The 143425-nt window shown below is 49.2% G+C and overlaps 2 protein-coding genes across 2 annotated transcripts; both read right to left on the bottom strand.

Annotated features, from left to right (window-relative positions):
• Nucleotides 1-6946: 6946 nt before the first annotated feature.
• Nucleotides 6947-20297, bottom strand: Lax1 (lymphocyte transmembrane adaptor 1). Its single transcript, XM_028876487.2, is given in 7 exon segments — nucleotides 6947-7962; nucleotides 7965-8508; nucleotides 11579-11649; nucleotides 12381-12485; nucleotides 12856-12965; nucleotides 18972-19203; nucleotides 19984-20297. Coding segments are annotated over 6 exon segments (1227 nt in total). The 5' UTR covers nucleotides 19058-19203; nucleotides 19984-20297; the 3' UTR covers nucleotides 6947-7651.
• An 11409-nt stretch (nucleotides 20298-31706) lies between these two features.
• On the bottom strand, nucleotides 31707-134945 carry Atp2b4 (ATPase plasma membrane Ca2+ transporting 4). Its single transcript, XM_028876599.2, is given in 24 exon segments — nucleotides 31707-36075; nucleotides 44416-44592; nucleotides 46130-46237; nucleotides 47490-47701; nucleotides 48570-48783; nucleotides 49222-49413; nucleotides 56723-56808; nucleotides 56811-56828; nucleotides 57703-57790; nucleotides 58463-58642; nucleotides 59508-59739; nucleotides 60752-60826; nucleotides 60828-60991; nucleotides 61795-61886; nucleotides 61889-62036; nucleotides 62370-62584; nucleotides 67511-67672; nucleotides 69106-69141; nucleotides 70719-70844; nucleotides 71259-71384; nucleotides 71885-72142; nucleotides 72645-72842; nucleotides 87297-87960; nucleotides 134552-134945. Coding segments are annotated over 23 exon segments (3606 nt in total). The 5' UTR covers nucleotides 87490-87960; nucleotides 134552-134945; the 3' UTR covers nucleotides 31707-35769.
• Between the last annotated feature and the right edge of the window lie 8480 nt (nucleotides 134946-143425).

Raw genomic sequence — 143425 nt, 5'->3', positions numbered from 1 at the left:
CACTTGCAAGGTCTTGTTAAGTATCAAACCCAGAGCCCTCTGCATGCTGGACATAGACTCTCCAAACTGAGCTGTGCTCCAGGACGCATGGACCATGAGCTGGGTATGGTGGCTCATTGCCAACAAAGCCAGCACTTGGGAGGCAGAGACGGGATGATCAGGAGTTCAAGGACGTCTTCAGCTACATAATGAGTCTGAGGCCAGTCTGGGCTATATGAGACTCTTTCTAAAACAACACAAAATGAAATGAAAAACAACGGGCTGGAGAGATGGCTCAGCAGTTAAGAGCACTGGCTGCTCTTCCAGAGGTCCTGAGTTCAATTCCCAGCAACCACAGGGTGGCTTTCAACCATCCATAATGAGAACTGATGTCCTCCTCTGACCTGCAGGCATATATGCAGGCAGAACACTGTGCATAATAAATAAATAAATCTTGAAAAAAAAATGGAAAAGACTGTAGCCTGGGTCCATTCCAAACATGAGTCAAGATGACAAATCCTTCACATCCTGTCCCCAGAAATGCTGCTGGTGGAGCTGCCCTTCAGTATGAGGAGCTAACGGCCAAGTGATGCTTCTGACCACTGACTTTCCCCAGTGGTTGCATTAAACCTTTTTTTTTTTTTTTTTTTTTTTGGTTTTTTCCAGACAGGGTTTCTCTGCATAGCTTTGTGCCTTTCCTGGAGCTCACTTGGTAGCCCAGACTGGCCTCGAACTCACAGAGATCCACCTGGCTCTGCCTCCCGAGTGCTGGGATTAAAGGCGTCGGCCACCACCGCCCGGCTGCATTAAACCTTCTTAATGTGGATTCTGAGATGTTGAAGGTGGTTTGACCACTTGCTAAAGGTGTTCCCCACATCTTACACTAAGGGGTTCTCTCCGTATGAATTCTTTGATGATGAGTCCGGGATTAGCTGAGGAAGAAGGCCTTTACCCATCCCCTGCACTCACAGGGCTTCTCACTGGTGTTGGACGAGGTTTGAACTCCAAGGTTTTGCCACACTCCACACATTCATAGAGCTCCCCCTATAAATCTGCAGTTGAAAGCATTCCCACACTCCATACTTCCTCCTCCATAGGCCCCTTCCTCTGGGTGGATGCTGAAGTGATGGATGAGGACTTTCCTATCTCTAAAGGCTTTCCCACTTGTGGGACTTTCCCCCACGTGGGCACTTCTGTATAAGACAAAAGTGAAAAGATGCGTGGAGACATTTTCACTTTACCGAACTCGTATTGTGTTTCTCCCCAGTGTGAATCCGTTGGTGCTCCTTGAGACGAGACCTGTGGCTCAAGGCTTCCCTAAACTCAAAAGACAATCAAAGGACATCTCTCAAGTAGACGATGCAGCATTGAGTGAGGCCTGCACTCTCACAAAATGTCTCCAGCATTCTCTACATTAGAAAGGTTTCATACTTGCTTATCCAAGCTCACTGAGGCTCTCTTCGTAATAGTCAGACGTTGGAAATATCATAGATGTTTGTAAACCGATGAGTGGATAATGAAGGTGTGGTACATTTACACGATGGAATATTATTCAGCTGTTAAGAAAAATAAAATCATATGGTCAGGCATGGTGGTGTATGCCATTTTTGTTTTGCTTTTTTGTTTTTCGAGACAGGGTTTCTCTGTGTAGCTTTGGAGCCTGTCCTGGAACTCACTCTGTAGCCCAGGCTGGCCTTTAACTCACAGAGATCTGCCTGCCTCTGCCTCCCCAGTGCTGGGATTAAAAGTGTGTGCCACCACTGCCCAGATTAAGAATTATTCGTTTCTAGCCGGGCGGTGGTGGCGTTTGCCTTTAATCCCAGCACTCGGGAGGCAGAGCCAGGAGGATCTCTGTGAGTTCGAGGCCAGCCTGGGCTACCAAGTGAGCTCCAGGAAAGGCGCAAAGCTATGCAGAGAAACCCTGTCTCGAAAAACCAAAAAAAAAAAAAAAAAAAAAAAAAAAGAATTATTCGCTTCTGACAAGATGCCAGGTGTTGCTGAACCTCTATTTACGGGACTAAGAGGAAGCTGCAACCTTTTCTGGGGTTAACGTCTTTTTTATTTTGTTTTCCTTTGTTTGAGACAGAGCCTCACTATTTACCCCTGGCTGTCCTGGAACTCACTATGTAGACCAGGTTGGCTTCAAGTTCACCATTGCCTCTCCAGTGCTGGGATTAAAGGTACACCCTATCTCACCCAGATTAGCTCTAGTTACTGCCTGTTGTAACTTCAGTCCCCTGAGTTTCACTCTGAACTTCCTGGTCTCTATCAGCCCTTTGAAGATTTTGCTTCTGGCCTGGACCCCAGGCATGAGCAGTCAAGCACCTGCTGGTGCTGCTAATAATGGAAACAGTAGCCACTGCTCAGCAGAGTGGGAAAGGTGAGGAATGCTTTAAAAATATTTATTGGCCATTTGTGCTTCTTTTATTGAGAACTGTCTGTTCAGTTCATTTGTTTGTTTATTGACTGGTAAGTATTGTTATTCTGGATATTAACTTCTTGTCTGAAAATATAGCTGGCCAAGATTTTCTCCCATTCCATCAACCTGTCTGCTCACTTTGCTGATGTTTTCCTTCTTTTTTTTTCAGAGCTGAGGACAGAACCCAGGGCCTTGCGCTTCCTAGGCAAGTGCTCTACCACTGAGCTAAATCCCCAACCCCAAGGATTTCTTTTCTTAACTTGGTCTAGAGTCGATCATTTTTTTTTTTTTTTTTTTTTTTTTGCTTATGTTGAACCAACCTTGCATTGTTGGGGTGAAACCAATTTAGTTGTGATCTATGATTGTAGTCATTCATTTTTTCAGCTTGACAGGTTCTAGAATCAGACAGAGTTGAGTAAACCCACCCTTAATACGGCAGCATGTTTTCAGCACGTTTCTATGGAATGCTATCCCAAAGTGAGTGAAAAAAAGAAAGCAAGCTGAGTATCACTATTCACCTTTTTGCTTCCTTACTGTAGCAAACAGTAGCTCCTTGTGAATGAAAGGCAGAGGACGTGGGAAACACACTATGTGTATCTGCTCTCTCTCCCTGAGTTCTCTATTGTTCAACTGGACAGCAGTAATAAAACACAGGTTCAAAAGTAAGAATTTCTTTCAAAGTCAAGAATTTCAATTTCACCTGGCAGGCCAGGTGTGGTGGCTCAGGCACCTGGGAGGTAGAGGCAGGAGGAACAAAAATTCAAGGTCATCCTTGACGACACAGTGGGTTTGAGGCTGCTCTGGGCATATTAGATCCCGCTTGTTTAAAATAATAATAATAATAATAATAATAATAATAATTTCAAGGCGATGACAATGGGTCATTAAACTGAGGTCCTGTGTGTAGGTGTGTGGTTTGGGGCTGTCCCTACAAAGGAAATTCCTTTCTTGGGAAAGGTCTCAGGTTCTTTTGGTTGGAGGGCATCTGAGTTGGGAAGAAGAATTCTGTCATATTGTACTCTGCTGAAAAGATCCTAATCCCTCAGGGTTGAAACAGAGATCTACCTATCCAGTCTGAAGCTGGGAATGGTGAGGAGAGCGCTTGGCAAGAGGAAAGAGAGGTGGGCTTATTTCCACTTTCCCTAGCTCTAGGGGAGCAAGCCACTGGTTTATTGCAGGTTAGTACACGCCCTTAGCCCACAGAAAAGCCAGAAATGATGATAACGCCCTCACGGCATGTGGGTATCAGAGAGGGCAGATGCCGGAGGGACTGGGAGTTTGTCTCGTCTTCTGCTGGTCAAAACGTGTCTTCTGCTCACCACTATGGCATGGTGTCTTCTGGAGGGAAGGGGTGATTTAACAAGTCTCTGTATTTTATAGGTTGTATTCTGAACCAGGAGATAATAACTACAAGGTCAGGAGATGATGTGATGGCTCATCTTGGTTACCAACTTTACTTCATCTGGAATCAACTGAAACCGGAGCTGCTGGACACCCCTGTAAGGAATTTTCTTGATCAGACTATTGAAAGTAGGAAGCCCCCCACTGAATCTGAGCTACACTTGCTGGCGGCAGTCTGGATAAAAGGACGTGGAAGAAAGAGCCTGATGGTGGTGGCACACACCTTTAATCCCAGCACTTAAGAGGCAGAAGCAGGGGATCTCTGTGAGTTCAAGGCCAGCCTGGTCTACAGAGTGAGTTCCAGGACAGCCAGGGCTACATAACAAAGAGATCCTGTCTCAAAAAAAAAAAAAAAAAAAAAAAAAAAAAAACAACCACATACATACATACACACGTATTCTGTTCTATCAGTTCTGTTCCTTTTTACAGAACCCTGACTAATATAAGTAATTGATTTACTGTTTAAGTACTTAAGGAATCACAACGGATTACTTATCTTTTAAAAATAATAATTGTATTTATCCTTTGAGAATTTCATATGTGTGTATAATGCATTTTGATAACAGCTACCTACTGTTTACCCCACTATAACTTCTGGATCCCCCACATCTCTCTCCTGTCTTCACATTTTCTCTCTCTTAATTTTTTTTTTTTTTTTGTTTCCCACTGAGTTCAGTTAGTGCTGCTTGCTGCAGGGTTGGTTTATCCTGCTGGCTTGACCTTGTAGAGGTAACCACAGTCACTGTGAGCTGGTTGGGCAATGGCCATGTCTAGTTTCCAGTCTTTGGACTGGATGGCGGGTTGTCAGGCTGTCAGTCTCTCCAGAATGCAGATAGGTTTTTTTTTTTTTTTTTTTTTTTTTTTTTTTGCCTTTCAAGACAGGGTTTCTCTGTGTAACTTTGGAGCCTGTCCTGGAACTCACTCTGTAGACCAGGCTGGCCTCGAACTCACAGAGATCCGCCTGTCTCTGCCTCCCAAGTGCTGGGATTAAAGGCGTGTGCCACTACCGCCGGCAGTATTTGTTACACTATGCAACCCCTATTAATGTAAGCCAACCTAGTAAATCTCCTTAGTGATTCGTATTCATTCTGTTGGTTCTATTCCTTTAGGGAACCCTAACTAGTACAACTGGACTTTAATTAATTAACTAATTAATTTGTTTGTTTATTGTTTTTTGTTTTTTTGAGACAGGGTCTCACTAACTCTGGCTGTCCTAGAACTCACTCTGTAGACTAGGCTAGCCTCAAACTCACAGAGATCTGCCTGCCTCTGCCTCCCGGTGCTGGAATTAAAGGCATGTTCCACCATAACTGGCTAAATTTACTTTTATTTTGAATTAACTTTAGGTTTACAAAAGAGTTGAAAGAATGGTTTTGGGCATTCTCATGCACTTTTTATCTCACTTCCTCTAGTGCTGATATCTCGCATGATCACCTTGTAGTCATAAAACTGAAGACACCAGCACTAACACAATGTTACGAACTAAATACGGGTGTTTGGAATCTCATCTGTTTCTCTATTGCAGGATCCAATCTGAAGCATTGTGTTGTTATATTTAGTCCTTGTCTCCTGAATCTCCTCTAATCTGTGACAGCGTCTCAATCTTTTCTGGCTAGGCATCTGTGCCAAGATAGCCAATCTGGATTTTTTTTTCTCTTTTAAAGATTTATTTTGTTATTTCTAATTGTGTGTCACTGTGTAGGTCTGTGTGTAGGTATGTGCCTGAGCATGAAGGTCAGAGGCTTTTGATCTCCTAGAACTAAAGTTACAGGTAACTGTGAGCACTTGACATGGGTTCTGGGGGTCAAACTCTGGTCCTCTGCAGGAGTGTATGGTACCATCTTACCAATGAGTCACCTCTCTAGCCCAGTCTGGGTTTCTGATAAGGCTGGAGTTATGGATTTTTTTAATGGTGTTCTTGGTCCTATCAACAGCATATGACATCACTGTAACTTGGTGCTGGTGGGTTGACTGTAACCATTTGATGAAGGTGGTGTCTGCCAACTTTCTCCATTATAAACTTAGCATTTTCCCCTTTTCATATTCCGACCACTAGAAATGAATCCTTAGGTGCAGCCTGTATCAAAGGGGAGAAGGCTTAAGCTTCAGGAGAATTATGGAAAAGTTTGTGGACAAGCACAAAATCCACCACAATAATGAAGAAATATTTCGGGAGGAGTCTCTGAAGTTTGTTAGGATCTTGCCTCTTGGTGTCATTCTCGAATCTTAGCATCATCTGTGGGTTTGCTGGCAGCATTGTTCTAGGGTGCTGAGTGGCGATTTGTCTGTTTGCCTTATCCTTTCTGCACACAGTATTTGGAATTCATCTGTAGCTCAAATGCATCCTTTCCTTACAGCAAGTTTACTTATTCACTTTTGGTACGGACTTATGGGAATTTATTCTGTGGATTATTATCCTGTGAACTACTAACCAATAATTGCTAGTTTTTCATTGCCCAAATTATTCCAGGTTTTAGAATTGGGAAGTCTTTGCAGCTGGCTCTTTCTCCCTGCCTCTCTCTTCCTTACTCCGTTTCTACCTTCTAAGTCTTCCTCCTTTTACAAGATGCACAAGCAGCATTAGCCTCTTCTCTAGCGTGTTCTTGTTCCTTCTCCTGGAGAGGTGTGCTTAGGGAACCGGATCTGAGCGCCCAGGGTGCTCAGTAGCAATGCCTACAACATCCCAGTGAACACACACACACACACACACACACACACACACACACTCGTTCATAGAGCTAATGGGAGGAATAAATAGTTCTCAAAAGCTGGAGAGATAGCTCAGCAGTTGGGAGCACTTCCAGAGGACCCAGGTTCAATTCCCAGCACCCACGTGGCAACTCACAGCTGTCTGTAACTCCAGTTCCAGAGGATCCAGCATCCTCATACAGGCATACATGCAGGCAAAACACCAATGTGCATAAAATAAAAATTTTTAAAAATTAATAATAAAGAGAAAGATCAGGCTTTAGGCAAGCCTGTAGGGAATTTAAAAAAGATGGAGTACAGATGGCCAATAAATACATAGAAAAGTGTTTACCATCACCAGCTATCGGAGAAATACAAATTAAAACCACACTGAGATTTTATCTGACCACAGTCAGTACCACACTGATTAAGAAAACAAATATCACATGTTTTCTCTTATTAGTGGGTCCTAGATTTTATAGAGATAGATAATATTATATATGTACAGACGATAGGCAGGTGGAAGTGAGATTGTCCAGGGGAATGCGGTGGTCTCATGGGAAGGAGAAGGAATGAGAAAAGGTACAGTCTTGAGGGATAGGCAGACATCTCTGAGTACATTATATGCTCATGGGGAGATAGCCCTGTATAACTCAGGTCCATACAATAAAAAACATTTTACAGAGAACCTGCCCCTCCTTATCTACAACAAATGAACTTATTTGTACAACACCAGGATCCACTGGGAAGTAGTTTCCATTCCTAAGGGTGAAATGGATAGTTCATATGACACATGCAATCCCACCCGCAGCAACAGGGCTCTCGTGGTTCTACACCCTCACCAGCTCCTCTTAGATTGGAAATGGCTTGCCCTACCCCAACTTGCTCTTCCCTTTGGCCTGCCCGAGTCACAGAACAATCCACACACTCGACTGTGTCACGTTTCCACTCCAAGTGCTGTATGCTTTCCCTTTTTCTAACATCCTGGTAAGACAGCGGCACTAAACCTGATTCAGCTGGCCGGAGAACTAGCAGCGATCTTGACTGAGGAGAACTCTTCTCTGGGCTTCCTCCTAAACGTTTGCTTTTGTGCAGCCTGCTAGTGCCCTGTTCCTCTCAGCCTCCTTAGCCTAACCAAGTGAATCCAGCAGGATGCTAGGGCACCTAGGCATCTTCGCTAGAGATTTCAGTGACTAAAGACCCCACAGGATAGGCCACCTCATAAAGCTTTTCAGCCAGGTAGCTTGGTGTTCCCTGGTCAGAAGGATGCCAAGCATCGGGCCCCTGTTCACAGGCCCTGCCTTCTAACTCGGCAGGTAGCACGTTCTCATAGTCATTAGAGTCTTCACTTGACTGGTCCTCTGTGTGTGCCACCTCACCGTCCTCACTCTGTGTAGACGGCTGAAATGCCATATAATACACAGAAGACAGGGCCCTCCAGACAGGCTCCCCGTGGTCTGCGTTAGAAGATGTCCCTTCTTCCGAGTCTGCAGCTGGCTTCCACTGGCATCGGATGATGGGACATTTTCATAATCTCGGCAGCACTGAAAAGCCAGCCCGGGCTGATTCTCTTGGATGTCCTCAAGATCCAACCCTGTCATATTCACGTAGTCATTTGAAGCCTGAGATGAGTCGTCTCCGTCCCTGAGTAGATCGCTGCTCTCACTTCCCAGAGCCCACAGACCAGTGTGGGCAGTGGCGGCCACCTCACAGCCTGCGTGCCTTCCTTCAGCCAACTCCAGCTCCTGGGCGTGAAGACCAAGGTGATTTTCAGGAGCGCTTTTGGTAGACGTTCGCGTCTCACCGGCCTCTTCTGCTGTGTGGATATTGACGTAATCGTTGGACTCCCTGGAAGAGATGCTGGAGTTATTTCCAGAGGTTCTGACACTGACGGGATGTGCCGAGGGGGCCAGGTGCCCACACATCTGGGGCACTGCGCCATTGTCATAGATGCCGACCGTGTACTCCACAGCGTTTACGGGAGCTATGTGTATCTGAAGGGAGCCATCTGCTTGGGAGGCCTGTGAAGAAGAAGAGAAAGTGACGGGGTGGGGACAGGAATGGGGACACAGCCCTTCCTCCTCCCTGCGCTGCCTAGCATCACAATCCCTTCACTCCGTCCTCTTAGAGCTAAGCCCCAGGTCAGGGACGCACGCCGCAAGGCGGTGGGTGCCAGGTATGTTGAGGGTCCGAGAGAAGTAGACTCAGTATAAGGAAAGCAAGGCTGGGCCTGTACCTCAGCGGTAGAGTACTTGTGACGCACACACGAAGACCCCAGTCCAGTCCTTAGTACTGCAAAAACGTTCAGGAAAACAGTGGCAGCCGGGCGGTGGCGGCGCACGCCTTTAATCCCAGCACCCGGGAGGCAGAGCCAGGAGGATCTCTGTGAGTTCGAGGCCAGCCTGGGCTACAGAGTGTGTTCCAGGAAAGGCGCAAAGCTACACAGAGAAACCCTGTCTCCAAAAACCAAAACAGCAACAACAACAAAAAAAAAGAAAGAAAAAAAGAAAAAAAAAGAAAAAAAAAGAAAAGAAAGAAAGAAAGAAAGAGAAAAACAGTGGCTGAAGTGAGCCGTTAAATCCAAAAGACTGGCTGTGGTGGAGGGGGAGGAACCAGTGGGAGGCAAGTGGCACACGCCGGAGAAAGCACACTTCACCAATGCACACTGGCAATGCCTGGGCTGAGGATGGAGACTTAGATTCAGCCTGAGGGCGCAAGTCCAGGCCTTGCCACGTTGTGCTGAGGAGTCTGAAAGTCTTCCCTTGGTACCTTCATCTCCTGGTCTCTAAACTGAGGATTGCCACGTTGTCTACGTTAGGAGGGTTTTGTAAGTAGTCAAAGAATTACCAGGTATGATGTGTTCAGAACAGTGCTAGCATAAAACAACAACAAAAACCACTAAAAATGAAGGATACTGGTTTCTAGGACTCCAGAAATTTCGTGAAAAGTTATTTGGACCTTTAATGTGAAATCACCCTCTTTTTTTTTTTTTTTTTTTTTGAGACAAAGTCTTCCTCTATTGCTCACTCAGGCTGGCCTTCAGCTTATGGACAATCCTACGTTAGCCTTCTGAGAGATTTTGCAGGCATAAACCTCCATGCCAAGATACTACTTTTACTTTATTTTACTTTTTGTTGTTGTTTTTTCTTTTCTTTTTTTTTTTCCCCACAGGGTTTCGCTGTATAGCTTTGCGCCTTTTCTGGAACTCACTCGGTAGCCCAGGCTGGGCTCGAACTCACAGAGATCCACCTGGCTCTGCCTCCTGAGTGCTGGGATTAAAGGCGTGCACCACCACTGCCTGACTCAAAATGTGTTTGAAGCACTACAGAAGCTAAGCCAAACAGATGCACAAGTTAAAGACAGATCCCCTCAGGGACCACTCAAGTTTGGCAATAGAGTTTCATTTCCTCTGTCCTTTTTCAGATACTCCAGGAAGTCATAGGCCAATGAACAGGAGGGAGAATAAGCAAAGGCCTTACTGTGACTTGGCTTCCTGGGAACCTAAATTTCAGAGCAACAAGAGCTTCTCCATCTATAGCATCCCCGCTGAGCCAAGAACCATCACTGACTCAGCAATTGACTTCTAGCAAACATATTGACCATGAAAGCCACCACTCTGATGGACCAACCTGCCTTTGAACTTCTTGAGAGCCAACCTCAGAGCCAGATCACGGAGCACACAAAATACTGTTGGTGGTAACCCTCACACTGCTCTTGTAAGCTCAGTGGTTAGTGTCAGCTGTAGGTATTTTGAGTATCCCAAAGTTTCCGTGTTGGAGGCATAGTTCCTATGACACAATGTTGTGAGTGGGGCCTTAAAGAGGTGACTAAGGGGTGGGCGGACCAGTGAGATGACTCAGTCAGTAAAGGTGCCCGCCATCAATTCAATCCTAAATTCACCTAAATTCAATCCCTGGGATCCAGTGACGGAAGAAAATAGCTGACTACCTCAAGTTGTCTGCTGACCTCCATGTGCACACGGTGGCACGTGCACACCCTCACACATGCACACACAAAATAAATGGGTAGGAAACATCGTAATTTTTTTTGAAATAATAATTTTTTAAAAAGATAAATAACATTATTATTACAGAAGTAGACTAGTTTTAGAGGAATGGATTCTATCCCGTGCTGCATGATGCCTTGTGCCAAGTTATGATAGCATGAATGCCTCGTCAAATGCATCCCCTTGACCTTGACTTTCCAGCCTCTAGGATAGCGAGTGAAATACATTTCCACTCATTATCTACTGCCCTGAATGGACCAGCACACTCTCACTGATCAAATGCATTCTATGTCGGCTTCGGAGCTGAATGATTTATGGAAATCTGTGCTGTTCAGGAAAGCTGAAATGCTTTGGCATAGACCCTGGAAGAAATTCCCAGCGGAGAGTTTTACAAGCTGGGAAGATTACTCAGCGGTTAAGAGCACTGGCTGCTCTTTCAGAGTTCCCAGGTTCAGTTCTCAGCATTCACAACCATCTATAACTCTAGTTCCAGGGCATCCAGTCTCTCCTGACCTTCCTGGGCAACAGGACACATATAGTGCTCATGCATACATTCGGGCAAAACAATACAATAAAATAAAGTGTAAACTTTTTTTTAAAGATAGGCTTAAAGTATGGTTTGAGCACTAACCACATTGTTGAAATAGCTATGGCTTCTTGGAGTGACCACTCTGAATGGAGCAACATTTATTTGGATAAACAAATGTCATGTCTTTATTAAAATAGTCACTTTCAGTTCTAACATCACATACGTGAATGCATGTGCCTTTCTTAGAATCCTAAGTGCTGACCCTTCCCTTCCCCCCCTCCTTTGGCATGATATTCCTATGTAGTCTAGGCAGGCCCCAAACTCACAGTGTTCTTCAGTCTAGCCTGGTCAACCTCTCCTTGCTTCCCGAGAGCTACATTTACAGGAATGTGTCACCACACCAGCCGTGAGTTAAACAGTTATTTCTTTTGTCAGTAGGAGGTCCTTCAGGACGGGGGCCAATGACACTCATATAAAAGCAGATCTGAGACCACTCCCCATCCCCCTCCGCCCTCTGTCATTCCCTTGGGACTTTATCTTTTCACTTGGCTCTCACCTCCTGCTCGGGACCGTCAGAATCTCTGGAGAGGAGGCTCTCAGTACTGAAACCACTGGACTGATGTCTCCCTGCAACAACAAAATGGATCCTGAAGACGGTGGGCTTCAGCATGCTTTAGTCCCACTATCACTGCGGGCCGAGGAATGGGGGGTTGCGTGGTGCCTATGAAAACCTGGAATGTCTGGTGTTCTGTGGTTAAGGGGGTCAGAGTTACAGGATGACGCTCTGAGACCTGAACGCATTTTCAGGCATGCCTGTGGAGAGCATGCTTATGATGCTGGCGTCAATGCTTCCCTTGCTTACAATGCTGGCATCGTGGTCTCCTTCACGTCGTCACCACCCATGACATGACTGGCTTTCCTCTGTGGCCTAAAACCAGGAGAAAGCAGACCCCAAGCCCGGCTGACCCCTGCTCTTTCTTCAGAGTCCCCACTGAAGGTGCAGACGATTCAGTGTTGTCCTGCAGCCTGGACACTTGGAGAAGGTTGCTTCTGAGTGGTGAGAGGTGCATCTTGGAGGTGTTAGTTCAGAATGTCAGGACTCCATAGATTTGGACAGTGGTTCACAACCTTCCTAATGCTGCGACCCTTTAATACAGTTCCTCATGCTGTGGGGACCCCCAAACATAACATTATTTTCACTGCTACTTTAATAACTGTGATTTTGCCACTGTTATGAATCATAATATAAATATCTGATATGTGGGATATCTGATATGCTACCCCTGTGAAAGGGTTGGACAACTCCCAAAGGGGTCGTGACCCACAGGTTGTGAACTGGTGGATTAGGAGAAACTTACCCAGATCTACCTGCTGCTGGGGCAAGAAATCATAAATATTTTTGGCTCGCTGTCTGGGTGGAGGCAGAGTCAGCGATGGAGCTACTTGGAAGTAAGGAACTCGCCCTGAAAGGCAATGGGAGAATAGGTCAGAACTCGGAACATGGGGGCTCTCGGGATTAGTAGACCCCAGCCACACTCCCCACCCTCACCAGGTGTCATAGAAGTTATATTTCTAACTCATCCAAAGGACAAGAAATTCAGTGCACAGAGGCAGGACAAGGGCACACGGGCACTAAAGCAATGTCTTCTCAATGTCACTCAGATCTACACTACAGCCACAACTTAGGGCCAGAGTTGGAAAGGATACAGGATACGGGGGTGTGGGGGTGAGGTGGGGGTGGCAGCTTCTCATTAGAAAACGCCCCAGGGTTCCAATGCCAGGCTGGAAGACTGATCCTACAGCATCGTAACTGGAGACAAACTTGGGACTCACGCTTCTTCCGTTTGTTCCAGTTCCTCAGGATGCAGGCGGCCATGATGACCAGGAAGATGGCCAGGAGTGCCACAAAGCCAGGGAAGATGTTGCTGCTCTGGCCTTTCTCTCTAGGAGGAAAACCGGGTGGTCATGCCCCAGCTGGCCATAAGATCTGGGCTTGGGAAATGCTGGAGAAGACATGTCTTTCAGGAGATAGAGCCCCAGTGATACCAGGTAGGCAAAGAGTTAGATGTGAAGACATGGAGGCAAACCACAATTGGATCCCAGCTAATTCCCCCGATGGCCCCTTTGTGGTTAAACATCCTTGAAGCCGAAGTCAAGTTGTTCCTGCTCTATCAGAAACCAAGACACCCAGGTGTTTTTCCATATACGTGCACTCAAAAGACCGATGTTATTATATCGCTTTGCATTATGGTTTTTGACATCTCCACCCTTTGGAGGGATCATGAGAAAAAATGATGTGGCCCACCCTGATGTGGGAAGAGAAGAGGGTCACCTTACTCTGACAAAGCCATCTACCTCATACATGTTCATAAAGCTCCTTTTAAATAGACAGCGCAGTACTCATTGAGCTGTTCCTTGCCTTGGGACATTCACCCCATTCTCTCTGGAGTGCTTGCTTTGCTTGCCTTTGCTAAATAAACTGTGGTTTAAATTGTGTATGTCTCTTGCTTGTATTCTTTCCTTCAAGAAGAGCCTCCTTCTTGAAGGATTTAAACTAGGAGCCAGATAAAGGATGTTGAGGTGGAGGGGATGAAATGGAGCAAGAGTAGTCATATGTGGGACCTGGAGAGATGGCTCAGTGGTTTGTTGCTCTTCTAGGGGCTTGGGGTTCAGTTCTCAGCACCCACTGGTGTCTCACAATTCTCTGTAACTCCAGTTCCAGGGGATTCAGTACCTCTGACCTCTGAGTGTACAGACCCATATGCGCGCGCACGAGCACACACACACACACACACACACACACACACACACACACACACACACACAACTGTATATAACTAAATATAATAAAAAGAAACGAAACAAAGTCAGCTCTGAATGTCAACTTCATGGAGAAGAGCTTTGTACATGGGAAAGGGAGCCATCCCTTTGAACTCCTACCAGGTGCTAGGGGCTTGCATATAAAACTTATTATTCATTCTTCACAGAGCTCCTGTCCTGCCCTTATCTGTGCCTAGGGATCCTGAGACCAGAAAGGAAAAGCAACATGGCCAGGATCTCATAGGTCAGAAGCTGCGGAGACAAAATAAGAGTCTGGGTTGGTTGAGGCTCAGAGATCATTCCTCTTCTACTCTTACTCTGCAAACTTCCAAAGCTAAGCACATCTGGGCCAGCTTCCCCCCCACCCCCACCCCCTTCCTGCTCCTGGGTTTCCTGGCTTGCTGGGAGAGGATTACTCAACTCAAAATCAGGGAGTGGCTCTCTGACGGAGTCCAGCTTACGTGAACTTGAGTAACCCCAAAATGTGGAGCTGGTCTCTAAGCAACCCTAGACAGCTGGGTGAAATTTAACCAACACTAGCTTTGAGCAGTTTTGCAGGTCTCTAGCAGGGCGCAGTCAAGGCTCTGCTTGGGTGTTGAAATGCATCCAGAGGATTGCAACATCAGGCAGCCACACCCACTCTAGCAGGAAGTAGGCAGTGGAAGTCCACCAGGAGCTGACCCTCAAATATAAAAACCAGGTCATACTGGAAAGATTTTTGTCTCTTTGAGTTCTGGGCTTATTGACCCAATTTTCTATTGGCCATTTCTCTTAGGTTGTCCAATAGACATCTCAAACCCAAACTGGGCTCTTGTCCTGCCTCCATATACTGGCTTTTCCTCTAGACTTCCCATTGTAAAGCAGTACAGTCTGAACTCTGGGCACCACTTCTGATTGAATGCTTTTCTCTCTCTCTCTCTCTCTCTCTCTCTCTCTCTCTCTCTCTCTCTCTCTCTCTCTCTCTCTCTCTCTCTTTTCTCAACACAGGGTTTCTCTGTGTAGCTTTGCACCTTTCCTGGATCTCGCTCTGTATCCCAGGCTGGCCTCGAACTCACAAAGATCCGCCTGGCTCTGCCTCCCAAGTGATGGGATTAAAGGCGTGGGCCACCGCCATCTGGCCTGCCTGTTTTTCATGCCCTACTTTCAGTTAATCAGCTTTGCCCTGGCCATGGGCATCTGCTTCAAGCCCAGCCACCTCTTGTTCTTTCATTGCCGCCACTATGGCGTAAGCCAACATGAGTTCCACGTAGACTTCTGCAGTGGTCACCTGCTGCAAGCCGCAAAAATGTACAAAGTAGAATTTCAGCTGATTATGACAAAGCTAATACCTGGAAGAAGCCAAGGGCCTTCCAGATTTCAAGCTGAGGCTCAAGGAGCCTTGGTGATACTTGGCTTTTGATTATTAGCCGTTTCCTGCTATGAGTTTCTTGTGTGCTGTTGTAGCTTTTCCATCATTTATTGACCAGGTCCCCTCTACTAAAGGAATATTTAGATAACCTGTGCTGGTAGCTATGCTCAGCCAGAACCCCAGGTCAAGCCTCCCTGTAATTCTCATCATTGACAGCATCCGGCCAGGTCCATCCCCAGATGGAGGAAGCACCTCATCAGAGATACCTCTGCACTCTCTAAGAACAGACTTAAGTGTTCAGACTACATGTCTGAGAAGGCCTGGCAGATGTGCCAGTTAAGTTTAACTTCCTCCTTTCCCAAATCTTACCTCTAGTTCCAGATCTCCCTTTAACTATCACCAGAGGCATCTAGCTGTACACAGATTGCCTAGCAACTCAGCACACTTTCCCCCACCCTGCAGAAAAAAAATGGCAGATAGCTTGGACAGATAGGAGCCACAGGAAAAAAGAAGGCAGTTTTATTTTCTCCCATTGGCCCATTGACCTAACAACTTAAAGACTTAACATTTTTCTACCAATCATGTTTAAGACTATAGTGGAGCACATAAGATCCCTCTCTTAGATATTACCCGAATTTTGCCTTTAGTTAATTCATTTCACCATTGGTCACTTCCCTTTGGGGTTGTAAATGATATTAACGGTTATTGCCCCTCTATGTGATTCTTATCACCCCTCCGTTTGACCCTGGAAGCCTGGCTTTGCACTGCCAAGGGATGACTGCTTGTTAGTGTACTTATACCGGGGACTCCCAGGGCACTGGAGGAGGGAGAAGAAGATTTGGAAGAATACATAATTGGACTAAGAGCTCTGTGTGCTGAGATTCTATTTCCCGAAAGTAGTCCTTGCCGTTCGTAGTTCTCTCTCCTGAGCCCCTGAGATGTATAATATTAACGCTGGTCGCCTCCCTGGTGGCTCTTCTGGCTTTCACTCTTGACTTCAACATACCATGATCACTGTAAAGAGTAAGTCATACCATTTCTCTCCTCCACTGAGAATCTTCCGCGGCTTTCCATCATACTGGCAATGAATCTCTTACTCAGTGAGGATTTTTTTTGACATAACATGTTCTGGCTTCTCCTGATGAACTTCTGGGTTTACTTCCAAGCCCCTTACCTCTGATGCTGACCACCATGACTTCTTGCTGTTCCTGCCCATACAAAGACTAGTTCTATCTCAGGTCTCCTTCTCCTTCTCTAGGTACTCAGAATGGCCAAGTCCCTCATTTCATTTAAGTCTCGTCTACAGTGTTTGTCGTCTCCTTGGAGAGATCTTCCCTGGTCATACCCATTATTCACAGTTTCCTTAGTGCTGGTCCTTCCTTCAAGCCCTTATGGCTGACTGAGAGTACACAGTACATTTATTGGGTTATCTGTTTGCAATCAAACACTGCCACGGACTGTGAGCTTCAGGAAGTCCTGGACTTGTCTACATTGTTCACTCAGCATCTCAAACAGCACCTCTGATGTATAGTAGAAGCTTAATGAATATTTGTTCAATGAATCGTGAATGAAATAATAAATGAATGAACACAGAAATAGTTTTGAGGATAATACAGTCATTGTGGAAAACAACTTATGGCAGTTATCCCAAAAGTTAAAAATAGAGTCACCATATGCTCTGCTAGTCCCACTGCTAGGTCTATATTCAAAGCAAATGAAAGCTGTGTGCCTGTCCCCCCTTGTTTATTAGAGTTGTTTGTGCTGCCATGCTCACTGCGGCAAAATTCACAATAGCCAAATATGGAATCAACCTGAGTGTCTACCAACAGATGGGTGGATAGAGAGAGTGTGGAATACATAGATAATGGGTACCACTCTTTTTTTTTTTTTTGGTTTTCCAAGACAGGGTTTCTCTGTAGCTTTGGAGCCTGTCCTGGCCTAGCTCTGTAGACCAGGCTGGCCTCAAACTCACAGAGATCCACCTGCCTCTGCCTCCCGAGTGCTGGGATTAAAGGCGTGCGCCACCACCGCCTGGCACCACTCAGTTTTAAAAGGGAAGAAGATCTTGTCATCTGTGACAAGGTGGACGGACCTGGAGCACAGTGTGAAGTGAACAAAGCTAGAAACAGATAGCTACTGCATGATCTCACTTATAAGCAGAATCTAAAAAGATGGAATCACAGAAGCAGAGAGTAGCAGAATGGTGGTCACCAGGGGACCCCAGAGAGGGTCCCAGAGATGTTGGTCAAAGATTAGGTGGAGGGAAGAAATTCAACATGGCGTTACTGAAAATGATGTATTCTTGAACATTGCTTAAAGTGTTACTTGAAGTATCTGCTCATAAAAAAGTATGTCAACTAATACACACGTTTGCTTAGTGCATCTTAGTCATCTACAATGTATACATACTTCAAAGCAACATGCTAAACATAATATAAACATATAGATTTTATTTTCTAATTACAAAGTGAAAAAGAAAAAAACCAACAAAACAAAAAAAAAATCAACTTAGAAAGAAAGTTTTAGGAGTCAGTGAGCATCGAGGCAGTGGTGGTGCATGCCTTTAATCCCAGCACTCGGGAGGCAGAGCCAGGCGGATCTCTGTGAGTTCCAGGCCAGCCTGGTCTACAGAGCGAGATCCAGCAAAGGCACCAAAACTACACAGAGAAACCCTGTCTCAAAAAACAACAAAAAGCAAAAAGAAAGGAAGAGAGAAAGAAAGAAAGAAAGAAAGAAAGAAAAAAGAAAAAGAAAAGGAAAAAAAAGGAGTCAGTGGGCAAAGGCACCCGCTGGCAGCCTGGCTCTCTGAGTTTGTTCCCTGAGACCCACATGGCAAAAAGAGAACCAAGGGGCTGGAGAGATGGCTCAGTGGTTAAGAGCATTGATTGCTCTTCCAGAGGTCCTGAGTTCAATTCCCAGCAACCTCATGGTGGCTCAGAACCATCTGTAATGGGATCAGATTCCTTATTCTGGTGTATATATAAAATATATGAACAAATAAATCTTAAAATAATAATAAAAAAGAACCAAGGGGGAAAAAAAGAACCAATTCCTGCAAATTGCCCTCTGACCTCTCAACCTTTCTACCACCACCACCCCCAACAAAAATGTAAAAAAAAAAAAAAAAAAAAAGGAATAGTTTTGGGAGGGTGTTCAGGCTTCAACAGCGAATATGAACTTATTCCTTTTCAGCACCCATGGTTTACCTTCAAGGGACATGGATTTACTCTGGGAATAACATTGAAATTTCCTAAAACTACAGCAATCCAAACAACACACTTTCATTGGGTTTTACTTTGATCAGGGCACTGAAATTCACGCCCACTGAAGTCCTAACACCCAATAGACTTGTTTGTCTGAGATTGAGACCTTCAGAGGCGAATTTACGTCCAGGATTAGTTCTGTAAGATCTTATGTCCTAAAACTTTATGACTTCTACCACTACATTTCTCACCCATGACAAGGTTTTAGGATCTAAAAACTCATTGCCAGAGAATTAGGGCTTTTGTATCTATCATAGTGGGACAAGAGATTAGAAAGATTGAGGTCAGGGCTTCTGAGAGGAAGGAAATCCAATCAGAAAATCAACTCTCAGTCCTCCCCCCTCCAATCTCCATTCTTCCCCTTCCCCCCCAGCATCTTTGAGCAAATGACTGTCAGCTCCAAGTTTTCCAGTGCTAGTGGACCCAGACCTGGGTTGTAGCTGTGACGGCATTACCAGGTTAGACCATTCCTGCATGGGATCAGAAGACAGTGGCGTTCACTTCCCCAAAGTACTCACCCTTCCAGGCTGCCCAGAGTCCCCTGCAAAGTGCTGGTCCCCCAATTCCTTCTTGTGACATCTGGTGAGGCTGGGGTGGTATACATCCCTGGAACCTCTGAGGGACTCTTCAGCTTCTAAGGCTTCTCGCTGTCAGAATTGACTAGCCAGTATGGCTGCCCTTTTCCTGGCTTTCTAAGATGCTGATTCGTAGGAAAAAAGTCAAATTGGTATGTATTTTGCATACAACCACCTTTAAAAAAAAAAGTAGATAATATAAGAATGACATAAAATTCTCCAAATCTCTTTGTTTCCCTAAATGTATCACTTTTTGCTCTTGAAATTTCTTATTTATTTAGACAGGGTTGCATGTATCTCAGACTAGTCTGGGACATGTAGGATTTCATGTATCTCAGGGTATCTTAGAACTCTTTATGTAGCCAGGACATATAGCTGAAGATGACCTTGACCTTCTGATCCTTCTGCCTCTGCTTCCTTCCTGGTGGGAGGTACGGGTCTGTGCCACCACACTTTGTAGGCTAGTGCTGAGGTGGGACTCTGGGGCCGTGCGCACCTTGGGCAAGCACTCTGTCAGCGTAGCTTCCCAGACATTCTCCTAGATGGTATTCGCCAAAGTTCTCGACACGAAGAAAGGTTTGGTTTGTTTGTCTTTCTGAAGATTTAATCTTCTGCTCTAGAACTTTCTCCCAGCTGACTCCCTTTTTTGGGCTGGTGCGAGGGCTCCTCAGGTCCAGCTGGTGCTTGCTGCCAGCCTGCTGACCCAAGGTTGCCCCATCACCACCTTCAGGGTGGAAGGAGGGAACCGGTTCCCGCAAGCTGTCCTCTGATCTCTCTCTCTCTCTCTCTCTCTCTCTCTCTCTCTCTCTCTCTCTCTCTCTCTCTCTCTCTCTCTCTCTCTCTCTCTCTCACACACACACACACACACACATACACACACACACACACACTATAAATAAGTGTACTATTACTACTACTAACAACAACAACAACAATAAAACCCAGTCCTCCGTACCTTCACCTGAAATTCCAGGCTGAGTTGGTACAAGGTTCAGAAGCATCAGGTCTGGTTTACTGGAGGTGGCCCCAGTGCCCACTGAAGAAAGCGAGCTGTCTCTCACCCAGGTATTGATGTTCACAACGTGAAGCGGCTGGGGTGGCTCTCTGGTTCCTGCCTGTTGGTGGAAACATGAAAGGTACAGGGGGAAAAAAACTGCCCAGAGGCCCAGAGGATCTGTGAGAAACTCTTTTTCCTCCAACCCCCAGAGCAGAGTGAAAACAGCCAAACCCACTCCGGCAGAATGGAAAGAGCCTCTGACAGGAAGCACCTCCGCCAGCGTGCTAACGAGGCACGGGGCACAGGAAATGCTCGGCTCTCCACCGGCTCATGAACCCCATTTTCAACCCTGCTCTTCCCACAGGCACTCTGGCATCTGGGGTACACGTGGTTAAAGGGGGTCCGGGAGTGAGAGACTTGATTGTTCACCCTGGTGTTCTAAGTGTTATAAGCCTCTGGGGTCCAAAGGTGGAGGTTTAGAGTAATTTGTGTGTTATTTTTACTTACTTATTCTTATTTATTTAGTGTGTCCGCACCCACGGGTGAGGTCAGAGGACACTTGGAGGAGTCTGTTCTCTCCTACTATGTGGGTCTCAGGAATCAAACTCAGGCCATCAGAGTTAGCAGCCAGTGACTTTATCCAGTGAACCATCTTGTTGACCCTTCTTCTTTGGTTCTGAGGCAAACCTCACTTCTTAGCCTAAGTTGGCTGAATTCATGGCACCCTCCTATCTTGATGACCCTGGTGGTGGGGTTACAAGTGTAGGCCAGACTCAGGGCTCAGAATGGTTCCTTTCTTTCTTCTTTTTTGTGTTTTTTGTTTGTTTGTTTGGTTTTGTTTTTTTGAGACAGGGTTTCTGTGTAGCCCTGGTTGTCCTGGAACTCATTCAGTAGACCAGGCTGGCCCTGAACTCAGACTCACTTGCCTCTGTCTCCCAAGTGCTGAGATTAAAGGTGAGTGCCACCACCACCCAACTGTCTTTTCTTTTTTTCCCTTTCCCTTTCCTTCCCTCCTTCCTTCCCTCCCTCCCTCCCTCCCTTTCCTCACTTCCCTTCCCTTTCCTTCCCTTCTCTTCCATTCCCTTCCCCTCCCTCCCTCTTTCTTTCTTTCTTTCTTTCTTTCTTTCTTTCTTTCTTTCTTTCTTTCTTTCTTTCTTTCTTTCTTCCTTCCTTCTTTCTTTCTTCTTCTTCTTTCTTTCTTCCTTCCTTCCTTCCTTTTTGAAACATGGTTTCTCTACATATCCCTGGCTGTTCTGTTCACTTATGTAGACCAGGCTGGTCTTGAATTCACAGAGATCCTCCAGCCTCTGCCCCCCCACCCCCCAGTGCTGGGATTAAAAAAGAGCGTCACCATGCCTGGCTTTAGAATGGTTCTCAGCATTCTAAACATAGTCTAAACAGCACTAGAAGTAGTTGTTTAGAGAGCAGTGCAGATCTGGCACCTGCTTGTGGTTCAGTGGGTGGACAGGCTTTATAAATAGATCCTCTGCAGGTGATAGTGCCCGAAGCAGTCTGCGTTTCACACTTTGAGAGCCTCTGTTCCGGTGTCGGGGTGGGAATAGAACTGAGCCTGGGTTGCAGGGCCTCTGGAGGCTGCTGTTTCTTTCTCAGGACTCAGCACTTCTGGGGAGGGGCCGTCTGCTCTTGGCTTGGCTCTTCTGTACTCCAGTACCAAGCCTGAGTAGCCTCCAATTTGAGGTGCCCGTGGGTTCCTCTCCAGCACTGACCTGAAGGGCCCGAGCTTAGGAGAATGTTCCAAGTCTGGTTCTCATTCCCCTTCTTTTGGGCTCCACCTATGTCCAGAAGAGTGTACAGAGCACACGGAGAGCCTCCTGACTATGCTTTTCAGACCAGGTGGAGCTCCAGGAAAATGAAAGGGGGGACATCAGTACCTTTGTTACCTGGCCTCTCCCTGACGTCTTTCCAATGGACATTGGAGTCCTTGGCTTCCAGAGCCCAGACAAGCCCTGCTTGTTCTGGCTCTTCCAGGGTCCCAGGGGCTGCAGACTGGTCCTGTAAACTGCAGGACACCCTACCATGCCAGGCTCTCACCACCTTCCCTCTGGGGAGCCTGCTTATCTGGAAACAGATGGCTTGATGGCTCTTGGCTCCAGGGCTGGAACCTAAGTCTCCGTATAACATTTCTTTTAGGTTTGAATAAAAACTAGGATTCCTCGGCTGGGTGGCGGCGGCGGCGGCGGCGGCGGCGGCGGCGGCGGCGGCGGCGGCGCACGCCTTTAATCCCAGCACTCAGGAGGTAGAGCCAGGAGGATCTCTGTGAGTTCGAGGCCAGCCTGGGCTACAGAGTGAGTTCCAGGAAAGGCGCAAAGCTACACAGAGAAACCCTGTCTCAAAAAACCAAAAAAACAAAACAAAACTAAGATTCCTCACTAGATCCCTTGCACTAGAGGACTGGCCAGGCTGCCCTTGTGAGCCATTGAGACTATGGAGAATGCTGTGTGAGCTGCAACGTGAATGGGGCCTCAAGGGAAGCCAGGTGGAACTGACCTCAGAACCCTGACCGATGATAGATAAAAAAGTATTTCCCTCTGTGTGTAATCACCTCTCTCTCTCTCTCTCTCTCTCTCTCTCTCTCTCTCTCTCTCTCTCTCTCTCTCTCTCTCTCTCTCTCTCCTTTTACAAGACAGGGTTTCTCCGTGTAGTTTTGGTGCCTGTCCTGAATCTCACTCTGTAGACCAGGCTGGCCTCGAACTCACGGAGATCCGCCTGCCTCTGCCTCCCGAGTGCTGGGTTTAAAGGCGTGCTTCAGCTCTACTCAGCCATGTAATCATCTTTTTTGTTTGCCCAGCTTGCTGCGGCCAGACCAGCTTTCCCTCCTGGTGTCCCAGGCTGCTACCGTGCCTGAGGGAAACAACGTCAGAGGGATTCTCTTCTTTGGCTGCTGGCTCCGGCCCCTCTACTATCCTGTTCTCCTTTCCTTCCACAAGTCAAATCTGGCTAATAAATTAATATAAGAAGGTGGGGAATACTTTCTCAGAGTAGGGGGAGAAAACCACTTATTTCTGAGAAGCAAGGTGGTGCATGTTTTATTTTATTTTATTTTTTTTGTTTTTCGAGACAGGGTTTCTCTGTGTAGCTTTGCGCCTTTCCTGGAACTCACTTGGTAGCCCAGGCTGGCCTCGAACTCACAGAGATCCGCCTGCCTCTGCCTCCCGAGTGCTGGGATTAAAGGCGTGTGCCACCACCGCCCGGCGCTGGTGGTGCATGTTTTAAACCGGATTCTTTTAGTGTTTTTTGAAACCTCTCAAAATCATTTTAGGAGTGGAGTGTGACATACGACTATAAACTGTTAGGACTGTTTTTGTTCATGCTAAGTTTTTTAGGCAGGGTCTTGTTAAGTAACCCAAATTGGCTTTGAACTCTCAACCTTCTTGCCTTAGGGTCCTGAGTGCTGGGATTATATGCATGTGCTGCCATGAGAGGTTTAGACTGGCTTGAAATACTCAATTTATATACATATTGGTGGGCAAAGACCTTTTTTTGTTTGTTTGTTTGTTTTGTTTTTGAGACAGGATTTCTCTGTGTAACAGTCCTGGCTGTTCTGGAATTTCGTAGACCAGGATGGCCTCGAACTCCCAGAGATCCACCTACCCCTGCCTCCCAAGTGCTGGAATTAGAGGCGTGGGCCATCACCGCCGGACTTGAGCCACGACTCTCGATGAAGACGGAGAGCTGCAGGCTATGCTGTGAAGGCCTCTACTGCCGGAATTTTTTCAGAAGTCCTCTCTGGGAAGACACAGATTCTAGTTGAAAATCACCTGGGGTCAGATTCTAGCCAGCTTCTCTTTTTGTGGTATGTCCTTAGGTGTCAACTGGCAACAGTAAAAGTTCTTACACAACATTGTTGTAAAAGTTAATTGGACCACTAATGAAAACTGTCTGGCTCCGTCCTTCACACACACACACACACACACACACACACACACACACACACACACACACGAGCTCATTAACGGGAGCCTGCTCTGCTGTTACAGTGGCATTAATCTTGTTCTCTTGTATTTAAAGAGCCACCTCCATCGGCCTCCACCCTCAGTGTTACTTTACTTCTTGAACACAGGGCATATTCCTGTCGTCATTCTTGTGAGGCCGAGGCAGGAGGATCGAGAGTTTGAGGCCAAACTGGGCTCTATTGCAAACAAAACATCCACAACTCCCCCACCCCATACTTTTGAGGCATCGCTCATGGGGGGGGGGGGAACGACCCACTCTTTTTAGGTCCTCCCTTGGCATGGTGGCGGCTCCGGATGGCTACTTCCTTCTGGGTGCATGTGTTACGCACAGACCCTATTCAATCTCATTTTGTACAACGGGTGCCCAAGTATCTTCATTTTATCAGCATTTTCTTTGATTCTGTAAAATTCCAGTACAGTCCGCTCTGAAGCTCTGTGCTAGTCCTTTCTGGGTGGTAGGCCTTGAGAAAACTGTTTCTTTCTTCTCTGAACACTCTCTGCTCAGATTGCTACAACCATCAAATGTTATTTTTAGAAAAAAAATTTGATAATAACGATTTCTTTTCTTTTTCTTTTTTAATAAAAGGAAAATGTGGCCCAAGAGTTACCACCTCTGTGAGCTTTCCCTCTAGAGACCTGGGCATCTTTCTGTGTCTCCACGGCTCTGTGTGTGACATGGTCTCGTGCATGTTGTGGGGACTCCTGCCTTTGATGTGGGGCTGTCTCCCTGAGTGGTCTCTGAGGCCCTGGGGACAGGCGAGTGGACCCTCTGCTCTCAGAGCACAGAGTCGCCTCGCAGAGCTCACTGGGCCTCTCTCAGGTTTTCTCCAGGGTTTCTTGCCGCCCAGTTTGTGCCCCACAGTGATGGGTGAGACACTTCTCAGTGCTTTTCATTCGTCCGGCGGGCACTCTTCTTTCTACCAAGGGACAAGGGCAGTGCGGCCCTCACAGGAAGGAAGCCCGGGCTCTTGTGGCTGGCCTTTGCCCCACAAAGGTGTTAAGAGTAGCTCTTATATTTCTGGAAAAAAAAAAAAAATGTCCCAATGGCCTTGTTTGAAAGGGTGAAAAACAACCCAGACCAGACTTCCTTTTTTGGAAGTTTTGGGGCTGGGACGGTCTTAGATGTCAAGACATCTCTCTGTGGAGGCATCCCTTCCCCCTTGGTTGCTCGATCCCTCAGGCCTTTCCAGTACAGACATGTCTCAAAGAGAACAAAGGCAGCAAATACCTTCCTTTTGAGCTAAAGATGTGAGGAACCAGAACAGCCCCCTCCCTTCTCGGTTCCCCACCTCCTCTCCACCCAGAACCTTTGAGCAGCTTGAGGAACTTTCAGAAGTGAGGACTGAGGCCAGGCTGGGGGCGGTCCCTGCACACTCACAAAGACTTGGACCCTGAGGGGGAGGCGGCTGGTATTGCCAACAGATAAGAAAGTTCCAAGGACAGACCAGGGCTCTGTCTTCTTGATTCTTCTGGAATTTTCTATCTAGCAGCCTCTACCCTACCAGCCTGAGAGCCACAGGACAATGGTGATGAGGTGTGTCTGGAGGAGGGATGCACTGCTAAGAACAACCCAATTTTCCTTGGCCCCCCAGTTCACAAGTGGCCGGTGACCCTCCTGTAAGAGGACAAGTAGACAACTGCTGACCCCTGGGCCCTGGCAGGAAAGGGTGGCACCCGGCACAGGAAACTACCGTGGTAGTCCCAGGAGGCATCAGATGGCTGCATCAGGTTTCAGGGGAGGTGAGCGGCCACAACACCTGTTTGTGGCCCAGATGGTAACTGTGACAGTGAGAGCTAGAGGATGGAAGGTGTCGGTCAAGGCTGTCTTCTTTTTTCATGACAGGGTTCCTTTGTGGAGCCCTGGAACTCACTCTATAGACCAGGCTGGCCTCGAACTCACAGAGATCCACCTGCCTCTGCCTCCAGAGTGCTGGGATTAAAGGTGTGTGCCACCGCTGCCCGGATAGACTGTTTGCTTTGTGCCTCTTGGAGATGAGTAGAAAACTCCCAGCAATAACTGAAGGAACCAGTATTGGGTCAAGACCCCCAAGACCAAGTTCTCAGTACAAAGGAGATTTATTTGCTGCGGGGACAGAGGGCGGGGAATAAGAGACAAAGACAGGAGACAGAGGATGAGGGAGACAGAGAAGGGAACAAGGGACAGGGGCAGGGATGTTTGGGGGGGGCAGGATGGGATGACCACTCTAATGAAGGACTACCACTGGATAGAGAGGAGACAGATGTGGTCCACAGGCACATGGTGGTTTATTAAAGTAAAAGGGGGAACCCCATGTTAGGATGAGGTGCTTCATTTTTTTCTTATAATTTATTTAACTTTATTTTATGTGCATTGGTGTGCAAGTTCCCCTGGAACTGGAGTTATAGACAGTTGTGAGCGGCCATTCAGGTGCTGGGAATTGAACCCCGGGTCCTCTGGAAGAGCAGCCAGTGCTCTTAACCTCTGAGCCATTGAAGCACTCCCGAGGTGCTTCATTTTAATTGGGCATGTTAATTAGGTGAGCCAAAGGGGACTTTTGATCGCTGGACTTCAACAGTTCGATAGCTGGACCTCAGTAGTCAGCCTCAGGAAGAGGAATTGTCCAAATAAGGGACTAGACCTTGGGGGCTAGCTTTAGGAACATGATTTAATGTTTTTTTTTAGCAAGGCAGAGGGAATAGGCGGAGGGCAAGTGTAGCTGGAGGGCTTCTCTCCAGGTTCCCCAAGCCCTGCAGTCCCACAATCCATTTATAAAATAATCACTCAGACGCTTATATCACTTATAAACTGTATGGCCGTGGCAGGCTTCCTGCTAACTGTTCTTTTATCTTAAATTAACCCATTTTTATAAATCTATACCTTGCCACGTGGCTGGTGGCTTACCGGCGTCTTTACAGGTTGCCTCTCCTGGCGGTGGCTGCAGTGTCTCTCCTCCTTCTTCCTGTTTCCCCAATTCTCCTCTCTCTTTGTCCCGCCTATATTTCCTGCCTGGTCACTGGCCATCAGTGTTTTATTTATATAGAGTGATATCCACAGCAGGCAAGGCCTGCCAGAGCCATGTTGCCATGTTTTGGCTGGCTAGAGTCCCTTCAATAGCCATTGTTCGTTTCATTGACTGGATGCCCCAAACACACGAGGGTGGCACTTTCTTCTCACTATTTTGTGTGCCATAGGACAATGGCATGGCAATGGGGCCTGGATCTTTTGGTACTCTTAGGAGGTTAGGTCACCCAAGGTATAGCTTTCCATTGTCTTCTAGATCACAGCCGTATGACAGACCGTGGGACCCCTTTAAACTATAGGGAGTAGCTCGTCACACCCTCTGTTAAGATCCTCCAGTGAATTTTCATTGCACGAAAGCCTCCAGGTTCTGAATTCGTCATTTTCACTTTCCCACTGAGTCACTCGATTCAATCTGTGCTCTCCTTGCAGGCCCCCAAACGAGTGAGATCTGCTTCAGGGCTGACCCTTTAAGGCGCATACTCACCCAGCTCACTTTAACTACCTCTGGATTAGGGGGCCAGGTTGGAGAGATGGCTTAGTGGTTAAGAGCACTAGCTGCACTTCCAGAGGACCTGGGTTCAATTCCCGGCACCTACACCACAGTTCATAACTGTCTGTAACTCCAGTTCCAGGAGATTCAGCATCTTCACACAGATACACGTGTGTGACACACACACACACACACACACACACACACACACACACACAGGCAAAACACCAGAACACATAATATAAAAATAAATAAACAATTGTCTCTGTCACAATGGCGTTCCTTGACTATTCTGTTCACCCATCTTGTGCTCACCTTACTTTCTACCCTGGCCCTAATCATCCCTTGACATGCTTCATATTTGCTTTGTCTCTCTCATGGAGACTAAATTCAAAGGGGTGGGTTGCTTTGCTTAATGCTTCCGCTTCAACTTCAGTGGACACATGTCTGGCGTGATCAATACTGCACTTGTTTACTGAATGAGTGGACGAATATCCAAGGACAGGGGACAAGGGTACCATATCCTCTCACAGATCTTGCTGGGCCCAAGCTTGGTCAGTGCCTGAGTTGATTTAGAAAAGCAGTCTCACACTTCAGGGACGTGGAGCATTTGTCTTTGATACGGATACAGGTGGCGGGGCCGTGAGGGGAAGCCTGCTGGCACATGTCCCGGTATGCGGTAATGTTCAAAGCACACAATTACGCTGCATTCCAGGGAGATAAAACAGAGGAAGAGAAATTCCGTTCAGGCTCCGATAGTTGTTAATAACAGCTAAAGACTAGAGGAGGAATCGAGCGACTGTCAGGGTTGGGAAGACCCTAAAGTCACCCAGCAAGAGGGCAGCAGGGTCAGGATCTGGCACAGGCTTTTTTAATTCCCGGGCCAGGCTCTCCACCTTGCCTCACGTGGCGGCACCCCATGTCTGTTGAATTTCCAACATTCCAGTGGGTTACAACTCTGGGTTTCCAAAGACTGCTCTTTCTACATCAAATTCCAAAACACTTTTCCAGTCTTCTATACAATCAGCTAGATGATAATACTATCAACAGTCTGGGCTCCAATCACCAAGTTTTATTAGATTCTATTTGTGCATATGTTTGTTAAAAAAAAGGGGGGGCAGGGATACTCGAGGTGTCTAAATTGGGCTCGTGTCTTCAAACATGCAGCACTGTATATACATATACATACATAGTGTGTGTGTGTGTGTGTGGGGGGTGATCCTGTGTGCATATGGAGCTATGCAGGCCAGAGGTCACTCTTGGATGATGTTCTCCGCAGTCATCCACCTGGTTCTTTGAGAGAGGGTCTCTTAGTATCTGGTGCTCACTAGGTAGGCGTGGCTGGCTGGCAGGCCAGTGAGTCCCAGTGTTCTGCCTGTCTCTATCCCCTCAGCATTGGGATTACAAGAGCACATCACTGTGGCTGGCTGTTTCACGTGGCCTCTGGGGCTAGAACTCGGGCCTTCTTGCTTCCATGGCGGACACTTTCCCGACTGAGCTATCTCCTCAGGCATGTTTAATTTTTGTTGTTATTGTGGAGGTAGAACCTGAATTTTAGAGTTGGCAGAGACCTTCTGGATAAGCTAGTTCAATGTTTTTTAAAAACTTTGTTCAGTTTAGCTTATGTGCACGTGTGTATGCCTGATATCTATATATCTATATCTCTATATCTATATCTATCTTTTCTAGGGCCGGGGAAGTGGTGCTACCCCGGGAGGAATTGCTGAAGACAGTCTTACAAGCGAAGTCAAGCTTTGTTGCCAGCAGGCTCCACATCAGGATTCAGAGCTAGAAAGCACCAGTTTCCAGGATGAACGTTTCTTGGTCTACACACATTTCTTTTTGTTGTTGTTGTTGTTGTTATTTTTGTTTTTTTGAGATAGGGTCTCTCGACATAGCCCTGCCTATTTTGGAACTCACTCTGTAAACCAGGCTGACCTTGAACTCAGAGATCCAGTACCTCTGCCTCCCAATGTTGGGATTAAAGGCGTGAGCCACCATGTCCATGACTTAGGTTCACACTGAAGGCAAGCAGAAGCTGGCGACACCACACAGAGATAGAGACATATTTATTTTATTTACAGTAAAGTTGCAAAATCATTTGCCTATGAAGGATTTGCCATTCCCCCTCTCCTTCCTGCTTGAAGGGACAAGGTCAGGTCTTAACAGATGCAAGGCAGGAGCTGGTGCCGCTGTGTCTTATCTGATGGGTTATCTATGGACCTGCCAGCTCCTTGGCCATGTGTATGCTTGGGAGGGATCAGGCTGACTTGGTAGAGCTTTAAACAACTCAGTGACCACACAGAGAGGACATGTAACCAAGAGAGGGGACCTTATAAAACATTGAAGATGGAGATCAAAATAATTATTTCCTAAAACTGGAATTAAAGAAGGTAAGCATACTCTCTATCTGTCTTTTTCTTTCCTTTTTTTTTTTTTTTTGACACAGGGTCTGTGTAGCCCTGGCTATCTTGGAACTCACTCTATAGACCAGGCTGGCCTCGAACTCAGAGACCTGCCTGCCTCTGCCTCCCGAGTGCTGGGATTAAAGGCATGAGCCACCACCCAGCTGAGCATGCTCTCTTTCATGTTCATCTGGGCCCAAGGAACCCAACCGGCCTTCATGTCCCATTGAACCAATGTCTTAAGACACAGCAGTCTTAGCCAGACACCTTTCCTTACCACATGCTGGATCAGGTGGTTGTGTTTTTAAGATCCAGTTCTTAGGCAGGCAGTAGTGGTGCATATCTTTAATCCTAGCACTCAAGAGAAAGAGACAGGTGGATCTCTGTGAGTTTGAGCCAGCCTGGTCTACAGAGTGAGTTCCAGGACAGCCAGGGCTACATAGAGAAACCCTATCTCAAAAAACAAACAAACAAACAGAAAACAAACCAAAAAAACCAAAAAAAAAAAAAAAAAAAAAAACAACAAACCAAAACAAAAACAAAACACAACAAAAAACAAAAACAAAAAATCTGATGTCTTAAGAGAGGCACAGAGAGAGTCCCAATAAGGGATGGGAAAGTAAAAGGAAAAATATGGGGTCATGCTTCAGAAAGGATGTTATGGGTGTGTGGACATCCTTTTTAGCAAGGGCATTTAGAAGGGCACTTACAATGGGGGAGAAAAGCAAGTGACTGCTTTATGGCTTCTGTTCTCAAATAAGGCCCCAAGTCCTTTAAAGTTACTTTAATTACTTCCCTAGCCTCCATTTTAAAGAAACTATGTGGGCCATGTGTCCATGCCTATGGAGAGCAATCTGGGACAGGCAAGACCGCTGGGGATAATGCTTAGGCTGAGGGCTGGCGAGATGGCCCAGTGGTTAAGAACACTTGCTGCTCCCAGCACGTACATGGAGGCTCCCAGGCATCTGTAAGTCCAGTTCCAAGGGATCCAAAGACATCATCTGGCCTCCTTGGGCACCAGGCATGAGGAGCACAGATGTACATGCAGGCGAAACACCCATACACATCAAAAATTGTTTTCTTTAAGACAGCCTGCAAGTCTTCCATCCAGGCTGGTCCCTTCAGAATCATCCCAGAGAGACCACCAGGGAACACTGGCTGTCCTTCACCAACACACTTTACTAAGGAACCCTGGACAAGAGACAGGGCTCTTTTCTAGAGGGGGTGACTTAAAAGGGAGCAGGGAACTTGGTTGTATACCTGGGTGTGAGCTACAAGGAGTCATCTGAGAGATATGGCAGCCCAGAAGGTAAATGGCCTACCTTCTTTGATCAGAGATTGGAGTCTAACACAGTCATGACGCCAAAATGTAATGAATGGAACATTAAAAACAAAGGGAAGAGGAGGTGGACGGCGGAGAATGTCTCCAGGAAAAGCAGTTACTCTAAGGGGGACTAACTTTGTCAAAAGGCATTTTAAGAAAGGAGGGGAGAAGGTGAGGAGGAGGGGACGAAGGAGGAGAAGAAGGAGGACCTAAGCCGGGAGTCCTCTTGCTCATCCTTCCCAAGGCCTCAGTTTTTCAGGACCTGGATCATGAACTCTACCCAACTCCAGCCGTAGAGTGTACACAAAAGCCGGCTCTCCTAGGGAATGAGGCTGGTCCCCAGGGCTGTGGGCCCCTGAAGGAAGCACGTCATGGGAAGGAACATGCTTGGGCCCTGGTTTTGCTCTAAAGGTGGTGAAGGTAAAAACCCTTCTCAGCCCTGGCAGCCCCAGCGGTGAGACCCGAAAGACACATGGAAGATGGCACGTTACAAGTGGGCATGGGTTTTTATTCTCAGTGCATGGCATTGGTTTCTGCTCATCAGCAAAAAGCTTTATTGGTTCCAACAAATGACCCCTTTTCAAACTCTTCTTCCCGTATCAGTGGGCCGACACATTTGCATTACAGATTTGTCAGTTTATAGCATCCCCCACAAGAACCATATAAATACATGCGAAACATTATACAGAGAGCTTAAATAATATCAAATGCAAATACAGATGGGGTGCACTGTTAAGCTGAACTGCAAACTATGGCAATACACACTAGGATATACATTGCTTTGATATCATCATGTCTGTCATGCAGACTACAACAGTCAGTTTTCTGTTTGTTTTTTTCTTTTTCTTTTGTACAAAAATAACCAGTGCTCATTATACTAGTTACTGCGAAGAAACTCAAAATTCCTATCTGCATGCCGATTAGAAAAGATGGCATAGATCAACTTGTTGGCACATATATATGGCATATTTACATATGGCATATATACACATGGGGAGAAAACACGAACCAAAGGCCGATTGGGTTGCAGGGAGCTCACCTCCCTTCACCTCTCCCAGGAAGAAGAAAGGGGACAGCAGGCCTCACTGCAGAGCTGGGAAGGCAAAAGTTCTGGCTCTGAGCTGAATGGCAGGGAGGCAGGGAGGGAGGGTATGCGGTCTACTGAGGAAGAGGCTGGGATGGCTTTAGAACAAACAGCAGGCATGGTAAGTGCACACGCCCACCAGTGGCATGGGGCGGCCCGAGACGCAAAGGTGGCTGAGTGCACAGACTGGGATGGTACCGCAGGTCGCTTTAACTGTAAGGCAAGGGATGGGAGGAAAGGGAGGGACGCAGGAGAGGAGTCAGGCACACTCAAGCACGCGTGCCCCTCTGGATTTTCGGCAGTGAGGTATTCACTCTGATTGTTCTGTGCAACTGTCCCCTAAAGCTTGAAGGAAAAAAAATATAAATCCAAACCTGAGGAATTCCACAAAGGCCCAGAGGGGGTCTAGCTGGTCTCTCTTACATCCTTTGGGATGGGAAAAGCACTCTAGAGGACAGTGAAGGACTGTTGAGAGGGACCTCGTCCTCAGACTGTCAGACTGGAAGCAACCATTGCTGTATTTATCTTTTCCATTTGGAGCTCAGTCTCCCATCTGCTGTGTCGTACAAAAGAGGAAGGTGCCACTACTCAGATTCACGCACAAAGACTCACTAATGGGGTCACTCTAGGGGGAAGGGGAAGTGAAAGTAGCGTAAAGAAATGCAAGCCCCCCCCACGTCACAGTTCCCTTGCCTACCAGGAGAGACTGCCACTGCCACTGACTGCCAGTTAACGCCTCATCAACAAGCCCAACTGGCCCGCGGCCCTGGTTACCAACAAGCCTGGCGCTCCTCCACGCAGCGGCAGCGTACATCCATGTCCTGACAGAGGGGAAGCCTCTTTCCTGGGGTTTCCCTCACTACCTGCAGGGTTATCAAAACAGGGCTCTAGGATAGTTCTCTTTCTCCCCATCAGACCTCTCTCAGATCCGAAGCACCATTTAGGGGAAACTGTTATCAACTTCTGTCATATTTACTCACTGCCACCTGGATCACTGAAACTGAATAGGAAAAACATATGCACAGAAACACTTGAACTTACTCAATTCCATTTCAACAAAATATATATTAAAAAAGTCTAGAACCCAACAATTATTTTTCCCTAAATATAAAGATGGCTGTTTGGAGAAAGGAAGTATGGTAAATTATATATATATTTTTAAAAGCAATTACAAATATACTGAGCCACCTGTCATGCCAAACAGCTGGCTGAGTGCTCCCTCTCTGGTGCTCTGTGACGGCATTTTATTTGAAGTTCTTCAAACAATGTATATATATATGGCTGACTCAAAAATATTAGTTTCTGATCTAAAGAAAACTATGTTTTTTTGCATAATATTTCTATATTTTCTCTCTTACTATGGAAACTGGAACACACATACACAGACGCACGCGCGCGCACACACACACACACACACACACACACAAACTATTGACTTTGAAAAAGTAGACATAAAGCCCTCAAGAGTGACCTTCCAGGCACCACAAAAGTCTCTTGGGAGCAAGGATGGTAAATGGCCTTCGAAGCTTGTTATTGGCTTGCTTTGAAAAATGATCTGAGGTAATAAAAGAGTTGACAGAATCAATCTTTGAATGTACTTAAATGTGTGTGTGTGTGTGTGTGTGTGTGTGTGTGTGTGTCCAGTGAGCTGTTTTTTCGCCACGAAAGATTGCTCAAGTGTGTAAGCTTTGCAAAACTCAAAATCAAAGCCTTCTCGCTACTTCCTGTAATGATGGAGCAGGCTGTAACGGGTGCGGACTGGGGATTGTTCCTTTACTCATCCTATCTTGGCAGCTTGGGTGGAGGAAGATCTCTAGAAGAAAGGCTAGGAGGGGACAAGTTCATCTTGTCTTTCTCTCCCAAGTGGAACCCTGGCAGTTCTCATGAGCCTTGGGAGGCAGGCTTCATTGAACTCACGGGAGATGGGACTTGGGGACATCAATTTGGTCCACCTGCACAAAAATGCTTAGATCAGCAGAGCAGGGGTCGAGATGGAGCCTCCACCTCGTCCCAGTAAGGCGAAGTCCCTTTCGGTGAAGTTCCCAACTCCTGAGAGGCGGGTGGGCAGAGGATGCTTTGGGCAGTGTTCGGGGTAAAAAGGCACGGGCTTTCCTGGGTAGCAGTGGAGACACTGCTGAAGGCTGGGAGAGCGTGTGTGTGAAGCGAGGAGAGAGGAGGCAGGGAGCTTTCCGGGGAGGGCCTTTTGCTCCTTGAATCAGAACCCTGCCAGGGAGCCTCCTCTTTCCAGTGTGTATTTTCAACATTGAAATATTTGCAAAAGTTGGGGACCTCCTTAGAGGCAGAAAATGTTGTGGGACACAACAAAGCATAGAATTAGAAAAGCAAAGAGGATGTCAAAGCTGGTACTCAGGAGCCTAGCCTGAGGGGAGGTTTCTCAGATCCCGAGGGATTGGTTCTCTAGCCCCTCCCAAGGCTTCTTAACACCCATTCCCCTAACCATCAGCTCCTGCCCTGGGAGAGTCTTGGCAAATACCCTTGAAAATAGTCTGCTTCAGTGATTTCTGGTCCTGCGCCTGCCCCATGTTGGTCCTGAAACTCCTCATCCAGCTAGGAGGCAGGGTCATGCCCCATTCATTCTTTTGCTACCACCTTAGGCAAGGAGGAAGCTCAAGCCTGTGGTAAAAACTACATATTATACATATGAAAGCTTCATGGTCATGGCTGATTTCCCTGGCACTTAAAAACCCCGACATACTCAAGAAGACCGATGGACATTCAGAAGTTGGAGCTGACCTGGTGGAAATAGAGAAATATTTCACTAGCTCATTTGCTCCAAAAAGACCATTTTAGCAAAGAAATCTGCCTGCCTCTAGAACAAAATGGAAGGTTCTATGGGGGCCAGAAGGGGCCAAAGTTGACTCAACTTGTCCATGTCCTTTCCATTCTCTTAATTACCACAACTTAGGGAAAAAAAAATAAAGAGTTAAGAGGAAGGATGAGAAGGGTCACATAAGAACCAAAGAACCTTGGAGAGGTCAGACTGAAGAGCAGGAAGAGCTAGAGGCCTTAGGGTGGACATTTTCAAAATAGGAAAAATGTTGTAAGAATAATCAGTCTACTGAAACACAAACACAGGGTATTTGTCTCTCCCTGAGCCTACAACTTAGCTTGTCAATGGCAGAAACTCATAAAGTCTCCAAGTCAGGAGGCGGTGACACCCGCGGGAATGCTGTGGAGACCTTGGGTTGGGTGATGCCAGGAGGATTGTCATCATGTCTTTAAAGACGACAACTGATACACTTGAGGAGTAGAGCTACCATTACCTGCCCAGGGTTTGGCCGAATCCTTGTAGGCCTGTGCTCTGGTTTCTTCACGGCCAACGTAGGGGTTCTCACACACTTAGGAGCAGCTGACACAACAGTGACAAGTCCCATCGTCACCTTATAGATGGGATAGATGATAAAAGAAACAGGGAAAGCAGGGACGGGAGTCAGAGAATGGACGTTCAAACTGATGTCTCCAGGCTTTGCAGCGGGCTGTCGGAATGGGAGGCGACGATTTGCACTTGGTTGCAGTCCACGGCATTGTTGTTTTTGTTGTCATGTGGAGTGGCCTCACCGTCCAACAGGAGCACCCCAGTCCCCGATTTAAAACCCGGTCCGGTATCTTCCTCCTGATCATACTTGGATGACTTCGGAAATTCATCGTCTATGTTGTATTCAGGGTGGTTCATGAAGTTGTGGATGGAGTGTTGGTTCCTGGGTTTATGGACGACTTGTTGGAAATTATGGAACACTTTGACCACTTTGATCTAGACCAGGGGGATGAGAAAGAGGGTGAGAAGATAGGGAGGTGAGAATTGGTACGCAGAACAGGAAAAATTAGTGGTCTAAGGAAAAAAAAAACAACAAAACCCCAGCCACAAAACAGGGCGGGTCGACAACCAAGCCACCACACGCCTCAAATCTCAAGCACGAGGCGTCAGTGAGGCAGACAACAAGGATGCTTCAAAGGTTGCATTCCAAAAAGTAGCACAAAGCGAACTTAGCATTCCCAAACAATCCACTCTTAAAATGAAACCAAACCAAGAGACTCATTAGTTCTTTTGGACAGAGGACAGCGTGTTGGAACTAGGTGACATTGATGGACAAACTTAAAAGACGACCCACACGGGTGGCTTTCTGGAGTGAAGCCAAACCTTTTGTGAGTGTGGAAAGGGAGAATCACACACGGCAGTTTTGTTATCCGTTGAAAGCCCCTCAGGGAGCCAGCATTCACCAATCTGCACACGATCAACCCTGGGTGACAAGTGCCCGTGGATACTGTGCGGCCAGGCAGACAAACCAGTCTTCATTCCGCAGCATGCAGGAAATGAAAAGTCCCTAACGGTTCAGTCAGAAGACATGCACATCCTCATACCCCCCACAACCTCCACTGTGTCCCCTCCCCCTCAAAAGTGGAGCTCCTCCGCTCCATGCCCTCCTCTCCCGGAAGAGGCAGATAACAGACAGGTGTCAAAAGAAGCCTCCTGAAGAAGGCCTGGTGTCCCCCATTCAAGTGCACACTCATGTCTGAGCCACAGCAATGCTGCCCAGACCCAACGTGTAAATTCATGCTGCTTGGCCCAGCCATTTGCAGATTGTAAAGAAGAACATGACCTTGTGTGAAGAAGCAGAGGACCAGGAGAGAAACCTGACCCTGGAGGCAGCAGTGCTCCTGGGGAGATGGACAAACACACTACCCCGTCACCCTCTCTTACTACACAGGAGGGACTCAATCTGTCAGGGAGTCCAGAGAAGCCCTACTGCCCTCACTGGGGAGCAGCTTTTCTTTAGTCAGAAGCGTCAACTTGGGTTGTTGTTTTTTTTTTCCTGTTGTTTTGCTTGGTTAATTCTATGTTTCTGAACTATGTCACTCAAGTGTGGCTTAGAATCTGGGCTGGTAGATTGGGGTGTGGTGTGTGTGTGTGTGTGTGTGTGTGCTTGTGGCAGGGGGCATTGGATGCCAGAGAGAACTGAGAAGGGAGATCACGAAAGGAAGATGGTGATTGGGTGGTTTTTGTTAGGGGAAGTGGCCAGTCCTAGTCTGGTTCAGATACATTCTCCCTCAGAAAGGAATCAAGGGGGATGCAGAAGTTGTTAAGGTCGGGAGAAGGGTTAAGAAGGAGCAGTGGGTGTTGGGGTAAGAGTGTCTCTTTTAGTCTTCTGCTGTTTAAATAAAAAATACATCCCTGGAGAAGAAGCAAGAGCATGGAGGTAGCGGCACACACGGACAGTTAGCCAAACAAGCCAGCTGGATTTCCTGTCCCTGAACCTCTCATCATTTTACAGACTGCCTACAGCAGCCTCGCCATCAGAACTGTGGCTCTCTCTTCTCTGACTAAGGCTGTCCTTCCCTGGCCTCTCTCCTCTATAGCCGACAGAGTCACCCATGACTGGGGTGTCCAGACCTCAGAAGGCAAGAGACTGCCACTCAACGGCCAGCTCGACCCTGCGGCATCCATAAGAAGCGTAAAGGCATCTGGAACCTCATCGGCAGCAGTGAGGGCCTGTTTCCATTCGTCTGTGGTTCTGCTGCCCATCTGCTGGTGAATTTCACCAGGCAGCTTGCTCCTGCTCAGATCTGGGTAAAGATTAGGCAGAATAGAGGCCACCTCTACCCATTGTGTGGTCCCAACTTTTCTGTAAGTTAGATTAAGCGAGCTCAAACGCAATGCTCTCTCCCTTAGCCCTGGTATAGATACTTTGGCCAAGGGACAGGTCCCAAATCACCTCTCTTTGGTAAGTGTTTTTATCTGCTATCGCGGTCTTCACAGCCCTCAGAGTCACACAGGAGGGCAGGTACCTTTATATCACTAGTTCTTTGTCTTCTAGATTACTGACTTAAATTGGTTGCTTCTAGGTTTTTCTTTTTCTTTTTAAGCAACTGGGCACTTTATTGCAATGATTATATGTGAAATCCATTATAAAAGGAGTTGATTTGTGAAAATTAGGGTCGGAGGGTCTCAGCCTGTTCTGACTCCTCCCCCCCCGCCCCCCACTGGGGCAATTAATAACACTCTCATGGGTAAACAAACGAGGGAGATAGAAGAAAAGAGGGATGGGCAATTGGGAGGAAGAGGGGAACCTTTCGGGGAAGCAAAGCACAGTCATTCAGTTAGATTTCAGGACTTCTGGGGATAAGGAGAACCAGCTAACCTGTAAGGAAGCTCAGGCAAGGAGTCAGGGCACCTGGCCCAGGGTGTGGGGGCGAAAGTGAGCGGCAGAGGCCTGGGGCTGTGCTGGAATGCTCAACTCCAACACTGGCTCAGAGAACGTGTGCTGCTGGACAGTCACACAGCCTGTCACCCACTGATCCAGGGCTGGCATCCTCTGTGCCTGGAGCACAGGGTCTCCATGGGGTACATGGACAAGTACGCGGGGACAAGGGCGGGCTGGTGGAGCTGGAATGGGGAAAGCGTCACACACTCCTCACTTAGCCAGCCAACGCTTCCCTCTGGGAAATGTTTCCCCAGGGGCGGATTGAAGGGTAACTCCTTCATGAGGCAGGAGGCCAGAGTAGGCTGGACCATCAGGAGAAAGTGGAGCATACTGTGGAGCTCCGTGCACGAGCTGATGATTTCCCCACGGGAATACTGTGCTTTTCTGCTCCCACGTCATAGACTAGGGCTAGAGATGTAAGGGGCTTCCTCCCAGGTGGAAGCCGTAGAGACCTTAGGGAGATAGGATGCACACAGCATTTCAAGTGCCCTGGAACGGGAACGAGGGCTTTAAAACACACAACTGCAATCCCCGGACCTCCAGGGAAGGGCCAAACTGGAGAAGGAGCGGGTGTGGTCTGTCTCTCCTTTTGGTGCAAACTTTTGGGGGCTCAGGACATGGGGTCTACCAGCTCCTCTGAGCCCGCTGGTCTCTGCCATCAAAGCCCTGGGACGGCCATGGCGAAGCAGGACTGAAACTCGTTAGAAGGGGATGGCCGGGTTTAGAGAGAGAAGGGATTAAGCCAGGAATGTGGGAGGACTAGAGGGGGAGGCGTCTGCACTCGGCAGGGCAAGGCTTTAGTGCCTTCAGGCCTGCCTTTGGGCCTGAGGAAAAAGCAGCCATCACTGTCACCTCCACCCTCACTCCCAGCTCATACCAGAACTCTTATGGGTAGCTAAAAGGCAAAAACAAGTTGAAGCTTGGAAAACCAGCTCCACAGTCACATGAAGCATGGGCAAAGCAACCCAGCGCTGGCTGCGGGAGGGACGCCCTGGACACGCAAGCATTTAAGGTCCGTAATAATACGTGTGACGGTGGAGGACCTTCCCTCACCAGGCACTAGAATGACAGCCTCCCCCTGCTTCCTGTTCCGGGAAGGTAAAACGACCAGAAATAGGAAGGCGTTAGTTAGCAAGTGTTTAACTGTCTATCAGGAAGAGCAGCAAGCCCTAGGCCCTAGGCTGAAATCCGACAGGTACTAAGTAAGTCTAGACAGGCAGGTTTTCCTAAAACTGAATGTGCAAAGCATGATACAAAGGGCTGGCTGCTGAACAATCAAACCAGATGAAAAGATGGGGGGGGGTCTTCAGAAACTTCTAAACTCACAATCCTCTTGCCTCAGCCTACTGAGTGCTGGGGTGCCACATACGACCACAGGGGCCAGAAACGTTTTATTTCTCCTACTCGTTTGTGAGTTAATTGGTTCTTGAACTAGAGTTATAGTTAAGGTCATCTCATCTATGAGCGGTGAGACAACACAGGTTGGACTAACTTCTTCTTCTCCAATCTGGTGGCCAGCTAACAGTGCAGGGGTAGCCCAGAGGACTGCAATTACTGAACAAGTTCCGTACTGGCTCCATTTGGCCAGGCCCTGGTTAAGGACCCGTGGGCAGCGGCTCCCTCGCCCCCAAGTGAAGAGACTTCCTAGGTCTTCACTAAGGACGGACCTCATCTCTAAAGAGGCGGAGTTAGACCAGAAGAGGGGGAGAGGGACAGTGCAACAAACCAAACCTGAGCTGAGACAAAGCAAAGCCAAGCAAAACAATTCAGGAAAAGAAGCAGCAGGCAATGCAGAGAACAATCGGAAAGCAGGACTATTGTCTTGTAAATAGTTAAGGTTTAACTACTTTCCATCAGTAAAAAAGGAAGTAAAATGAAAGATCAGACAGCCTGGTTTTAGCCTTTTTTTTTTTTTTTTTTTTTTTTTTTTTGGTCTTTTCTTCCTTTAAGTCAAAAGGTCGAAGGGGAAAAACCGAAAAGGACAAGTAACCACGGTTGGTTAAAGTGGATGCCACGTGCTCTCTTGTGGTCGCTCTAGCAAATCATGCATGGTAACAGACTCTCACTCACTGCCCACGGGAGGAGACGGAACGGCAGAAGAGGTGGAAGGGGGAGATTTGGCTGGAGTAACAGCAGCGGAATAGGAGCTAGGAACCAGCTTGACATCAAGCTGCTGGTTCATGTTCTGTCGCTTTAGGACTCCCTTAAAAGAGGCTCCCGTCTGGAATGTGTTAATTACTTCAATCTGCAAAGAATCAGAGAGTGAGACAGCTTTGCTCCACAGTCAGAGGGAAGGGAAGGAAGAGGAAGGCAGGGTCAGGAGGGCCGGGGGAAGGGGACCAAGAGCAAGAGAGAGAGTCCCTCGAACCCAGAGCAGCAGGTGGAGATGGGGTGGAGAAGGTCATCAAATTGCATATTACACTTCATTTAAGGGACAATTTGCTATGGATTTTTCAAACACCCCACTATGATCCGGTTTTCACTCCCCCGTAGCCTAGGATGGACAGGAGTCCAAAGGCCTTTTAAAATACAAAGGAACTTCTCCCTACCACTAACAGCTAGGCCGAGACCAGTAGCTCACTCATCATTTTGACCTGTGCCCTTAGAAATAAGGTGGTCGGAAACTGTGGTTGGTATGCAAAATAAATGAAAAAAAGTTAATTAAATAAAATGTACAAAAATTAATTGATTAAAAAATAAGGCAGACAATTTGACATATCGGAAGCAAAGCATATATATATTAGTGAAACTTAGGGCTCAGGAGCCTCTAAACCAACTAAGTCAACTAATCATTTTGACAAAAGTTCCAGGAAAATAACAGGTGTTTAAAGAAAAACGGGCAGTGTAGCAGTCCACACACGGGTGGCCACGGTCGAAAGACTACTCGACTGTGAGCTGCTTTGCTTGGATGAGGTGTCTTTCGTGACCACCTCTTCCTCTGGCTGCAGCGGAGCTCAGGTGACCTATTAGACAGAATTCTACTCATTGTATTCCTGAAGCACCGGAGAGCTTCACTGGCAGACCTGCTGACAGGAAGTCAGCAGTTTCCTGAGAGCTGGCACCCCAGGAGCTGGCGGTGGCCTTGCGGGTGCGGTGCCTGGAGGCTCTCAAAGTTTACCTGCCTACCAGATCAGGCCTCTGGCTTTCAGCTTGCTCCATCTCAAGGATAGAGGCAATTAATACCATCACTTTCCCACAGTGACTGTGATCTGGGGTCGGCATCAATCCACTCTCCTTTTCTTTGATCCTAAGTCATAAGGAGCAAATAGAAAGGGGTTTGTTTATCCTTCTGAGATCTGTTGGGATCCCCTTAGGAACAGTCCAGGAGGACGGGAAAGGCACTGTCTCTGTCCTTCGACTGCATCCCAGAAGATGAGGCAGACTCCTCTTCTTGTATACAAAGCCTCTGGGAATCCATGAAATGCTTAGGGGTAGCCTCTGGGTGGAGACCAAGGTTAAAACACCCGCTTTTTCTCACTTATGTGATTTTCTGTTTCAGCGGACTGAGGGCCAAAGCAGGAGGGGAGAGCTTCCCTGGCGAAGGTTCCAGCCCATGAAGAAGGTGGAGGCTCTTTTCTAGGTGCTTACAGCGTTACAAGGTCCAACTTCCACAATGAAATTGCACTCTATGTTTACTGTTCTAAGAGTCCAGTCCTTTCATTCTTCAAATATTTGCTATCTAGTGCTCTTACCTCCTCCGAACTAAAGGGAGAAGGTAAAGGGAGGAACCGCCTAGACCAGGGGAAGGGGGAAATCCCAACCAGGACTGAGCAGGCGCTTGGCAGCACCCCCCACCCCACCTGCTGCAGTGGGGTGGACCATCTGGACCAGCAGCCTGACAGTAAGGGGTTTTGTTAGGACCCCACTGAGGCTGAGCAATCGATGGGGTCGGAGGGCTTTCTTTAGACATGGAAGGTATACTTAGCGCACTCAGCATCGTCCACGCAGTCGGGTGCCAATTACAACGGCATGGGTGGGTCTTGTCAATGGCATCTTTTTTTTTTTTTCCCCTCGAGACAGGGTTTCTCTGTGTAGTTTTGGTGCCTGTCCTGGATCTCACAATGTAGACCAGGTTGGCCTCGAACTCACAGAGATCCGCCTGGCTCTGCCTCCTGAGTGCTGGGATTAAAGGCGTGCACCACCACTACACAGCTCAATGGCATCTTTAATAGGCTGCCTTTGGAGCCTAAGTTTAGGCTTTTGCCTCTCTGTTTTGGAGGCAGGATCTAGCTATATAGTCCAGGCTGGCCTGCAACTAGGAAGCCTCGGCCTCCTGAGTGCTGAGATTAAAGACAGGCACCACCATGCGTGGCCTCAAATTTAGGCTTTAAAGCCATTCTGACCCAGCTCCCTAATGCTCTAGCAGGGAAAGAAGTATGCCGAAAGCTACATGAGATCAAACAGGAGTACAGGCAGGGAATGGGAACGGGCAGTGAAGGGGGAGGAAGGTCCAGGAATCTCAGCTCCCCACAGGAAGACCGGCAAGAAGCAAGGAGGCTTCGGAAGGAGGGGTCCTGGCTAGGAAAACAAAACAAAACAATCACACAGGAGAAGAGGAGGCAGGCGATCCTGAAGGGAAGAAAAGCAAAGAGGTTATTTTGAAAAGAGCAGACCCAAAGGACAGCAACGGGGGGCTTCAGAAGTGGGAGTCAAGGTCTGCAGCCACCCATGGGACTCGGGACGGAGGGTGGGCAGAGGTGGGGACTTGACGCCATGAGGCAGTCTGCAGGTCACGATTCAGATTCCTTTCCTGGCAGAGAGAGGAAAGGAGCCCCGGAGTTCCCTATCTCTATCTTGCCCACTTTTCTGCTGGTGTCTTGCTCAGGGAAGGACAGTTCCTACCGCGTATATAGTTTAGAGTGTGCATTCATTTATTTCCCTGTGCACTAAGGGGGGTGGGGATTGGCCAGACAAATTTCTGAACCAGTGGAAGGCTGGTTCATTCAACAAATTTCATTCAACATTGAAAATGAAATATTTGGGGATCTCTAGCCAACTAGGAGGAAGAAACAGGCCTCGCTCTGGAGCATCCCCTGGTGATCTTGGAACTGATGGTTGGTTCAGGAATCTTTGACCAAAACAGTAAAGGGTCGAGGGGTTGGAGCAGAGGAAAAGCCTTATCGATGCCAAGGCCAGTCCGCTCACCCAGAAGGTAGTTACACAAGTCAAGTGGAGGGGAAAAAAAGTTACGGTTAGGGCTATAAGCAGGGGACTCACTTGCACCCCATTTCTGAAATTACAAGAAGGGAAAGGGCATAGAAGAAAGGACAGCCTCTTTCTCCTTCGGAAGCAAGTCTGAATCCTTCAAAGGTATCAACTGAGAGACTGCTGTTCATACCCACTTAATCATCGGATTCCGAGAGAGGCCTCCCATCAAGCCAGGAAAACGGAAGCAGGCCAGTTTCTTTAACAAAGATCTCTGACAACGGCTTTTTACCACAACAGCAGCATGAAGGTCACCCCAAGTGACTGCCAGGGATGCTGACTCTTCCTCCCAATTTTATAAAAACAGGGTCTCTTAGTCCTTCTTTGGGGGGCAGGGAAGGACTACACGTTCCCTATCTTGGGGTCAAGATTGGCACTGGAATAGACCTTATGTGGGAAGACAGCTCCAGCGACAGACCTGAGGGGGGCACTGTAGGGCCAACCACAGCTGAGGAACTCTGTGAATAGTGACCCAGGGTCCAGTCTGCTGACCATTCCCTCCTAGAGGAGTCCCACAGAGACCTCTGGCCTTGTCGACCCTGAAGCCAAGGAGCGCAGGCCACCCTTCAGCTGCGAGCCTTAGCAAGGGGTAAGGGTGCTGGCTGCCCGGAATCTCGACTTTCCTACCCCTTCCCGGGATGGGGAGATCTCTTCTCCCAGGGTAAGGACAAGCCACTACAGAGTACCTGAGTCTGAATCCGGTTCAGGCCACGGAACCAGAGGATCTGGCCTCTGCGCAGCTCCATCTCAGCAAGATCAATCTCATCCATTCCCTCGGCGTCCTTGGTGATCTCCTCCTTGGCAGAGCCATGCCCAGCCTCCTTGAGGAACTTCAGAGACTGGGTCGGTATTGCAGAGATGATCTGAGGGCAGCCGCAGCCAAGAGGGCAACAGCCAGAGTGGAGAAGAAGAGATGTCAGCTGGCCCGGGCCCGGCCCTGGGGAGGCTCCTCTGCCCTTTCCCACCAGGACAGCACCAAGAAGCACTAATCTGCCCAGAAGATTAACTAATTGGCTGTTCAGGCTGTCAGCTCCTGGGAAGGTGCCAACATTCATGGACACACAGAAGGGGACTTAATTCCCACAATCTCTCAGCCGTGTGCCTTCCTACACTCACACTCGGTCTGGGCTCTTCCTTCGGTGTGATCCTTGTAGTTCTAGACAAGAGAACTACAAAGCGGGCGCACAGTAGGGAGAAGTGGGGCCTGGGGCAAACCAAGCCGGGAGAAGGGCCAGCACATTGGACTTATGGAGCTGAGGGGCTGAGAAAGGAACAAATAGGAAAACAACCTTTTCTGCTTTTTTTTTCCCCCCGAGACAGGGTTTCTCTGTGTAGCTTTGCGCCTTTCCTGGAGCTCACTTGGTAGCCCAGGCTGCCCTCGAACTCACAGAGATCCGCCTGGCTCTGCCTCCCGAGTGCTGGGATTAAAGGCGTGCGTCACCAACGCCCCGGCTAGGAAAACAACTTTTTAATTAATTAATTTATTGTGCATTGGTGTTTTGCCTGTGTAAGGGTGTCGGTTCCCTGGAATTGGAGTTACAGACAGTCGTGAGCTGCCATATGTAAGCTGGGAACCCGAACCCGGGTCCTCTGGAAGAACAGTCAGTGCTCTTAACTACTAGGCCATCTCTCCAACCCCGGTTTTACCCCCTTTCTTAATTCCATCCTTAGCTTGTGAAGGGGCACTAAGGGATTCTCAGCAGAAACTTGAGATCTGCAAAGAACAGCCCAGGCCAGAGCTAAGGGAGGGATGAAACGCTTAGCTAAGCTGACATTATTGTAATGAATACTAACACTCATTGAGTACTTATCACAGGTATTGTCCTATCTTTTTGTATAGTAACAATTAGTGATGACTCTGCTATCCTATGCTGAGGTCCCCGATTAATGGAGTCACCCATGGCTACTCAGCTTGTGAAAAGGAGAAGAGTGATTCAAGCCCTCCCAGTCGATTCCAGAGACTGTGCTAATCTATGTGTCACGCCTCCTCGCGAGAGCATTTGCAGTACTGATTTATCTCAGGTGGAGTTGGGTACTCAACCAGAGAGCCATGGTGATGCACAGAAGAGGCAGGACGCCCCGAACCACACGGTGCAATAACCCTGGCCAGGCTGCTGGGTTAGAGGGACGGCAGCTCGTGAACTCTCAGGTTTATTTTTTAACGGAAAATTTCTACTTCTGCTTCAAAAAAGCTAAGTTTCTGCAGCCTCTAGTTGTGGGCAGAGAACATAAGCCCCTGAAGGGAAGGCAGTGGTCAATCCAACCCAGCACCCCAAGATGGAAGGATGGAGGGGAGGGTGAGATGAAACAGGGAGCTGGCGTCTGTAGCCACTGGCCCCTCTCATTCAGAGAGGAGAGGTCTGCAGCCTGGAGGGTCTGTGGAGGGCACACCGCACTCACCTGGCCCCACAGAAGTTCTCCAATCCCTATGAAGAGACACCACAACCACTGCTCCAGGTTGAGGCGCGTACAGCTGAAGGGCTTCCCCCCAAATTCCACGATCAAAATCTGAAACAGAGCAAAGGGCAGCCAACCATGATGGAAGGCACTCTCAGGGAGTCAGCCCTCCACCCACCAAGGCTGACAAGGTGGCCAAGGCCACAGCACCCCCTGCAGGGCCCTGGTGGTGCAAGTCCTGATGTTCCTGTGGCCCGGGAAAGAGAAACTCTAGAAGTGGAGAAGGGTGGCAGATGCAATCTTTATAGCACTTCAGTGGGAATCACGCTGTTCCTGTGGTTATTGTGACAGTGATTAATGTACATTAACGTACGGTCTGGCCAGAGCAGAGGAAGCTGGAGGCTTCCTGTGACTGAGGCCAATGGGTGACAGGAAGAAGACACAGAGTCAGGAATGGGGTAGAGGGAGGGGGCATAAAGGAGGGGCTTTGCTGAGAGAAAAGCCAGCTTATTTTAAGATTTATTTTTTAAAATTCTGTCTCTCTCTCTCTCTGTGTTGTGTGTGTGTGTGTGTTTCTATGTGTGTCTGTACTCTGATCCACGTGCCACAGAAGCCAGAACAGTGTGTCAGATCCCCTGGCACTAGAGTTACAGGTGACTGTGAGTCAAATGATGTGGGTGCTGGAATTCAAACTCCGGTCCTCTCTTACTACTGAGCCATGTCTCCAGCCCCAGGAAGACGTTCTTTCGTACTGTGACCTGTTCATAATCCTTTGTAGCCACCTGCCTTAGTGGACCTCTGACTACGGCAAGAAGGAAGGAACTCATTTTTCCACTCCCAGGCAACCGTGCTCTTGACCCTCGTTCCCATAACAGGGGCCCAGGCCAGGGTCAGCACAGCAGCTATGTGTGCACCAATCCATCACTCTCCTCTGTGAACTGGGTGGCATTTTCGAGCATAAGCCCACTCAGAACAAAGGGGCAGGGAGAAGGGGAAGGGGTGGGGAGCCTACACTACCTGTACATACACACGCCATGTGCGCTGGCCTGGAAAGGAGGTAGAAGATGGTGACCCTTCTCTTGGTCACTGTATGGAACTTCTGCACATTTAGAAAGATCATCCAAGTTTTCTACAAGTCATATCTGCAGGTGACATGCTACCTCGCCCCGGAGCACCTGACTGGGCTCAGGTCCAGACCAAGGCGCACAAGGAAGCAAACTGAGAACCCCAAAGTGTTTACTCACAGTCTTGGGTCCCCATAACTCCCTCTCTCCTCATCTCGGGCACATGAGAGTCCTGGCTCCCCGGCTTCTGTTCTCTGTCCCCCAGCCCCCCGCTACCCCCACTCGAGTCAAAACCTCACCTGGCAGAAGAATGTGCCCAAAACTACGGAGCAGAAAATGACGTTGTGGTAGATGCCCGCAAAGACGTTCTTCTCGCCGTGTATCTTCCGGGAGTTGATTTCGTTGAAGAGCTGCATCAGGACGAAGGTGTTGAAGACGATGGTGTAGTGCTGGCTGGGAGGCGAGTGGAGGGGGGCCTTCCTCCCGCTGTCGATGTCGAACATTCGCTCACCTGGCGGGGGCAGGGCAGGTATTAGAGAACACCCGTGGTCTCAGTGCCGGCTCAGGCTGAGTCAGAACATGCTGGGACAGCCATGCCGGTGGCTTCTGGCCACTAGAGAGTTCATTTTAATTGGTCAGCTTCTGAGTTACACTAGTTAGTGACCATTTTATTTTATTCATTTACGTTCATTCATTCATTCATTCATTTACTTATTTATTGATTTTTCAAGACAGGATTTCTCTGTACAGCTTTGGCACCTTTCCTGAAACTCACTCTGTAACCCAGGCTGGCCTCGAACTCACAGAGATCCGCCTGCCTCTGGGATTAAAGGTGTGCGCCACCACTGCCCGGCTGAACATTTTATTTTTATAATAAAACATTGAAAAATTATTTTTGATTTATGTATTTTATGTATGAGTGTTTGGTCTTTATGGATGTCTGCGCACCACGTGTGTGTCTGGTGCCGCTGGAGGTCAGAAGCAGGCATCAGATCCCCTGGAACTGGATTTACAGATGGTTGTGAACCATGTGGCTGCTGGGAGCCCAACCCAAGTTCTCTGCCAAAGCAACAAGTGTTTTTAAGTATGGAACTCTTTCTCCAGGGCCCAAGAACGAAATATTTCAAATGTTGCCTCTGGTCCCAACCTATCTGATCTTGTCCGTCAGTTGGTTCCAGTGGTACTTGTTCCCCCGTGGTGTGGCATGATGGGAAGCCACGTGCACTGTCGGGAATACAAAGGCAGCACTCGCGGCTGAAGCTGCTATTACGTGGGTCCGTACGTCACCACGCACCACACTACCATCTCTTCTCAGCCATTCTCTGTCCCTAACAGGTCTAGCACCCGACAGCTGCCCTCCTTCCCCAACTGTGGCTCACCGGCAAAGACAAGGACAAAGACGACCGTGAGCTGATACACCGCGTGGCCCAAGATGTTCTTCATCATGGTCCGTGAGATCAGAGGCTTGTTTCGCCCGTAGGGGCGACGCCGCAACAGAGAATCGGTAGGGGGCTCTGTGGCCAGGGCCAGCGAAGCAAACGTGTCCATGATCAGGTTAACCCACAACATCTGCACTGCTTTCAGTGGAGAATCCTGGTGGGAAGAAGGACCAGTCCTTTCAGCATGCTCCAGAATGCAAGCCTGTCTCGCTCTCCAGCTCCATCCTTCCCTTGAGGTAGCTTAGCTCCCACTACTCACCAGACCTTAAATTCGGCTACCTAGCTATGGAGTGACCTTGACAAATTTACATAACTTTAGGCTCATCACTGTAAGGGGAAAATAACATCTGCCTAGCAAGCTTGCTTTGAAAAGACCAAGATAATCCACATAAGTTCTCTTCATAGTTTCTGACAAAAGAATGTTAAATTAACGGTAGGTGACCATTACGGTAGAGACTGTAAATCTACAATAGCTAACTGTCCAAACAGTGCTGGGCAACACTTGTCCTTTACTCCTGAGTAGATATACTGCATCCCCTACCCTATGTAGCTTAGCTCTTGAGTCATCCCTGCCATCCAAGCCCTGCCTAACCTGAGTGATACAGGCTCCAGTGAAAGCCACGATCACAGCCACCACATTGACAGTGAGCTGGAACTGCAGGAACTTGGAAATGCTGTCGTACACGTTCCGGCCCCACATCACCGCCTTCACAATGCTGGTGAAGTTGTCATCGGTCAGGATGATGTCTGACGCCTCCTTCGCCACATCTGTGCCTGCAATACCCTGAGGTGGGAGAGGAAGGCAGGCAGTGAGCAGCTGAATTCGGAGCGCGCGGCACACTCTGAAACCCAGGGTCCTAAGAACGCTGACCTCTAAGAAGCGACAGAACCAGGTACAGGCACTAGAGGGCACTATGGCCACCACCAGAAACAAAGGGGCTCCACTTGGCTGCTGCTCTACAGAAAAGATTCCCCAAGGCGATCATTGGGAAGGACCACCATTCTCAAGTCTCTCAGAGTCTCTTGCAAGCACCCATGAAGTGTGTGTGCGTGCGTGGGTGCGTGCGTGCATGGAACGGAGCCTCCCTCACTACCTCTGCTCGTTGTTCTGAGGAAACCCTGGGTTGGAAACGCTGCACAATTCACAGAGAAGCGAGGAGCTGATGCGTTCAGTGGTGGCTAGGTTCCCACTGTGGCAATGGGTCCATGGCTGCTTGGCGGTAGGAGAGAGAGGAGACAATGCACATCCGGAGTCTGACCTCACTGACTGACTGACTGCTGCCTCAGGTGAGGAATCAGACATCTTTTCCTTTCTCCCTACCCTACTGCTCCCTCAACCGCAGAATTGGAAGGGAGGGGACAAGTCCTACCTAGTCTACCTCCAAATTCCTACATTTCTTTGAACACAAGCAGGACTGGAGTCCACGCCTCCCCAGAACCTTTCTGAAACCTTGCAGGTTGTTCTAGGAAGAACGGTCTCGTAGCATACAATGTTCTGTCACTGTTCAAAACCCTGTCACTGGGGACCCATGAAGGCCTTTTGAATAGAAACTTTCTAGGCTGACAGTTTATGTCTCCACAGTGACCCTAGATTCAGGTTCCAACCTGCTCTCAGGCAAGCTTTCTGCTCAAAATGTACTGGTTTACTAAAAATCCCCTGAATCACTCATTCCTTTCTAGAGTTTGGGCTTTTATGCCCATCATTTCTCCCAGCCCGAGACATCCTCTCTCACCATGTTTGAACCCTATTGATCTTTATTACCCAGTTCAGTTAAATCCTAACATCCCAGCACACAGCTCACTGCTGTACACAGCTTTCCTCCTCATCCTCTTCTTTTTCTTTGAGACAGGGTCTCATACAATCCAGGCTAGTCTCAGATTCACTAGGTGGCCAAGGCTGGCCTCGGATTCCCGATTTTCCTGTCTCTACTTCCCAAGGACCGGTGTACGTTACCATACACAGCCGTAATCGGTATTTCTGTCACACATCCTGCAACTCCTAACCCATAGGAGCTTGCTCTTTCTGTAAAAATCTGCTAATTTTTCTACTGATGTGTCTCTTCTCTGTGTGTATGTGCACATGTATGAGGTATCTGCAGAGGCCAGAGGAGGGTGCTGGATTCCCAGAAGCAGGAATTACAGGTGGTTGTTGAGCCACCCAATACGGGTGCTGGAAACTGAACTTGGTCCTTGCAAGAGCAACGATTGCTTTTAACTGCTGAACCAGCCCTCTAGTCCCAGGACTTACTCTTTATTTTGACGTATACTAGATTATTCTAATTACCTACTAATGGTGTTTTACTATCTAGATGGCAGCAAATGAAGACTGTCTACAGAAGAGCATGTAACTCAGCATTTCTATCAAAAAGTTCGACAGTGCCCGGCATGGTAGTATGCCTAGCATCCCAAGGCAGGAAGATATACAGTTTGAGGTTGGATAGACGATCCTGCCCCCTTCCCCCAACCCTCAACACAGCTACCTGCTGCCATCTGGTGCACTGTGAAAAAAACAAGAAGAGTAGTATGTTTGCATCCACTCACTACTATGAAATAATTTCCACCAAGGAAAAGAAAGGTGGGGAAAAAAAACCATATAGCTGCTACCATTTATCTAGAGGGAAACACATTGTAGTTTAAAAAAAGACTTATTTTTATTTTGTGTGTATGGGTGCTTTGCCTGCATGTCTGTGCGCCACAGGCAGGCCTGGTCCTGTGGAGACCAGAAGAGGGCATCAGGTCCCCTGGAACTGGAGTTACAGATGGCTGGGTGCTGTCATGTGGATTCTGGAACCCAAATCTGGTTCCTCTGGACAAGCAGCCGGTGCTCTTAACTACTAAGCCATCTCTCTAGTCCCTATTTGATTTTGTTGTTTGTTTGGTTGTTTGGTTTTTTGAGACAGAATTTCACTGTGTAGCTCTGGCTGTCCTGGAATTCACTCTGTAGACCAGGCTGGCCTCGAACTCACAGAGATCCGCCTGCCTCTGCCTCCCGAGTGCTGGGATTAAAGGTGTGCTCCACCACACCTGACTTACTTGATTGCATTTTAAAGCAGCAAAAGAATAATATAAAACCTTAAAAATAAATGTTTTCTGAGGACGACAGGGACAGGAACCCATTGTCTAGGCTGAACCTGGTTCTGTATACTTCTTTTACAACAAACTATTTGGTAATCAGAACACAGAATTCAATTAGAAGTCCATCTCTAAAATGGAAAACACCTGACATGATGAACTGCTGCAGCCAGTCACTGGCACAGCTCCAGAAGATAAAAGTGGCTCCGATGGGTTTTCAGTAGTTTGCCTCGTTTTGTTTAAGAGTTACTCACTCCTGTATTTTATGTATCTGAGTGCTCTGTCTTCATGCGAGTCAGAAGGAATCAGATCCCCTTTCAGATGGTTGTGAGCCATCACGAGGTTGTTGGGAACTGAACTCAAGGACTTTTGGAAGAGCAGCCAGTGCGCTTAACCACTGAGCCATCTCTCCAGACACCCCCTCCCCCCAAGACAGAATTTCACTATGTAGCTCTGGCTGTCCTGGAACTCACTATATAGACCAAGCTGGCCTTGAACTCAGAGATCCGCTTGCCTCTTCCTCCCAAGTGCTGGGAGGTATGCACTACCAATGCCTGCCTCAGCTCCTATTTTTTAATTAAAAAATTAATTTTTTATTTTATGTGCATGAATGTTTCACCTACATGAATGTCTGTGCACGAAGCACAAGCACAAGTGTGGGCCACAAGAGGGAGCCAGACACCCGGGAACTGGAGTTACAGGCAGCTGTGAGTCGCCATGTGGGTGCTAGGGATACAACCTTGGTCCTCTGGAAGAGCAACCTGTGTTATTAATCTCTGACCCATCTTTCCAGCCTCTATTTTTTATTTTAAAAAATTATGCTTTTTAGTAATTTGGTGATGCATTCCTAGTAAGATATATTTACAGATAAAGACAATAAGAATAATATGCATGTTCGGAACTGCCAAACAATAAAAAAATAATATAAAAACTTAAAAAAAAAAGAAAGAAAACTATTTAGTTCAGTACAGTGGCATATGCCTGTAAGTCCAGGACTCGGGAGGCTAAGGCAGGGGCGATTGTGAATTTAAGGCTTTCCTGGGCTACATATTAAGGTTGAGGCCAGTCTAGGTTTGTAGTGAGACCCTGCCTCAAAAGAAAATGATAAAAAATATTTTTAGTAATTATTTTTGTTATTTTAATACTAGTACATATGTCTTTAGACAAGGTCAATAATTACATTAACAGCATTAGGAATCACGGTTTTTACCTTAAGAACTATAAATACAAAATTAGGGACGCTAGAAACAACGTAGAGAATTAGAAATAAATTAGGAGGTTAGCATTCCAGAATTTTGAATTTGAATGAGAAACACGAACACCAATTCAGGAAGCATTTAATCTTAGGAACAGGTATAGGAACAGCTCTAGGCTGTGGAAGCTCGTGTCTCAGCTTGGTGATGGAAATGGTGTGTGCTCAGAGGGAGGGTATGTCTTTGTGCTTTGCTTGTGTTCCCTAATGTGGCTCGTCACTGAAATGACGCAGGGCCCCTGAGGGAATGCTCCATGCCAGATCCAAGATAAGAAATAGGTCCAGCTGGCCAATAGTAGCACATGCTTTTGATCCCAGCGCTCAGGAGGCAGAGGCAGGTGGATCTCTGAGTTCCAGGTCAGCCTGGTCTACACAGTGCGTTCCAGGACAGGCAGGGCTGTACAGAGAAACCCTGTCTCGAAAAACCAAAATAAATAAATGAAGAATAGTCCCGATCTCTCCGCAGTGTCTTATTGGACAAGAAATCGATAAAAGACACCTAGGGTTACATTAAAAGGACCCAGAGACACTGAAGAGGCTTCTCCTGGCTAATGATGGATCGATTTGGGCATCAAGACAAAAACAAGAGCAATGTATTGAAACACATCAAATATATGTTCTAATTCCCTTGTTTGGGCTGAGCTGTGCCTCAGTGATAGAGCTCACCAGACAGAGATGAAGGGAAAACTCCTTTTGTGTAACTATCCAAGTTAATAATAATAAATTCAGAACACTGCCATTTCACAATCCCCAAGGCATAGATAGGATCTGATTGCTTCTAGAACCAATGTACAGAAAATTCAAGGGTCAAACCAGGCACAGAGGTGCACACTCAGGAGGCTGAGGCAGGAGGACCGCTTCAAGTATGAGAACAGCTTGGACTAAAGACCGAGGGGAAGGCCAGACCATGTCTCAAAACCCAAAATGAGGCAGAAAACGAAACCAAAACAAACCAAAAACCAAACCCGATGTGGCGGGGCAGGACACCCTTCGTCCCAGTACCCGAGACAGACAGAGGCAGTTCTCTGTAGCCAGTTCCAGGCCAGCCGGGGTACACAGTAAGACCCCGGCTCCCACGAAGCACTTGGTCATGCAAATCTGATGCCTTGAGTTTGATCCTGGGATCCCATGGTGGAAGAACACCCGCTTTCCAAAGTGGTTCTCGAACCTCCACACCCGTACCTTGGTGGGTCCACAGACACACACACACACACACACACACACACACACACACACACACACACACGATCTCACAGTATGTAGAGCATGTCTTACAGTTCTGTGTTGGATCTCATTCACAGCTAATCCTTGGCTGCATGTAATCCGCAGACTGCAGGTTGGACATCTTGGCGGACTGTGCTGAAACAATCTGGCTGCCACTTCCCTTTAGGGAGCCTGGAGTTTTGGTATGTGTTAGAACGTTCCCAAAGGCCAGTATTAATAAAAGCTTCGGGAGCTGAGTGTGACGGGCTTCCCGTCCGTCCGCGGCATCCTACACCCTGCTGAAGGGTTGCAAATATGGAAGAATGGACTCCCGTCGTGGCAGGGAGACCACAGGAGGCTGCACGTGGACTCCTCTGGAGTCTGCCAGCATTCATTCTGTGATCTAACTGTAACCCCAGCCCACGTCTGGAACAATGGCTAGCTACGTGTGTACAGAGTACATAGGCCAGGTTCCATGAGTCCTTCTCGGACGTTTGTGACTCTAAGGACAGTCTTTGGGACAGAAGCTGATACAAAATCAGAGGCTCTCAAACATTAGGGCACATTAGGACCTCCAACTCCAGGTCTTCTGGTCCAGTAGACCAGGGTGGTGCCTGAGAGTTTGCATTTCCATAGGTTTCCAGGTACTGCTGGTGCATTGGAAGTCGGAATACATTTTTTTTTAAATTCATTTTATGTGTATGGGTGTTTTGTCTGCATATATGTATGTATGTGCACCACATGTGTGCTTGATGCCTGCCAGAGAAGGAGTTAGATCCCCTGGAACTGGAGTTCCAGATGGTTGTGAACTGTTTTGTGGGTGCTTGGAATTTAACTTTCGTCCTCTGTTAGAGCAGACAGTGCTCTTGGCCACGGAACTGTCTCTCCAGGCCCACACAGGACACACTTTAAGAGCCACTGCTGTGGATTCAGAGACTCCACCGATGCCTCAGACAACCATAACGTGTGGATCCTCTTTGGATTATGACTTGGACAGATAATCCATAAAAGCATTTATGAGTCAGTGGCAGAAATTTAAACACTGACTGGAATTTGGCAATAGTAAGGACTTGTCAGTTTTTTTTTAATGAGAATTTCTATTATAATTCTTTACACACATTTTATTGATATACATTATTTAGAGATATATTTCAAACTTGATGACTATAAATGACAAACATCTTAGATTGACTATAGAATAGTTCAGCTGGATAGAGGAAGCTGGTGAGGGGTGGTTTGTGAAGCAAGATGGTTGATAATTATTTTGTTGTTGTTTTGCTTTTTGTTTTTGTTTTTTGAGACAGAGTTTCTCTGTGTAGCTTTGGAGCCTATCCTGGAACTCTCTCTGTAGAGCAGGCTGGCCTCGAACTCACAGAGATCCGCCTGCCTCTGCCTCCCCAGTGCTGGGATTAAAGGCGTGTGCCACCACCGCCCGGCCATGCTGATAATTACTGAAGCAGAGTGACAGGTCTATGGGGGATTCATAACCTCTTAGACACACTTTTGAACTTTCTTAGAATTAAAACTGTGTTTTGTTTTGTTTTTTAGAGCTCCCTAGCAGCTAGAGAAACGGCTCGGTGGTTAAGAGCACGCGCTGCCCTTCTAGAGGGCCAGAGCTGGATTCCCAGCACCCATGTTGGGTGGCTCACAGCTGTCTCTGGCCTTCATGGGCATCAACATACTTGTGCATATGCTCACACACAGACACACATACATACACACAGTTACAAAAAAGAGCTCCACAAAGATAGGCTATTTTCTTTCTTTTTGAGACAATGCCTTACTATGGATCCAAGCTGGTCTGGAACTGCCTATATAGACCAGGCTGGTCTTGAACCCAAGACCCTCCTGCCTCAATTCCCCCAAATGTTGAGATTACAGGTGTCCATCTCCAAACTTGGCTAACATGACACTGGCGCGTGCGAACGCGCACACACACACACACACACACACACACATCATATTCTAAATTCCCTTGCATTGCTTAGATTCCAACAGCAGTTTGATTTGGATGGGAGTCTGGGAGCAATGAGCCCCTTGAATGTGAGGATGCGCTTTGTACTCTGGGGACCCCCAAGCCTCTCTGCACACCAGAATCAACTACTGTGCTTGCAACAACCATCAACCCTCCATCATCACCATTAAAAAAAAAACCTCAAACCAAACCAAACCAAACCAAACCAAACGCCAAACACTTCAGCACCCATCCAACCAAAGGTGCCTCTTTGGGATATCTGACTTACAAAGGAACTTGCCACGAGGTTCTGATACTCACGGGCTCACATGTGAAGAGCACGGTACTGAACACGCTCTATGCGGAAGCTGAATTTCCTGTGACTCACACAGGCACACAGCGTCACCCCAGTGCTCTTGTTTTCCTGGGTATGGCGCTTTGTGATTTCCCCGACAGCCTCCATCTGTTTCTCACACACAGTAGTGGCCAAGCAGGCAGGAGAGATGGAGGCAGGAAGAAGAGCATCGGCAGGATGCGAAGGGACAGGAAGCAGAAGACTGTCTTGGCTCCTGATGGAGAAGGTGACCCACAGGGAGACCCTGGTGAGCTTACCATGGCAAAACCAACATCTGCTTTCTTTAGGGCAGGTCCATCGTTTGTCCCGTCACCAGTGACAGCCACCACCTGTCGCTGTTCCCAACAGTGCTGTCAATGATACCTGGGACAAAGAGACACACACACAACAGTGAACACACACACGCCACCTCAGGTTGTGGTGGTGGTTTGAAAGAAAATGGCCCCCCAAAGGGAGTGGCACTATTAGGAGGTGTGACTTGCTGGAGGAAGTGTGTCACTGTGGGGGTGGGCTTTGAGGTCTCCTGTGCTCAAGCTATTCCTGGTGTCAGAGACCACTTCCTGTTGCCTGCAAGACGTGGGACTCTCAGCTACCTCTCCAGCACCATGTCTGCCTGCATGCCACGTGTCCCACCATGATGATAATGGACTGAACCTCTGAATGTAAACAAGCCACCAAAATTAAATGTTTTCCTGTATAAGAGTTGATGCGGTCATGGTGTCTCTTCACAGCAATAGAAACCTGAAGACAGAGGTCATGTGGCTAGTACTGTTTCCTATGAAAGGGACACTTTTTTTTCTTTTTCTTTTTTTTTTTCCCAGAGCTGAGGCGGGCTGCGCTGCTAGCAAGTCTCCACTAGCTAATCCTCAACCGAAAGGGACACTTTTAATCTCCTCCTCCATCTTCACTATTCTGCCTCTACTCTCTCCTTTCTTTTCCTCTCTACTGCTGAGTCTACAGTAACCATGCAAGGGCGATTGATTCACCAAGTCACCCTGTGCTGAGAAAGGCAGTCTTCATCCAGTGCCTCACATAGCAGCTAGGTAGTTGGGAAAGCATGAGACGGCTTTGAAAGGTTCAAGCGTACGACTCCAGCCTGCTAGCAAGGGACTAACCCCCCCACCCCCAGCTCTAGACAGCTGTGATGGCCCACCCCTGAAGCCCAGTACTTGGGAAGTAACGGCAGGAGGATTAGGGTTAGATACGGCAGGCACACACAATCACAGGCTGACCTCACCTTTCACCAGCGTGTGCTTGTCCGTGGGAGAAGATCGTGCCAGCACCCGAAGCTTGGGCCAGATCTTGTCCAGCTTCTCTTGTTCCACCTGCCAATAGCGGAGACACCTCGATCAGTCAAGCTCAGAGCCACTGTTGAGTGGAATCTCACCCTCCACATAACCCCAGCCTCCAAGGGTCCCCGGAGGGATCCTTAGCCCGTGGCCTCTGGGGACACGAGACAGACAATAAAGCTTCACTGATGGTGACCATGCAGGCCCATTTTTTCTTGTCCGTCCCAACTTCCTTAATGGGAGCCAATCCTTATTTCTTAGCCCATTACAGGAGGAGGTCAGGGTTAAGAGCTGGCCCAGGGGCTTCCAAGGAGCTGCTGGGGTCTTAAGTCTGATTCCACGCAGACCTGGAAGCTTTAGTCTATTCCAGACCCATACTGCATCCAAGCACAAGCCCGTGGCCACCCACAACCACAGGACGGTGACATTGGAGGGGTGGGGTAGGAGGAAAGCAGCGCAAAGCAATCATTCCAGGAGTTTAAAAGCAAAGAACACGAAGTTGGTGACTCTGTCCCCACAGGTAACTGAATGAAGACGAGACAGCTCCCCATTCACCGTACGAGCAGCTGCGGTGGGAAGGGCTGTTTCACTATGAACAGACTCCAGTTTGGAAGCCACCCACTTGCTCCCACGAGCCCCAGATACTGCGCACTAGAACCAGCCATTCCCTTGTGAGCGGCGCCCTGGCCGCTCCCCCCGTGGCCCCACCTCGCCCTTCTCGTTGCGGATGAGCCTGTTGAACTCTTTGCCCTCTAAGCACAGGAAGTCATCTCCGGGGGTCAGAATGCCACATTTGGTGGCGATGGCTCGTGCTGTGTTGACGTTGTCGCCTGTCACCATTCTGACAGTAATGCCAGCCCGTTTGCACTTGGCAATTGCGTTAGGTACCTAAGGAGAGCGAAGCAAAAAAGAAAAGTGGCCCAGAGACCGAGGATGCACGGCACGCTGCCCTGGCTCAGCTCTCACTTCACTCAGGGCGGCACAGAGGCTGTGGCTGGTCATTTTCATAGTGCTCAGTGCCCCCTTGCTTCTGTCCATCCCACAGTGGGCATTTAAATTTCACTCATCGTCTCACAGGTTGAAGGGGAATTTGCTTTGGGAGCCAGATGTGAACACTTGTGCCTCCCTTTCCTCCAGGTTTCCCGGGGAAGCATCTGGTGATGTGGCCACTGCTCTCCTTCCCAGAAGCAGGTTCTAAGCACTCTCTGCCCACCTGGCTCAGGCTCCAACCCACGAGCTCACTGTAGTGGCGGGATCCTCTCACCACCTCGGCCTTGACAAGCACGGTCCATCTATCTGAGTTTTCCGTCTTTTTGAATCCCCTCGTGCCTAGAACAGTGTTCTGTACACAGGATTGCTCGAAAAGACCAGGTCGTTGAAAAAAAGTGACTAAAGAGTAAGTCGCCTTTTGGTTAATTCTGCCCCTGACTATTCCCAAGTACCAAGCAGTAAATCCAATGAAACCATCACTGTCTGCCCCTCAGACAGCCTGAGCCCTCAGGATGAAACAGGTATTGGAGAGTCATCTGTCTTTTGTTTGTTTGTTTTCTAGAGTCATCTGTCTTTGTAAGTGACAAGTAATTAGGCACAAGTCTGGGGTCACAGCTAGGCCAGACATTTGCACGAGCTTCCTGTGACTCCCGGGTGGCTCATTAGGTTACACTGGATCTGAACCCTAACCAGCGGTCAGTGGGAGACCGGCACCTCCACTTTCTTGCCCTCTCTCTTCAGTTCAGAAGCTGACAAGCCTCACCTCCGGGCGCACGGGGTCTTCAATGCCCACCACTGCAATGCAGGTCAGCTCAGCAAGGACTTCATTCTCATTGTCCCATATGGGCTCTGTGCCATCAAAGTCCCGGTAAGCTATGCAGATGGTCCGGAGTCCTTCGCTGGCCATGGGCTCAATGACATTGCGTACCATGTCGTCTCGGTCCTTATTTTTGAACTGCACGCATTCTCCTCCCTTGTCCAGGATTTGATTACACCTGGGGAAATCAGAAATCAGTGTCTGTCGTGCCGCTTGACACGTTCCAACAATCACAGGCATTAGGGTGACTCTGTATTATTCCTAGAGACACTATTCCATGGTTAATACACCTTTTATCTGTCACCCAGCTGAGTCTCTCTCTCTCTCTTCCTCTCCCCACTTCCCCCCACCCCCAAATGAGATAAGAGTCTCATGTAGCTCAGGCTAGCCTCAAACTTGCTATATAGGTTGACCTTGAACTTCTGGACAGGGTCTTTCATCCTGGCTTTACTGGAATTTGCTATGCAGACCAGGCCAGTCTCAAACTCACAGAGATCCTCTTGCCTCTGCCACCTGAGGCAGGCAAAACTATGGCCAGCCTTCTTTTGTTTTTTTGCTATTATTTTTTTTGAGACAGAGTGCCCTAGAACGACTCTGAACTTGCAACCCTCCTGCCTCAGCCTCCCTAGCGCTTGGATCATAGGTGTGTGCCACCCCTGCTGGCTACATTGATTGGGGTGGGTTGATTATAACAACTTTAGGTAGCTTAGCTACTTTTAAAGGCATATAAAGTGTAATCAGAACTGAGAGTGAGAAAGAGAAGGACCAGAGAGGCAGCATCGTTAGCTCTTGGTGCGTGCAAGACATCTTATGCTCACCGACTCCTTCACGCCCAGTGAAATGAGGAGCATTCTGACTACCTCCGTGAACTCCACAGGAGATGGAAGTTTAGGCTGTGCCAGGCTGAATCCTGGCGGTGGCACTGTTAGCTGCTCTTTCTATAAGCAAGCTACGCAGCTTCACTGCGCATATTTTCTCATCTGCAAAATGGGTCAAAATAGTACCCACTTCGCTATTTTAAAAGATTAAATGAAAGGAGTCAGCCAGGTTCTTAGAAGCAATGCCTGTCCTGAGTTCAAATGTCACTCCCTGGCTGGAGGGGCACTCATCCTTCAGACTGGTTCGGCATGGGCCCTCAGACCTTCCTGAGGGGGCGTCTCAAAGGGGAAAATGGGAGGGAAGGGGCTCACCTGCGCAGCATTATCTCAGAGGCGCCCTTGCTGAACATGCGGAAGCCCCCTCCAGGCTTCCGGATGACGTGCTCATGGACTTGCGCACGAGTTGAAGGTGTACACTTTGAAGAGCTTCTCCTCGGGCACTTCATTGCGAACTGCTTGGTAATCCTGCTTCAGATCTGTGACAAAGCCCAGCAGGGCACACTCTGTCTTGTTGCCTACCTGCCGAGGTAGGCCTCCCTCCTTTTCTGGAGGCTGAGAGAGAAAATACAAACAGAAACAAAAACAGACATGGGAGTCATGAGCGAGATATCTGGGCCAGAGAGAGAACTTGGGCAGGCGGATTTGGCAGGCATACCAGTGCCCACAGGGGAGGCAACATTTGCTTTTGTTCTTTCAGAGGTGACCTTGACTCATAGCCATACAGGTCTTGAGATCTTACAGTTGCTCTATGGTAATGAGGTGTCTCGTTCTCTGGAAGTCTCATTCAAATGCTCTCTCTCTGCTTCTGGAAAGTGAGTAATTGATTCTGGATAAGTGTAAGTCTGCTGTAGGCCTGAGGTTCCTTCTTGTCCACCCTGAACACATTCAGTCAAGAGTAAGACACAGAATGCTGAATGGAGAGTCACACAGAATGATAATAGAGGATGTGGTGGTTTGCGTGTGAACGGCCCCCATGCGCTCATAGATTTGAATACTTGGTCCCCAGTTGGCAGAACTGTTTAGGGAGGATTACGAGGTGTGTCACAAGGGGGTTTGAAACTGATGTCATCCCCAGTGTGCTGTCTGCCTCCTGCTTGTGGACTGAGATGTGAGCCCTCGGCTACTGCTCCAGCGCCATGCCTGCCTGCCTGCCTGCTCTCACGCTCCCTGCTGTGATGGTCAAGGGCTCTAACCCTTTGCAACTGTAAGTCGCCAAAAACTCTTCTATCAGCTGCCTTGGTCATGGTGCTAGCACAGCCACAGAGAAGTAATTAGGACACAAGAGTTATCTCTGACAAAATGAATATCGCTCTCCAGTCACCTACTCCAGGGGCCCAGACAACGGGAAAGCTTACCAGAATCTTAGAAGTATAAGCACTGTTAATGGAAATGCCATTGACTATGAGCTCCAGGACCTTGGGCGGGAAGACGTCAGGGCTGGGGACCTGCGGTAATGGGTGCCCCCAACGAAAGCTTGCACCACTGTCATGCGGTTCATGGTCAGTGTCCCTGTCTTATCGGAGCAAATGGCTGTGGCGTTGCCCATGGTCTCACAAGCATCCAAGTGCCGTACCAAGTTGTTGTCCTTCATCATTTTCTACACAGGAAAAGAGAAAGGAGCTGAAAGAGGACCAACAGAGCTCCCCCAAACAAAGGTCACCGGCTAAGTCCCAGCCAACATGTCTCTCTTTGTTTTCTAGTCCTACACAAAAATGCAGGGTACTGTTTTTGCGAGGCTAATTTAAGAGTCTACTGATCTAGTTAAACAACTAACTGAATAGTCATTTCCTAGAGCTAGGGACTTCTGTTCTTGGGGGACCACCTACAGTGTACCAAGGACGGAATAGCTCATCCTTTCACTGAAGGGCTCATGGGATCCTCCTTTCCCGTCTCTGTCCTTAAGTAACACAGGGTATTTTCCCGTTCTTACCTTGACAGAGTAGGCCAGTGAGATGGTGACAGCCAGTGGCAGCCCCTCTGGCACAGCCACTACCAGTACCGTGACGCCAATGATGAAGAACTTGACGAAATACTGGATGTAGACCGGAGTACACTCAGGTAGCCACGATCTGCGCTGTATCACGAAATTTTCAACCACAAAGTATAGAATCAAGATGATCACTGTGAGAGCAGACATGATCAGACCTGTCCAGGGCGACAAGGCACACGGACAGGGGTTAGCCTGCTAGACCCTCGCTATAGTTTGTTTTTCTTAGCTTTTTAAAAATTGATTCTTTGTGTCTTTCACATGATGCCTCCCAATTCCACCCATCTCCCCGCCCCCAATAAAATTTAAGAGAAAAAAGGGGAAAAAAGGCAGAAAGGGAAAATCTCGTCATGGGAGCTGCAGTGTGACACAGTGAGTCACGCAGTGAACCCCTTTGTCCATCCATCTTTACATGCAGGCGTTCATCACACAGAATCACTGGTCTGGTTCGAGGACCTCTGGTCTCTGCTATACCATCGATGCTGGGCCCTCACTGGGACTCTCCCTGACATCTTGCTGCTGGCTTGTGCTGTGGAGATCCTGCAGCCCTGGGACCACAGGACCGACCCCCTCGCCACCATCACCACCTGTGCTCCGGCAGGTCACAGATGGGGTGGACGTGGGGGTGGGCCAACACATAACTCTGGTTTGGGGCTTGGGTAGTTGCAGGGGTTGGTCAGCCCACCAGCCCTCTCCTGTTTTCACCAGGGGGAGCTCTCCAGCATGGCCCTGGCTAGTGCACCCCTTGCAACATGAGCAAGGGGCGGGGCCAGTTCTTCCACTTTCATATCTGCAGGGTCAGGTCTTCCATGTGATGATACAGTGTGTACCCTAACAAATTTTGCCTGAAGATTAGAGGACAGAACAAGCCACTAGATTAAACATAGATGCCAGGCAGTGATGGCACACACCTTTAATCCTAGCACTCAGGAGGCAGGAGGCAGAAATCTGTCTGGATCTCTGTGAGTTCAAAGCCACCCTGGACTAAATGAGATTGACTCAGCCTAGGAGAGTAACAGAGCCAGGCAGTGGTGGCACACATCTTTAATCCCAGTACTTGGGAGTCACACGCCTTTAATCCCAGTATTTGGGAAGCACTCATGCCATTAATCCCAGGTCTAGGAAGGAAGTGATGATGACTGGGTGGAGAGAAAGGTATATAAGGCATGAGGAGACAGGAACTAAAGGCTTTTTTTTTTTTGGTTTTTCGAGACAGGGTTTCTCTGTGTAGCTTTGCGCCTTTCCTGGAACTCACTTGGTAGCCCAGGCTGGCCTCGAACTCACAGAGATCCGCCTGGTTCTGCCTCCCAAGTGCCGGGATTAAAGGCATGCGCCACCACAGCTGGACCCCTTTCGGCTGAGGACTCAGAGGCATTAAGTCAGAGGATTCGTGGAGTTGGTGAGGTGAGATGTGGCAGTGGCTTGTTCCTTTGTCTCTCTGATCTTCAAGCAAATTTTATTAGCGTACACAATATATCACCACACTCCCACACCTACACCTTTGGGCCGATCTACTGTGATGTCTGGTCAAGGTGTAGGGGACACTCTCCCGAGTGCTGCAGCTGGGGAGGGGCAGGGACAGTTCTCCTGCTCCTATGACCTCAGGGCCCGCTCTCCCACCCGTCTTAGGCATTGATGGGCAAGGGGTGGGGTGGGGGTGGGGGGGTGGGATGAGGGGTGGGAGAGGCAACTCTCCCCAGCCCATGCTGCCACATGACAGATGAGTAATGGGGACAACTCTCCCATGCTCACACCTTCGAGGCTGGCTCGCCTACACTTTTAATAACAGGGTCAGTTTTACTGTGCTGCCCAGGTGAGGTGCAGGGCCTGCTTTCCTGAGTGCTGGCGCTGGTAGGGGGAGGGTCAGCTTGACCGTCTGTCGCAGGCAGTAAGGGGCAATGGGTAAGGGGGGGCATCTCTTCCTCACCCACACCGCTACAGGACAGACGAGTAGTGGGAACAGCTCCCCCACGCTCACAACCTCCATCCACAGGGTTGTCTCTATTGTGCTGGCCAGGAGAGGTGCAGGGCCTGCTCTCTCGGGTGTTAGAGCTGGCGCTTTCTATAGTTTTTAGAACCTTAAGCTTTAGAAAGTTATACATTAACATTTTCTCCCATTCTCTATTGCTTGTATACAATGACAGAGTTTGTGGGCTTGTGTGTGTGTGTGTGTGTGTGTGTGTGTGTGTGTGTGTGTGTGTTTGTGTGTGTTTAAGATTTATTTATTACATATACAGTGTTCTGCTTTCATGTGTCCCTGCAGGCCAGAAGAGGGCACCAGATCTCATTACAGATGGTTGTGAGCCTCCAAGTGGTGGCTGGGAATTTTTTTTTTTTTCTTGAGACAGGGCTTCTCTGTGTAGCTTTGCGCCTTTCCTGGAACTCGCTTTGTAGACCAGGCTGGCCTTACCAACCTGACTCATACACCTGGATTAGTTGTTAAGCCTCTTTGGGTTGAGTTTCCAGTTTAAATTCTCATTCATAAATAAGAGGGTTGCTGAGTATCGTGGCATACACCTGTAATCTCAGCACTTGAGAAACTGAGGCAGAAAGATCATGAGGTCAGGCCAGCCTGTTCTATATACACTCCCAAACCAACCAACCAAAACCAACCAACCAAAAAACAACAACAACAACAACAACAACAACAATAAAGGGAGTGGAGTATGCTTGAACATGGGCTTCCTCCTAAAAGACTCGTACTTTTTTTTTTTTTTTTTTTTTTTTTTTTTTTTTTTTTTTTTTTTTGAACAGGTTTCTCTTGTAGCTTTGCCCTTTCTGGAACTCATTGGTAGCCGGCTGGCCTCGAACTCACAGAAATCCGCCTGTCTCTGCTCCGAGTGCGGATTAAAGGCGTGCGCCACCACCGCCTGGCCTAGACGCGTACTTTAAATGGCCAGATCCCACAGCCCATAGGGATCAGGTCACACCTCCTCACAGAGGACCAGCCCCCACCCCACCCTCACCAGGCGGAGAATCAAGAAGCAGACTGTGCTGTGACTTGAGGGCTCTCAATGATGGCACCTGGCTCCTCATCATGCATGCTGCATTGAACTAAGCTGCATTGAACTAAGCTGCGTGGTGTGAAACTTCGCCATGACCCCTAAACTTGGAAGGTGGATTTTTCCTTTGTTTTTGAGATGTGTTCAGAGATTCTGTCTAATGCTCTTTCTCTCGCTGGATCATGGCCTTGAGCCCCCTCTTCCTAACAAACTGCAACTTCTAAAGGGGATTGTGGATCAGCTGCATGTGTGGACTGGTCACCACCGCTTCCTCAGTACTACTGCCATGTTAGCAGGAGTTGACTGAGGAGAAGCTGTGTCTGTCCACGTAGCCGCTCACCACCTCTGACTTTCCCTCCGCTGCCCTGTGAAGGTCCCACACCCTGGTTACAGGATGTCCTCACAGTGCTGGCGCATCACCTACACGAGTTCTCCGGTCACAGCACATCATGAAGATGGATGACAACCACAGCAGTGACTCACAGAGTGCCTGCCCCAGGCCAGCCAAGCCTTCCTAACCACGTCACAGCAGCCCTAAGGTACAGATCACTCCTGTTTCAAAGACAAGACATCCCGGGGTCAGGGAAGCCTCTGATGGCGCACACTGGTAGGGTGGCCAGCCTGGTTTGCCCGAGACTCAACAATTTCTGGGACTTTCAGGGAGAGAACTGAGAAAGTTTCAATCAACTGGGATAGCTGGTCACCTTGCAAATGGGGGGTGGGCGTCAGTGGCTAGCCTGACGGTTAAAGACCAATATGTGCTCATCAGTGGCACAGGACTTGGGAAACACTCTTATTGAAGACACAGTCTGGCCCTGGTGCTTCAGGGGCCTCACGGCAAGGCCATGGGGGATGATATCAGTGAAAGGAGACTGTTTTGGTTCTGGCTTGATTAAGGCAAGGACCAAAGTAAGGAAGCAAAGCACCTGTGGTTCGAAAACTTAGGGATGCGCGCACGCGCACGCGCTCTCTTTCTCTATGGGTTGGAAGGTATCTTGCTCATTTCACACAAGGCCTGACCTAGCTTGACATGTACTTGACATGTAGTTTTCACCTCCAAGGAAGAATGGAGCAGGGATGAGGAGAACACTTGGGGTAAGGGATCTAGTTAATGCCTCTGACTTGGATCCTGGGCTTCACAAGGGACTTTTGCACCCACAGCTCAGCTCTTAGAGTCTACATCGAAGATTTCAAGGTAGTCAGAATGAGCTAAGTGTCAGACTGAAATGAACTGGCTAGGTCAACACATTCCCACCAGAGCTTTCTGCGGCGCTTGAAATGCTCTCACTTGGGACTCTCTAGAAAGATGGTTACTGGACACGTGTGGCTAGTGAATATTTAAAATGCGGCTACCCGGCAGCAGACTGTAAACAGTGGTTGCTGCTGTAGCCATCACAGATCCCTGTGGACTCTCAGGCCCTGCCACAGACTTTCTGAAGGTGGTCCGTACTTTAGCAAGGACATCTGGAGAACTGTGCCCGGAGAAGCATGCTGAACATGACGGTGGGAAGCGGAAGCCTGAGGTCACAGAACACTCATTGGAGGACCACACCTTGAGGGACATTGCACGAAGGAGTCATCCTTTTGTCCCCCTTCCTGCTGCTCCCCTAGGCCAGAAGATGGCAGGAGAAATCATTTGTCACCCTCGCTGTAGGACCCGTCTTCTGAGTAGTCTCTCTAACCGATCTTCTTTGCCCTCCAATCTTTACTATGTATTTATTGCTCCATGCTGGGCCCCGAGATTCCTCCACTATGGAGGGATCGCCTCCAGCAAGCTGCAGCCCCCTCTGCCCTTGAGGGATTATAGGACAGGTGAGAGTTCTTAACTTCATTCTTGCTAGCATGACCTCCCTCTCCCAGTGACACCGCCCCCCTCGAAAGAGACCTTAGGGCTATTAACCTTTATACATAGGAAATAGCTCTCTTCCAAAGCCCAGGAGTGGCCAAAGATACAGCTATGTAGACCCCAGGAGCCAGCTTCTTCCTGCCAGTCCGGCTTGGTGTGGCGGGAAGGAAGCTGTAGTAGCCAGCACACAGGGTAGCGGTTCGAATCGGCAACGGGAGGCAGGCTTAGCTACTCACCCGCCTTCCCGATCTGCACAGCCAGGCGCGTGAGCTTGCCCTGAAGCACAGACTTCTCCTTCTTGGGCATCTTGCTTACTTTCTTCTCCTTCTCCTCACTGTCGATACCCTCCTGGCTGTTGAGAGGCTGGATTTCCAAGGCCACTCCATCTTGGGTCTTTGCTAGGGTAGACACACAAATGGGGCAGGTGAGTAGGCAAGGATGTAGGAGTGAATGGCAGGCAGGTGGAAGGCAAGACGCCCTTCTGTCTTTTTTCCTGGAATGTCCCTCAGGCCCCTGACCTCAGTTCTGGTCATTCCTTACTGGTGCCAGAGGTAGGACCCCACTAGGGCCTTTGGGACAAATCTAACAACTGGTGATGAAGTGGAGGATGCCTTTCGGGTCTGGATCTCCTCTTCATGACAACCTCCTGGCGCCCCTCAGAGCCACATGCCAGGTTTATAGCAACAAGGGGATTAATTACACCACTAAGGCCTTCGCTGCAAGCAGACTTTCTGGAATCCAGAGCTTAAAACAGTGAATGTTTACCGTAGACCAAGGGGAGAGTCTAGCAGATGTTAGGGTCCTAGCCTATTCTGTTAAAAGCCCCCCCTACCCCCCAAATCAGGAAAGAAACACAGATTCCACCCCCCCCTCCCCAGACCAAAGTTATTCTTCAACTACTTCTTATATAAGTTGAAGGACACGGATTTGAAGTAGCACAGCAGGACCTGAGTTCAGTATTCTGGGGGAAAGAAAAGACGCTGCCACGAAGACACAGAGTAGGGGGAAGGCAGAGATGTACAGACCCAGTAAACCCATGTGGTTCCCTTTTAGAAGAAGAATAAAGAAACGAGAGATTCAAATTTTTTTTTGCTTAAGCCCTGGTGCTCTGATACGGTGATTTTATTTCTAAAGAGTACTACGATGTGTGTAACAAGGGAAAAAAAAAAAAAAAACCAGCTTTAGGAACTGTCTCAAGACTAGTTCTTGCTGGTCCCCGACATCCCTCCAACATCCCTGTTTGCTTAGGAAGTACTTCTTGAGACACAGTCTCTTCTGTCTGAGGCACAAACAAGACAGAGATGGGATATGTAGACACAGCCACCATAAGAAACACAAACCAGACCAGGAGGGACGAAAACAGACCGTGGCGAGAACAAAGAGAGAAGTGGGCAGAGAGGCAGAGAGAAGAGTCTCTCTCCAAAGCCTCTGAGCAGACGAGCAGAGAAGAACTACAGGACCAGAAGACACCGGTGAGGCTGTCAGCAGAGGAGGGTGCAGGGAATGCCCAGCCCATGTCCTCCACCATGACTTCCAACCCAGAGACTGCCGGTGTGGGCGGCGAAGCAGAGCTCAGCACTCTGGGAAGAGCCGATCCCGGTCCCACACCCTAAGAATTCTGGGCATGCGCTTCCTCAAGCCAACAGCAGAGGGTGCTGCTGTTCCGCCTTGAGCCCACCCCCCGGGGGTCTCTGCACCGTCCTCAGGATGAGGCACTGGGCCACAGCAGCAGGTAACAGATTATGGAGAGGGCAGGGAGACAGATGGCCTGGAAAGGTCTGGTTTGAGCGTGGGCAGGTAGAGATGGTACATGAGTGGGTGGAGAGGTTACCTTTGTTGCGATTTTCAGAGACTCCTTGTTTTTTACCTGTTTGGACAAGAAAGAAAAAAGTGGGGTGGAGACCCAAAGTGACTACTAGTAAGGATGATCAGGCTGGGCAGCGGTGACACACGCCTTTAAGCCCAGCACTCGGGAGGTAGAGACAGGCAGATCTCTGTGAGTTCGAGGCCAGCCTGGTCTCCAAAGTGAGTTCTAGGAAAGGCGCAAAGCTACACAGAGAAACCCTGTCTCAAAAAAACCAAAAAAAAACCCAAAACAAACAAACAAACAAAAAGAGATGATCAGATATCTAATTTGTTGGTCCTCTCCCAGCATTGAAGGGCTACAGCGAAGGAAGAGGTGGGCTGTAGGGTGGAGAGATACATGTAGAGGAAGCTCACATCTCTGTTCATTCATCCTTCCTATCGGTTCTCATGAATCCTTGGGATCAGCGCTTGAGTGCTCAGATATGTGCACACACGGTCACGCCTGAGCTTCTCTTCCTGCTAGGAGGGAGGATGCTCTTGGCTTGAGTCAAATCTCTTGAGAAAATGGGGGTGGGAGTTAGGGAGAGAGAGGCAGGAAATGCTCAGCCCCCGGAAGGGCCCTAAAAGGCATCTCCGGGACAGTTCAACAGCACCAGTGTTGTTCTCCTAAGTGTGCATCTGAGAGTAGCTGTGGGAATGAATAGTTGGGTTCTGAGAGACTGTCTCTTACTCATAAACTGCTCTCTACTAAGAACCTAAGATGAGCCTTGGCCAAGTGGTAGGAACTGTTCCCTCCCCACAGGAAGAAGGAATGATCAGGAAAAGGTGTGAGTTTGGCATTAACATCTGGGTCTTTTGCTCCTGTTGGTCCTACTCTGGGAACAAGTGAGTGATCAAGACTAGTCTAAAGGCCCCTCCGGTCCCACTCTTCCAACTGTTCTTCTCTTCTGCAGAGGCCCACAGTTTCAGCGGGACCCATGTTCTCCTCAAGTCACCTTCCTCTTAGCTGTGACGGTTCACTTACTCCTTAATCCAGGAGGAAGAGAGTAAGGGAAGAGGAGGAGGAGGACCCGGGGCACTTTGGCTGGAGCACCTTCCAGCTCATCCAGGGTAGGGCTAACTCAACCCTTCACAACCAACCCAAGATGCAGGAATAAGGTTCAAACGAAATCTGACTTGAGGGCTTTGAGCCAGCATTCAGTGTTTTCATCAGAACTCCTCAGAGATGTAAGGTTGACGTGTGTGTGTGTGTGTGTGTGTGTGTGTGTGCGTGTGTGTGCGCGCACGCGTGCGCGCATGCGTGCGTGCGTGCGTGCCTGTCTGTCTGTCTGCACATATGCCTATATACCATGTGTGTGCTTGATGTCCACACAGGCCAGAAGAGGGCTAGGATCCCCTGGAACTGGAGTTATAGATGGTTATTAGCAGCCACGTGGGCACTGAAAACCAAACCCAGGTCCTTTGCAAGAATAGCAAGTGCTCTTAAACCACTGAGCCACCTCTCCAGACCCACAAGTGACGTGTGCATCTTGGCAAGGAGTCTGGATAGCCGTCGCTTCATCCCAGCAGACTTTTCTGACCTTTAGTTCATTCACAGAGAGGAAAGAGACTTTCATTCTCATTTGGCATGCCCCTTACTTTTCTTCTTCTTTTCCTCCTCATCTTCCTCACTGGCCCCTAAGAGGGTGAAGATGATTCCGGTCTGAGAGTTGACCCCCACAGCAGTCACTACCATCCGGCCAGAACCTTCCATCACGTGAGTCCCTGTAAAAGGGAAGGGAGAAGATGGACCGTTTGATGTTCTTAGCTGTGATTTGGTATGAAATACAAACTTAAATGCACAGCTCCCTTTCCTTTAGGGACACTAATCTATTTAGAAGGCGGTAAGAGAAAGCCAAGAGATGAGCCCATTTAAAGTGACCAAGGAAACACAGGTTAAGGTTAATGTATTCACTTTATGCCATCTTCCCAAATAGCAGAGCTCCTATAACACTTACTTTATGAAAAACTTCTTTCAGATTTCTGACATCCCTGCATCAGGACCACCCACATGTTTCTACTCCATCTGAACCCAAGAGAAGAAGGAAGGATGGAGCTAATAGAGGGAATAGGGCCCAGAACCCGTAGCCTGACTCTCTGGGGGCCGTGGATGATGACCTGGGCAGCCAGAGGCTATACCTGAGAGCAACATGGGGTCTTTGTCCAGAGACTTCTTGACATGATCTGACTCTCCCGTCAGAGAGCTCTCATCGATCTTCAGGTCATTCCCCTGGATTAGGATTCCGTCTGCAGGGAGGAGGTCACCTGGTGTATGAGGGAGAGGTAGACAGTAAGGCCAAGCAGGTAAGAGCCATCTTCTCCACTCCACCACTTCACCTCAGGGCTGCTCTCCCAGCAAAACCTAGAGGGCTATGGTCCCACGAGAAGCCGAAGAGCATCTAAAGGTGACTCTAGAGCTGTGGAGGGGCTCAGGGGTACAGGGCTTACCTATACTGCAAATGGCCCTGCGCTTGATCCCTAGGGTCACACATATCTCAAACCGATACCTTCCTGTGGCCTAAATATTATATACCTTTACTCCTAAGCCATACAGGGCACAAGTATGACAATCCCTTGCAAGAGTTTTGGCTATGGCTTTCTCCAGAATTCCTTCCTGCAACCTGCCAAATTCTACCTGATAACTTAGCTCAAGCTGGGGGATTATTTGGGGGCGGGGATCCAGAAACTCCTAGCCTTTCATGTCAATGGACCTACTCCTCAGATGTATGTGTGGGGCATAGGCCAGGGAAACATAGTGCTCTCACCGTATTTGATCTGGGCAATATCTCCCACCACAATCTCAGCCACTGGGAGCTGGATGAGCTGACCATTCCGGATAATGCAGAATTTTTGCTCGAGTTCAATGCGACTCTGCAGCCCCCGGAACTGCTTCTCTTTGCTCCAGTCATTGAAGGCTGTCACCAACACCACAATGATCACCGAGGTAAGGATGGCTGCCCCCTCAATCCAGCCGGTTTCTGCTTCCTCCTCTTCCTCTGGGCCACTTGCAGTCTGACCACAGACTAGCCAGGGAGGGGAGAAAGAGTCGTTGAAACAAGGGTGGTACTTCCACAACCTCCACAAGATGGAAGGTCATGGAAAGAGAGCAACAGAACATAAAAAAACTGCTCTCCAAGGAAATCAGAAGAGAGCAGGATGGACTGTCATCTCATCACCACCAGGTCTATTTGTGCTAATTCCTAAATGGCACAAAATACGCCGACGCCAGTGACGTGAAGCGCAGTCGGGGGCTCACTGCTCTTTCCCATAATGCCAAGCACTATGGTCAGGACGCGCTGAGCAGCGGAGGTAAGGACACGGGACGGGTGGCATTCTGAGTTAGGATGTGGTAGGGGAGGGGGGCGGTTAGGGGAATGGCTTACTAGCTGCTGGCTGCTCTCCTTTGCAGAGCCTGCTGGGTAACAGGAACACGGTGTACTACAACCTGTCAGCCACCGGTCCAAAGTGTGGTTGGCGGTGTGGAATGGACCCAGGTCAGCCACATGGCGCAGCTTAGACACTCACCTTCATTGTCTCCGCCAGGGGGTCGATAGAAGGACAGGACCAGGGAGATGATGGCTGCAATCTCCAGGATGATGAGCGTGACATCCTGCAGGGCTTCCCACACTAATTCTAAGAAAGTCTTGGGCTTTTTCGGAGGTATCACATTCTGTCCAAAAACAAGTCTACGCTTCTCCAGATCTGTAGGGTTCCCAGATAAACCTGAGGAGGCGAGAGAGAGAGTAAAGGGGGTGGGGAGTGATATCAGAAGTCAAGTTAAAGGCCTGTCTATCTATCTGTCTGTCTGTCTGCCTGTCTGTCTGTCTGTCTAACTGCATACCTATGTGTATACGTGTCTCTCTGTGAGAGTATATGCCATATCTGTCAGTGTGCCTGTAGAAGCCAGGAGGGGGCATCAGAGCTCCTGAGGCTGGAGTTACAGGTGCTTGTGAGCTCTTAATGGGGGCGCTGCCGCCACGACACAGGTGTTTCTAATGAATGACCAGCAAGACTGTCCTGGTTGAAGCCTTGGATACCACAGAAAATACAAAAGCCAGAATCTAGCACAAGGAAGGAATTCCTGATCAGCAAAGTTTGACCTTTGCTAAAACAAACAAACAAACAAAAAACAAAACAACAAAACAAAAAACCAACTGGAAGATGTTTACACTTTGAGTATAACACTGGAAAGGAGCTGGCACTTGATCTGGTGTTGAGACTTTGTGGTGCTAAGAAAGTTGGGGGTGGGGGTCTAAAACTACTCTCAAGAAGCAGAAGAGAAGAAAGGTTAGACTGACTGACTTGAAACACTATGAGGTGAATGAAAATGGCAAAACTAGTCACCGTCATCAAGAGGGCCCTTCAGAGGGGCATTTTAATGTCAGCTGCTCTGACAGACGTCAGTGTGCCACGTACGGTTTGATTTACAGACCAGAAGACGGTGTATGGGTTAATAAAAGACATGAACTAAAAACCAAATCAAAATGAAAAGACCTCTTGTCCAGTTAGGAGACCCGGAATGGCAGTGTGGTGGGAATGTGGCCAACCATCCCAGTTTGTCAGGACACCAGGATTATGGAACCGTCAGAAGTTTCAAAATGAGGAAAGGGTGACAAGATGGCCACAGGATGGGGGCCTTTTGCTTCTGGTGACCAGGCTAAGAAGCTTTCTGCTCCTCAGGGGCTGTGCCCCAGGCTCTAGCTCTAAGAACAGAAGCACTAGAATGTTCTCGGGATGCACAGAACTCTTCTCTCACAGGAACATGCAAATCCTGGCAAGGACCTGACCATGCTGGTTCACACATGAGGGCCAGAAAGAACCAGCCATCTGTTCCAGGTCATGCAAGGCGGAGGCGGAGGCTACCCATGTGTCTGTCTTCATTCCAAGTTGTAGGAGCTGTAGGTCGCCGAAGCGGAACTCTCGAGGCAAAGTACCCTTAGGTGCGTCACCCCTACTTCTCTGTCTGTCAGAACCTTCAACACAAGTATGGCTGTTTTACTTCCTGCTAAGTGCTTGGGGTCAACTAGACAAAGTATCACAGCTCAGGCTGAATAAGAACCAAGCAAGGCCATGAAGTTTCCAGATACTACACAGTTCTTGACAACCAGCATTTCCCCCACTAAAACAGAACATGAAACTCCCCCCTCAACACACACACTCCCAGGGAGGGGGGTGGGAAGGCAGAATTATACTCCGTAGCTTCCCAAGAATTTTGGCCCCTTTTCTGGACCCTAGAGGGTCACAGGTGGAGGGAAATCTTATCCAGCAGTAAACACCAGTTGGCATTCATTAAGTTGTTTACATATTGCAGCAAATTACTTTTTTTTTTTTTTTTTTGGCTTTGGTTTTGGCACTGGATGCTGTTGGCTGCCTGTTCGATGGGTTCCCCCACAGGTAGGGTGGGGCAATCTTTGTCTTGAAAACAGGTCGGCAGCTGAGGAAGCTCAGAATCAGGGCCAGGGGATCCTCCACTGAGCTTCACACAAAGCAAGGAAATGTGTGCGCCTGGAAGGAACAAGGTCGGAACGGAGTCCAGGATGTCAGGACTCCACACTCGGTCATCATGGAGGCCTTCCAATGGTGAGGAAAGGAACAGGCACCGTGTGAGGGCACACAGAGCACCGTGACAGGAGGAAGGAAGGGGGGCTAGACCTTAGGAAGACCTCGAGGCAGAAAAAGATCTTGAAAATGGGCCAACAAGCACACCCGGAACACTGCCTGCGGGGTGGGAGGTGGCTGCCATTTCCCATGCTCACAAAATCGGCTGCAGAGTCCTCTGGCTCTGAGGGAGGGGAGTCGGAAACAGGCGAGTCTGGCAGGATGGCATGATCTGGTATCATTCTGCCCAGTGAGAGACTGGAGGGCATGGAGGGCAAGCCACTTTCATTTGTTAGGAGGCAAGGGGCAGGGAACTCCTTGGGGACATGGGTGCCTGAGACTGTAATCCAGGGCCTCATCAGTGGATGGCATTTAATCCCTCACTCCAGCTGAGCAGCCAGTTGGCTCCACAGGGGAGCAAGGCTGGGTTCAAAGCACTGGAAGCCAAGTTGAGCTTCTTCCCAGACGTCCGTCTGGCCTCCTCTGCCCGCCCTGCCCTGGGAAGTCAGGTTCCCAGTCAAAAAGGCAGGGAAGGGCCTGGGAAAAGAGTGTTCTGGGCAGGGCATCTGGATCCCCAGGCAGACAGGGGCAGGGTGGCCAGGAGGCAGGGCTTCCTGGTCCTTTGTCCTAGGGGACCAGAAAGGGCAGGGCTGTGCCAGCTAGGGATTACAGGAGTTCGGACATTTTGTTAATCTACTCAGGGTGTTTGCGAAGATGTGGGATTCACAACTCAGTGGGAACAAATATCCTTCCTTTCTTTGGTAAGGGTCACCAGGGCACTGTGAGGGTGACCAAGGTGTTAAAGATCAGGGCTGGGTGTGGTGATTCAGGCCTGTATTCCCAGCACTCAAGAGGTTAAAGCAGGAGGATGGCCGCAAGTTCAAGGTCAGCCTGGACCACATAATGAGTTCCAGGTCAGTCTGTTCTAGAGAACCTCATCTTTAAAAACCTAAAGAGTGCCTCGTGGTGGTGGTGGCGGCGGCGGCGGCGGCGGCGGCGGCGGCGCACACCTTTAATTCCAGCATTTGGGAGGCAGAGGCAGGAGGATCTCTGTGAGTTTGAGGCCAGCCTGGTCTCCAGAGCAAGATCCAGGACAGGCACCAAAACTACACAGAGAAACCCTGTCTTGTGGATAAAACAAAACAAAAAACCTAAAGAGCTACAAAGATCATTTTAAGGGACACCCCAATAGCCTAACATTCTCCCCAAAGTGAGTCTGCCTGAGCCACTTACCTCAGTGTGCAGGGCAGGGTGACTACTTACCTGTCAGCAGGCTCTCATATTAATACCTAATGATCATTTCTTTCCCCTCCCCCCTCTCCTCCACCTTGCTCTCCGGTTCAGTCTGCTCCACAAAGATCTTTTGAAACCTGTAAGGCAGTACATGCCACTCATCTTCCCACAACCCTATGTGGCTTTTCCACGGAGTAAAACCAGGCACCAAGGCCTCTGATGGCCTCTAGGGCCACTTAGGGGTCTCCAGCATTTATCTCCTCCTGTTTCCCTTCAGTCTTCAGAGCTCTGGCTCGGCACACCTGCCTTTTCTCTCTGAACACACCCCCTGATCCCTACTCAGCCTCTGCACACGCTGTTGCCCCCCTCCTTCCCCAAGAGAGCCTCTTCCTGGGCTGCCCCTCCTCCTCCTTCAGGTCTCTGTCCCCATCTCAGTGAGGCTGAGGCTGTGGCCGACCCCATTCCCCAGGTCGCTCTCCTTCTTGCCCACAACACCGAGGCCTTATTCACCTGTTGCTTGACTCGACCATCGGCCTGAGAGCAGGGTGTCTGCCTTTGTTCCTGAGCCGCACCTGGCACAAACACACACACACTCAAGCCTGCTGAATGAACGGAGCGGATGACTAATGAACAAAGTCGCTCACATTTAAGTGACTGCTGTGTGACAGGCACGTCGCCAGGCATACTTTGCTTCTCATTCAAATATCAAGGGTCAGTAGAGGCAGTTATTAGGAACCCCATTTGACGTGCAAGACAACTAAGGCTTTAGCAGGGGCAGGGGTCTGGATCTCCCATAGGAGGCAGCTGGACGCCAACCCATACCCAAAGGGTCTTAGGACATGAGGACAGTAGGGCTCAACTAAAGCTCCATGCTAGTATGACCGACTTATCCTGGTTTGCTGAGACTGCCCGGGCTTCGGCACTAGCAGCAGATGGGCAGGTGGCCACCTTGTTTCTTATGCCGAGTGTTGGCCCACACATCGTTAGCTGTGTACCTCAGAGCAAGCCAGTGCCGCCCCGATGGGCTATGACTGGAGGGGTTGGTTCCTGCCTTTTGCCTGTCCCCAGGGATGGTGGCTTCATCATCATGGCCCGGCCCATGAAGCCTGTGCTCACTAAAAGGCTCCTTATGGCCTTTTCTGGCCTGGAGCAAATGAAACAAGATACATTTTAGATAATACAAAGGTGAAACTTGGCCTCATCTAGATGTTCCTTCAAAGGAACACATTTGCTCCTTCTCGTCCTTTTCTTTTACACACGTGAACGTGCGTGCGCGTGCACATGTGTGCTCGTGCACATATATGTGCTGCACATGTCGAAATTGGTTCTCTCCTTCCACTATGGGGGATCAAACTCAGGTCATTAGACTTGGCAGCAGGTGGCACCCTTACTCACTGAACCATTTCGCCTGTCCCACACCCATGAGCTAGTTCCTACTCATCTATCCGCCCCACCTTCGGTGACACACAGACAGTACAACAGCTCCCTTAAGGAGTCAAGTGGTTCCCAGAGTGCTCTGCAGGAGGCCAGGGAGGGCCCTGGATGCTGGCCTGGGAATCCTCTCTGACACGCGGTGCTGCACGGGAAAGCCATGTGGGGCTGGGAACTCCGCCAATTCCCAATTTTGGGCTTTCCACTCCATTCTTTCCACCCCTGATCTCAGCGGCCGTAACCTCGCACGAATAGTTTGTCCAGTTCAGAAATATGTTTTGGGCCCTGATCTCCACGGTGGCTTCTCAAATACTTACACGGCCTCCTGGAGAGGGGAAGGAAGACTTGGCGAGAGGGCTACGCAGAAAACACAGGAAAAGGGGTTCCCCCGAGAAATTCATGAGGGGAATTTATCTCTGAGAACAGGAGAGGGACAGCCCCACCCAAACCGAGAGTGCTTCTAGCCCTTAGAACCAGACCGAGCACATGAGCTGGGAGAGGCCAAGAGAATGCGTATCTGAAGTCACTGCCCCCGCCCATGCTGGGAGTTGTAGGGTCCCTGTCCAGGCTACTGAGGCCAGAGTCAGCAACAGTGAGCACTGGTGTCTCCTATGAAGGACCCAGGCCAGGAGGGGTGGTGTCCAGCCTGAAGTGGTGGGACCCCAACAGGAAAGCGCCTGGGTCAGCCTCCTGTTGACACCACAGATGGTGTGGGCAGAGGCGCGCCTCTTATCAGAGCGGGCAAAGCCCCAGAAAGGGTGGGTCGAAGTCAGACACGAGGGACTTCCCAGCTGTCTGAATGATGATACCTTGCCAGAGGAGGTGGAAGAAAAGCCTCTCCCATACAGAGGGTGCAAGGGAGAAGTTTCTTGAGGCTGATTGAAGGCAGCCATCTTTAGGTGCAGGAGAACAGGCATTGGGTACATTTCAAGATCTGGGTGTGTAGCTCAGTGGTAGAGAGCTTGCCTGGTTTACAGACAACCTGAGTTCTATTCTCAGTCCTTACCTCTAAATAAAAAATGTGTCTGCAAGTCCTTCTTAAAACACTGGACAGGCTTCTAAGGAGGGGAATAGCTAAGATCAGAGGGTCTGGGGGGCAGAGTCAGCTCCTGCTCCTAGCCAAATGCTGTGCTTTCAAGCAGCATACACTACCCTTCCTGTGGCAACACCTCCAGCTCAACACAAATACAACCTGGAGACACGCTTGTCCTGGCCTCCCAGCCCTGAGATGGAGGGACAGACACAAGGTCCAATTAAAGGGGCACTGGCCGGGCGGTGGTGGCGCACACCTTTAGTCCCAGCACTCAGGAGGCAGAGGCAGGTGGAGCGCTGAGTTCGAGGCCAGCCTGGTCTACAGAGCGAGTCCTAGGACAGCCAGGGCTGTACAGAGAAACCCTGTCTCGGAAAAGAAAAAACAAACAAACAAAAAAAAAAAGAGGACACTGGACTACATAACAACGTTCCCTCCGGAGTGGCAGCTTCTCCAGGGTCCGGCTTTACCAATCCCCGACCCCTGCTCCATCCCGGCTCTGACACAGGGAAGAGGAAGTTCCCCTGAGCATCCACCCTCTCCATCCCTCTGCTCTGTCACCTTCCTGCACTGCACGCATGTGCTTCTAACCAGTGTCATATTCCCAGTGCTCACACCTCTGAGCTAAATAAAAAGAGCGAAAGCTCCACTTCTTAGGGTAGACGCAACTGTCTGCCTCGGCCGAGGAGGGAACACCAATTTTCTTTCCTTCTTCCCGAAGGCTCAATGCAACACAACTGAAAGGTTAAAGGTCAAAGCCGGAGGAGCTGGGGAGATAGCGCAGTTGGTGGGGCACTTGCCTAACACACACAAAGCTGTGGGTTCAATCCCCAGCACCAGATAAAACAAGGCAGGCCAGTACAATCTTGTTATCCCAGCACTCAGGGGGTGTAGACAGGAGGATCAGAAGTTCAGACAGCCTAGACTACATGAGACCCTGTCTCAAAGGGAGAAAAAGAAAGGCCTAGAGATACAGCTCGGCAATTAAGAACGCTTGTGGCTCTTGCGGAGGACCTGGGTTCAGTTCCCAGCACATACAAGGTAGCTCACAGCCATCTCTAGCTCCAGTTCCTGGGGATCTGATGGCCTCTTCTGACCTCCTCTGACACCGGACACGAACATAGTACATACACACACGCCGTTCAAATACTCATACACAAAAAATGAAATTAAAAAGGAAAGAAAAAAATATCAAAGTAGAAGCCAAAAATGGAGCATGCCTATCATTCCAGCATTTGAGAGGTTGAGGCCAGAGGATCACTGTGAATACAAGGCTAACCAACCAACCAACCAACAAAAACTCCACTCACCTCAAATTAGAGGCTGGAATGTAATTCAGAAGAGGGATGGGAGCCTTCTGTTCATACACAATGGGACAAAAAAAAAAAAAAAAAAAAAAGCAAACCAAACTCCAGAACACGTAATGCTCAGAAGACTGCTGCTGAGCTAGAGTCTTCCCGGCACAGAGGTGCCACACTGGGGGGACAGGAAAAAGCAGGGAGGCTCTCAGGTCCGGAAGACCTCACTCTCCTATCAAGGGCTCTCACCCCTGCCTGGTGCATGGTGCCCCCAAGCTCAGATGCTCAGCTCTGGGCGAGGAGGGGCTGGGTGGCGAAGGGTTGGCAGAGTATAGGGTGGGGTGGGGATAGCTCTCCTGGCCTAATTCAGCCCTAGGCATGAAACCTAAACCTAAATTCCAGGGTGCCAGAAACCTCCCCTGCTGGGGCGGGAGGGCACCTTCACCCTCCCGCGGCCTCCAATCCTTTCATCCTCTAGATGTTACAGGAATCCTTCTTACTCCTCCACCAAGCATTAAGAATTTCTCTGATGAAGCCACTGGCCTGGCCCACACTGCTCACACTGGCCCACACTGCTCACACTGGCCCACACTGCTCACCCTGCTCACACTGGCCCACCCTGCTCACACTGGCCCACCCTGCTCACACTGGCCCACACTGCTCACACTGGCCCACACTGCTCACACTGGCCCACACTGCTCACACTGGCCCACACTGCTCACACTGGCCCACACTGGCCCACACTGGCCCACACTGCTCACACTGGCCCACACTGCTCACTCTGCTCACACTGGCCCACACTGCTCACACTGGCCCACACTGCTCACCCTGCTCACACTGGCCCACACTGCTCACCCTGCTCACACTGGCCCACCCTGCTCACACTGGCCCACACTGCTCACACTGGCCCACACCCAGGGCAGCTAGCCCTTTTCTAGCTCTTTCTAGCTGTGCACATGTGCCCCGTCCCCTCCCTCCAAGATATTCCTCCAGTGTGAGATTCACACCTTAAATTAGCACTAGCAGATTTACCCGAGGTGTGAGGGCCCAGTGGACCACAGAATGCTAGTCTCTGGGCAGCCAGGCCCAGATAAATTGCTAGGAAGGACCCTGGCAGCCCTAGGAGAGGCCGGATAAGAGTCCAAGGAGAAGGCTGGGGGCAGAGGCTGTAATGAGAGGTTGTGCCTTTCAGAGTCACGGGCTCTGTCACACTGATATTCCAGGATGGACTATAAACGATAGAGAGGAAAGGAAGTTAAAGAAGCCAGGCCCCTGCCTTCCTGTCACACCTATACCGTCTGTATTCACTCACCTACCCAACTCTTCACTTCCCCAACACTAACATTCCCTAAAATGGTGGTATCTAAGTGTGTGTGTGTGTGTGTGTGTGTGTGTGTGTGTGTGTGTGTGTGTGATGCTTTTACCTTTTGGAGAATAGGGAGAAAGTATTAAGAAGGTATTAGAATTTTCTATATTACCCCATTCATTTCTTTCTTTCTTTGGTTTTGGTTTTAGTTTTTTGAGACAGGGTTTCTCTGTGTAACAGCTCTGGCTGTCCTGGATCTCCCTCTGTAGACCAGACTGACCTCGAACTCACAGAGATCCGCCTGCCTCTGCCTCCCGAGTGCTGGGATTAAAGGCGTGCACCACCACTGCCAGGACTCTCATCCATTTCTATGGCTGCACATCTTATTATATAAATAAGTTTAGTGTTAGAAGAGAACTACCAGTAATTCAGATGTGTCCCAAGTGAACATTTACTAGGCATGTATCAATTTCTTTTTCTAGATTGATAATGCTACTAGAAATTTCAGGTCTGAGGGTGCAGCTTAGTGATGAGCACTTGTCTAGCTAGCATTGGCAGACCTCAAGCTTGGTCCCCAGTACCTTTCTGGGGGTAGTAGAGGAGGGGGGCGGATTGGATTGATTTCAGTCTGCCCTGTGGAGGAAGAGCCCAATCAATTCTAGCCTGTTCCAGATCGCAATAAAACGGCCACGTCTAGGTAAGGTAGTACATGGTGACAGGAACACAGTAAAACCCCAGATCTTAATCTTGTAATTAGTGAACTCCAAATCATAATTAGTCTGTCTTCAAACAGGTTCTTCTCCCTCTGGCCATTCCCCTTGCTTCCTACATCCAACAGCTACTCAGCAGTTGGGGAAGACAAAGATGCCTGCATTGTAAACGAGGAACACTCTGGAAGGGGAGCAATCACCCCAGAGCTGGTGTATCCCTAGGCGAGCCTTAGCTGATGCAGAGGGGCGGGGTCAAGCCCCCAAGCCCCCTTCTTCTCTCCATTAGTCCCGCATCTTAGCTCCTGTGCTGTGCGCGCGTCTCCTCGACGCCGCTCTTCCTCCAAACGCACAATCTGAGAATTCTCTTTCATTTGTGTGCAACTATTACTGACTTGGAAGCTCTGGGGGAGGACAGACAGTGTGTGCTGTCATGGTCACCAGTGTGAGGTCGTCTACAGAGCTGGTACTAGTTATTGCATGTTGTTGGAGGCGTATCAGAGGACCTTAATTACTGTGCTGCCCTACCCGGTTCTGTAGGGGAGGGACGATGTGGAAGGCTAGAGACGGAACCCGAGAAAGAAAATCCAGCCAATGTTTATCTACATCCAAATTCAACAGAACTGTCTTTAGCCACTTAAAAGAAGCCCCATGTCAGTGATTTGTAGTTTATTTAAAGCTCCCTGTTCTGACCCTTCTTCTCTGCGCCCAGAATTTCCTCCCATCTGCCAGCCTACTGCTCCCAGAAAACAATGTTTCCCCTGACTAGGGTGCTACAGCAGAGGTGTATATGGAAGACTCCTATGAGGATGAAAGAATACATCCTTCTATCTCGTCCAAAGAGTCTCTTGCCCAGGTTCCCCCTTCCACATTAAGGAGTGCTGAGACCGAGGGCATGCCTCCTCTTGTCCTCAAGGCAAGGGGCTCCTCACTCCAGAGTCACCAAATGTTCCCTCCTCAGGAAGCCCTGAGACGGGAGAGGCAGCTTGGAGGACAAGGACTCTTTCCTAGCCCGAGTCCTCTGAGCTGCTTTACTCTGTGGCACTTGGAGAGAGTTCTGGAAATGGGGCAGAGACAGAAGATGAGAAAATAAAGGAGAGGGGGCTGGAGGAATTTGGGTTGAAAATTTGAAGCCAGCCCGGCTCTGTCAAGAGGAAGCAGAATTGGAAGAATTGGAAAGGGGGGCGGCTCATGAAGGCCAGCCCTTCCGGAGGATCTACACGTAGTTAAGAGACTTTTCACCCCCCAGGGATGTACCCACAGGTAAGGTACCCATGCTTCTGTAATAGCCTTTCAACCATGTTTATGTAACAACTCTAGTGAAATGCAATGGGTCATTAGAAGAGGAGGAGGAGGAAGAGGAGGAGGAGGAAGATAATGACAACAAGAAAGTAGATGGAAGAAGTTGGGAAGATGAAATCATCAGTGGGAGAGGGCTGGGGAATGTGATCAAAATGCATGTACACATGTATGAGAATGTGGTGATGAAGTCCATTACTAGATATAATTAATAATATACTATTATAAACTTTTTTAAAGAAGGGAATTGGAACTGGAAAAAAAAAAACAAGAAAATGAAAAGGGTCCCATTGGTGCAAAATGCTGAGCCCCTCCTCTCCTGAGAAGCCCGTGTTGACAAAGTGTCCTGATGACTCCCAGCCCTTTGTCTTAGCTTTCGTTTACACAAAGCCATAAAGAACTGGGGGCTGGAGTGATGGTTTGCACTCAAGGACCTGGGTTTGGCTCCCAGCACCCGAATGTGGCTCACAACCATCTGGAACTCCTCCTTCAGGGGATCTGATGCGTTATTTGAATTCTGCAGGCAACAGATTTGCACAGGGTGCATAAACACAATATGCAAACAAAACACTGACCCATAACAACAAACAAACAAACAAGCAAATAAATTTAGACTGGAGCCTATTGCCTCTCCCACATCTCCCCAACCCCTCTTATTTCTCTAAACGTCCCTCCTCTTTTCTGGTCACTCTCTCAACTTTGTGGCCAGTCACTGTTGACTGCTGAGGTCACCCAGCACACACTCCCCCACTCCCACCACCCCAGGGCCCAGCCCAGGGTCTTCCTTATTCTAACCTACTCTAGGCTGAGGAGGAACTGCTACTCCAATACATTAATGCAATGCAGGAACAGTATTAGCATGTGCATGGACCCAATTCCACATTTTACCAGACAGTAAAACGCAAAACCAGGGGCTGGAAAGACGGTTCAGCAGTTAAAAGAACTTCCTGCTCTTGCAGAGGATCTGGGTTCAGTTTCCAGGACCCACAAGTCAGCTCATATTTTACATGGAACTATATGTGGTGGTTGGAATAGGTATGGCCCCCATAGACTCATGGGCTTGACAGCTTGGCCCATAGGGAGTGGCACTCTTAGGAGGTGTGGCCTTGTTGGAGGAAGTGAGTCACTGTGGGGGAGGGCTTTGAGATCTCGGATGCTTAAGCACAGGCTCAGTGTCACACAGTTCTTTTGTGGCTTCCTGCAGATCCAGATGTAGAACTCTCAGCTCCTTCTCCAGCACCATGTCTGCCTGCATGCCGCCATGTTTCCTACCATGACGATAATGGACTGAACCTCTGAAACTGTAAGCCAGCCCCGATTAAATGCTTTCCTTTATGAGAGTTGCTGTGGTCGTGGTGTCTCTTCACAGCAATAGAAACCCAAACTATCACATTCTCATTCCAGGGGATCCATGACACTGACTTCTGGCATCTTCTTGGCACCAGCATACATGATGCACACAAACTCATTCAGACACACACACACACACACACACACACACACACACACACACACACAAATAGAACATCTTTTAAAATACGAAACCAACTTTAAGTCCTCTGCACTTCTGTACACAAGAGGCAACAGAGCATTAATAGGCTGTGAGCCAGAAAATAGACAGTACTCTACTGGTGCAAAGACCTCAGGCAGGTCATTAAAATCTTTAGCTTAGCAGAGAATATTAAATTCAAGTGCTAGTCAAACAACAAACTCAACCAATAAAAAGTAAGAAAAAAAAAAAGTCCTGTCTGTCTCTAGAATTGCATAAATAGAGGCTAACAAAATCACATTAGTGTCAAAACCCCAAGTTCCCTTAAGCCCCCTTATTTGCTATAATTTGAAAAGTTGTATCTATAGTAAACCCAAGCAAAAAATAAAGGAAAAAGGGTCACACTCTATTTCTCTCACCACCGACACCCCGCCCCAGAAGCCACCCTGCCCCAGAAGCCGGGCTAGCTTCAAACTCCCTGGCTCATGAAATCCTTTCTGCTCCTGCGTAGCCAGGACTTCTGGCAAAAGGTCCCCTACTCCAATCTGCTGTGGGATGGTCTGTATGTCAAATTGCTCTGATTGGTCAATAAATAAAACACTGATTGACCAGTGGCCAGGCAGGAAGTATAGGCGGGACTAACAGAGAGGAGAATTAAGGGAACAGGAAGGGAAAGGGAGTCACTGCAGCCGCCATGACAAGCAGCATGTGAAGATGCCGGTAAGCCATGAGCCATGTGGCAAAGTATAGATTTATGGAAATGGATTAATTTAATAAGAACTGTTAGCAAGAAGCCTGCCATGGTTTCTTTACAGTTTGTAAGCAATATAAGTCTCTGTGTTTACTTGGTTGGGTCTGAGCGGCTATGGGACTGGCGGGTGACAAAGATTTGTCTTGACTGTGGGCAAGGCAGGAAAACTCTAGCTACACCAATCTACTCAAACTTACTTCATCTGGGGTCCTAACTAGAATTCAAACTTACTGTCTTATCTTTATCCCCATTATTAATCTGCAGGAGCCTCCCACAGATGACAAAATCATACGAAATCAAAAGGCATCTGAGATTGGTCTTCTGGTAATTTTTATAGATGCTAAATTATCACAGTTACATGAAAGGATGAGAGAAATGGGAGGAAAGTCTGGGTCCTGCTCTGAGGAGCCCCCAGGTTCCAGTTTATTGGATCCCTGAGTCCACTTTGTGACAGAAACAGCTGACCCCAATAATAAGAGGAGGAAAACAGAAAGATCCAGCTTCAGTTCTGGCAGGAATCTGTAAAGTAAGACCTGCATGTCTCAGGAAAGCACAAGATACACCCTCTCCTTAGAGCCCACCCTGCTCCAAGAGTCACTGAGAAAGAAGATCAAGGGACGGCCTTGGTGGTGCATGCCTATAACCCTGGCACTAAGAAGGGCTGAAGCCGGAGGATCAGAGGTTCCAGGTCAGCCTTGGTGGCAGAGTGATACTGTCTCAGAGAAACAAACAAAAACAAAATAAAACCAGGAGGTGATGGTGGGTGTGGCAGTGCATGCCTGTAAATCCCAGCACTTGGGAGGCTGAAGCAGGCTAACTGGTGTGAGTTCAAGACCATCCTGCCTCCAAAGTGAGACCTTGTTTCAATAAATAAATAAAAATGAAAATGAAAAAAACTTTAGCTGGCAGGAAGTAGGCAGTGTCCAGAGGGTAGTATTAGACACGAGCTTAAAGGCCCAGAGGAGCTGGCTGAAGGCCACCAAGCCCTGCCATCTTCAGCCTCTGAGGTGACAGGAAGCATGGGGGACAGAGAGCAGCTGCAGTCACACATACCTTAGCCACATTAGAGATCAGGATTCTTTGATATAAGAATATAAGCACGCATATTCCAGCAAAACCTCCAGGCACACGAGCTCTGTTTAATTTATACAACACCTATTATCAGTTTTCACATGCATACATAAACACACACACACACACACACACACACACACACACTGTACTATTAATCACAGTAACTCCTATGGGCTAAATATAAACATTACTTCAAGCACCTGAACCTAAAGCTTATAAGATATATACCAGGCCTGTAATCCTATCTACTTGGGAGACAGCATGTACTAAAAGCCTGCCTACACTACAGAGTGAGTTCAAATCCAGCCTGGGCAATGTAGTGAGAATCTGTCTTAAATATAAAAGTGAAAAAGGAGAGCTGGGCGCTAGAGCTTAGTGGTGGTGGTGGTGGTGGTGGGGGGGGGCTTGTGCAAAGTCCTGGGTTTGGTCCCTACATGGTGGGGGAAAAACGTTTATCAGACAGGGTTAAAAAAAAAAAATCAGTAACCCCAAGACAGAAAACAGCAATCGATCCAAAGGCATGCTTACGATATGCCATCCCAGTTCTAACTGTGTGCAATAAGGTACTCAGATGGTGTGAATACTACTTCCTGTAGCCCTTTCTCAGCCATTGAACTTTAAGATAAGTGTGAGGAAGAATTCTATATTACGTTCTTCCGTAATCAAAGACCGATAGAACGGGAAATTGATTATAAGTGCATCTAGATCACAAATAGGTACAGACTGGTAAAGAAACAGGAAGAAGGAATGCTTTGGAGAATCACAGTTCCTCAGGTGTCAGGGGAAGGAACAGCTCTGCATGGCCTCCCTCTCCCAGCACTTTAGAACACTGTACTCTTTCCACAAGACGAAAACCAGTCCACTGGGTCTCCGGAAATGTACCTTCCCTAGAAGCTGGGAAGTAATATTTCAAAATCCTAGTCACTATCCTCCAATCCCCAGCCCTTGAAATGGCCTTTACCTTCTACAGGGGAGGTTTTCAGTCTGTCGCAGATATTCTGTACACCTCCGTAGTGGGCACTGATCTGGGTGACCGCATCGGCCGCACGAAGCTCCATGAGCTTTCTCAGGTCCATTAATGTGCAGCCAAACTCCCCTTCATAGTCCTCAGCTACTGAGTTGCCCGGCAAGGTATGTGCTGATGAGCTCGTCATTTTGCCTGCGGTTACCAGAACTCTCAAGCAGAGAAGATGTAGCGTTTCCCTCCAACTGATCTGTGTCTCTTGCCTTCTCTTCCCTGTTTCTTCTCACTTCTTCCTTCTCTGGGGGCCCGGTTAGGGGATAAATTGACAATATCTTGTGCAATAAGCTTCAGAGTAGCAACACCAAGCCTAGATCTTTTCTTCTGTATCAAGTCTACTAGTGAGAGGAGGAAGAGGTTGGGGGAACTTAGTAGAAGACGGACTTGGCGTCACGCTGATTGGTGTCCTCTGTGTGGCGATGGAAATAGTCATCCAGAGCAGGCAGGTTCCTAGCTTAGACTACTTGTCCATATAGAAGTGTAAACAGGATAAGCATGTTACCATGGAGGCAACCTTAGCAACAACCAGCAACTGCGATGGTAGAGCCCCGTCATCAGGAGAAAGAGGAGGGCTCCCTGGATAACGACGACGACAGCTAGGTCTCTGGAATAGAGATGCAAAAAAAGACAAAAAGAAACAATTAGAACAGCCATGAGGATCCAGGATCTGCAAGGTACTCTCCAGCAGAAGGGTTAAAATGACAGTTGGTGTCTGAGTGGAACTGATAGCTGAGGCCTAAGCTGAGAGGCTGGACTCATGGGAGGCCCTGGGTGGGCCTGACAACTGGTAATGTAGAGAATGATCTCAGAAACATCATCTTTAGGTTACTTCTTCCAAACCCAGGCACACAAATTAACTTAAGAAACTTGCATATAAAAGGTTACCACTGCTAATGCCTCCCCATAGTCCCCCAGGAGATACTTTAGTCTGGCCTTTCCTGTAAGGTGAGAGAACTCTGTTGCCCACGCAGAGGACATTTGGAAGACAGGCCCTTAGGCAACCTATGGCAGTTATCCATCCCTCCCTCTCAGCAGCTTTTCCTGGTAAGGAAAGAGTAAAATGCTCTGGCAGTTTATGATACAGGGTGGAATCATTTTTCTCCCTATAAAGGGCAGATGGGCCTCTGAGGAAGACAGATAGTAAGTCTGACGCCTATGAGTGTTCAAGTTTCTCCAACGTAGGAGAGATAAGTTCAGGCGGAGCATAGGCCCCAACAGTCATCAGTGTGAGGAAGCCCCAGGGGGTCTCACGTTAGTACAGTGACACATGAGAGAGAGAGAGAGAGAGAGAGAGAGAGAGAGAGAGAGAGAGAGAGAGAGAGAGAGAGAGAGAGAGATGTTACGTGGAGCACATACTGGCTGAGTGTGTGGGCACAGCTAAGTGTAAGTGAGGATGAGCCGGGCTGAAGGTGGCACAGAGGCTGAGCTGAGCCCTGTGCTTGGCTACAGACAAGGGCTGACACGAGTCACACATCAGCCTCTCCAATGAGAGGGGCTCTCACTAGACGTAGCACCCAAATATGTAGGGCCCGTGTTAAATACCCATTCCATATAATTGGGTTATGCTGCCAGGAGCTGGCAAGGCACCCCAATTGGCTGGGTAATAAACAGATGCCATTCTTGCTTCCAGAAGGTGAACGAAACTCAAGAGTCATCAGATAAGGACTTGGTTCTTTTTATCAATTATTTTCTCCAGAAACCAATTTGATCAAAGCCCCTGCTGATTCCTATCAACCCCATTTCAGGCGGGTTCTTCTGAGATGGAGGTTGTTACACCCCCTCCCTCAGCTGGCATGCCCCATCAACATTCTCAATGCCCTGACTTACAGTAAGTTAAGCAAGCAGGGAATCCTGAGAAACGCGGTCTGAAAAGAGCCTGAGGCAGTGGGTCTAACTCCCTTGTTCAGACTGGCCTAGATGCAGGACCAACCCTAGCGGTCCCTTCCTATTCAAATCCCGTGGAAAAGAGAATTGAGGATGTTACGAGAAGGGCGCATACATTCACATAAATATGCTGTCATAGTTGCCCAATTTTGTTATTATTTTTGTTAATTTTTTTACTGTATCTAATTTATTATGTGCACATGTGCACACACACACAGGTATATGTGCATGTTTGTGTGCATACATGTGCTTAGAGGATCGAGGTACACTTTGGGCCAGGGTCTCTCATTGACCTAGAGCTCCCCAAATAGACTAGGCTGGCTACTCAGTGACCTCCTGAGATTCTCTTGTCTTTGCCTACCCAGAGCTGGGATTACAAGCACGTACCACCACCCTGGCATTTTATGTGGGCGATAGGAATTGAACTCAGGTCCCAGGGCTCACAACTGGTCTATCTCACCCAGTTTCTGTGCCTAATCTCTAAAGTAAACTTTATCAGCAGGTACAGTGGCATATGCCTGTAATCTCATCACTCAAGAGGCTGAGGCAGGAGTGTTACAAGTTTGAGGTTTAGTCTGAGCTATAAAGCAAGGCCCTGCCTCTAAAATTAAATGTTAAAATAAGTATTTTCTTTTAGGAAAAAAATATTGCGTGCGTGAGTATGCCTAGGGTTCTGTTCGACTCAGGGCTGCAGCGGGGGTCCTGGACTGCACCTTTCACCACCGACTGTCACAGGACTTGCTCCCAGTTTGGTTCTCCAAGACTGCAAGGAGTAAGAGGGGCTACAGCAGCAGGGGACCCATCGTCACCCTCAGGTAGAGACCCTTAATCTTGCAGAGGATGTCCAAGACAATGCTGAGGAGCGTGGAACTGGGGATCAGGTTTTACTTTTCTTCCCGCTCCCTCTCTTATTTGAGGCAGCGTCTTCGTGTAGCCCTGGCTGTTCTAAAACTTGCTCTCGTAGACCAGGCTGGCCTCAAACTTATAGATCCACCTGCCTCTGCCTCCTGAGTGCTGGGATTAAAGGCGTGCGCTGCTGCTGCTGCTGCTGCTGCCGCCGCCACCACCCAGCAGATTTTTTAAAATTAATTTTTAAAAATTTTATGTATATGGACATTTTGCCTGCATGCATGTCTGTGCACCACTTGCATGATAGAAGGTACCCAAGGACGCTAGACAAGGGTGTCAGATGCCCTGGAACTTGAGTATGGTTGTAAGCTGACATGTGGGTGCTAGGAACAGAACCTGAGTCCTCTAGAAAAGTAGCCAGTGCTCTTAGCTGCTGGGCCATCTCTCCAGCCCTACTTTTTTTTTTTTTTTTTTTTTTTTTTTTTTTTTACAGTCTTGCAATGGATCCCAGGCTGGCCTGGGACTCACTATATATAACACAAGCTGGCTGTAAAATTCATGATCTCCCAGCTGCTACCTCTCAAGTGCTGGGATTACAGGTGTGAGCCACTACTCTTGACAGAAGATTCTGAATTTTTCTGTCCCTGCCCACTACAGTGGTGACTCTGTGAAGCCAGGGGTTCTTTTGCCCCTCTTACTCACTGCTTGCTCTTCATTGCTTCCAAGAGAACTTGTATACAGTGGGCACTCAGCTGCCATTTTTATTACTAAATGCACCAGTAGCCAATTCAGAAACACATCTGCTACTTCCCTAGTCACCTTTAGGGCGCCACTTAGGCTGCTTAGGACCTTTAATTGGGAGAAGAATCAGCCCCACCTAACACAGTGTGCTGAGGAGGCAATAAAGGACTGGGTTTCTTGACTTAATAAACGAGCAATTCAGCATGCTGGATGTTCAGCATAGGGCATTCAAGAGATGGGAGAAAACCTCACTGGATCTGAGTGAACTTTTGCATTCAAGCGATGGGAGAAAACCTCACTGGATCTGAGTGAACTTTGGTTTCTTCATCCTTTAAGCAGAAGGACAGCTGCTCCATGAACCTCTCCAGGAAGGCCCCCCCCCACCCACTTCAAGGAAAAGAAAATTCTAAGGCAGCTCCCTTAACAATACCACGAGCTGGGCTGCAGCCACTAGCAATCATCATTAGCGTCTACGGTCCTGGGTCTCAAGAGAATAAGAAAGGGCGGTCTAAGTCTAGATTCCCTACTTCAGACCTCCCCTCAGGTTCAAGAGGGGGAAAGCCTTCCTCTCACAGAGACAACCCATGGAAGTGGGTACAGATGATTCGAAGGCAGAATGCTACGGGACTGCTCAGGAGAGGCGGAGATGTACACCCAGCAGGGCGGCTGTCCAGTCATGGGTGCAGAGTCTAAGGAGCAATGTGCGAGGGAGACCTCAAGTTTCAGTGGGATCCTCTAAAGTCCTGCTGCACTGAGGGGCGCATGAGGTTTCTAGAATGTGAGCTCTTGGTAACTGCTGAGCTTGCCCCTGCCCTTGTTAGGCAAGTGCCTAAGAAGAATCTGAATCTGCGAGCCTCATAGTATTCCAGCCAGCGAGGCGCAACCTCCGTCAGGTCAGGATTAATTAGTGACTCAGAGGGAAGCATTCTGGGCTGGGTATGTTCTCCATCCTAGGGGATGATAGGCTAGAAGGCCGAAGTCTCATCCTTTTTTCTTGGGGCAAGAAATCACATTACTTCATAGGATCACATTGCCCTGCTTCGCAATGCACCCGAGAAGCATGCCACCCCACACTTCCTGATAAGCTGAACCTAACGAGGTTCAGTAGCAAGTACCCCAAATAAGGAGAGAGCCTTATGACCCAAATCACAACGGCCTGACAGCCTTTCCTTCAGTTCTGTCCAAGGAAACCCCTAATCCCTGAGGCTTTCCTGAGGTACTGAAGAAGGCATTCATCTCCAGAGCATCAGGGAGAGGGGCAACTTCCTGTGCAGGTGACAGAGGAGTCACCGTTGATGGAAGGAACCTGTCTCCCCGATTCTCCTGCGCCTCTGAAATTGGATGAGGCACGGGCAACAAAGCATGCTTGGAAATGGAGAAAGGGGGCAGCGGGCTTGGAGTCAGGCTCCAGGCTGGTACAGCACCGCGGACAGGCTTGCCTAGGACAAGAGATGACGTGGGCCACTCTACTGGGGGCAGGTCAGGACAGCAGACTTGTACGTCCTACCCTCTCCTGCCCTTTCCTCTGGGCCAAGGACTTTTGCTTTAGGGCAAGCTGGTAGCACTTGGGGACACTCCAGGAATCACTGTCAAGCATGGTACGAGGGTATGGAGGAGAGCTCTCGGGGTAGGGAAGAAGGCTGGCCCTGTCCATGGGATGCATCAGACTGAAATCTGAAAGCTGCATCTGAGACTCCCGCCCCCCCCCTCCAGCAGCGCCTGTCATCTTCTCTGATGAGTCCCCCTCATCCCAAATGAGACTCCAATTTTCTTGCATTCAGAAGTAAAGCAGGGATGAAGAGAGGTGGGGAAGGAGAGAAGTACTATTTTTTTTTTAGTACATTCAATGTGTTAGGCACTATATGTGAGATTTCACGTGGGAATGAGAATGATATTAATTATATATAATATAAATGCAAACATTATAAAGTACCTAGCACAGTGGCTGACGAGCCTGGCTGCTGTGTACCCAGTAGCTATTATCATTACTACGTATACCGTGTCACTGAATGCTCAGCAATCTTATTTTACAACAGACAAATATGGCTTCAGAGAGCCAGGGTTTGAGCTCTGATCTGAACCCCAAGCCACTCTACCTCAAAACACAAGACCAAAGCTATAGGAAAATGAAAACAAAGCTATATATTTACTTTAACCTCAAAGGCCCACAGAAACCTATCGGTCCCTCGGTCATGACCCACAAAGACTTTGAAATCGGTGAGAGAAACACCTTTTGACTTGTCTAAGCAGTAGTAGACTCGAGGTTCACCGTGGGAAGACATTGCCCGAATCTTCCTCTCTCATCCACCCTGCATCACCACTCCGACACCATCCCAAAGCAGCATGAACTGGCCTCTAGACTGGGCTCTGGGAGCATGCAGCCCCCACCTGAGAAGAGCCCAGGAATGTGGATACACCTCTGCTCCACATCTCGTGCCTCCACATCTCTTGGCCTTTCCAACCCTGGTGACCTGCACTGAGGTCCTGCTCAGGTCTGCTCCTCTCTGGCATTCCAACACTTTCCAGAGAGCCGTTCCCTGTGAAGAAGGCTGTCAAGTAGGCTGGGTGTGTGGCTCAGCTGGCAGCATGCTTGCCCAGCATGTAGGAGGCGCTGGGTTCCATCCCCAGAACCACATAAACCGGAGCCAGAGTGGGGGCGAACACCTGCAATCCTTGGCAGAAGCAGGGCATCGGGAGTTCAAGTCCAGCTTATATAGTGAGTTTGAAGTCAGCCTGGCCTGCGTGAGACCCTGTCTAAACAAGGAAAACAGAGGGCCAGATGAGAAGGCTCAGAGGATAAAGTCTTGCTGCCAAGACTGATGACCTGAGTCTGACCTCTGAGGACACATGGTGGAAGAGAGAATGGACTCCTATAAGTTATCCTCTGATATCATCCACACATGTGCCTTGGCTCACATGCCTCCATACACATACTCCCCAATACAAATAAGTAAATGTAATTAAAATTTTTTTTTTAAGAAAAGAAGAAAGGGGGGAAGCACCTGGTCATACAGTCCTTCTAGTTCTTGGAGGCCAGAGGCAGGAGGATGGAGAGTTCAAGGCTAGCTGGGGCTACACGAAAGCTATAGGCCATCAAAAGCTACACATGAGACTCTCAAAAACAAAACAGGAACCCGCCACAGTAGGCTGCTGGGTCCGAACTATCCCGAGCTGGCCCCTCACACAGTTCCCAGGCAGGCTGGCCTGAGTGCCCCCCTCCTTTAGATACACATGGGAAGGAGCCACAGGCAGAGCGCAGGACTCGCCAGAGTGGTGGTGACATTTAGGTGGCGGTGGTGCCGCTTCTCATCATTTCCCGATCGCGACACTCACGACAGGAAGGCAAGCGAGGGCAGGGCACTGATCACAGGATGGCACTCGGTGGCCAGATTCGGGAACCTGACGCTGTGCTCTGTTAGCGCCTAGACCTGGAGGTGTAGTGGGTCAGTCCTTCCTGAAGGAGAATGCTGCTTCCTGGTTAGATGTGGTAGTGCATGCCTCTAATCCCACCCCAGCACTCAGGATGGGGAGGAGTTCAAGGCCAACCTGAAATTCATGAGGAAGAAAGAAATGCAGGATCATCATGAGGGTACTTGCTTAGAGACAGTGCGACCTCAGAGATCCACAGCCCCTCCCCCTCCCCAAAGCCACCAGGTATTTCTAAGCTAAAGTAGGTATAAAACACTATGCTTGGTGGAAGAGGCTGGTAGTTACACAGCTTTCACAAGGGTTAAAAGACATGCATCCAAAACAATTCTATACATTTTAAGGGACGTGCTTGTACAAAATGATATCTTCGGCCATTAGAATGGTGCCTACAGGCAGAGAAGAGAAAAAGGAACTGGGGAAAGATTGAGCAGAAAGGACCTGATGTAGATTGATGCTAACAATGGCCATGGACCCACAGATTAATTAGCCTGCTCCAACTTATCCCCCAGGCCCTAAACTATACACCATCAAGCAGGTTACACCTGTAATGCCTAGCACTTGGGAAGCTGAGGCGGGAGGATCGCTGTGAGTTTGAGGTCAGGATGGGCTACAGAATGAGACTATGTCTCGAAAACAACACCCATCCAAAAGAAGAAAAAGAAAAGGCAACATAATGCCAAGACCTTTCCATTGTGGAATGGCCTGTGTTGTCTGGGGATGCTGCAACAACCATAGCAAACCTTGTCAGGTCTGTGGGCGGCAGGAAGGAGGCAGCCCGTAGAGATACCGCGAGTTGACCTATGGTGGATGGCCTGCTCCTGCCTGGCCTGCTCAGCTCCGGCCTGCGTCAGAGACTGCAGGACACATTAGGTGACAACAGACATGGGCAGGGAGACAGCACGTAGGTGGGAGCAGGAATGTGACTTCCTTCCAAGGCAACGTCACAGCCCTACCTCCACTCCCAGCTCCATCCTATAATAGCACTAATATTATCAGGCCATGAAAAGGCGATCCCCCGGGACCCAGAGCTACAGGAAGGTACTCTCTTCCCAATCATCTGGAACGCACTGGCCCAGGTCATCTCCATCCTCTTGTGGCTAGATGACCGTGGTGTGTGTGTGTGTGTGTGTGTGTGTGTGTGTGTGTGTGTGTGTCTGTCTGTCTGTCTGTCTGTCTTGGGATATGCAGAGAAAAAAGCAACCATAATGTTCTGTTGGTTAAGGAGGTTGAGAGTGGATTTTTTGGGGTGGGAGAGACAGTACCATCTAGAGCAGTGGTTCTCAGCCTTCCTAATGCTGTGACCCTTTAATACAGTTCCCCATGTCGTGGTGACTCCCAACCATACAATTATTTCATTGCTGCCCCATAACTGTAATTTTGCTACTGTTATACATCGTGGTGTAAATATCTGGTATGCAGACTATCCGATACACAACCCACAAATGGGTCTCGACCCACAGGTTGAGAACCGCGGATCTAGCAGGCCTAGCATCTCGGGAGTGGGCAGCCTCGCTGCCCCTGCCCCCTAACCCTGAGAAATGCCTGGGAAAACAATCAGCTGGAGTACTTGGTTCTCACTCCTCAGAACCGAGACAGGAAGCCACGGGGCCGCGTCCAGCGCTCGAGGGCAGTGACGTTCAAGCATTCAGTATATACACGTTCTTGGATGACATAGATTGCCTTTCTCGGGGCTGCGGTGGTTTTTCCACACGTTGGTTCCAAGGGAACAAAGGGGCTTTTTAGCAGCTGGATTGCCTCTGGGGCTATTTTTAGAAACAAATTTCATCAGAATCTGTCCTGTTCATGGAGAGAAGTGGAGGGTCAATCTCCCTCGGCGGTGGGAGTATGGGCCTGCACGCTCCCAGGTGATGTCTCCCTCATCTACCACAAAAGAGTGCCAGGGCTCTGTGCCTAGGGTCTCCACAGGAAAGCCAGCAAAGTGGCACTCACCAGAGGGTCACACGGTGGCCCTGCATTTACCCCCTTCAATCCCACAAGTCCCATCTACACAAAGACAACGAGCTCTTGGCACCCTGGCCTTCCTGGAGTCCTCTCAGCCCAACTAGTTCCCAGAAGACACAGGCACAGGAGTGAGGTCGGCTTGCTGAAAAGGTGTGCGTTAAGAAAACAGCGACAATAACAAACCCAGAGAGACAAACCTGGGTGTGGCGGCATACATCTATTATCCCAGCACTTGAGAGGATGAGGCAGGAGGATCACCGTGAGTTTGTGGCTACATGGCAAGACCCTGTTTTAAAAAAAAAAAACAGAAAGGAGGGAAAGGAGAAGGTGTGGGGGGAGTCAGGAGAGAGGGAAGCAAAAGAAGGCTTTGGGAATGGGAGGGACACCAGGGCTCCTGGGAGCTGGCCCTTGACCAGCTTCCAGATCAGGACTGAGGCCAGCCTGGGAATGGACATTTCTTTCTCTCTTTCTCTCTTTCTGTTTGTTTTTTTGCTTTTGTTTTAGAGATAAAGTTTCTCTGCATAGCCCTGGCTGTCTTGGAACTCACTCTGTAGCCCCGGCTGGCCTCAAACTCAGAGATCCGCCTGCCCCTGCCTCCCAAGTGCTGGGATTAAAGGTGTGCACCACCACCCGGCTGGGAATAGACATCTCTAACAACCGCACAGTGAAGCCATTGGTCAGGGCAGCATTTGAGAGCCCCTCGGGGGTTCTGATGCTCTCCACATTCCACCCATGTGAGTCAGCCGCACCCAAAGGTTACAAGGCTTTGGAAGCCCGAGGCCGTCAGAACAGTGCCCAAGCTCCAGGCTGACAGGAGAAGACAAGGCCTCTCTGCTCTTGCCCTCTCCCTCCTCAGTGCTCTTTAGACGCCGATGTCCTTTTTCTTCATCTCAGAGACCCGGGAGCTTTCCAAGGAGGGCGGCTTCTTCTTATAGGTTACAGCAGGAGCCTGCGTTTATTTAAGAACTTGGGCTCAGGTAGAGCGGAACCTCTGTCACTCCTGCTTCCGGTCTCTACAGGAGAGGATGGACAGGTAGGAACAACACACAGGTGAGAGAGGGACAGCACCCCCCAGCCTCCTACCCCACCTCATCCCCATCCCACCAAGGGTGTGTCCCCCCCCAAAGGCCAGGCCCACTGTCTCCATGACACCTCCCCGGGAACCTGCCCACGGCTCCCAGGCCAAGGGCCCCCGGCGTGCTGCTGGTCAGGCGCAGCTGCTGTTTTCCAGGCTGGCTGACAGGCTGTTATAAACACTCGTTTTAGGTTGCTATGGCAAAGAGAGTGTGTAGCCTGGCTACGGTGAAGCTATTTATGTGCCTGAAATGGCACAGTGGTATGTTTTTTATTATTTTACTTTGAAAGTTTTCCTTTCCCAACCCCCTAGAACAGCCTTAAAAAAAAAAAAAAAAAAAAAAAAAAAAAAAAAAAAAAAAAAAAAAAAAAAAAAGGGAGGGACCACAACTTTCTGGGGAACAAGAAGAATCAAGTCAGAAGACAAAGCTTGTGCCTGCCTTGAGCTGGGAAGGGGAAACCCGAAGTGTGAGTCCGGCCTCAGCAATGCCTGGCCTCAGGCCACAAGTGTGCCTTACCGCTTGGGAACTGAAGCCCTCCCTCAGCCCCGGCTCATCAGGGAGAAGGGCCAAGTCCAGGCTCTTGTCATCTTTCTATAAACTCCTACCCTTGAGAAAGACAAAGCCCCTTTGTCCTCGTCCTCCAGTCCCGCATTCCTCGATCTCCCATGTCCTGTCACTGGGATGAAGACACGGATGATCTCTCCAGGGTCAGAGGAGGCGAGCCTCAGAGCTACCGCACCCTCTCATGGGCAGCAGGGCCGTCTGGCACGGAACCTGGTCACATGTGGCTGGAGGTCTGCAGAGAACAAGCTCTTCTGGTACCTCTCAGGGGGACACACATTCCTCTATTTGTCATCTCCAGGAAGTTTCTCTCTCTCTCTCTCTCTCTCTCTCTCTCTCTCTCTCTCTCTCTCTCTCTCTCTCTCTCTCTCTCTGTGTTCCTATACAACACATCTAAGATGTTAGTAGAGGTTCACCACTGAGTATGTATTTAAGTTCAAATGCCACAGGAGGATTAAAAGCTTAATTTCTGCTTAGACATTTGTGTCCCCATGCCAGCAAGCATAGAGAGAGATTTTTGGTAGAGGCAGGGAGTGACCAGAAATCGGGCTCACTAGAAAACCTTTCTAAGCACAATGGCTCTCTGCCTTGTCCAGTCTCCCACCCAAAAATAAGGTAAGTAACGAGAAAGCAAGAGAACGAAAGAAGGAAGGAAGGAAAGAAGGAAGGAAGGAAGGAAGAAAGGAAAGAGAAAAAGAAAGAGAAAAATGAAGCCATGGATCACAGCAGCTCAGGAGGAGCAGGAGAGAAATCACTAGTTATTGGGTAAATGTACGATGAAAGTGTGTACTGACTTTGTTGAACATTCTGTAGTCACTTAATGGTGGACACGAGAGTCACCTTCCAGAGGCCACTGGTTAGCGTACAAAAGATTGCCGTTTGGAGATACACCTCAGTGGTAGATAGGCCCCGTGATCAATTCTCAGTACCACAAAGGGGGAAAAAAAAAGATTTCAGTATCTTCACATCCCTCTCTCCATCTTATCCCAGTTGCTTTCTGATTGGCAGACTCTTATTAGTAGGAAGAAATCCCACTGCTGTTGGGTGGATTAACTAGATGGAAACACAGTGAGGGCAGGTGAAGGTACAAATCCTAGACTGGTCCGGCTGCCTCCATATTGAAAGATAACGGACTGGGAGCCTCTGGGATGCCACCATGGCTGGGAAAGGACACAGAAAACAAGCTCCATAGGGAGAAGAGAGGGCATGGGGAATTAGGGGAGGATGCCAACCCCCCCTCCCAGGGAAGCCCCATCTGCTGCCTCCTGAGAGGTCAAAGTCTGACAGCCCCTGTGAGCTGATGAAGTGGCATTGCAGAAATCAGAACTTGGGGCACATATCAGTCTTGGCAGCACCTTGAGGTCAAAAGAGCAGAGCGGACAGGGTTTCTAAGCTTGTCAAAGCAACTGTCATCAGCTTTCCAGTCCCTCAAGGGTAGGAGGGGGAGGGGAGGGGGAAGGGAGCGGGGAGGGGGAGGGTGCAAAGCACACAGCCGTGGCAGGAGTACTGAGCACGCCTGCTGGTTAGAAGGCAGCAACTGTGACCTCTCACACTCCAGACAACCAGCGGCCTGCGTCTCCCGGGTCTGAGGTGGGTGGGCACTACTCAGGAACTGATAAAACAGAACAGATGCTGACATCGGCCTGTCTCAGAATCCCAGGGTAGAAACGAGCTTCCCAAATCACGGACTGTAAAGAACACCTGTGCCAAAAGGCTGGGCTCCATGGTGATGGACACGGAGTTCATTGTTGACCGAGGACATAGGGCAGGCAGAGAGGTGACTCAGCCACAGCTGGTCACCGTTGACGGGTCTCTCAACAGAGAGAGAGAGTGCATATTTTTCTTCCAAGTGAGCAGAAGGTTGTGTTGCCCCTGTATCCCAGGCGCAGCCTGGTGCTTGGCTCACAGTGTGGAATTAGTGAATAAGAGTGATCCGGTGAGATATCGTTTCCAAGGTAAGGAAGAGTAGACAAGCCCTGGAGGCGGGGGCAGGGGTAGGGGTAGGGTGCCATATCTCCAGAGAGCCAGTCCTTGTGAGCCCCGGCATCACGCCTTCTGCATTGGCCCATCTCCCCTTTGGGATGTCCTGACCTTGGCAGACGGAATGGACTGGAGGCAGGCACCACTCCCTCGGTCTCCGGGATCTGGGTGCAGGGGACATGTGGGCCATCAGCACAGGAATGACACACTCCCTGGTGAGAAGCGGAGGGAACGGAACTCATTCAACACTGAGCTCCCACACCCACCACATCCAGTATTCCCCAGAGCTCTGTACCATCTCCAAGAAGACTACAGGCAGGGATGGCAGTAGAAAGAGCAGAGGAAAGATGTCTTCCAGACTGTTTTATTTCAGAAGTACCAGGTTATCAGAAATCATGGCCCGGCGGAGATCTAGCGTCACTCTAATTACATCCTCGCTTTCCTCTCCACACACCGTTCCAAAGCCTGGACTCAATGCTTTCATATCTACATACAGCACCCTCCCGCATGTCTATTTCCGTGTCTTATTCCTTCTTTTTATACACCTACTAGGACAGTTTAGCTGTGCAGAACTTAATTCTCCACACCTGGGTAATCTCTGAGCCCAATCACCCCCATGCCAGCCCACGCAGGCAGTAAATGCCGCAGAGAGATGCTGAGAAACGACGAGGTACTGTAGGACTCCCATCATTGGTACCAACATGGGGCTCTCTGCAGCACTCGGGTCACAGAGGATGGGACCTGATGCATACCCCGCATTCTCCCAACTCCATCAGAGCTTGCCTGGCCAGGGCAGCTACTCACGTGGTCTCTGACCGCTTGAAGCGGAAGCAAGCTGTTGCCGCCAAAGACTGCCGAGTGAGGATCACTAACCGGGAAAGACTACAGATTAAAACCCAAAGTCAGAATTTTGTGTGCTCTGCCAACCTTGAAATAGGGGCTGGCTGATGGTGGAAGGGGCTGGAACACTGGGAAGATGGATGACACACTCCCAGATGACTGCTTTCAAGGATCCCAAGGAAGCCCAGAGGATGGTAAGTTTTTGCTATCCAACTGCACGCTACAAGATGTCTCTACTGTCTGTCCCTATGGAACTTGGGTAAGGAACAGATGGAAGATAAGATCTACCCTGCCTGGTGGCAGAGGCCTTCTTCTGACTCTCCCACCTCTACGCAAGGATTCAGAGAGGAGCCGGAGGAAGGGGAGTGTCGCCCTCCCCAACGGAGCCAAATTTCTAAAACTCCCATAGACTTCTCACACAATCTGCCCTACATGAGCTGGGTTTGCCGGAGTGAGCGAACGTTCCCAGGCTTCCCCAGCCTCATTCTCCCTGGCCAGCTGTTTGGAATTAGTGAGATCTTCATCACCAGGGAACAACCCTTTTAGGTGTTGGGAAAGCTTGGGCCTCCCTCTCCCCGGGAGCCGCCGCTGGCCCAAAGAGAAGCTGAGGACACACAGCCTCCTCTCTCCTCCCCTTCCCTCTTCCCCAGCCAGCCTCAGAAGACTATCCTGGGGTGGGGAGGGGAGGGGAGGGGGGTGCAGGAGAGAAGGGCAGACCCAGGGCATGCAGGCAGCAGGCTGGGAGAAACTTTGCCGTCTAAGGCTGTGGAATTCTCCCCGCCGGCCTCCTCCTTAATCACTGCAGCTCGGCTATATCCCCAACTCGGAGCTTTAAAAGGTAGCCCCGCAGCAAGAAAGACAAACATGTCAGGGAGAAGAAGAGCGGCCGTAAGCTGCTGGTGTAAGCACCTCCAACACAGGCTCTGGGGTAACCAAGGCGCCGCGGCAAGGGAAAGTCCCCCACCCCACCCCACCCCCCAAAAAATAAAAACCAAACAAACCAGGCACAGGCCACATGGCAGAGATGGCTTCCAGATCCCCATCAAATGCCGCCACCGCTGGTGCCCACATTCCTGACCCCATAGAGAATTCTGCTCCCATTATAAACCTACCCGGAGAAGGAACGGCTGACGGCGGGTGGAGATTGTTTGATTAGTTTTTGGAAACTTTCTCCTTTTAGCAGATCTGAAAAATCAGAGGCGTCGTGGCCTTTTGGGAAAAGAAATAAGTGCTAGAGCACTCATAGGGTCTGACATCCTAGCTTCTAAGATGGTACAAATGGCCTCTGAGGCCAGGTTGCTATGGTTTCCAGGAGGACAAATAGAGATTTGGCCCAAAGAGGGATAGGAGGGGGGACTGCCTTTTGCTTCCTATGGGAAGAGTTTCAAGAAGGGAGGGTGTGTGCGAACTGAGGAGAAGGTTACAGGACACGGAACAAAATGTGTGCCGTCCCAATCTTCCTTCGAGCAAGAGGGAGAAGGTCCTTGTAGGATAAGGCCCTATCCAGGAGTGAGATCACCTCAGAAGGCCCAGGAAGGTGAGCACTTCTCACCCAAGCCTAGAGGCAAAGAGCGCAGAGCTGAGCTCCTCGGGAGAGCCTGGACCTGGAAAGACAGGTGAGGCCAACAGCCCAAAACTCTGCACGAAGGCACAGTGCCCCCAAATGAAGGTCTTCCCGCTCCTCTATGGCATGAACGCATGATCTTCCCAAGTCTCCTGGTCGCTTCCCCTTCTGACTCTCAAGGCAGAAGAATAGGATGGGCGGGTGCCAAGTGGCAGCCTGCTACCACGGCCTCCCAGCAGGAGTTGTCAGCTGAACCCAGCCACCTGGCCAAGGAATTCCCTTCTAGGGCATGAGAAACCGTTGTTCCTGAGATCCCTTCAAACGAGAGCAACAGAGCTCACGCCAGGCCAGCTTGCCTCCTCCTGGAGAGATGACAGAGACGGAGTTGCTGAGGGTTCTGCCTTCTTCAGAAACAGTGACGTGGGTGCCCACAGTACACAGGGGCTGTCATCAGCTGACCACAGCCACGGGGTCAACAGATCACAGTTCACCGGACAAACGCACCAGCAAGTCCCCGGCCTTTTCTGGGAACAGATCCCTGCTTGCCTACCAACCACAGCGCCGGTTCTCAACGCGTGGGTCGAGACCCCTTCAGGGGTTGAACGGCTTTTTCATGGGGACCGCCTAAGACCATCTATACTAGAAGCAGAACTTAGGCGGCCAAAGCAGCCAGGAGCATGAGCCTCGGAGCCCAAGGCCTACAGCTCTGCGCAGGAGGCCAGGGCTATCACCCCTAGAGCCGACTCATGGCAGCCTGTCCCAGTCCGCCCTTCCTGGGTCTTCCTGTCCCTTCCTGAACAACGCAGAGCACCAAGTAAGCCACATCCAGGAGTCTGAGGCAGTCATGACTTTGAGGCTAGCCTGGGTTATACAGACCGGATCTCCAAACCGCAATTCACTGCATAGAAGCTAGAGTGTTCTAAAGGATCGTTTCCTTTGGGGGTGAAGGGTCAAGGGCTACAGTAAGAAACCACTGAATGGTAGACGTGAACTGCCTGTCCCTCTGCCGGTTGCTCCTGTCCCCTCTGACAACCCTGTCCCCATGCTCCCCATCCTGGACCTGACCCTGGGCTCGACAGAGCTGGAAGAAATGGGGTTCCCTGCTTTCAGACCCCTCCCAAATCTCTAACCTTGGCAACCGTCTGAGGAATCTGTTTGCCATTTGTTAAACCATGTCAGCAGGACTCAGCAGAGGCAGAACGGGCAGTGAGGGATCACTTCCCAGGTTTTAAGGCACTCTGCCATTTGGTCTTTGTGACAATCTTTTAGGACAGGTCAGATTTTCATTACACGTGGGTCTCGATGAAGTGACTCACTAATTAAGACCATACAACCATCCACACACCCACAGGAAAGAAGCCAGAAGCTGCTAAGATATAGGACATGGTCCACGGCCCTATCGAGAAAGTAAAGGGGGCCAGGCCTGGGGGTACAGGCCCATAATCCCACCTACTTGGAGACTGAGTCAGGAGAACAGCCATTCACAAATACCAATGTCAGCGAGTTTTGAAAACCAAGAAGCTCCAGTCTTACGTGGGTTGCAGAGAGAGTTTAAATTCAGCCTGGGCAGCAAGTTGAGCCAGAGGAGGGACCCGGGACCAGGGCCTTATACAACTGGCTGGTCTATCCCTGGTCGAACTCAGTGAGAGCCCGTCTCAAGATAAATAGAAAAGCCAGGCATGGTATTGCCTCCCAGCTCAGCACCTGGGAGGTGGAAGCAGGAGGGTCCAGAGTTCAAGGCTACTCTGGGCTACATGAGATCCCATGTCAAAGAAAGAAGGAGTGTTGGGGATGTAGTTCAGTGGTAGAGCACTGGTCCAGCATGCGTGAGGCTCTTTGTTCCAGGACCAGGACCACTGCCTCCCCACAAATACACGTCCACGAGAGAGCAGAGAGAAAGAGACAGAGAAGAGGGGAGGGACACACATGAAAAGGATTATTTCAGACAGTATACTGGAGCTAGGGGATTCCTGTCCTGGTGAGCTCAGAGGATTATTACAGGGCTCTCTGACTTCCTCCCGGAGGTGACTGTGAGGCATGCTGAGTCTATGTGTGATGTCTGTGTGTGTCATCGTCACCAATGGCCACGGACACCTCAAGGGTACAGATTGTGGTCTCGATAGAGTGCGCTGGGGGGAAGGGGCCGTAAAAGGGAGAGGCACAGAGGAAGAGTCAGGGCAAGAAAGCGAGAGGGCAATCTTCCTTAGGGAACTCCCAGCCTGGAGAAGTCTGAATGGAGGGGCCAAGGCACACCGGTGCTTCGAAGAGAGCCTGTGGGTACAGCACAGGGCGCACTCAGGAGTTCTGGGGGCGCTGAGGCCAGTGTGGAGCCCTGATGTGATAAAAGCAGACAAGGGGAAGAAGTGAGGAGAAAATAAAAACAAAGGAAACCCCCCAGACGTTTTTAAAAGCGAACAGAAAAGGTTGCTGTGGGGTCCTAGACTCTAGGAACATGATCCCTGGGCTGCCAGAGGCACGATTCTCTGGCACAGGCAGGACTAAAGCAAGGTTGAGGTCCCAGGAAATCACTTCTCTCTAAGCAGCCCTCTGGGACCTATGTGATGTCATGCACTTCCTTGAAAAGAGATCTCTAGAGTCAGGCGTAGTGGAGCTCACTTTTAATCCCAGCATTGGGAGGCAAAGGCAGATCTCTGAGTTCAAAGCCAGCCTGGTCTATATAGTGAGTTCCAGGACAGCGAGAACTATATAGTGGGATCCTGTCTTAAAACACACACACACACACACACACACACACACACACACACACACACACACAAAAACCAAAAACAAAAAAAAAAGAGAAAGAGAAAAGTAAAGAAACCTCTGGCAGGAGAAACTTAAGGTTTTACACCTACCCTCACTGTCCGCAAGAGCAGGCCTCTAGTTTCCTGCTTTTAAATTACTGCAGATTGTGCTGCGTCCAGCATGTGGAAGGAGAGCCCCGGTGTGAGAAGCGGGTAAGCACGAGGCACTGCACACTCACACAGTAGAACTGTTATTCTGTTACTCAAGGAAGGAAACTCTGACACATTACAATACCGAGTCTCAAAACCACGACACTAAGCGAAATCAGCCAGATGCAAAAGGCCAAGTCCTGCGATTCTATTCCTGTGAGGGACCTAGAAGAGAGGCAGGAGGGGAGCGCCGATTACCAAGGGTAGGAGTGAGGGAGAAGGTGCGGCATTGTTCAGTGGGAACAGTTTCTGTTGAGCGGATGAAAAACTCTGGGGATGGACGGTGGTCATGGTTGCACAACAGCGTGACTGTACTTGATGCCAGTGAAAAGGGTAAATTTCATGCTTTATAATTTTTAAAACACACACACACACACACACACTTAAGGAAAGAAAGCAAATACAAGAGCAGCACTGTATGTATGTAGTGCAGAACTCAGTTCAGGGCTTGAGCCCACCATGGTCACAGAGGTAAAAGGTCAGAGCTACAAAGAACAGTCACCATAGACAGTGGCCTCTGACATGCTCAGGCCTGGGAGACCAAGGAGAGCTTGGTAAACAACAGCACAAGGGTAACCTGGTGAGGCTGGGTGACCCAGCCACGGAGGGGAGAAACAGATAGGGCTTTCTAAATACAAAGAGGGTAGGAGGTGGCGGAAGCAGTGAGCATGCTGGGCAAGAGGGTGACCAATCATCGGGGCCGTGGCGGCATACATCTTTAATCCCGGCACTTGGAAGGCAGAGGCAGGCAGATCTCTGAGTTCCAGGTAAGCCTGGTCTACAGAGTGAGTTTCAGGAAAGCCAGGGCTACGCAGAGAAACCCTGTCTCAAACCCCCCCCCCAAAAAAAAATCACCTTCTGAAGGAACAGAGGAAAGAGCCAGCCTTCATCTCCTCTCACTTCCAAAGTCACCCCACTGTCTCCTCAGAGACACAGACCTGATTGGAGTTAGGATTAGACCTACCCCAAGGCAGAGTCTCGAGGTTTTTAAGACTCCTGCGTTATCTCATTAGATTCCCAATGGCCTTGGGAAAGAGGGTGCGACCGATTCCATTTTTTTTACAAGGAGAAATCTGTTCGACGCTTATCTGGGGACTCACAGGAGCAGATCCAGAACCCACATCCAAGGTTGACAAAAAGCCACAACCCTGCCTTTGAGATGCTTTCTAGGCATGGAGACTCTTTCCCAGGTCCCAGTCCCCTCCAAGTATTGTGCAGTGGTCAAGGACACGGGCTGGTTGAGTGCAGCCGGCCCACATTCCAGAGCCATCAGCCACCAGCACCACCTGTCTGACCTTGGTATAGTCAGGCTCTGGCTCCCAAGTTCGGGCATGGAAACACACACACACACACACACACACACACACGCACGCACGCACGCACGCACGCACGCACGCACGCACGCACGCACGCACACTCTGTGCACGAGTAGGGGGAGGTAAGTTTGGTGGTGCTGGAGATCAAATCCAGGGCTTCAAGCATGCTAAACGTGGGCTCTACTCTTGAACTACATCCTCAGCCCGAGGCTGGCTGGCTGACTAGTCCATTTCACTTGTTGGGTCTGGAGCCAGTAGGGACCTACTTCATCAGTCAGAAGGTGAGGAAAACTGTACACCGCGTGATAAAAGGAAAGGCATTTTTGTTGCATTCTAACGACCTGGAGTGGAATCTAAGCTCTGATTTTGGACAAGTTCCCCACTCAGCAATCATGTAAGGTGAGGAGCACCGTCACGTGCCAAGCATCATTTGGCTTACTTCTGCAGAAAAGCACTTTGCTTACAACCACCAAGTTCCTCAGCAGGAGAGGCACATTCTGCTCTCACCCCACTGACTCCTGATCACACCCTCTTTCCAGAGCCCCTGTATGCAGACTTTTAGGCAGGAATATACTCATGCCCACTTAATTCCTTCTAAAATCAATATGAGTCCCTACCTAAGATCAAAGCCTCGGTTTCGGCATAGTAACAGACGCGTTCACGTTTGATGCCTATTACATCGTTATATATATATATATATCACATGAAATTATGAATATCAGTGATTCAAGTGACTAACACTGCAGCTACCCCAGAAATGGTTATAGTTGTTTTTCTTTTGGATCAGAGCCTTAGCATATTTTATGTGTGCGAGGGTTTTGCCTGCCTGTGTGTCTGTGCATCGTGTGTGTGTGCACTGCCTGGGGAGGATGGAAGTTGATCCTCTGGAACTGGAGCTGCAGATGACCGCAAGCCCACAGTGTGAGCGCCAGGAGCTGGACCGGGTCTTCGACAAGGGCCTCAAGTGCTCTCAACCGCTGCCATCTCTCCGGCCTCAAGGTTTAACATAGATTTTTTGTTTTTAAACTGTCCCATTTACAGTCTTCATTTATGTTTCTTTTCCCTTTACTAGCTTGGAAGGTGCAGTTTTTCATCTAGATTTAAAAAAAAAAGCATTTACAATTTTTATTTAGATTACTAGGTGGGAGGGGCATGCACGTGCCACAGCGTGTGTGTGGTGTGTGTGTGGTGTGTGTGTGTGGAGGTTGGAGGTCAACTCCGGGAAGTTAGTTCTCTTCTACCTTCACGTGGGTCCTGGGGCTCATCTGATTGTCAGGCTTGCTCGGTAAGTGTTTACCTGCTGAACTGTCTCTTCAGCTCTCACTTAAAAACCTGAACCTGTGACCGATAGCATCTTCAAACTCTTCCTGAATTATATGAGGATCTCTCAACACTTAAACTCCAATGACTCACCTTCCTGTTTATATACCATAGCTTTTAGGGCTGTAATTACAACTTCATTTTTTATCCTGACACACTAGACATTATCATTATTGTCTTTCCCATCAATATTTAGAGAGCTCGGTGCTTACCATTTCTTCAGCTTATCATTTCTTCTGGAACTTTAGATCTTTTCCTTAACTAATTTTTCTTCTTGAACTATGTCCTGTAGAAGTTTTTTCAGTGTGTGTGTTTTGTGGGGGGGGGGGCAGTCTTATTGGTAGAAACCTGTTTTCATCAGTCTCCAAAGGGCTTTACCCTACCCACATTCGTGAAAAGATTTTTACTGATGACAGAATTCTGTGTTAGCAATTATTTTCACTATCTTCTAACTTTTGAGAAACAGCTGTCAGCTGGGCGTGGTTAATTCCAGCACTCCAGACAGGCAGATCACTGTGAGTAAGAGGCCAGCTTGTTCTACATAGAGAGTTCCAGGACATCCAGGGCTATGTAGAGAGACCCTGTCTCAAAAAACAAAAATAAGAAAACAAATGTCACTATTGTCCTCCTCAAAGTAGTCTATGGGGTGGGGCTTCTTTGAACTTATTTGTCCTTGGCCTTTTGCAGTTTCAATTATGCGGTGTCCATGGACAAATTTAACCTGTCCCTTGAGATACTTTATATATATATATATGGTTATATCAAGATTTTTTTCTAGGTGCTGGCAAATCATACCACATGGGCCAAGATGGGAGGGCTGCCTGTTTTTGTAAACAAAGTTTTATTGACATAAAGCCACAAGTAACATTTAAACATCCTCTTCTTGTGACTTCTTCCACATCATAATTGTACAACTAGTTATTACGAAGAGACCATATGGCCACAAGGCTTAAAATATTTACCTTCTGGCCTTTTATAAAAGCCTTGCCAATTGGGTTCTATTCTCTAACTCTCTATATTTCCCCATCTCTTCCATCTTTTATACTGATTTCTCCAGAAAAACCTTGTTCACTAATCTTGTTCTTAGCTATGCTACTCTATTTAAACTAGGCATTTAATGTTAATTTCTGAGAGCCTGGGATTGTAGCTCTGTGGTATAGCACTTGCTTTGGGGTTCAATCCTCAGCACCCTTAAAAGTGGAAAGGTCATAAAAAAATAAATGTTGCAGGTATGGTGGCTCATTTCAGTCATTCTACTATTTAAAGGCTGAGGCAGGAGGATTACCATGAGTTCAAGATCAAACCTGGCCTACAGAGTGAGATAGTGTCTCTAAAAACCAGTAATAAATAATAACAATAATAGTAATATAATAATAATAAATATGAATTTCCTTTATTGTATTTGGTTCTTCATCATATCTGCCTGGCCAGCTGGGTTTCCTGTCTCTTCCTCATTCTTTCAATACTCTGCTAACTCTGATTATCTGCCATTTCTGCGAGCCTGAACGAATCATCTCTACTGCTCAACCTCATTGGCAATCAGGGAAAGGCATGTAGAGCAGGAAGAGACAGATCGCTCAGCACTCCGGAGGCACAAGCAGGATTATAAATTCAAGAATTCACTGTGAGCTTCAGTCAGCTCGGGGTACATAGTAGGGTTCTCAAGTGTGTGTGTGTGTGGGGGAGCGACCAAAGAAGGAAGGGAGGACGTGGGGAGGGGGAGGAGAAGGGGGGACTTTTCCACTTGCATGGTCAAAGCTACCAACGTGACAAGGCCCTCGGACGTGACCTCCTACTGTCAGCACGCAGCTTTGAACACGCGAGCCTAACAAGACTGTATCAATGAAAGAACTTCTCACTGGAGCCTTAAGTGGGCAGGAGAAGGAACAGTCAAGCAGAGCAGAAGATCTCTGAGTTAGAGGCATTGAAGCAAGGGTGCCAGCGAATTGCAGAGGCCCGATCTCCCTCTTTGGGTGGGGACTGTAGAGAGTCATTACATTTCACAATGGAAGGAGGCGCCGATGTCCCCACAGGCCCGAGTGAGCATCTCCTCTGGGATCCACAATAAAACAACCTAGGGCAGAACCCAACGCCCTTCCAGGCCAGACTTGTTGGGTTCTAAATGGAGCCCAACCCCACCCAGCCAGCAGTGGTAGCTGTGGGCTCCGGAGTCCGGGCGCAGTGACTAGTGCGGGGAGGCTTGCCCTAAACGGACCTCGCTGCCGCCCTTGCCCTGGGTGCGCAGCGTCTGGACCTGCCACTCCCCGCCCTCCGCCGCAGGCGCCCGGAGCAGCTGGCTCCCGACACTGCTGAGGATGGTGAGCAGCTGGGGAAACACAGGCCTAAAGCCCCTGAGGCCTGGCTCAGCCCAGAAACCCAAAATAACGAGACTAGCTCCACCCTGACAGCAGCGATTGCTCAAGAAGGGGACCTATGACTCACAGGAGAGCATCCAACCTAGTGGCCCAGGCCCCTCCCTCTCTACGACCCCACCCCCTCCCTGCCCTTCCCCCAACCACACTCTGGGGAGACCGCGCCCCACCTTCATCTTACCTGAACAAACTTTTAAACAAAACCTGACGAGACGACGGCAGGGGCTCTAGCAAGGTTTTCTCTGGAGGGCCCCAGTGCAAGCCCCAAGACCCCTTGGGAACGCAGCTCCACACTCCGCCCCGCGTGCACGCTTCATCAACGCTGATAAATCGTGAGATGCCTGATGTGAGAGGATAGGGGCTAAAAACCGGGGTGACTCTGGGGTGTGAGCTTGGAAGACAGCACTGGGTAGGAGAGCCCCCCCCCAGTCCCCCTCTTAGCAGCAGGGAGAAAGCCAGGCAAACTGGACAGCACCCCCTGAGTATGTGGGGAGCCTGAGATCCCAGAGTGGAAACTAACTAGCCTTTTCAGTTACCAGTGGGGACCACCAGTTTCCATGATCTCAATTTTTGCAGTCCGATTAAAAAAGAAAAAAAAAAATCTTTACGCAAATCACAGTGTTTTTTAACTTCCCAGAGGACGCCAATTTAGATTTCATACTCTAGATTATCATAACAACTCCTTGTGGTTAGAAGCCGATGACAAATGGGGTTCAGAGGTTAAGTGACTTACTCTCTAGCTAGTGGCAAGGTCAGGAGTGGAATTCAGTCCCCAGATTCTCTGTTGAACCCCAGGATTCCCAGGTTTCTCCCGCACTTTGATTAGGCCATTCCACTGAGACTCACTCTCACCTACAGCATAAAGAAGGCTTTCAACTTCAGGAGCTGGAGAAACGCCTCCTAAGCATCTGGGGAATAGGGGACCCCCTGGACACTCACTGGACCGGCCTCCTCATTCCAGCCTTCAATCACCTGCACACCTGAAGGCCCTCTAATGGCGTACAAGGCACATTCACATTTCTTGTCTTACAGGCTTTCTGCAACAAACCTGTAAGGTATTCAGAAGTACAGTGCCTGATATTTTAAAAAGACAAAAAGCAGAATTTAGAGCTAGGTGACATATTCTATTCTCTTGTGTGTTGCTGCCAGAGGCACTGGGTGAATTAATGCAATAATTAAGATTCTTCTATATTACTCATGGAAACCCCAAGTACTTCCCTCCATTTTCTTATCTATCTTCCAAAGATGTCCAGGAAGGAGGAAGATGAAAAAATGGAGCCCCTCCACTGGCCGGGGACAGATTGCAGACACACTGGCCCAGCGTTTACCCAGAGTCACACAGCTTGTGAATGAACCTAAGACTTCGTGATCCAACAGGTGGTCCTGCACTGAACCTGTGCCAGCGTCCTTTGATGGCCTCAGAGGCCACAGGGACTCTTCAGCACTCTTGAATTTACAGAAACCCATTTGGTACAACCTCCAACAGGCTGGTGTCCAGACTGATTCCAAACTATCCTAACTGTTTTAGAATGTCAGGGGGCCTCTCTGTCCCCACCATAGACACTGAACTCTGTCTTTGTTTCTGGCCACACATTTGCTCATTATCCCTTTGATGTAGACCGCCCCTTTGGTTTTCCTAATTCCTTTTTCTCTGTCTCTCCCTGCTCTATTCTTGGATGATATTTTAAAGTTTCTTTTCTTTAAAAATATAGCTGCAGATAGAATATACTTAGCTTGTCTTTACACATGAACATGTAACAGGATGAAGATAGGAAAACCTCACAGTTCTCCCCAGCCAGGAGCCACAGGGAGAACCCAAGTCTGCAGGAGGGGCCAGTCTTGGTCATCAGTGAGTAAGCCTACTCACAGGTTTATAGGGGGCTTTATTTAGGATGCTCTTCTGCCAGAACGCCAGGCCTTGGCCTGAGCCTGGGCAGGAGTCACTTCGCATTTCTAACTCCCACTTCAAACACAGGCTGGTCTGCTCATCTCACACCTTCATGTGGGATCCAGATATGCTGAGGAAGAGACTTCCCCAAAGGCAGCCGGAGAGTCCCAAGCCTTCCTGCCTCTCTGACCTGTCATCACGGTTCAGACCCCACACCCTGCCGGGCTGGCTCCAGATCACAGCTCTCAAAGCGTGGTCTGTGGGCCTCAGCCTCTGTATTTCCTTTTGTAGAATCATATTGATCTTTGCCTTCTATTTGCTTCTGTTGGAACGTGTAACCAGTTCCTTATGATGTGACCAATGCTCACTCTACTATCAAGTAGGGAAATGTTTAAGTCAATAACTCAGTATTTAACATGTTCCAAACTTGTTTTCTAAATGTATATACTAACCTGGGTGTAGGGTGTGTGCCTGTAGTCCTAGCTCCTCAGGGGGCTGCCAAGGAAGGACAATCACTTTAGCTTAGGAGTTGGAAGCCAATCTGAGCAACAGAATCAGAGTGTCGCTGTCTGTCTGTCTGTCTGTCTCTCTGCACATACATTTAAAAGAATGAAATAAATATATAAACACATTAATAGCTATAAATTTGAGTGTATTATAAATCTTCTTTTTAGGCTCCCCCCTAACTTTCTAAACTTTCTAGAATGATCCTGAGTAGAAGAACAGAACTAAGACTATGGAGTCCACAGCCTTCACTTAGTGCTCTCAGGAACTTGGACAAAGCATTATTTGATCTGCTTGCTTTGGTGTCTCTTTGAAAGGGAGGATGGGCACAACACCTTCCTTATAGAGGAAATGAGGTCACGACACTTAGCATCTGTCTTGGTGGGTGACAGTAACCACCCCCCCCCAGCATGATATATAAATATCACGTGAGATATTTATGTATTACTGTTATTCTTAGAGGAAAAGTAAACATCCTCAGAAATAACATTTTGGCTTAATGCTACCCTGAGATATGAGACCCTGTCTTAAAAAAAAAAAAATCACTTTCCCAAAAATACACCATCCACATTAAAGATACTTAGAAACCAACAAAAGCTGTCACCCTCTTCAAAAGGCAGTGACTGGAGCAGGAACAAGCTCAAAGCCTGGTGTAGATGTGTCCAAGGTCACAGGAGAAGAGGAAAACAGGAGGGGAGAGGGTGTCAAAGGAGGGACGCCTGAGACAAACACAAGGCTCATGAGAGAAAACAGAGGTGGCATTTTCTTTTCTTTTGGTGCAGCAGGTTGAACCCAGGGCTAAGCATTCACTGTGCCACTGAGCTGCACTCTAGCTCAAGACGGTTTTTGATGGAAAAACAAAACAAAGCAATGACCAAAACCAATCAACCAACCAACCAACCAACCAACCAAACAAACAAACAAAACACACCATCCACAAAACCCAACCCCACAAAACTAGCTCGAGCAGACCACAGAGTAACCGATCAAGCAATAAGCTTCAAACTGGCATACCCAGCCACTCTCCAAGGCACCTGTAGCTCCAGGACACTGGAGGTTGAGGCAGGAGGATGGAGTGTTCAGGGCCATCCAGCCTGGGTTACCCAGAGAGGCCATGTCTCAAAACAGAACAGAATCCCCAAACCAAACCAAGACTGAAAAAGAGAACCAGAGCGGAAGCACATACAGAGCGGAGAGGAGGAAGAGAGAGTCTGCGGGCCGAGGAAGAGGGAACGTTCTGCTCTGGCAGGGTGTTTGAGGCCATGTTGCCTGCCCCCCATCCCACCCCCCACCCCCAGCAGGATGACTAAGGGGCTTAATTAAAATGGGTCTGAAGTTAGGCCCACGTTAGACAGGGGACTTTGGGGGTTGAGGGGACAAGAAGGGGCCAGCCCAAAGGCCTCTGAAAAGCAGCTGCTGACAGGAACAGGTGCCTGGGTGGGGTGAGAGCCTGAGCAGGGAGAGTGCCCTGAGGAGCTGAACAGAGCTGGGATCCTGGATTTCTTTACACTGATTTTTTTTTTTTTAAAAAACAATCTGGCCTTGTAACCGGCTCACCTGTTTTGTGCCAAGGAGGCTGAGGTTGGACACCAGAAAAAAGGGGCTTACTTATCACCACGACTTCAGGTTTCCTGAGGAGCTCTTACTCCCCTCTCAACCTTAGAGGATGGCCACCTCAAGTGGGCAGGGGACTTGTGGTTGGGGAACTCACAGACTCCTAGCATGGGTCCTGAGGAAGGTGAGACACTGGAAAACCGAAGTTGCCTCAAACAGGGCTTGAGCCAGCCATGGTACGTCACACCTAAAACCCCAGCACGTGGGAGGCGGAGGCAGGAAGACTGCCAGGAGTTCAAGGCGAGTCTGGCTAACATTGTGAGTTCTAGGTCAGCATGGGACAATAGAATAAGACCCTGTCTCAAAACAAGCAAATAAACTCCCCTAAGGATTTCACAATGCCGGGGGACCAAGACCCAAGCAACTTCTCTCGGGGCCTCAGCCATGGTCGATTTTCAGTTACTAACTTTTCAGGATGACTCCCTCAGTCTCTGTCGTCTGAAGCTAAGTGAGCAAGAGCAGATTCGCAGGCCACCCATCACCCTATTCTGGGCCCTCTTGTCTTCGCCCCTCAGAGTTATTTCCCCCATCCTAGGTCCGCACAATCAAATGGTTGCTGAGATCAGGCGGAAGACAAAACCGAGAGAAGCAGGGTTGAGCCCTCAGTAACAGGAGAGAGAGACACAGCCAGGGGAAGCTTCACGCCCATGGCCTGTCGGAACAGGGCAGCAGGAACTTTGCTCCTTCTGGCCGTTGCCATGGAAAAAAGGTAGGCTGGTGTCATCTGGGTTTCTGGTTTGGGAGGGGGGCAAGGAATTTGGTTCTACGTGAAATCTTACTTTTAAATTTTGGTAATCAACTATAATTAACCTGCAGGGTTGTTAGGGTAGGAGGAAGCAGAGAATTTGAGAGTCGAAATGTCCCTGAAGTACATTCAGGCCAAGCTTGATTTTAGCCATGAGCACACTGAAGACTGGCAAGTTTTCATGAGTTCCAGAGGCCAGAAAGCAACTCAAAGCCCGGTCTCCCAGTGCCTGCTCTAAAATCAGCTTCTCTAGAGCTCAGATTCCTGTTGATCCACATGAGCCTGTGCAACTGGACGTGAGCTTTCTGAAAAATCTGGCAACAGCAAAGGTTTCTGAACATGCAATGGCCCAGAATTAATCCCAAACCAAGTGTATGTCTAAGGGGGTTCTGGCCCTGCTTGCCCGTGTTGTATTGTGGGACTTCACCGCAGCCTTGGTGTAAGCATTTTGAACCATGTATGCTGTCATGCCATGCAATGGCCAGGGAACACTACATGGAACACCTGGGCTCAGAGTTCAGGCTATTGTATGTTGTGAACTGCATTGTTTTTAGTGTACATACCAAGTTTCCCCTGCGTATAGAAACACAACAGTTTAATTACAGAAGATAAGGATTTTTAGCATTTCAGCACCGTATCGTTAGTATATTTGGGGATTATACTGTTAGAATGTTTCATTTCAGCTAGGGCATGGTGGTGCACAGACTTTTAATCTCAGGACCCCAGAGGCAACAGATCCAAGTTTGAGGCTAGCTTAGTCTACAGGGTGAGTTCCAGGACCGCTAGGGCTATGTAGAGAGACTCTGTCTCAGAACAACAAAAAGAAAACAAACCAACAAAAGAATGTTTTATTTTATTTTGTTTTTTTGAGGCAAGGGTCTCTCTGTTATGTAGCTCTGGCTGTTCTGAAACTGGACCAGGCTGGCCTCAAACTTACAAAATGTTTGATTTTAAAAACTGCTGTTTGACTTGCTAACTTGAGTTTCATTTATGAAAAAGAAAACAAAACCAAAAAAAACCCCAAAACCAAAAAGACTGTTGTGGACCAACGAGATGGCTCAGCTTGTAAGGGCGCTTGCTGCCAGTCTGATGTTCTGAGTTTGACCCACAGGACCCACATGGTGGAAGGACAGACAGACTGCCTCAAGTTGTCCTCTGGTGTCCACACTTGCACTGTGGCAAGAGCCGCCCATGTCTCCAGTGCAGACACAAAATTGGTAAATGAATAAGCATTTAAAAAAAAATTCAGTTGAATTTTGTTTGTGCTTTAGAAGAATTGACAACAATCTCTGAGATGTCTCTAAATATACTTGTGCCGTTTTGTGCTTTGTATTTATAAGGAGCAGCATTCTCAGAATTGACAATTATAAAATCAAAATATTAGTCAGTTCTGAAAACCACTGAAGATGCTCTGTGCCCTCTAGTATCAGATCAGCAGCGAAGATTTAATTCTTTATCTAAAAATAAGCAAGCATGTCTCATTAGCATGCAATTTTGCTTTTAAGTATACCAACCAAAGGGTTGTTTTTAAGATAAATTTATCATGTATTACCAGTAAATGTTTGATTTATATACTTATTTTATATACCTATATAAAATGTGAAAATCTCTCGGGAAAAGGGGGTCGTAACTGGAAAAAGCTTAAGCAACCCTACTCTAGACCACCCTGTCTGTCATTTGGAGGCCTTTGCAATTAATTATTCAGGCACGGGATGCGAGCTACTGAGGAGGGATGCTGGCTCTGGAAAGGAAATGGGTAAATGTACTATGGTCTTGACTCAATTTTAAAGAAAGATTTTATTTAATTCATCTACCCATCCATCCATGAATCCTTCCCTGATCACCACACTATGAGGCAATGTCTGTGCTATATTTAATACTGGCTACACAGAGATGAGTAAAGCGTCACTCCTCCTTTTAAGTAGCTCACAGGCTGGCTAGTGGGCTCCGGGAAAATGCTGTATGCCAGCAACGACATTGCAGCAGCCTGTGAGCTCTCAGCTAATATTCACATCCGCATCTGTAAGTCACCTCCTCTGCGAGCATCTCCCAGTGCCTGATGCTATCCTCATGGACTGAGAGAGGGCTGCAGACTCTCCCCACTCAGACCCCAGAGCACTAGAGCAATCCCCAGGACGGGAGAGCAAGATGCACTCAACGCCAAGCCCCTTTCAGGGCGAGGGAGGCCAAAGTGGTTCATGCATTCCCTTGACCCAGTGGCCACTGCCTCCCAGCTGAAATGTCTGTGAGTGTATACCAGAGAGAACAAGGGAGACGGAAGCCTAGACTCTCCTGCCTGCTCACCCAGTGGTCTGCTCAAGTCCGGTAGCAGCTGGCAGTTGACCTGGGTGACCAAATAGTGATGATTCCCTTGGGTCATCACAGTTTCGGAAAAAAAAAAAGAACATTGCCAGCAAAGAGTTTTCCCAGCGTTGTCTCTTAGGGCAAGAGAAATGCAGGGCAAGAAGAAACATGGCAAAGCGGCTGAGCTACCCCGTCTTCAGCTCGGCCTTAGCTTGCCAGGGTTCCCTTTGCCCAAGCAGCAAGCAAAATCCCAGCGTTGGCGCCAAGAAGCGAACCTATAATGTGGGAATGATAGAGCTCCGGGGCCACTCCCTGAAGTGCTTTGCTGGGGAGATACAGGTGGGGGACATTTTAGTTATTGGGAGACAATGGGCAATGACAGATGCCTGGATAGATGGAGAGGGGAGAAATAAAGGGATAGAAGAAGGAAAACTAAAACTGGTTGTGCACCCAAGGGCCAGGCCCTTAGAACACACCATTCGCTAAGTGGCGCGTGGTCACAGACCTGGCCAGACAAATGTGAACCACAGCTCCCCCTGAGTCCCTAAACCCATGCTCTCTCGTAGTAATCATCTGCTGGGATCAAGAGCGCCTGGGTGATCTGGGACACAGGAAACTGCTAAAAAGAGAGGTATCAGGGCCCAAAAAGAGAGGTATCAGGGCCGGGCAGTGGTGGCACACGCCTTTAAGCCCAGCACTCGGGAGGCAGAGCCAGGCGGATCTCTGTGAGTTCGAGGCCAGCGTGGACTACAGAGTGAGTTCCAGGAAAGGCACAAAGCTACACAGAGAAACCCTGTCTCGAAAAACAAAACAAAACAAAACAAAACAAACAAAAAACAAAACAAAAAGAAAGAAAGAAAGAAAGGCATCAGAGGGTATAAAAGATCTGGTTGACGCTGGCCTTCGGGCTGAAAACCCAGTGGAAATTAGCATTCTCCCCTCTCCATGCCGGACCTCTGGATCCTGTTTCCCAGTCCTGGTAAACTGCGCTAGGGAAAATCTCCCGTCACTTGTTTTTCTCATATAGCTAACATCCTAGGTCAGAAGCATTAAAAAAAAAGGAAACATCTAAAGTACACTGTCCGCTAGACTTTTCCACATTAAGAGATAGTTCCTAACATTTCCTCATAACCCTAACCCTCATAAAAGTTAGGGACCAGAAGCAGCACGCCACAGGACTGTTCCACTTGTTTCAGGGGCCATTCTTCAAGGCTTAGAAAAATAACCTTTTCCCCTCTGATTTTGTAGACTTCAGAGGTCAGGTTTCCCAAGTGAAAGCTGTAAGTCTCCCTCCCCTCCACCCAACACACACACACCTGTATTTTCATCATGTTGTAGACGGTAAAAACTCAGGCTTTCCTGAGAGCTAAACAAATGCCCCATCCCAGCGCTACACTGCAGGCCCACAGCAGTCTTTTGTTGAGTCGTTATTACAGGCTTGGAAGACAGACCGAACAAAAATGACTAAGATCTCTGTCCTAATGGAACACACACTCCCGGAGAGAGTCAGGGCTCAGGATGTACCTTACTGAGACAGCGCTTGCCCAGTGTGGACAAGACCTTGGGTTCAATCCCCAGTATCAGAGAGGGTGGAGAAAGAGGACAAAACACTTCAGGAGATCAGAGTCAAATAACTTTGTTCAGCAGGCAGGCCTGAGTAGACAGGGCACAGGTTTATGTCGGACAGGCCTGGGCCAAAGATCAGCCCCAACACTAACCAGCCAGATGGCCTCCGAGTAAGACAGGACCGAGGAGCCATGTCTGAGTGTGCCTCACATCTCCAGAAGGCCCCAGATAATGGGGGGGGGGCGCATCAGAGCTCAGCTGGAACCAGCATCTTTTGGCATTTGGACTGAGAGCCTGGGCTAATTTATTTAGAGCTCTAGACTGAGCCTGCTGCTTGTGAAGGAGGGAGGAGGGAGCCTGCTGTGAGGGAGCACTTCCAAGCCCTAGGGGGGAGGCTCAGCCCAACCAGGGCTGCCCTCCCACACCCAAGTCCTGCAACCTTTCCCCTAACCTCTGAATAGGGCCCCTCTGTTCTTTCTCCTCCTGCCCTTTTGAGTGGGCTTCCAAAGGCTGGAAGACGCATGCTATACCTGTCTCGGAAGGTGGCTGCTGTGACAGGATTGGGAAGAGGCTGGCACTCGGTTGACATTCAATAGATGCCGCCGAGTCTCTCCACGCTCCTGACAACTAGTCAGTCACACAGCGATGGAAAGAGGAAGCCCATAAATGCGTCCGACTAAGGTTGCTCCTCCTCAGCCTTCTGTGTTAGACATACCTTCACTAATCTGCACAAGGGAGGCTCCCGATATTGAGCTCTCTGTAAGATGCGGGAGTACCGAATGTCATATTCCAAGGGAGATGCCGAACACCAACTGATAAATCAGCTTGGATTACTGGGCCCACTGCTGCTGATTTTTTAGGATGCAACAGATGTTGCCTCAGGTTTTGTCTGGGCAAGGGGAGAGGACAGGATGACAGTTGCCCAAGAAGCGTGCTGGGGTGCCGAGAGCTGGGCCGTGGGGAGGAGGGAGTGAGATGGAGAGGGAGGAGCACGTACAGACAGCCCCACGGACGCCCAGCACGTTCACGTTTGCACAGCACTCTTCATCCTACCTCCTCTGTCTGTCACAGCACCTCAGGGCACACAAAGAAAGATGGCGTATGTGTTTTCTAGAGGCTCCGTAAGCGTGTACCCTACGCTCCATCGGAAGCTGGATCTACTGCTTCCGAAAAGAGGGTGGAGGGATGGGAGTGTGACGGGAGGGCTAGAGAAGAAACAGAGTGTCTCCTGTAAGTCTACTGTTCCATCCCTGGGTACCATTTGCATCCTGTCCAGCTATCCCAGGGACGCAGCATCTCTGACTCCATCTGAGCGGGCATCTCTGGATGCACACAGGCGTACGAAATCAGGCAAGGCTGTGACGTGGCCAGAGGACTGGATCCAGCAGGCTGGACAAACATCCAGTTTTTAAGCACCATACCTTACCCCAGGGCAGCTTCTATCAATGAAGAGGAGCAAGGCCTTTACCCGAAAGTCACAGCTCACTGGTGACCCCAAGGACTGGCAGCAATGGTGTCTTTGCACCCCCTCCCAACTCCGAGCTTCCTTGTCTGAAGTCCCAGGTTCCCCGGAACGCTGCCGCAGTTAGGGCTTTCTGCAGGTAGCTGGTTCAGAAAAAGCTGCTCTGGCCTTCAGGTTAATCACTCTGGGCCCTTCCTGTCTCCTGGACACCACTTTCCCATCCCCCAACATAGAGGCTGGCATATGGTTTGCACTCACGTCCTGTTGGTTCGATGAGTGACAGGTCAGTTCCATCCACAAAACCAGCGTACGCTGTCGTGTTATAGTGACCCGGCTTGTCGGCTCTTAGACCGCCCAATCGGAGGTCACGGGCTAATCTGGCTTAGTCGGCTGCCCTGGACGAAGCAGAGATCCCATACTTTCCTCTCTGCACCTCCTCTGCCCTCTCAGGGAGCCTGCACCAAGGAAAAGGCAGCCCCAGGGGTGCCCAGGCAGAAGGAAGGTTCTGCCCAACCCTGCCACGGCTCCTGCTTCCCCTCAAGATCATCTCCTGCCTCTTCCAGCTCAAGGCCCTACTATATGCAGAGCTGTGAGGAGAGCCTGGCTCCATTAGCGGCTGTGTGGATGGGGGTGGTGCTCCCCAGAGCACTGCTCTGCATTTCCTCTAGTGCTAATGATCCTGACTGCCAATGGCACAGCGGCTTCATGGTGTCTAGCATCTTTCTTCCAAAGTGCTCCTAGCACGTGACCTCGCGGCGCGGCACACCATCCTCTCTAATGTACAGGAAGGGTTCTGTCTGTTATATGAGGAGAGACCCTGGGACCAGGGGGGTTCAGTGATGAGGGGGTCACCCAGTGATGGCATGGTGGGGGCTGAACACTCCGTGGTAGACTTGGAAGGGGAAGAACTGGATTTCGACTCTGGCTCTGCCTCAAATGAGCTAGGTGCCCTTGGGTCAGTCTCCAGGTTGCTGTTTTGGCCAGAGAAGGAAAAACGGACTATCGTCCTAACTCTGTCTACCTCACAGGCTCTGGCTCAACAGCATAAGCTGCTCCCCAGCCCCAAGCCAGTGACCCACCTCCCCAAACAAGGTCAGCCAGCCCCTGGAAGTGGGCATGCCAGCTGGGTCTGTCCTCACATCTAACAGATGTCCTACGAGGGCTCCCCACAAAGAAGGCTGTGTAGAACAGACAGTGAGGAGGAAACATCAAAATCATCCTAATGGTCCCCGGCACCAGGGGAGCAGGTAGACGGCAGCTGCTGTTGAGGCCAGATGCCATCCTGCCTGCCACACTGGTACTGGCTCAGACAAGGCTGGAGGCCTGCCAGCCGGTGGGCGCAGACACCGCCTCCCTCACCTGCCAAAGCAGCCGACTCTCCAGCTCCGGGTGTCTGCAGTAGGATGCAGTCACCGCAGCCCTCCCTCCAGCTTTGCCCCCCCCCCCTCCCCTCTGCCCCACACAGTCCTCCCTCCAGCTTTGCCCCCCCCCGCCTCCCCTCTGCCCCACACAGCCCTCCCTCCAGCTTTTGCCCCTGCCTCCCCTCTGCCCCACACAGCCCTCCCTCCAGCTTTGCCCCCCCTGCCTCCCCTCTGCCCCACACAGCCCTCCCTCCAGCTTTGCCCCCCTGCCTCCCCTCTGCCCACACAGCCCTCCTCCAGCTTTGCCCCCCTGCCTCCCCTCTGCCCACACAGCCCTCCCTCTAGCTTTGCCCCCGCCTCCCCTCTGCCCCACACAGCCCTCCCTCCAGCTTTGCCCCCCACCTCCCCTCTGCCCCACACAGCCCTCCCTCCAGCTTTGCACCCCCCGCCTCCCCTCTGCCCCACACAGCCCTCCCTCTAGCTTTGCCCCCGCCTCCCCTCTGCCCCACACAGCCCTCCTCCAGCTTTGCCCCCCCCTCCCCTCTGCCCCACACAGCCCTCCATCCAGCTTTGCCCCCCCTGCCTCCCCTCTGCCCCACACAGCCCTCCATCCAGCTTTGCACCACACCCCTCCCCCCTCCCCTCTGCCCAACACCTACCCTGTCCTTTCTACCCCTTCAGATCCTGTCTGGCAATTGCCTCTCCTCACAATTATTTTCAGTCGAGGCAGGTCTGGAGGCACAGGCCCAGAATCCCAGCACTTTCTAGGTTTAGGCAGCAGCGTTGACAGTCCCAGGCCAGCCTGGTCTACAGGAATTTGGCCAAGTTCGTGAGACCCCGTCTCAAAGTAAAAGGTGGGCAGGGGACGTATAGCTCAGCAGTAGCATGCTTGCCCGAGGCCCTAGGTTCAATCTCTAGTACCACAAAACAAATAATTTAATTATTCAGGGATGGTGGCACACACCTGTAATCCCAGCACTTGGGAGGCAGAGGCAGGAGGATAGCTGTGAGTTCTAGGCCAATCTGAGCTACGTAGTAAGTTCCAGCCTAGCCAGGGCCCCTTTAAGTGTGTGTCCTTCTCTCTGCCATAGGTGAGGGGCAAGGGTAGTTTGTTTCTGTTTCCCTGAAGTTTCTTCCATCCCCAAGTGTCAAGCCAGGAGCTAGGGACACAGAGGTGATCTTGTGAAGGTGGGCGGTAACTTCTTCTCTCCATGGGAAACTGTTTTGGCCACTTCCAGGAAGGTTAATGTAAGAATTTCAACGGAAGTTTGGAAGAAGACTTGGCCAACATGTGCACCATTTTCAGGGCCAAAAATACTGCAAGAGAGGGCAAGCTGGCCTACCAAGTGACAGCTTACCCAAGTGTTGCTAACTGGCCCTCAGCACTAAGGATACAATCCCTGATTTCCAACATTCAATACTGATATTTAGGCTGAACCATAGGAAACTACCGTTTGTGGGTCAAAATGGTTGCACATGGGTAATTTTAATCTAACGGGTCTCTTGGGATTTGTGACCCTCTAGAAGACAGTAAGTCCTTGAAGACTTGAATTTCTCTACTTCTGAGTCAATGTTGATAGCTCCTGACATGGTACAGTCATGGCTAGGTGTGGTGGTTTGAATAAAAACGGCCCCCATAGGCTCATATATTTGAACATCTAGTCACCAAGGAATGGAACTCCTGGATAGGATTAGAAGGATTAGGAGGTGTGCCTTGTTGGAGGAAGTATGTCACTGGGGGTGGGCTTTGAGGTTTCAAAAGCCCATGATAGGCCTAGTTCGATCTCTCTCTCTCTCTCTCTCTCTCTCTCTCTCTCTCTCTCTCTCTCTCCCACTCCCCCTCCCTCCTCCCTCCTCCCTCCCCCTCTCTCTGACTGAGGATCAGGATGTAGCTCTCAGTTACTGACCAGCACCATGTGTGTGTGTCGCCATGGTCCCTTCCATGATGCTAATGAACAAAGCCTCTGAAACTGTAAGCCAGCCCCAGTTAAATGCTCTCTTTTCTAAGGGTTTCCTTGACCATCTCTTGACAGCACTGGGAAAGTATTAACACTAAGTCCTTGCTAACTGAAGTACTGGGGGTGGGAACCTATAACCTATAAACTTCTAACTCCAAGGGTGGCTGTCCAAGGCAGAGCCCGTCCGGTCTCCTTTCTTCGGGTCGTCTCAATCAGATGATGGGACTGAGCTGCAGGGTGTAGCATCTAGATTCTGAACGACTGAACTTGGTTTCATGGTACAGTGAGGGAGGGAGACGAACGCTCAGAGAGATGGTTGCCTCAGTTAAGGTCACACAGACAGCATCTCATAGGCCGCCTATGTCTACAGACGCCTAGCTCTAGGCTCCTCTGGCAGGCCCAGCGGCTCCTAGAACAAACCCCTCCCTGTCTGCTCATTTTCAGCTTCCTGGCTCCTGCTCCCCCCAGGCTCCCGAAAAGACAGAAGAGGAATTGAAGGCGGGATCAATAGCCCTTTCCTATGCAAAAAGAGCCCCGAGTGGCACTGGGCCTAGCCCTGGCTTTCCAGGGACAGAAAGATGAGCAGCCCCAGAAACTGGATCTCTCCAGAGCCAGGACCGGGCTGGGAAGGCAGGGGTGACCACACTGTGGTTTGGGTCACTGGCAATGCAGCCGGGTATACTGTCCCCAGCAAGGGAGAGTCTGGAAGACCATGCTTAGCCCAGGCACCAAGGCTCTGAGCACACAGAGCAGGTTCCCTCAGAATCACCTTATTAGAATATGTGAAGGGGTCAGAGGAGGAGACAGCTTTGGGGCAGTGGGCACGTTCTTCCTCTTACAACCGGGGACCCTCCTCACATGGTGAAGCCACTAGTCCCCAGGCTTCCTCTAGGCCAAGGCAGAGAGAGTGTCATCGTTTCCCCTGTGTACTGTTTGGCCCACTAGTCTACTTACCCGACTGGGAGGGACAGGGAGGACCTAAGGGAAGTAATTGTGTGGGAAGTCCCTGCTGGCTGCTTAGGGAAGATGGGGCGGGAGGCTAGGAATCTAGGGCCCCTTTCTGGCTTTGCTGGTATTCAGGTCTCTCCCTATCGTAGACTGTTAAATATATCACACCTGAAATACTGAAGGAAAACAAGACAGAAAACCACACAAACTGAACAACAATCGACTCTACAGACATCCATTGTTTTTGTCTGGTTTTCTCATGGCATTAGGGGTGGACTTTGGGCTCTGCACACACTAAGGAAGAAGTCTTATCCTCAGCAGATGTACCAAAGTCACCATTGTCTTCTCCTTTAGTGTGTGTGTGTGCTTGCACACACACCTTTGCTGAACCATTTGAAAATAACTTACAAACATGTTCCCTTAAATATTTTGCATAAGGCCAGGTGGCGGCGGCGGCGGCGGCGGCGGCGCACACCTTTAATCCCAGCACTCGGGAGGCAGAGACAGGCAGATCTCTGTGAGTTCGAGGCCAGCCTGGTCTACAGAGCGAGATCCAGGAAAGGCGCAAAGCTACACAGAGAAACCCTGTCTCGAAAACATGAAAAAAAAAAATGCATAAAAGGATACTACCGCATAAAACCATATTACCACTTTAAAATCTAAAAAACTATAATTACATATTACCTAATATCTAGACTAAAATATTCCCAATTGTCCCAGGATGTCTATTGCAATATATACGCCCCCACCCTATGCAATTAAAAGTTATACATTGGAATTGGAGAGATGGCTCAGTGGTTAAGAGCACTGGTTGCTCTTGCAGAGGACCAAGTTTGACTCCTAGCGCCCACACAGTGGCTCACAGCTGCCTGTAACCCCTGTTCTAGGGGATCTGATACCCTCTTCTGACCTCCTCAGGGACCAGGCACACACGAGACTAGCAGACATGCACGCAAAGCAGAACGTTCATCTACTTAAAGGAAATAGAGATATAAAATTAATTTTTAAAATGTATGCATTGGGCCAGTGAGATGCTCATTAGGGAAGGGTACTTGCCACCGAGCCTGATGGTCCGAGTCTGATCCCTGGTGCCCACATGACATAAGGAGAGAAACAATTCCCACGATGTCTGACTTCCACACACATGCCAAAAATGCACTCTTGAGAACACACATACACACAGATACCAAGGCTTTAAAAAATTAGAAAAAAAAAAGATGAAAATTCATATATTGTACATGGATAGACTGTCTCTTGTATTTCTTCCATGTTCTTATTTTAAAAGATTTGTGTTTTATTCATGCGTGCAACATACATAAGAGTCTCCCCAGAGGCCAGAAGGTGTTACGCGCCCTGGAACTGAAGTTACAGGAGGCTGTACGCCATCGGATGTTGGTGTTGGGAACTGAACCTGGGTTCTTTACTGGAGCAGGGAGCAGAAAGTCCTCTTAATCAATCACCTGCCTCTCCAGCTCTTCTTTTGTTTCTTTTAATCTACGCTGGGTTCCACCTCCAGCCTTTTGTGGCAACAGCGTTCTTTTCATTCACTGACACACTTTGTGTGTGGGCGTGCACATGTGGAAGTCTGGGTCAACTTCAAGCAGTGGTTCTCTTCTCCCACCCCGTGTGTCCCAGAGACTGACTCCAGTCCCCAGCTTGGGTGGCAGGCACCCACCCCTTCCCCCCCCCCCCCCGGACAGTTTGTCAGCCCCACCACCACCACCAATTTTTGTTTTTGTGACATTCTTTTTTTTTTTTTGAAGCGTCTTGGCTGCCGGTTAGCATGACCCCCACCTTAGATGTTCCTGTCACCTCTTTGAAACTAGATCTGGCTAAGCAGTTTCGACTAGACCACAGACTGTGGTTGGAATTCCTACTGCAAGGCTCAGGGAAGCTTTCCTGTCTGGGGGTTGAGCATGCTTGATTACTTATTAAGGTGACAAGTGCACGCTTAGGTGAAGAGCATCTGTGAGGTGAGCCGTTGTGCCACGGACTGAATGCTCCTGTGGCCCCAAATTCATAGAAGTTAAATCCTCAAAAGCGACGGCACGCGACATCGGAGGGCAGGAGCCTGGCCAATAGGGTTAGTGTCTTCTGAAGAGACACAGGCGAGCTCTGTGGTCTCTGTCTCGCCCCATCTCCTGGATACATGGAGAAAATGGCCTAATCAGGAAGTGGCCCTCGCCTGCCTCCCTGCCTCCCGGTTTGCCGGTGTCTGGCCTTAGACCTTCAGAACTGTGAAAAAGCCATTTCTGTTGGGCCAGTCACTCTGCAATGCATGCTGGGACCAACCTTTTATCTAATAGTGCTCCCTCCTCCCTGTTCAATAATTTTATCAACTGCTAATGACCTTAGCCTGAATCAGTTTATTGTTGGGGATTTTCTGAAGGAAAAGGCAGGTTGGGAGATGTTGGCCAAGAGATAAAAAGTTTCAGTGAGAAGGAATAAGACTTTGTGATCTGTTGTCGAGTGTAGAGACTACAGTTAATTATAAAACATATTTCAAAACTGCTAAGAGAATAGACCTTAAGTGCTCATACCACAACATTGAAAAGATAAATATGTGGTCCTGGATATGTTAGTCATCTTAATTTTCTTATTTCATAATATATATCAAGATAACACATTGTTTATTCCATATATGATTATTTTTCGAATAAAAATCAAACTTAAGGGCAGGTATGGTGGCACATACTTGTAATCCCAGCACTCAGAAGGCAGAGGCAGATGAATCTCTGTGAGTTTGAGGTCTACATTAGTGAGATCCAAACTAGCCAGGGCTACAAAGTAAGACCTTATCACAAAATAAAATTAAATTAAAAATAAAAAATTTAAACAATTTTGAGTTAGAACCTCACGATATAGCCCAGCCTGGCTATGAACTCACCACCTGTGGTGGTTTGAATAGGTATGGCCCCCAAAGACTCATGTATTTGAATGTTTGGCCACTAGAGAGTGGCACTGTTAGGAGGTGTGGCCTTGTTGGAGGAAGTGTGTCACTGAGGGGTTTTGAGGTTTCAGAAGCTCAAGCCAGGCTCACTCTCTCTTCCTGCTGCCTGCAGATCCAGATGTAGAACTCTCAGCTCCTTCTCCAGCACCGTGTCTGCCTGCATGCTCCATGCTTCCCGCCATGATAAAGGACTAAACTCTGAACAGCAAGCCGGCCCCAATGAAATGGTTTCCTTTATAAGAGTTGCTGTGGTCACGGTGTCTCTTCTCAGCAACAGAAACCTTCACTAAGACACCACCTTATAGTGTAGCGAGTAACTGAGGTTGCAGGCACCTGCCATCATGCCCAGCTAAATAAATAAACATGCTTATTAAAATAAGCTTATCTGCTGCACCATAAAAGGCTGAACCAAGGCTTGGTAGGTCCTAGGCAAGTGATCTACCATTAAGCTAAATTCTAAGCAATTTTTTTTTTTTTTTTAGATTATTTTGAGACAAGGCCTTTCTAAGCTATCAGTCAGGCCTTGAACTTGTGATCCTCCTGCCTCAGTCTCGCTGGCAGTCGCCAGGCTAGGCCAAATTGAAATGTAAAGAGTTCGGACACGTCTGCTGCATCTGGTTAGCGGGCATTTCTGTGAAGGGGTTCCCCCTTGTCAGTGGGCATTTCTGTGAAGGGGTTCCCCCTTCCGGCTCTTCCCTGCCCCTTCTGCTGTTAGACTGGACTCGTGAAGTCCCTTTTATCGCACGGGCTGCTTCTCTGATTGGTTTCTTGGTGTCTCACATCACTGCAAAGGCCCCGTATGCATTAGTGTGCCCCAGCTTCCCGCCACAACACAGTTCACTCTCCTTGGCCACTCTCAGACCTGACAACAGCCAAGGGATGCTGGCGTCTAACAGGGGACATGGTACCCAGAAATAAAAATCCAGGGGCCGACAGGATGGCTCAGCAGGTAAAGGCACTTGCTGTGCCAGACTGGCAAACTGAATCCTATCCTTGGGCTCCACGAAGTTGTTCTCTGACCAGCCCCTCACACATGTACCCTCTCCCCATACATCTCGTACGCACGCACGCACGCATGCACACAATAAAAATGAATAAATAAATAAAAATCCGGCACTGGATGTAGCTTCGCTTCTAAATGCCTTTGGTGGACAGATCAACAAAATAGACAAAGAAGCAAAGAACCCAGTGCTTCCCCACCTTCTCCATCCATGCTCTTCTCTGTTCCATACTCAGACCCCGAACCTTAGACATCTAAGTTCCAAGCACAGATGCGCATCCCACACGCCCTCTAACAGCAGAATGGTTTTCTGTCCGGGACACCGATGTCGTGACTCACAGCATACCTATGAAGCACAGTCTGAAGTTTCTCTCAATTCTTAGACTATGTATTCCACCAAGAATACGGAGTCAGAGCATTGACACTGAAAAGCGAATTAATTAGCCGGATGTAGTGGCACATGGGCTACAACTCCAGCACTCCTGAGGACAAGGCAGAAGTTTAAAACCGGTCTAAACTTGTCTCAAAAAAAAAAAAAAAAAAAGCCCTTAAAGTTTTTACTTAATCCTTTGTAATGAAATTGTTACTCCATTAGTCAGTTTTTCTATTGTAGTCAGATTTAGGTGTTTTTTTTTTTTGTTTTTTTGTTTTTCGAGACAGGGTTTCTCTGTGTAGCTTACGCTTTCTGAACTCACTTGGTAGCCAGGCTGGCCTGAACTCACAAAGATCCGCCTGCCTCTGCTCACCGATGCTGGATTAAAGCGTGCGCCACCACCGCCCAGCTAGGTTTTTTTTTTTTTTTTTGACCTAATTTAATTGTTGAAATAAGTATTTTAATCAAAACTGTCAGAAAAAGCATCACCAAAAAAGCCTCACTTCCTATCACCTCATCGGCCTCCTACAGGGAACCATTTTCTTATTTCGAATTTATTATTTGTGTGTGCACATGCACCTCTCTCTCTCTCTCTGGTATTTTGAGACAGGGTTTCTCTGTGTAGCCCCGGCTGCCCTAGAACTTGCCCGTAGATCCGCCTGCCCCTGCCTCCCCAGTGCTGGAATTAGAGGCTGTGCACCACCACACCCAACCCACTTTTCTCTTTTTTGAGACAAGGTTTTGCTGTGCACTGCGGGCTGGCCTCTCATTCACAGTACTTCTCCTGCCTCAGCCTCCCAAGTGCTGGGATTATAGGTGTACACCATCATACCCAGCGTTGTCTATGCCCTTCAGGATGGGCAGCAGGACAATCCGCAATGGTTTCTACTACAAATACACCTTGACTTGCGTTAGGCACGCATGTTTATTTGTGGGTACGCATCTTTGGGGTAACGACTCGAGCTGCTGTGTAAATGTGTATGCGGCATCTTCCCTCTGGGGGCTGTACTACTTTGTCCTCCTGACACGGGTTCTACAAACTGACGGACCTCACTAAAGCCCCTTGAGCTGAGCTTTCTTTGAACCCAGGCAGAGTCCCAGACACGTCTAGCAGTCAGCACACCACCTCAGCGCCAGTGCCCACCCTAAGTGATGGCAGGAAGGCAGAGAGAAGGTGGCCTTGCTGATGCCCTGCCGGTTCATTTTCCCATATCGTTGGGATTCGCGTATGAAACATGGTGAGCCAGGAGAAGAGGGCCGAGGCTGACAGGACAGGCTGAGAGAGGGCGGACGGAGAGCAGTGGCCGAGAGCTGGGGACCCCGTTCCTGGGGGCCTTTGTCCTCCTCCCCTTTCCTCTCCTTTCTCTTCTCTCCCCACTCCATACTCAACAACAGACACTTCTCTGACCAGGAGTCGTCGCTCTGACTCTAACTAGTTCCTTCCTGGCTTCTCTCTTCCTTGGTTCCCACCGAGTGTACGTGGGCTGAAGTCACTTTTAAGGAGGAGGCAGAAGAGAGTCCTCGTCATTTCTTTTGGAACATGTTTGAAGAAAATAGATCAGTGGGACGAGAGCGGCTCGTCCCAGGGAAAGAGGTGACAGAGATGCTGGGAGAGGAAGCAGAGTGTAAAACTCTCCACACAGCCCCCTTGGACTCGAGGGCACACTCACGTCTATGACCTACAGAAAAGGGGAAATGATGCAGTCATTATGGAAAACATTGTCAGGTTCATCAAAACAGTAAAAAAATAGAGCTGGAGTGTCCAGTGGCTGAGCACTTGCCTGGCAAGCAAGAGGTTCTAGGCTCGATTCCCAGCACAAACAAACACAATTAAAAACAGAACTGCCATATGATCCAGCCATGCCACTGCTGGGTATATATGTAGAGGGAATAGAATCAACATAAAGAAGAGACATCTGCCTGCTCTGTCTGTGGCAGCAGCACTATTCAAAATAGTGAAGAAATCAAAACAACCAAAGTAGCCATCAGCTGATGGACTGGTAAAGAAAATGTTATCAGCCATGAGCAGAATGGTAACCTGTCATGTGCAACAATATAGAAGGAGCTGGAGGGCACTATGCTAAGTGAAACTAGCCAGCACAGCAAGACAAATAGCAGATGACCTCATGCGGGATCTGGAAAAGCTGATTGGTTGCCAGGCTGGGGAGGAGGGATGAAGACAGGATGATGGACACCACCTAGCTGGAGTTGAGAAGAGTAATAAATTCTGTTGTGCTATGATATGACTGGAGAAAGTGATAGCATGCTGTTCACGCCAATCTGCAAGGAAACACCTTTGAATTTTTTTTTAACCACAAGGAAATGATAAATGTTTGAGATCTGAATTGAACATTATATAGTATGTACATATATCAAAACATGGCATCTATAAATACATACTCTGTGCCAACTGAAAACAATGAGTATATTATCTATTTCCCAGAGAGAAAAAAAGTGGAGAAATGCTCTTAGCCCAGTTAGATTGTATCTAGAGGGTGCCTACCCCACCCTATCTTCCTCACCCCTCCCTCCTTCCTGGCATTAGGGATGGAGAGAATCAAAGCCCTCTGGGGTGCAGGCAGTGGGCTGGGTGGGCAGGAGTTACCTGTAGGGAAGGAACACAGATGGCCTGCCAGATATCCCTCCAAGGAAGGGCAGGCTCAGGGTGGCGCATTACCTGTAAGGTAACTGTCAAATATGCTTCTTGGGATCCTAGGCACCTCCAAATAAACATACTCCTCATCTCCTTCAGAAGTTTGGTGGATCTTAATGTGGGTGCTGGGCCAGTGGCCCAGAACACTGAATAAAGAGCAAAGGGCCACGGGTGCCGAGAGAAGTCAACTTAATAGTCTCGGGTGGCAGCTGGAGCAGCTGATAGGTGGGGGCAGGGCAGCTCCAGTCCCCCTCCCTCTCCAGATCTTCCAGAAAGTGAGAGTGGGATGTAAGGCTCCCTGGTATTCCCGCTCAGCGACCTTCATTCGCACATACCACCTTACTTACGCCTCGGGCAGATTCTGTTTAGTTTTCAGTTTGCCCCCTCCCCCACCCATAGTACCCTCATTTTGATTCTCTTCTGACATCAAAGACCACAGCAATGTGACAAATCTGACTCAGCCACTCCCTCCCACCGTTCTGTGGTGAGCCGGCTTCCCAGAGCAAGGAGAAGCTAAAGAACGGAGGGTAAATTAGGGGCCCCTTCCTGCACCTCCCCATGCAATGGATTCTCAGGTGCAATTGCTCCACCCCTTGGGACGAGCAAGGCGGATCTGTGGGGTAAGGACTCCCGTCTTGAAGCCTCTGATGACCCGAGTTTGCTCTCCACGGACCCACATGGTGGAAAAAGAGAACACGTTGTCCTCTGACCTCCAGATGTAGTCCCCCAATAAATATTTTTTTTAAAATTTAAATTGCCCCGTTCTTCCCGTGTAAGTGTTGACAGAGAGCCTCTATTTGTCCCGGCTGCGCCAGAAGCCGGGAATCCGAGGGATGAGGCAAGCGAAGCCCCTTCAACTTGACCTTGGATCCAAGGATCCAGGGACACAGAGATGGGAAACAGGAGGGTAAGGGACTGAGGCACCGGCCGGGGCGGAAGGCTGGAAGCCTCTTCTCCCTCTAAGCCATGTCTCCTCTGAGTACTCCGACTAGGGCAAAGCCGGCCAGGAGGGTGGAGCCGGGCTGCTGCTGAGAGGCTGACGGCGGCAGGGCAGGTCACAGAGGCTGCTAGATGGGAGGGGGTCTAGATTCTACTGCAGTATTCCCAGCCCTGCGGGTCTCACAGCTGGGAGAGGTGGGGGCACAGCTGGCTGAAAAGCAGTCTCCCCAGCTGCCCAAGACCCAGCCAGGACTCAGGGCCATTAGAGCAGGCACCCTAGTGCGTGCTAAGCCAGCACCTCACAAAGCAGCCATCCTTAATCTACCAGTATGTATCTGCTCCCGGGATTCCCTCCTCCCCTTCTTGTAGAAGAAAGGCATCAGTTCTTCTTGTGGTCGGTCAGACCACAGGTAGGGTAGAGTGCTGAGGGGCACAAGCCTGATCCATCACCAAACACCTCCAAAGGAAAGCTCGAGCTGGCTGGCGGCTTGCCTGGCTACCTTTTAAACTATTTCTTTCCTAGGGTCTCAAGCGAGGCTTTCCTCATAACCTCGGAAGATAACTTAGCTAGCCTGCCCACATCATAGGGTCCTCTTTTGAGATTCTCCTCTCCCCTATCCCCCTTTCCATGATGATCCCAGCCTGGAATAACCCAGAGTAAGGGGGCTACAGACAAGGGTCTCTTAAGTGGGAAGAGCCAGAAACAGGGGGTGCTCATGTGGGTGGGTAGGGGTGTCAAGCATGGAGGGAGTGGATCTGAAGACTCCCTGCCAGACCCCGAACTGGAGGAGAAGATGGTCTTCGGATTGGGAATTTGTTTGCCCCCCCCTTCTCCTTCCCTCTCTCAGCATCACAGCAGCTGCTGATTTCTTCACCTGACACCCCAACTACCCAGCCTGGCCAGCGCAGGCCGGCATCAGGTCTGGAGGGGGATTGCCAGTCCTGCAGGAGTAACCAGGAAGGAGATGCCTCCGGTCAGGGCGTGCTCTATCTGCTCCCAGGATTTTTTGGGCCCCTCCTCCCATCCCCCCACCCCCGAGCTGGAAAGAAGTAGGCACTCTTCTAGACGTGGACCAGAGCATAAGTCTGGACTCATCTCAGGGAAAGATACCAGCCACCACCCCACTACCAAAACAAGGAGAGAAGAAAAAGAGAGGGGGCAATCCCAGCCTTAGTGTCTCTCACTTACGGAGATCTGTTCAGGGACCCTCCTCAAGATGCCAGAGGCCCAAGCCAGCCAGCCCCACAGCCTGGGGCTTGAAACTGCAAACTTTTCAGTGGGCCCCTTCTCCTTCCTTCCCTGCAGAAGCAGGGATGCGTGGGGTGGTGCCCTCAGAGACACTCATACAGTTGGTTCTGGACGCTTACACTCACTCAAACAACAGCAGTGAGAGGGAACTCCCAGCTTTTTCCACAGCTAATTATAGACGTCAAAGTCTGAGGATGTTTTGTAAGCCGCAGAGAGAAACTGCTGAGGTTTCTGTGCAAAAGCCAAAGAAATGTAATTTGTGCACTCCGGGTCTCACCCTCCAACTTCTCCTAGCCTATCTCTACCTCACACCCCCAGGGTGCCCCCTCCTTGGCTCTGAGGCCTTCCTTCCCGCTGAAGATTTATTTGGTTCTATTTTTCCCATCTCTCTTTGGGGCTTTCGAGAAAGGGAACAGACGCGGAAAATATTTTTTTTCCGCAACAGTTTTCCATTCTGCAGCTGGTTCCCAAGCCAAGGGGGAGGGGGGAGAGCAGGAGCGGATGGGGGTCGGCTGGAATAAATACTTGTTCCAAGAGCTTAATTTGGGTGAGAAAAAGGCAGTCCCTCCATTTCCCCACCCATTCCAGGATCCAGAGAAAAACGCAAAGAAATCACTTGTTTGATTATGTGATTCTTCAGAACCCAGGGAAGAAACAGAGTGTTGAAGAAATCATTCTCATTTTCTCCCCCCACCTCTCTCTCCTATTCCACCACCCCACCCTCCCAGAATTTGCGAGCAGGAGGAAATTCGGGTACTTTGAGAAGCCATGGAGAGGACAGAAAGAAACAAAGTTTGCAAATCCCGGAGTCAATTCATTCTCTGCAAACCTACCTCTCTTTCTAGCAAAGATTCAGGTGTCTCCAAGCGGGACTCTCCCTCCGCGTTTCCATGGACCGAGTAGGGTGGGGTGACCACCCACCGCTCTCCCCAGAGTGGCAAACCACCTAGTGATGCCGGCTTGGAGCTACAGCTTGGAGCTACAGCTGGGGGAGTGGGCTGGGTCTTCTTCCCCAGCCCTTCCACGCGAAGGACCTTCCTGGAAGAAAATGGGTGCAGGGAGCTGGGCGGGTGTCCGACCTCGCCGTCTTCGGAGGGATGGTCCCCCAGGAAGTTCGCGCCCCCACCCCACCCCCAGCCTAGGACGGTCTCAACAGCGGAGCTGCCTTAAGAAAATGCTTGTCATGGCAACAGCTCCAGCCAACTCCGGCCAGACTGGGGCTCCCCAGCTCTCCCCCAGCAGAGCGGGAGGAGAAAGGGGCGGAGCGCGAGCCGGCGGGGGTGGGGCTTGGCGGGAGGCCAAAGCATTGCTCAGCTCTTAAGGTGGCCCGAGTGCAAGACGCGGCGGGATGATGCTCCTTGGTCGGTCTTAAGGCGGAATGGGGAAGGCTAGGGGGAATCCTCTGCCCTCTTGGCTTTCCCCCAGCGCTGGTTCTTACTTGTTGAAAGGAGAGCAGAGCAAGGGTGGGTATGGGTGGAGGTGGGAGTGGATGTGGGCAGCGGTCTTCAACCGTTGCTGTGTGGAGGGGAAATAAAGGAAGCGTCTGCAAGCCTTTCTGCTTCCTGCAGCTCCTCCAGACCTCTCAATCTCATGCTGATTTACACTCAGGACCAAGAAACCTCAGGAGGCTCTGGGCACCTAGTGGCCCCGTCTGAACTGGGAGTTCACTGGCAAAGAAGAAGCAATTGCTCAGGGTGCCCATACACATATGTGCCCCTTCACCCTTCAGGCGCAGGCCACATCTTGTTCTCTCTTGCTTGTGCATCCAACCAAAGGCATGTCCACAGGGCACAGAACGGCTGCTTGCCTGTGTGTGGGCTGTACACCCAAGCCTTTGCATCTACGATATCGCTTCTAGCCCTACTGGCAGTCTCAAAAGGTACTCATTACTGTCTTTGTTTCACGGTTGAGGAAATTAAAGACTGAGTGACTTGCTCAAGGTTACTGGTTGTCTGGTTAATGACAGCCAGGATTCAAGGGCAAGCCAGAGCCATCCCAGAGCCTGTGTGCTTTTCTACCCCTGTGTCATACGGTGCCACACATTTCCATTCTAGACTGTACGCACGGAGACGTCCGTACACACTTAGACACAGCCTATAAACTGTTAATCACACCCCCGTGCCACACACCCACCAGCATTGTGCAACAGTGCCACCCATAGCTTTCGCATGGAACCTTACGGCTTTCAAGTACAAACCTGCACCATCAGCTGGCTCACACAACATGTCTTCATTGACTGATACATTCCCACACCTTCCTCAGCACGCATACTCGCTCACATCGATATGCTTCTGAGAGGCAGGCTAACGTAACTTCACAGGTTATCATAAACTGTATCCTGGGAAGAAGGGGATCATCACAGTTTCTCCACCTGTTTAACAGAGCTTCAAAAATACTCCCATATCTACCCAGGCGTGGTGGGGTACACCTGTAATCCTAGCGGCCAGAAGGCTGAGGCCGGAGGACGCTTAGGAGTTTGAAGCCAATCTGGGCTACAGAGTGAGAGCCAGGCCAGCTATAACTACACTACCAACAAGAGCCTGTCTCCAACAAATGAACAAATAAACCCCAAACGAACTCCATACCTCACGTCATTACCTGTGCTTCTTGGTCCCTTTCTGCCCCGGGATGCAGAGGCTTGTGTGCAGAAGAAACGAAGTCTCGAAGAAGACCAAGATCCCTTCCCTACTTCCTATCATTTAGTCTTTCCTTTTTTACTTCCTAATCCCATCGATTCTTTTTTGTTTGCTTTGTGTTTTTGGAGACAGAGTCTCATGAATTCCAGGCTGGCCTCAAACTCACGAAGTAGCTGAGGCTGGCCTTCAGCCTCCTATCCCTACTGCCTGGTTGCCGGGATCATATGCACTTACGACCACTCCTAACATATTTCGCCATTTCTCAATAACTCATCTACATCCTATTTATGAGGTAGGGAAAGTAAAACCAGCATAAGTAAAGGAATTATTTAGAGTAGCTGGGCTCAGAATCCGGGAGTTTCCTCTTTGTAGAAGAGACCATCTACCACCTGTCTAACGTGGAAACAAGATCTATAATCAGCCGGTGCCCATGCTGGCACCCTTCCTCCTGAGACCCACCCAGTTGCAAAGTAAGGGGAGAATCGAGAATCATCCTCTGCTGAAGGAAACCAAGAATTATTTCCTAGACAGTTCTTCCTGGGGTTCTAGCTCTCACACTTGAGGCACTTAGAAGACACCAAAGGTGACATCACTCTCCTCTGTCCCCAGACCTCCAGCTCCTCTGGTCTCCCTCCCATGCCTGGGCAATTCACTGAAAGACAGAGGGTATCTTATTAGATGTGGTAGGTCCTACCAAAATGTCAACTGCAGGAGCCCACATTAGTTGTTGGGGAGGACGTGGGAAAGGAAGGGAGAGGAGTCAGCTGGCCAGAGCCTCAGAGTTAATAGCTTGTCAGGCTCCCTGCCGGATGGCAACAGTTTGACATTTCAGTGTCCAAGCGAGTGGCAGTTGCATCTTTATCATGAGGAAGCCCGTCTCTGAAATGGCTCTTTAAACATATGAAAGCGTATTTTCAGCTTTCAGCAGCGGCAGCAGGTGGAGGAGGCATGGCCTAACTGTTTGGTAAACGTGTCACCGGGGAATAACAGTTTAGACCTAGGTGTGGTCCTAGTAAAGGAGAAGTGTGCTCTGGCAGTGTCTGGCCTATGGGGGCTATGGATGATGCCTGGTCATAGCTGGCTAGTACGAAAAAAGCAAGATCCTCTCCTAAAGGTTTCTGGTTTGTATGGAGACAGGCTGTGGGCATGGTGGAAGAGTTGTTGTTAGGGAAGGAGACTCTGCTGTCCCCACCCCAGGCTGGCGGGCCAGGGTGCTGATGTCCACAGCGGCTGTAGGTCCTTCTCCTGAAGCAGGGTTCTCTCCTGGGTAGGCTTGTGGGCTGAGAGAAAAGGGGCCCACCTCTTCCTCTCCTTCTCACTTCTTTTCCAGTTGACCCTGGGAAGCCCCAGCCTGAATTCTGTGGCTGACCCAGCCACTGGAGCCTGAGTTCTGTGGCTGACCCAGCCACTGGAGCCTGAGTTCTGTGGCTGGACCCAGCCACTGGAGCCTGAGTTCTGTGGCTGACCCAGCCACTGGAGCCTGAGTTCTGTGGCTGACCCAGCCACTGGAGCCTGAGTTCTGTGGCTGACCCAGGGCCTGACTGTGCTGAGCACTGACCATTCTGTGGACTGACCCAGCCACTGGAGCCTGAATTCTGTGGCTGACCAGCACTGTAGCTGAATTCTGTGGCTGACCCAGCCACTGTGACTGACGCACTGATGATTCTGTGGCTGACCCAGCCACTGAGCTGATTCTGTGACTGACTCAGCCACTGCAGCCTGAATTCTGTGACTGACCCAGCCACTGGAGCCTGAATTCTGTGGCTGACAGTCACCGCAGCCTGAGTTCTGTGACTGACCCAGCTACTGTGGCCTGAGTTCTGTGGCTGACCCAGCCACTGGAGCATGAATTCTGTGACTGACCCAGCCTCTGCAGCCTGAGTTCTGTGGCTGACCCAGCCACTGTAGCCTGAGTTCTATGACTGACCCAGCCACTGGAGCCTGAGTTCTGTGGCTGGCCCAGCTACTGTGGCCTGAGTTCTGTGGCTGACCCAGCCTCTGCAGCCTGTGTTTTCTAGAAACCTAGAAGCCTTGGTGTCTTATTTCTTCCAGCTGCAGGTTTGAGGTCTAGAATGGGTAAAAATAAATCTACCCATAAAAATAACCACGAGATGTGGGAAAGTGGAGTGGCCTCTCCGGGGCAAGGGGTGGAGCACCGCCCTCGCTCTTCATAGTCGGGCTGTTCTCATCCCTCAGCTGAAGAGAATGGAGCTAATGACCTCACCTTAGGAGCTTCACAGAATGTTACTTTGCCTCTTGAGAGCTCAATCTTGGGTTCTCCCAGACCCCCTCATCATTCCCCTGCATCTCTTGAATGCAGGCTGTATCACTGCTATTTGGATATCTGTGGTGACCATCCTCCCTACACCCAGATCCAGGGTTCTTCTTCTTAGAAAGAAAAATCTATCTAGAATCCAGCATTTAGTTCTTTGTGTCTCTGTGTAAGAGAGAGAATTATATGTGCTCAGGTATGCAGGGGTGCATGCACACAGAGGTGTAAGGAGAGTGTCTGGTACCTTCCTCATTCTCCGCCTAACTCCTCCAAGTCAGGGCCTTCCCTAGACCTAGCACTCACATCTTTTGGCTAGGCTGGCAGCTGGCAAGCTTTATGGAGCCTGTCTCCATCACCCCAGCACTGGGGTTACAGGGCAATCCTAGACTACATCTGACTTGTTACATGGGCGCTGGGGTGGGAACTGGGGGGTCAGGGTTGCACAGTAAGTACTCTTCACCACCGGGTCATCTCTCCAGCATCAAGGCTGCTTCAAGGTGTTCTTTCTTCTCAACGTTAACACGAGAATTGTCATTTCATTAGTGTCCCTCATGAGCCACGCTTAGCCAATCACATTCTTTCCCAAGACTTTTTAATTACCTTTATTTGTGTGTATGTGCGTGGGCACATGTGTGCCCCAGTGCATGTGTGGAGGTCAGAGGACAACTTATAAGACTCTGCTTTCTCCGCCATTGTGTGGGAGTCGAAATGAATTCAGGTGTCAGGCTTGGCAACAAGAGCCCTTACCCATTGAACCGTTTTCCTGGCTTTCTTCCCTGAGATGTTTGAATGTAAGATCAAAAGAAAGAGAACAAGGCTCAATTCATCAGCGAACATGGCTCATCCCCAGACTCTGGGAGTGTCAGGAGGCCTTGCTCCCTGTCACATGGAAGAAGCCCACCAATAGGAAGAGAAACAGTCACATGCGAAGAGAGGCAAAGAAGAAAGCTGAAGAGTGAGTGCTGACCTCCCCACAGCCCTCAGAAATCCGAGCTGGGAGGTAGTGGTGCATGCCTTTGATCTCAGCACCTGGGGGTGGGAGGGGTGAAGGGGTGGGAGGCAGAGGCAGAGGCAGGTGGATCTCTGGGATCCAGGCCAGCCTGGTCTATGGAGTTCCAGGACAGCCGGGGCCACACAGAGAAACCCTGTCTCAAAAACAAACCAAAAAACAAAGCAAAATCAGGGGCGGGAGGATCATGAGTTCAAGGCTAGCCTAGACTACATGACAAATTCAAAGTCAGCCAGAACCATGGAAACCTCATCTCAAAAATAAACAAAACAAAACCCAACAACATACACGAAAGGAGATCCGAGGCTACTGAGTCAGCGGTATCTCCCACTCTATCACACCCTTCCTTTCCTACAGATAAGTTCCACGGCTTTTACTGTCCAAACGCAGTTATGTGAAACTGAGATGTTGAGTCATTTGTGCTAATACAGAAACACAATCTAGAAACCCTTTGAGGCGGCTCCTCCATTTTGATACACCCATTCACCACATTTGTTCCTTCAGTGAGTATCATTGAATACCTCCAGCCCAATGGAGTACACACACAGTAAATGCATACTATTTTAGCATCTACTAGACTCAGAGATGACCGGGGGAGGGAAGATGTGTTTGTAACATGAACAGTTACAGTAGAGGAGGCTATGGTTGTTTTTTTAAAATACATTTACTGGGTGTGTATTATGTGTTGGGTGGACCATGAGAACACTTGCATGGAAATTCCAAGGATTAATTTGCTTTTGATGGGAATACTGGATGGGGGCAGGGATGGAGACTTTAGAAGTATACAGAAAAGCTTTAGGCTGTTTGGGGTAGGACTAGGGTGAGGCTGAACAGTGAAGGTAGCAAGGAACACAGGTTCTAAAGTAGAAAGAACAGAGTGAAGGGTGAGAAGACGGTTTTTGTCTAGTGTACAACAGGCCCCGAGCAGCATCAGTGTGTCTCTGTCTGACCTACAGACTATGATCGCAGGGTGTAGGGTGGATGGGGCACCCACAGGCACAGTGTTAACTGCTGGCATTTTCATAGAGCAAAGTTACATATGTTAAATAAAACTGTTTTGGACTGAGTTCCCTCATTGAGCCTTAACAGACCAGATCAAAAGTCAAAATGGAGTCACCCACGCTAAAGTCCCAAGTTGCCAACAACTCAATCATTGCCAGACCCTCTAAAGAAATCAACGGAGAGGCTGGGTGTGCTGTACATACACTAGGCATTAGGGGTGGGGCAGGAGAATCAGGAGTTCAAGATCATCCTTTGCTATACACTAAATTCAAGGCCAGCCGGGCTACATGAGACCGTCTCTCAAAAATATAGAGAGGCAATGACAATGCTATGGTAATTAAGTAATTTTAATCTTGTCCTAGCTAGAGTTACCATTGCTGTGGTGAAACACCATGACCAAAAACATGTTGGGGAGGAAAGGATTTATTTAACTTACCCTTCCACGCCCCTAGTCCATCATTGAAGGAAGTCAGGACAGGAGCTCAAGCAGGGCAGGAACCTGGAGGCAGGAGCCAATGCAGAGGCCATGGAGGAGTGCTGCTTACTGGCTTGCTCCCTGTGGCTTGCTCAGCCTGCTTTCTTAAAGAGCCCAGGACTAAGAGCCCAGGGGTGGCCCCACCCACAATGGGCTAGGTGGGCCCTCCCCAGTCAATCACTAATTAATAAAATGCCCTATAGGCCGATCTTATGGAGGCATTTTCTTGATCGAGGCTCCCTCCTTTAAGATGACTCTAGCTTGTGTTGAGTTGAAGTATAGTCAGACTAGCCAGCACAAATCCTTCTGTGAACAAGTTAACTAATGAGTTATTTTTCTGTTGTTCTGTCTCTGTTCGCTGACTGGCAAGCAAGGTAACTTTGGAAAATTTCTTACTCTTTGTTTTGACTTTTGTCAGCCTTTCTCTGCCTATAAAACTCACCTCCTCGGGATAGATTGGTGGAACATTTATTTTACTTTACAGAATGAAACATTGCCCGATTCCGGAATTGAAAATGAAGTCCATCAGAATCTCTGAGCTCGCCTCTGATCTAGTTGCAGAGACACTACAGGTAAAATCAGGAGGAAGTTTTGGGTTAAGTCTAAAACTTGGCCTGGGTTGAAAAGCTCTGAGAAAGCGTTATGCAGGAGAAATGGAAAGGAGACCGGAAATCCCCAAGGAGCTTCCTCAGACCTGCCTGCTCCTCCTGCTCAACTTGGAAATTCTTCTTGCTTTTGTTTTTGCTCCCACTATGAGGCCCTGGACTGGAATGAACAGCAGCAATCTTCCCGCTTCGGCTTCTTGGGTGATGGGATTCCAGGTGTTCACCTGGATACCCAGCCTAACGCTTCGCTTTTCTTTCTACCATCCTGTAGAATGAACCCTGTGCGGCCTGGAGACAGGACAGTGTTTAACCAGGTGTCACTAACCTATGTCCTGTCTCTGTTCTTGCCATACATCTTCAAAACAAAGGGATTTGATGAGGAGGAAACCAGGACTGGAAGACCGCTCGAGATGCTAACTTAACCTCAGCCAGGTCCAAAAGGCAGGGGACACCAGTGAGCATCAGCTAGAAGCCCAAAAAACGCTGGGCACACACACCACGCATAAGACTGGAGAGCTTGGCCTGAGTCAAGGTGGGCAGGAGTCGAGGAAAGGCTGCACAACTAGATGGGAACTCAGATAGCCAGAGTGTACCCTCCAAGCCATCTTCATCCATCGACAAAGCAAGTCCACGTGAAGATGGCGTCAGGAGCCAAGTAGGGAAGGCTGTACTCATGGAAGACAGCAGTGGTTTCTGCTTATGGGCAAGACTATAAGGATGGGCAGTTCTGGTTGTGCTCATATGAGAAATGAGCGAAGAGCGGCAGCCCAGCAAATGCAGCTTCCAGATAGGCAGCTTCACTACTGGCATCTTGCTGGGTCCTCCACAGGGGGCCTGACTTCCAGCTTGCCCTTTAGCGTGTGTGGGTGGCCATCTACACTCCACCACAAGCAACAATTTCATTTTCCCACTTCCTGGGATTCCTGTGGAGAGAATTGGAGGGGGCAGCCTCTACCGAGATCGTTGGAAAGCAAGTGTGTCTCAACAAGGGTGGGATGTGGAATTCAAGCAAAGGACATTTCCTCTGCTGGCTTAAGGAGCTGGTCTAAGAGAACCACCTAGAGTAGTGGTTCTCAGCCTTCCTAATGCTTCGACCCTTTAATACAGTTCCTCAAACCATGGTGACCCCCAACCATATAATTATTTTTCTTACTACTTTATAATAGTGGTTTTGCTACTGTTATGAACAGTAATATAAATACCTGTGTTTTCCGATGGTCTTAGGGGACCCCTCAACAGGTTTCGACACATGGGTTGAGAAACTCTGACCTAGACAGAGTCATCTGGAAGCCCTCTGGGGCTCATTGTGTTTGCTGGCTTTTCTCCTTTTGGTTACATCGCTGGTTTCATGCTCTGAATATGGTAGTGTTGAAGTGGGCGTGCCAAGTCCCATTTTACTGGGATCAGTGTCCTGATAGATAAATACAGGAAGGGGACAGAGCTGGTCAGGGTGGGGGTAGGTGGTGGTGGGGTAGGTTTCACAGGAGAATCCTGAGCTGGGCCATGTGTTCTGGAAGGGAAGGAATTGTCTTTTTCTTTCTCTGATGCCAGTGGTATAACATCTAAGACATTTGGTGCGTCTGTGGAATAAAGACAGACTTTAGTTCCTTTTCATTGATAAGTTTATCTATTTTGCAAGTTTCAGAAAGGGTCTTGCGATGCACCCTAGTTTGCCTTCTAACTTGTAATTCCCCTGTCTTCACCGCCC

The sequence above is a fragment of the Peromyscus leucopus genome, chromosome 15, assembly GCF_004664715.2.
Source record: "Peromyscus leucopus breed LL Stock chromosome 15, UCI_PerLeu_2.1, whole genome shotgun sequence".
NCBI classification, from domain to species: Eukaryota; Metazoa; Chordata; class Mammalia; order Rodentia; family Cricetidae; genus Peromyscus; species Peromyscus leucopus.
The sequence above is the reverse complement of the archived record's forward strand: the minus strand, read 5'-3'. Positions and strand labels throughout refer to the sequence as shown.